The 144,179-nt window shown below is 34.9% G+C and overlaps 2 protein-coding genes across 5 annotated transcripts; one reads left to right on the top strand and one right to left on the bottom strand.

The window, feature by feature from the left end:
- Positions 1–10,410: 10,410 nt before the first annotated feature.
- SLC30A7 (solute carrier family 30 member 7) lies at positions 10,411–84,773 on the bottom strand. 2 transcript variants are annotated; one of them, XM_081305034.1, is made up of 11 exons: positions 84,495–84,773; positions 84,172–84,273; positions 70,751–70,864; positions 66,841–66,928; positions 66,125–66,251; positions 61,523–61,666; positions 52,235–52,285; positions 48,588–48,723; positions 25,689–25,779; positions 19,880–20,029; positions 10,411–10,577 (listed from the first exon to the last, which is right to left on the bottom strand). In XM_081305034.1, exons 1-11 carry the CDS (start codon positions 84,572–84,574, stop codon positions 10,530–10,532), a joined length of 1,131 nt encoding a protein of 376 aa, XP_081161160.1. In that variant the 5' UTR covers positions 84,575–84,773; the 3' UTR covers positions 10,411–10,529. The 2 variants fall into 2 exon arrangements, with proteins under 2 accessions (XP_081161160.1, XP_081161161.1); XM_081305035.1 differs by lacking the exon at positions 70,751–70,864.
- Positions 84,774–85,433: 660 nt separating this feature from the next.
- EXTL2 (exostosin like glycosyltransferase 2) lies at positions 85,434–104,869 on the top strand. Of its 3 annotated transcripts, none has more exons than XM_081305037.1 (5): positions 85,436–85,996; positions 88,120–88,192; positions 99,408–99,835; positions 100,481–100,551; positions 102,889–104,869. In XM_081305037.1, the coding sequence occupies exons 2-5, from the start codon at positions 88,188–88,190 to the stop codon at positions 103,375–103,377; spliced, it is 993 nt and encodes a 330-aa protein (XP_081161163.1). In that variant the 5' UTR covers positions 85,436–85,996; positions 88,120–88,187; the 3' UTR covers positions 103,378–104,869. The 3 variants fall into 3 exon arrangements, with proteins under 3 accessions (XP_081161164.1, XP_081161163.1, XP_081161162.1); XM_081305036.1 differs by having other exon boundaries at positions 85,437–85,996; positions 88,117–88,192; XM_081305038.1 differs by lacking the exon at positions 88,120–88,192 and having other exon boundaries at positions 85,434–85,996.
- The last annotated feature ends 39,310 nt before the right edge of the window (positions 104,870–144,179 follow it).

A 144,179-nucleotide genomic window follows, 5' to 3' on the forward strand; every position in this document is an offset into this window, starting at 1 on the left:
ACCAAGCTCTGAAAGAAAATGGATGCCAACCAAGAATCTTACATCCAGCAAAACTAAGCTTTAGATTTGATGACGAAATAAAAATCTCCCATGATAAACAAAAGTTTAAAAGAATTTACAACTAGAAAGCCTGCACTACAGAACATCCTCAGCAAAATATTTCAAGAAGAGGAAATGAAAAACAATGATGAAAATCAGCAGAGGGAGGGATTACACTAAAGGAAAATCTAATCAGAGGAGAAACCAAGTCACGTTAAATACCAAAAATAAACAAAAAATAGCTTGGAATACAAATCATGTCTCAATAATAACCCTGAATGTTAATGGCCTAAACTCATGAATCAAAAGACATAGACCAGCAGATTGGATTAAAATAAAAAAGAAGAAGACCCAACAATATGCTGCCTCCAAGAGACTCATTTCATAGGAAAAGACATCCACAGACTGAAGGTGAAGGGTTGGGAAAAATCATACCACTCACATGGACTGCAAATCAAACAGGGGTTTCCATCCTCATACCAAATAAAGTAGACTTCAAAATAAAGTCAGTCAAAAAGGATAAAGAGGACACTACATACTACTCAAGGGAACCATACACCAACAAGACTTAAAAATTATAAATATATATGCCCCCCAAAATGGAGCATCTATGTTCATCCAACAAACTCTTCTCAAGTTCAAGAGTCAAATAGACACAATCATATTGGGTGACTGTAACACACCTCTTTTATCACTAAATAGGTCTTCCAAACTAAAGCTGAACAAAGAAAGTATAGAACTCAATAATACAATAAATAACTTAGACTTAACTGACATATATAGAATATTTCATCCTTCAATAACAGAATACACTTTCTTCTCAGCAGCACATGAATCCTTCTCTAAAATAGACCATATACTATGCCACAAAGCAACTCTTAGCAAATATAAAAAAGTAGAGATACTACCCTGCATTCTATCAGATTATAATGAAATGAAATTAGAAATCAATGATAATATAAGAAATAAAATCCACTCCAACACCTGGAGACTAAATAATATGCTACTGAATGAACAATGAGTTGCAGAAGACATCAAGGAGGAGATTAAAATTTTTTTACAGGTGAATGAGAACACACATACAACATATCGAAATCTCTGGGACACTATGAAAGCAGTTCTAAGAGGAAACTTCATTGCATGGAGTTCATTCCTTAAAAGAAGAAAAAGTCAACAAATAAATGACTTAACATTACATCTCAAAGCCCTAGAAAAAGAACAAATCAACACCAAAAGCAGCAGAAGACAGGAAATAATTAAAATCTGAGCTGAAATAAATGAAATTGAAACAATTGAAAAAATTGACAAAACAAAAAGTTGGTTCTTTGAAAAAATAAATAAAATTGACAGCCCCTTAGCCATGCTAACAAAAAGGAGAGAGAAAACTTAATCACTAACATACGTGATGAAAAAGGGGGAAAAGGTACACTCATACACTGCTGGTGGGACTGCAAATTGGTCCAGCCAATATGGAAAGCAGTATGGAGATTCCATGGAAAACTTGGAATGGAATCACCAGTTGACCCAACTATCCCTCTCCTTGGTCGGTCTATACCCAAAGGATTTAAAAACAGCATACTACAGGGACACAGCCACATCAATGTTTATAGCAGCACAATTCACAATAGCTAAACTGTAGAACCAACCTAGATGCCCTTCAATGGATGAATGGATGAAAAAAATGTGGCATATATACACAATGGAATATTACTCAGCAATAAAAGAGAATAAAATCACAGCATTTGCAGGTAAATGGATGGAGTTAGAGAAGGTAATGCTAACTGAAGTTAGCCAATCCCAAAAAAACAAATGCCGAATGTTTTCTTTGATATAAGGGGGCTGATTCATAGTGGGTTAGGGAGAGGGAGCATGGGAGGAATAGATGAACTCTAGATAGGACAAGAGGAGTGGGAGGGGAAGGGGAGCATGGGGTTATAAATGATGGTGGAATGTGATGGAAATTATTATCCAAAGTACATGTGTGAAGACACGAATTGGTTTGAATATACTTTGTATATAACCAGAGATATGAAAAATTGTGCTCTATATGTGTATTAAGAATTGTAATGCACTCCACTATTATAAATAAATAAAAAGAACAAGAACACACACCAAAAAAAGGCATTTTATGTCTACAGGGCTGTTTTTTTCTTTAGCTTTTTTCCATTAGACAATATGAAATTGTTTTAGTACTAATCCTTTCGCTTTAAAAGGGAATAAAATTATATTTTATTTTCTTAAAAAAAGGCACAATTCCTTCACTTTTTTCCAATAAATTTTGTGATTGTCCATTGTATCAGGATCTATATATTTGAGTATTATCTCATTAGTACTCTTCTTGGGTATAGCAACTTAGCAGATAAAGTTGAATTGTGAATTGTACATTTGAACGTTGTGACTTATACTAAGCCTTAACTATGTAGATTGCTTTTTAAGCTTGAAGGTAAGGTAGAATGAACTGATAAGTGTTTTTGAATGAACCAGAATTGCTTTAAAGTGCTACTTGCCATACTCCCTATCTTCGGACAGAATGAAATAATAAATTACCATCATTCTGTTTACATCTATTGGACATGTTTGCTTCTCCCTGTCTTTTCTATTTCCTGGTCTATTCTAACAAAAAGTTTATTGCCATAGTATGGGTAATGCAATTGAATAAGGAGGGAAAGAAAAGCATTAATAGTTTTCAGAGTTGTTCAAAGGAATTGTACTTGATGGCATTAGGGAGGTAGGATTCTGAGCTAGAGATTTTGTCAGCATAACAAAGGGAGGTTTCTAGGGGAAGGAAGCAAACTAAAAGTTTGGTTGGTGCTGTATTGTGTTGAATGACTTGCCTAAACCTGTGTGGAAATAGAAGAGACTGCTCTGAGAGGTATGGATAGGCCACTGCAGACTCTGATTAGGCCACAATCTAATTCCAGAGAACACAGGAAGGGTGGGGAGCCCCTGGGAGGTGCTTTAGACCTAAGAAGTCAAAGTGCAGCATGCAGCAGGGCCAGCACAGTGACCAGGAAGCCAGGGTAGGGAGACGATTTTAAAAGGCCTGAGCAAAAGTCAGATTCAGCAGAAATTCCTTGTACTCCCTGCCAAAGCCAGAATTGTTTTTGTGTGTGTGTGTTCATGTGTGTGGCGGGGGTAAGCTGAAAAAGAGGTGACTTAAAACAGAACGTGGAAAACATGTGAAGCTGGGCAATTAATTCTTAAACATGGTTCTCCTCCCGGTCATCAGGGAGGTCCTGTAATGGGACAGTGGAAGTGGAAAAGGTGAAATTTAAAGATTTCAAGGGAGGAAGAGAAGAACTTATGATAGAGGATTCAGGAAATACAGGTGACAAAGAAAATGTTTGTATTTTTAAGAACTCTGTAGGAATTCTGTCAGAAATTGATAGTTGCAAAGAGATTTGAATGGAAAGATGAATTTTTTTCTCTTTATTTTGAATTTGCTAAGCTGGTAGTTCTGCCATGGATGTGACAGTAAGCCACTGATGCCCTTAAGCCACTCTGATAAATAGGCAGAGTGAAGGCATATCTCAGGAGCTGTGGAGACAGGAAAGGAAAAGGGGGCTAGGGACATAGTTCGGGGGTAGAGTGCTTGCTTAGCATGAGTGAAGCCCTGGATTCAATCACAGTTCTGCCTAAAACAAAACCACTTGCACTACAGATTAGGTGTTCAATAGCAGATATGCTAATTAAACCCTTATAATGTGGTTGAGATTAACATGAAGAGGCTGCTTGGAGAAGGTGGGATGAGTAGGGGCTGGGATTTGGTGCAAGTATTTTAAAAATAATTTCTGATTAAGAGGAAACTTTTAGAAGAAATGGAGCTCATGTCAGATTCTTTGGTCTTAGATCATGAGAGGAGATCAGTAATAAAGAATGAGGTAAGAAAAGAACAATTTGGGGTTAATGGAAATATCTGCAGTTAATACACTGAGACGTTGTGTTTAAGGTCAGGTGATGAACAAGAGACACCATGAGGCTCTGTTATGTAGACATTTCTAGACTTCAGTGTCTCTTGTCTGCTAATGAGTTTTGTTGCTTCTTGGCTCTGAGAATTTTTCTTTTCTTTTTTTTTTTTTTAAAGAGAGAGTGATAGAGGGAGAGAGAGAGAGAGAGAGAGAATTTTTTAATATTTATTTTTTAGTTCTCGGCGGACACAACATCTTTGTTGGTATGTGGTGCTGAGGATCGAACCCGGGCCAGACAAGCGTGCTACCGCTTGAGCCACATCCCCAGCCCGAGAATTTTTCTTTTGCTTTCATATCATAGATCCAATCCAAGCTGTTCGAATACAATCCAGTTCAACAAACTGATAGACACAATTCAGACAAAGATTTTAAAACAAATTTTATTGAAAATAATTTTGATACAGCGGTTCATGATTCTTTTAAAATATACCTGAAGTTAAACAAAATGTATACATGAATGTGTGAAAGTAGAAAAAAGTGAAATATACATTCTGGATTTTTTTATATTGCACTTGAGCAAATCATAGCGGCTTACCTTAACATTATCAAGCCACATCACAACAACATCTCAAATGTGATAGTGTACGCAGATAGTTTTGAAAATGCCATGATCTTCACCAAAGGATCAAACCCAAATCCTTGACCCTATGTTTAAAAATCCTTGAAGATAGGAGTGCAAAGTGTTGTAGGGGTGTTTAGAATATCAAGAAGAGATTTGGCAATTTTTCCATTCACAGTATTTCCAATATAAGATGTCCATTCTGCTTATTTATCAAATTCAGGAGGTTACAGAAACTATCACATGGGAAAACATATCATTGAATTTGCTACTATTTGAGAAAGCAATGAACTTATTGGACAGAGTATTGACAGGATATGCCTAGTTCAAAACAGATTTTTCATTGAGAGTGGTATACAATATGTAATACATAACCAAAACTCAAATGCTAAAATTCAAAACAAAATCTTTTCCCCTACAAGTATAAAGTGGAAGTTTTATAGTGGAAGCAACAATGAAAACAGATTTAAAAATGAAGAAATAGAGGTATGTTTTACCAAAATGTAGTATTTGGAGGAGGACAAGAGAAAAAAGGTACAAACTATTCCAGGAATATTTAATTCACTTAATGATTACATGTTGTTTTTATAGAAGCACCGTCAAGAAACCTCTGAAAGAGTTTTGGATGATAATACACATGGGGATAAACTAGAAGACATATGTAGGTCCTTTAAGTAATATGAATATGGCAGTTCTCCATAAAAACAAAAGGAGACTGTGGTTTGTAATGTAAATATGCAAAATACAAAAATTCAAGTGACCCAGGTTGCAGTCTCAGTTCTGCCAATTCCTTTCCAACAGTATGCAAGATGGGTAACATTTGTATACCTGCACTGTTTGTGTACTGAACAGAATGGACAGCTCACAAGGATACTTGCAGGGGGTAAAAATGGCAAAAAAAAAAAAAAAAAAAAGCTGAGATGTCTTCCGTGACACATAAATTACTGATCTTACTTGTCTATAATGCTTACTTTTGTATCTGCTACTATCTACAATAGGTACTCACTATTTAGCTAGACATTTAGTGGGCATGTTAAGTATAAATTCATACTAACTTTGGGGATAAAATGATGTAAAGACAAAGACATTCTCCTTTATAAGCTTTCCAACATCAAGATCAAAATTACAAATACTAAATTTTCAAAGTTATGGATATAGCATAGATTTATATGAAACAGATTTCATTTTGAAAAGATATATATATATATATATATATATAAATGTACAAATCCTGCTTATCTTTTTCCTGCAGCACAAAATTATTTTTACTTCTTGGAAGACAATAAAGTTCAGTTTCTTAATAAAGTAAACAAGAGTTCAGTTCCTCATACTGATACAGAGGGCACTATCTTGAGTCAGTCTCTTAAGCAGCTTACTCCAAATGCCAATAAAACTTTCTACTTTTTTTTTTTTTAATGGTCTTAAAAGTGTTTGAGAAATTCTGATTACTCTTTTCAGCCTGCATAGTTTTAAATAAATGGCCAAAATAGAAAATAAGCATAAGAGTACAGAAAGAAGGAATGAGTTTAAATTATTTATAACAACTGTTGCCCAACATTAATTCTGTCACGGTAATCCATTTGTTGGGTTTTTAGGAGTGTATCTTTAGATCTGCTATGTCCTGGATCTTGAAAGTACTGTTGAATGACATACATAAGACAGAGTAGTTGTTAGAAAAAGTGCTGGATTTGGATTTGGTGCTCTACCCCAAGCAAGTAACTTAAAATTATCTTGATATAACTTCATCTAAAAGGGGATAAGAATTTCTTCCTCATGTTATGAGAATTTGAAAATATATTTGAAAATGCACTGTTAATAAAAGTCATGCAAAATTCACTCTTTATAGAAATGTGTGGATTAAATGTGATAATATGAGAAAGGCCATGATGTGCATGGCACATCAATACTGAATAAATGTTATTCCCCACCCTTGTTTTCTGTATAATCTGCAGTTAGGAAATGTTAAACATAAACCTAAGATGCCCTCATCAAAAAGGCTCCCATCCATTTGACATTTAAATAGAACTATACTTCTCTGCTCCTTTTCTGCAAACACTTTTTGGTGCATTAAAATTTTTCATTGTCTTTGTCTTTGAGTCTCTCTTGATTCTGTGGTGGGGATCTGAGTCACTATGGCTTTTGGAGGATAACATCTTGAAACAATCTTCTACTGATAAAACTTGTAATGAATGTTTTTCAAAAGATAAAATTTCCATGGTTCTGTGAATTAGAAAATAATTTATTTGAAAAGATGGTGACTTTTTTGAAAAAAAAAAAAAAAAAAAAAGCTTAATTTCCCCAAGATAATGCCTTAATGAAAAACTAGAAGTAGTGGCTTAACATATGGAATTCTACTAAGATTTCAAAACTTTACCCTACTGAATTGAAAGATTTCTTCAATATATTTAGTGCCCTTTTTAAAAACAGCTCCAAGGATTTTAAAAACAAAGAGCTCTCCAGTGACTGAAATGCAAAGTGGTAATACAAAATGCTATAATCTGTGAATTCACCTGGTTTTTAAAAAGTACCAGTTCACAATATAAACAGAAAAGGAAACTAAGAAATCCTTAAACTGGATTGAATCTTGGGAAATTAACAGGTACATTTGCTGACAGAAGTATCCATTGTAAAAATGTCATCATTTTTTTAAAAGGAATTAGTTCCACAAGTAAAAAAAAAAAATATGGAAAAATCTAATTTCATAATTAGATATGAAAAAATGAGACAAAATTACATTTATAAAGTGCCTTAATGTACCAAAAATGTTTGTTGGATATTCTTTATTTACAACTGTCAGTCATATTTACAGAAAAGCAAATATCATACTAGAGAGGCAGCACAATAAAGAACTCTCAACTCAAGAGTCAGAAGATCTAGATCTAAATTCTAATCTTGGCTTTGCCACTAAAGATCTCTGAACCTTGAGTAAATAACAGCTTTTCTGGGCTTCAGTTTTCTCATCTGTAAAATGAGAGGTAGAGCTAGATTGCTTCTAAGCAAAGCCCTCACTTAGATGTAAAATTTTGTCAAGTAATGTAATGTTATTCTTAAATCCCAACATTATATATCAGGGTGTTACCATACTGATATTTGTAAAAATTGCTTATTCTGTAAAAACATTACAGAACTCTGGTCAGCTGCATTTTGAGTTAATGATTCGGCTGCTTTAGAGAGGTACATAAAGGTCACAGTATTTTGGTTACTGGTAAATATGTGTAGGCTTTGAAAAATGCTGAAACATTTCAGACAAAGTGAAATCATAATACCGGTGACACCTGTTACCTCTTTCTTATGCCTCCACTGCAGAAGAATGGTACATGTGACAGCATGAGGAACAGTAACCTACAGATAAACTAGATACTGCCCTTCACCAAGATGCACAGGGAGTTAGCAAACTGAGGAAATTATGCATAAGTCCTTCATCTTCAGTAATAAAATGAATTTTAAAAGACACAAGTAGTATGGGTATATTTCTGTTTAGGAAAGCTTACCCAGCAAAGTAAACTTTTCCTGAGCAATATAAATTTGTTGTCTAGAGAATATTCTGGTTTTTGAAATACTGGCAAATTTATACTCAAATATGGATGGTTTTTGTTTTGCAAGAGCCTAATGCTAAAGACAGTCTAAATTTATAACCATAATCAGGTGGTATTTCTCAGTGAAATATCTATTTTAGTAATATACCTGTGCCAAGACCACTGATAAGCAATTATTTTCTGTGAGAAAAAAAAAAACATTTTTCTTTTCTGCTGTATACACAGGTATACTGACATTTAATTAAAGCATAAATGTTAATGCCAACTTGCTCAATGAGATGAGCTGGAAATTTCTTGAAACAGTACAAAATTAAGAGTTTCATATCCAATACTTACCAAAGGGGAAAAAGCATATTCATGGATTTGTGCATTGAGGATACAATTAAATAAAGTAATATACATATTTTAACAAAAACTTCACTTGGAATGGAGGGCTCAGCTTAAGGCAGAACTGGATCTTCAGAATGCACTGATAAAATTTACAAACCAGTGCAATTATCTCCATATGTGAAATGTCAGGATAGTTACATATAATTAGTTTGTAAAGGCATACATCCAAAATCTCTGCCTTCATCTAGACCTGTCATTTTCTGTAATATGCCAAAACCCACAGACTGATTATCCCAGAGTTCTATCAGACTTGGTAGTGGTTCAAACTTCCAAATGACTACATACACTTTTAATGAAAAAGCAATACTAGTAGACCACATTTCCTTCTGTACTTTCCCTCCTAAAGGACCTTTTTCAATTGAACACAATCTACTGCAGGAATTCTTAGCTTTCAAACTACCTGGAAGTGAGCAAACATGTCTTGAATGATCAGTTAATGGTAATCTGTAGCAGTTTTTAAAAGCATGAAGAAAATGGTGTAGTTTTTCTAATATAAAATAGTTCATGAATGATGGATCAGAAGTAGGGAAAAGATATTCTAAAACCTATGCAAAAATCAATAATGATTTTTGCCACTTTACTGAATGTACTGATCTATACTCTTCTCTACAATCATTATTGCTCCACAAGATTCCCCCCTCAACAATTTCAGTGTTTTAAAGTAAAAGGGAATATATGTTGTGATAAAAGGAAGTACAATGGGAAAATGTTTATCCAATCAGTATCTCTTCATTAGAGAATACTTAAGTAGCGTGTTGAAGCACTTGTGTCAAATTGCAATTTTATTTTTCAAACACACAAGAACCTAGAAATAAGCTTATCTTGTACTTCTAAGACACCTGTGTTAGGAAGAGTTCTACATCACCACATTTGCTCCGTACCTTAAATAGTTCCAAATCAATCAAATGCTGTATAATATTCCTGAAAGCAATCATTTGTGCAAAGTTAAAACAGGACAACAAACTGTATGATTTGACATTTGAAGATTGAAAATGCACATTAATGCTATGACAACCGTTTCTGCCTTCAGTCTACTGCCTTTTCCAAACATTAATAAAATTCACAAAAATGACAAGGAGAGCTATTGGAAAATTTATCATAAACACAGTATCTTTATAGAAATTTGGAAATTAGCAAATGTTTTAGGCCAAAACAATTTTGTCTGGAACAGACATTTGCAAAGTTTTGAGAATCCACTCCACAAAGTAATTTGATGTGATTATTGAATTCGTTTTAAAAAGCAAAATAATGCCTTTTATTTATTTTTTTTGATGAGATAAAACAATAAAAAGAAACTTCATGTATCTAAACCAACGCTGGAAGTACACAAAAAAAGACTGGTATTCTAAGCAACAGTCATGTTTTGTACAGATTACAGAATATCCATTTAAAAAAACACATACATGACCTTTGTTGGTACATTTCTATGCTGGCAAATACATTTTCTGATACAAAGGCACTTTGAAAACCCAATATGGTTTGGTTCATAAGTTTGCAAGGTACAAACAATTTTACAAACATATGATTATACTGAAGAACGTCAACAACTGTGACATTACATATAAAACATATTTCCATTTCTTTTTAAATAACACTGGTTTTGTGGGAATAAAAGCAGTGGTTCCAGCAGCTTCAGTGAAGACATTCCAGATGACTGGAAGCCCACAGTCTGAATCTCACCAGCTGGGATGAGGGACAGGGAAAGGGCATTCAGGAAACCCCCCTCCCACTCCCTCATGGGGGAAAAAAAGGACAAATCAACCCTCTAAAACAAAACCAAAAACCTCAGAAACCAGAATGGCTTGGAGGGAAGAGCACAAATGACAAGACCAGCAGCCCAGGAGATATCCTCTTAATTGTAATCCCTTAGTGGTGAACTCCCCACAGAGCACAAATGGCGGACTCTACCTGGTCTTCATGGTGCTGGGGAATTGTAGTGATGAAATCTCTATTTAGTACAATGTTTTGAATTGTACAGTACCAGAAAAATTTGGTTAAAAAAAAAAAAAGAAAAAGAAAAAAAATTCTTTTCATTTACTACATGGCTGCAAAGTCAATCTGTACATAAAGCTGTCTCACTCCAGCCTGAAAAGTTGAAAAAAATAAAAATTAGATTATCAAGCCAATAACAGACTATACACTTCAGAAAAGCAATAAAAAATTCAATTAAAAAAACAATTGTTTTTCTTTCCTGTCTCTGGGAAATAATTATTCATATTTTATCATAAATCACCAGAAAATTATATCAGAAACAATTACATTTGTAAGTTGTAAAACCATTGCCAGAAAGCATACTACTAGTCACAAGTGATATCAGAAAAATGAGGTTACTCATCTACATTTCTGTTGAAGAACATCATAATGCTTGACTGGTTAGCTACTACTAAAATCCAATATCCCAGTCTAAATCTTCCCATGGTAAATGGTCAACAAGAATATGTAATAAGTATAATCACTTACTAGTTATTTAATTATTTTATGCTTCAACTCTTCTGTTTAATTTTGGATATATACTTACTACTCAAGAATATTGCTCTTTAAATTTTCCCCCATCTCTTCTATGCTATCAATTTTCCTTTCTCAACTGGATCATTTTATTAGCATACAAATACACTATAATTTCTTCCACCTTTAAAAAACCCTTTACTTTACCCTACATCCCCTTTGGGTACAGTTCCAATTCTGCTCTTCTGGATAGCAAAAATCCTCAAAAGAGTTGTCCATATTTGTTCTTCTATGGAAGTCATTTCAACCAAACACTTCCCCCCAAAAGTCATCTCCAAGTTGCTCAGACCAGTGCTTAATTCTCAGTCTTTATCTTACTATTCAACTTACAAGCAATAGTACAGAAGACCACTTCCCTCCTACTAAACACTTTCCCTGCTCAGGGCTTCCAGAGAAAACTCATAGGTTGCCCTTTAACCTCACTTATCAATCTTTCTCAGTCTCTTGTTGATTCTTCCTCCTATCTTTGAACATTAGACACTGGAATACCCAAAGGCTCAGTGCACAGAACCATTCTTTTTCTGTTCTGGTTCCCTAGATGATCAAGTACCAGTTGTATGCTCACTTCTCAAATTCATATTTCTAGACTGTAACTTATACCTATTCCTCAGTTCCCTAAGCCCAGAGGTCTTAAAATGGCATACACAGCCCCCACATAATCTGATCCCTGATTGCCTCTGCTCTGATTTCTCTTCTACCCCCAACTGTTCACTAGGCCTCAGCCATACTGACTCTTCTACGTTCCTCAAGATATTGACATGATATCCTCATGTTACATCCCTATTCAGACATCAGCAAGGCCTACCTTCACCATCCTGTGTGAAACACATTTATCATGCATTTATTGTATCCCATGTAGTGTTCTATCATCTACGAATATAAAAGTGACAACAACAACAAAAATCCTTGCCCTCAAAGTTTATATTTTATTGAGGGCCTGGTGGGGAGAAATGATGAACAAATATGCAAGGAAATACAATATGTGAGACAATAATACATATGTCATGGAGAAAAGAACACTTGGAACAGAGGAAGTAAGCGCCTCAAGCACTGACAGTCTCTCACCCTTGCTCCTCACCCAACATCTCATCACTCATCACCTGGTGACATATTATACCACTTAATTATTCACTGTGCTTAATACTCTTGTTCCCCCACCATTAAAGAATCTCTCCTAGAGAAAGGATTTTATCTTCTTTTGTTCATTCCTCACTCCCAGAACCTGGCACACAGTAAATGCTGTCAGAAAAAAAAAGTCCTTTCTTGTCGGTACCTTAGCTAAACTGAAATATTTAAAGTAAAGGACCCCCCCCCCCAAATAAAAGAAAGAAAGAAAAGAAAAACAGAATGTGGGTGGGTGGTGGGGGTGACACAGACTACCTTACAGTAATTTCTGCGCTCCTTAAAACACTGCTTTCACATATCTCCCCTCACCTCAACCCTTGACATCCAAAGAAGGACCTGAGCAACATCAAACAAACACTTTAGGAGTCAGGACCCACCCACTGGTGCAGAGCTGGGGAGGCACTGCTGGACAGACCCTAGAAGCTTGCCAGGACAGAAAACATGTTTTGGGGTTTTCTTTATTTGCCTCATTATAAAAGAAAAAAAAAACTTCCTGTGTAAGTCTAAACTCTGTTATTCAAACTTTGAGAGAATACATTTACTAATACCTTCTCCTTGGTTAAGAGGTTTATGGCTGAAAAATGACAGAATTTAGTGTCTGTATGATTTTTTGGTACAAATTAAACCAAATGTCATCATTTCTCATTTAACATTGCAGATAAATGCCAATATTAATCTCACAGGACTGTTATATATTCATCCAATAGTTAATAAGTATTTTAAAAGCCTTGCTACATACCAGACACTGTTATAAGGAGCAAGAGTGTAAGAGAAAGAATTTGATATGCAATAAAAGCTATTACAAGTTATTCTGACTGATCATATGATTTGATTTACTCAATCTAGATGGCCCCTGAAAACTGTATTTAGGAACTATTTTGCAAAATTGTTGTATACCTAATCTTAACAGAAAACAAGTACCACCTAAATAAATTCTTAACAGCTGTTTTTTTAACAAAATTGTTAATGAAAGTAAAATGTGCAAAATAAAATAAGTTGGACTCCTTTATTGTCTCTACCATTTTCTTTACCACAGCCTTAACACAGTGAAGATGATAATAAGAAATGAAGTAGCCCAAGGCAACAAAAAAAGGGGGAAAAACAAAGAGGCTAGATAAACTAACTGCATAATCATGAGTTAATTACTCAAGCTGATATCAGTCCCCTGAGGGGCTGCAGCTTTCCACAAAAGCTTAGTCAAATAGCAAAAAGAAAAAGAAAAAAAGGTCACTTTATCCATCTGTCCCAATAGGGAAAGCTTCAAATTCTCCAGCTTCCCATTTTCCTCTTTCAATTTCCTTCAAAGTAGGCAGAAAAGTAGAATTGCCAAAGAATCTTTTGGGAAGTCACCTACTCCCTGAATGCAAACTCTGCTTTGGATAGTTTCTTTGCATTACAAAGACATGACAGATATTTCAATGATGAAACAGTGCTTGGTTCCACCAGATATTCTACCATTAGAATAATTTCAAGTGTCAGAGGCTGACTGAAAGGCCATCCTTAAAAATGTGAAAACCAAATAATAGTAATTACGTTAATGATAATTCTCAAAATTGAGAATAATAAACCATACTTCAGCCAACACTTTTTAAAATGGGAAAGATAGCTAGTTACTTGAATACTTCTAAACTCCTAAAAAAATAAACATTCACGTGGTATCACAGGCTTAGAATATCTTCAACAGATATTCATTGTTGTGGAAAGGAAAACAAATGAGAAATAGAAAAGTTAGAAAAATAAGTAGCAATATGACAATAAAAAATTATTGGTTTACTTATATTCTCTATCAAAAGCCACTGAAACTTTCTACTTTAGTTTTTGACTAACCATATAATAATATTAATCTTTTTTTCCTTTAAAATGAAGTCTTGAAAAACTACTACTTTTCCATGAAAAACATTCCAGTTAATGATATGGTGAGTGAATATGACTAAATTATATGTCAAAAACAATAACGTGAATCTGGGTTTCTTTTTCTGTAAATTGTTTTGAGTATCAATTAATATATTATGTATCTATCACAGTGCATGGCACCTGGTGGACTCAATAAATGCTACTTGCCCCTGCTGCTATTATTTCCACCTACTCATGAACACACCATATGAATACAAACCTAGCAATATGTTTGGCCTCACATCTGTTTACTCCTACCTTCTGAGGATGATGACCAAAGGTAAGGGAAAGATGGATGAGGAAAAGTTTGTAGAGCAGGTCAGCAAAATCAACACACAAAGATCAAAGCTCCTTACAAAAAGGGGGAGGGAATGGAGAGGCTGGAAGATCAGTGATCTGGCTGGAAGGGTGCAGAAAATTTCACCCACTCAAGGTGCTTCTCTGAAGAAGACAAAATAGGGTCAGACAAGGTCATAGGTCAACAGGAAGGGATTATGAAGACAGGAGAGTGATGGAGGTGGAGAGTTTCTGAAACTCAGCGAACCCCATTTGGGTTTGTGAGGTTTTTTGGGTTCCTTCCTGGGTATCAGTGTTTATTTCTATTTTGAGGCCAGAGAAAAGAACACAAAAAGCTAAAGCAGGAAACTGTGGGCTTATAACTTAATAGGCTTAACAAAGAAAGGCAGATGAGCAGAAAAGATGGAAGAGATGAGGTAGAAGTTCTTTCAGAGAGTAAATATTATGTATTAGGCTTGACTATCTTTTGTGCTTTGTGAACTAAGGATAATGAATCTCCAGCATGTTCTACATTTTTCTTCAAAGATGTTTAACATTTTTCTTGAATGTGTCTTCTTCAAACAACCGTTTTTTTTTTTTAGTTCAGTCAACATTTTTATTTAATACATAGATGATGTACCATATCTTGTGCTGAAGATACAAAGAAAATATCCAAACTTCAGTAATTACTATATATTAGTAAATATGAAACATAGTAGTTATCTTTTATTAACCTTTAATTTGTTTTAATTTTTAATTTGTTCTAATTAGTAAGATAACCTACAAAACAAATGGTGCTAAGAAAACTGGAAATCCTATGTAGCAAAATGAAATTAAATCTCTCTCACCATGCACAAAAATCAATTCAAAGTGGATCAAAGCCTTAGGCACTAGAAGAGAGACCATACACCTAACAGAAGAAAAAGTAGGCTCAAATCTTCATCATGTTGGCTTAGGACCTGACTTCCTTAATAAGAGAGTCTTAACAATCAATAAGTAGGATGGATTCAAACTAAAAAGCTTCTTCACAGCAAAGGAAACAATCAATAATGTGGAGAGCCTACAGAATGAGAAAAAATCCTTACCACATGCACCTAAGATAGAGCACTAATTTCCAGGATTATATATAAAGAACTCAAAAAACCTAACACCAAAAAAATAACTCAATCAATAAATATGCTAAGGAATTGAACAGACACTTCACAGAAGAAGAAATATAATCGATCAACAAATATATGAAAAAATGTTCATTATCTCTAGCAATGAGAAATGCAAATCAAAACTACTATAAGATTTCATCTCATGCCAGTACGAATGGCAATTATCAAGAATACAAGCAATAATTAGTGTTGGCAAGGATGTGGGGGGAAGTATACTCATACATTGCTGGTAGGACTGCAAATTGGTGCAACTGCTCTAGAAAGCAGTATGAAGATTCCTCAGAAAATGGAAAGAAACCACCATTTGACCCAGCTATCCCACTCCTTGTTTTATACCCAAACAACCTATTTCTAACAAGAAAAAAGTATATTTATAATTTTAGGATTATAGTTGTTATTGTGAAATATGTCATTAAAAATTAACAGACTTCTTTCCTATATAGTATAGAAACTGGATTTTAAAGTAAGTAATCATTTCAAAAGAATCTAAGTACTAAAGTAACTTCCAGCAGTTCATTTGTATTACTCTATATTCATGCAAACTATCTTCTTTAGCAGTTAAAGATTGACAGATAAAGAGATTGAAAAGATTGATGCTTAATACAGAGTTCTAAAATAGTCACAAAGCTTTTATTTTTTGTTTTTCCTTGCAGTACTAAGGATTTAATCCAAGTGCTTGAGTTCTAGGCGAGCACTCTACCACTGAGCTACATACCTCCAGCCTTCTTTTATTTTGAGACTAGGAAGGGTCTCAAATTTGAGATCCTCCTGCCTTGGCTTCCCAAGTAGGTAGGATTACAGCCATGTACCACACTTGGCACAAAGCTATAGTTTTATAAACAAAATAGCAAATTATAATTTTCAAACTTTGATGTTGGCCTTTTCAGTTTAAAGTTATCCATAATAAGTTTTAACAAGAATATTTTTTACCAAAAACTATTACTTAAATTTTGATTTAAGATCAGCTATAAGAAAGATACCTACAAATGTAATAAACATATTATGTTTATTATGTAACAAACATATTTATCATGTAATTAATATTATGGAAAAATATCCTTTTTTACCTTTTAGAACGAAAACTGCTAGTATTTTAAATGTTTCTATAAGAAATCTATCTAATGCATTAGCATGATCTTTTCTTTCAAAAAATTCAGTAATCATGATTTTATTTTTGATAAATAGAAGAAAAAGAAGTAATTTTAAAAAAAATTAAATTTCATGGGCTGTGGCTGTGGCTCAGTGGTAGCATACTTGCCTGGCATGTGTGAGGCACTGAGTTTGATTCTCAGCACTGAGTATAAATAAATAAATAAATAAACAAATAAACAAACAAATAAATAGGATAGGTCTATCAACAATTAAAAAAATTTTTTTTTTTAAAGGGAGTGGGCCAACCATGGACTAAAATTTCTGAAATTGTGGGCCACAATAAACTTACTTTACAAAAATATTAAATTTCATGAAATGAAACAAAATGCTACGGCAATCCTTAAAATAAGCTCTGACATATTCATTCCATAAAGACATGTATGACTAAGGTATAAGCTAAAAGGGAAAATAAATTAATAAGAAAATTTTGGTTTTGTATATGTGAGAACTAAAAAGATGATGATGAGACAACTTTAAAATCATTATATGCATCAAGTGTAAAAATTAAATTTATTAGTGAGGTGATTTCCCTCAACCCGCTGGGGAAAACATGTTGAGCTTTCCTTACTGTAAGCCTCAAAGAGAGACCCTGGTGTCTGCAAGGAATAAGATAAAGTTGTCATGACTCTAGATTGATAAAAAGGCTTAAATATGTTTCAGAGCTTAAAATAATCAAAGCCCAAATGCAGTTTCCAAAATCAAAGAAGCAGTTAAATAAACTTTCAGCTTCACTAAGATTTCCAACATTACTAGAACCATCTCCAGTACCTACTTCAATTGCAACTTCTGCAGTTCCTAAGCACAGACAGCTGCTTGCACATTTCTCAACCTAGAAACTGCAATCCTTCTCAGAGTGAAAATTGTGACTCAGAGCCAATGTCTTAGGAGAGTACAGGATGTCCTGGAGATCAACAGAAGTTCGTAACTATGAAGATGGAGGGTACAGAATAACCAGGAGAAAATTCAGGATAAAGGAGAGCAAAATGATTTGGAAAAGGCAATAAACAGGCTATTGCTTGTCTTGTTCTCCTTTTGACCCTGAAACATGGAGGAGGTTTGAGAAGGATTCAGACATATCATGAAGGTCTTGCATACTTCATTATGAAACTCATAATGATACAGACATATATAAAGTGTCTGTTAAGAAAGAGGCCTAAAGCCAGGTGCAATAGCACAAGCCTGTAATCCCAGCAGCTAGGGAAGCTGAGGCAAGTGAATTTAAGTTCAAAGCCATACTCAGTAACTTAGGCCCTAAGTAACTTAGTGACACCCTGTCTCACAATAAAATATAAAAAGAGCTGGGGATGTGGCTCAGAGTTTAAGAGCCCCTGGATTCAATCCAGGGTACCAAAAAAAAAAAAAAAAAAAAAAAAAAAAAAAAAAAAAAGGCCTAGTTGTTAAAATTCTGGGATATATAAGTGATAACTACAAATTGTTGTCTATTAGCAGAGTAACTCTTGATTGCATATGATTAGGATTAGAGTAAATCCTAATTACACATAAGATTATGCCATTAATTCATTCCTTAAGGAACCCAAATCATACATGTCTTTTTATGAGGAGAGATTGCTTAATTTATGCTAATGTCCTAAATTTAACTAAACTACACATTATGTTACGTTGCTTCTATCTGAAGATGTGTGCATGAGAGAGAGAGAGAGAGACAGAGACAGAGATGTATAATGTGATACATATATAAAAGGATAAAGTAATTCAGCTTAGAGGGATCTTTAAGACTTCTAAGAGAAAGCAGCACAACTGACAGTTAAGTTAGAGTAGGGTTTTAATCCATATGAAAGTGAATAGTCTGGTGAGTTTGGAGTATAAAGTACATGGCAATGAAGAGCAGCATAGAGATTTGAAGTGAATTGGACCATGCTAATAAAGTTTGGGCTTTATCCTGGTGGTAATGAGGAGCTATAATAGTTTTTATTTTTCAGGCTTTTATTTTGAAAAAAAAAATTAAGTCAAAACAAAGTAAAATAGGTACCCACCACCTATACTCACCCAAAGTTAACATTTTGCCAAATTTGTTTTCTCTACATGTGTATTTATTTGTAATCTTTTTAATTTTGCTAAAATATTTGAAAATTAGACAGCCTGATACTTTACCATTAAATCCTTTGCACATTATCTCCTAAAATTCTTCTGTAGTCACAATAACATTATCATACCCAAGAAATTTAATTCCCATACAATTTATGTGAACTATTATACGGCCTATATTCATATCTTAGCCAATGTGATACTCAATAATTTTCAGATTTTGTAGCATTTTGAATTTTAGATTTTCAGATTAGGGATGCTCAACTGGTAGTCTATTCAAACATTTCAAAATTCAAAACAACTCTGAAATCTGAAACACTTCTGCTCCCAAGCATATTGCATAAGGAATATTCAACCTGTATTAAGAAAAATTCAATAGCATAGTAAGCTACTAAATCACACAGAAGGTAACTATCATGCAACAATGATAACAGGCCAGGCACACATAGTACACACCTATCATCCCAGGATTTGGGAGACCGAGGCAGGAGGATTGCCAAGTTTGAGATCAACCTCAGTAACTTAGCAAGGCCCAAATCAAAAGACCCTGTCTTAAAATAAAAAATAAAAAAGACTGGGGATGTAGCTCAGTGGTAAAGTGCCCCTGAGTTCAATCCCCAGTACAAAAAAGACAAAAACCAAAAAAGTTAACAGATTGTGGTTAAAGCCACTAACAAAGTATTATTATTATTCCAAATGCTCTTTTAGAATTGTTGGTTTCAAATAGCATCTAATATGGATAAGGAGTGTGCAGTAAAGAAGAGCCCACTTTTTTGTGTGGGGGGGGGTGTACCAGGAATTGAATTCAGGGAACTCGACCACTGAGGCACATCCTCAGACCTATTTTATATTTTATTTAGAGTCAGGGTCTCACTGAGTTGCTTAGCACCTCACTTTTGCTGAGGCTGGCTTTGAACTCAAGATCCAGCTACCTCAGCTTCCTGAGTTGCTGAGATTATAGGCATGTGCCACCATGACTGGCAAGAATCCACTTTTTTTTAAGAAAATCAAATCAATACAACAATGAATAAATTGAAACTATCTTCCTTAAGAGTATTAACTAAAATAAAGATCTCCCAAATTAAGACTCTGATTGGAGGAAAAATGTAGTTTTATATTTCCCTTATAGCTTACTAGCCTATATTTAATATGCTAAATAATAAACACATATAAATTAGTATACACAATAAATTTTAAGACCCTTACAAGAAGTTAGCAACACAATCTCACCTGAGTGAAAATATTATGTGTTTGGCTTAAAATCCATCTGGCATCAGCATCAGGTGCTACTATTAATTTCAAGGTCCCAACGTAAACATCAGAACATAAAGTCCAGAAGTGCTGTTCTTGTAAACTATAAACTCCTTGCAACTGCTGCACCTAAAATACAAAGGGCAGATATCAGCATCAAAATAAAATTTATGTGCCCTCTCCCATTGAAGTTGTTGTGCAATCTATCAATTAGCATAGATTCTACCCTCTAGTTGAAAAAAGGGGAGGAGGGTATTTGAATTGACAAATACCTATGGTCAAGTACCACACCAATGCAAACATATTATATACTAGATAACACCATAATAGGGGTTTAAGAAATAGAATGAATGAACACATATCAAACTTGTCAAGCATAACTGAGAATACTGACAGGAGAAGTGATAATTTCAAGTACACTGGTCAGAAAACAAATACAAATGAGCCAAGAAGCTAGAAAAAGAACAAAACCCAAAGAAATAAGAAGGGAGAAAATAAAGGACAGAAATCAATGATATAGAGATTTTAGAATATGACAAAATTCATAATATAGAAAATAATTCTTTGAAAAGATTAATAAACTAAAGAAATACTTCTAAATGGGACATATATTAAGCAGGACAATTCTTCGGGGTATGTGACTGTCCAAGAGAATACAGGACCTTTGCCTCTCTGGGTCTCATTGAACAAATGCCAACATGTACCCTTCCCCAAATAATATGACAACACTAAAGAGGGGAAGGAGGATGTCTATGTGAGGGATGTATCCAACAGCTCCCTAGGTTTTCCACAGCCTTAGGTCAAGAACCACACCAATGCAAGCTTCTGATGAAGGTAAAAGATAAAATAGAATCAAACAAAATGCAAAATAAAAAAGGTAGATAACTACAAACACACAAAAAAGAAACTTTAAAATCTACAAACAGGAATCCTATGAATGCCACAGGAATCCTATGAATAATATTGACTATATTAATATATGACTATACAAAATATTACAACCAAGTAGAACCCAAACAATCCTCAATGAGACCTCTACTGGGAGGTCAGCCTAATCCAAATGTAGTCCTAAATAATTATAATAGCTTCTTAACTAGTTTCTCTAATTCTAGCCTTGCACCTCTTCTATCTAATCTCAAAATAGTAGAGCCTGAGTGAGAGTCCACTGGTTTACAGGTCAGATGCTGCCACTCCTCTGTTCAAAATCCTCCAATGGCTTCCTTTCTACCTCTGCATTAAGCCAATATTTTTACAACTTGTCACCCTTTCACGTTATTCACCTCACTACCACCTCTTCTCCTCTGTCCCTTTTCATCAGCTGCCCCAGCCTCCTCACCATTCTTTAAAAAAAGCCAGGCACATTTCTGTCTCAGGTTACTTGCTTGCCTCTGCTTGGAATATTCTTCTCAGATTTCTACTTTTTTTGGGTATTGAATCAAATGTCATCTTCTTAGAAATCTTTTCTCTTTTCTTGGGCACGTGACATTACATAGCATTCATCCACTCATTTATTCATCTATATTATAGGTTGAACATCCCTAATCCAAAAATGCAAAATGTAAAGGATGACAGTAAAAACACAAGTGCACTAAAAATATCATATACAACTACCACCAGGCTATGAATTAAGGTATAATGTAATTAATGAATTTCATGCTTAGACTTTGGTACCACCTCCAATATATCTCATTATAGATATGCAAATACTCCAAAATAAAAAGAAAAATTTGAAATCTGAAACAATTCTCTTTCAGCATTTCAGTTAAGGAATAATCAGCCTCTATTTATACTGTGTACTGTGTATCTCCTCCTGTAGACTTTAAGATCAATAAGGTCAGGAACTTATTTTCATTTTGTATTTTCAGTGCTTAAAATACCTGGTACAAGTAAAAGTTCAATAGAATATATATTAAATAAATAAAAACACATTATGAAAATGTATACAAAATGGATAAATTTCCAAAAATACTAAAAAAAAAGAAAATGTGAAAGTGAAAGAATCATTGAAAATTGAATTGGTAACAAAATTCTCTTTCAATAAAGCTCTAAACCTGGGGATGGGGAGCAACTTTCAAGAAGATAACCACTTTTTGTTTTTCTAGAAATAGAAAAGAGCTGCTACATTACATTAGTAAAAAATTACTTTGATCCCCAAACCAGGTAGACAATAAATCATAAGCTAATTTGCCTTTTGAGTTAAATAACCTAAATCCAACAATATATGAAGAAAATAACATATCATGACTAGATTGAGTTTATCCCAAGAAAGAAGAATGGTTTCAAATCAGAAACTCTATTATTGTTATTCTTCAATTAATAAACAGAAAAATCACAGTCATTTCAATAAGTGTATTATAATTACAGTACTTAAATTGTTTATGATCCAGAAAAAATTACTAGAATGATTTTGTTTTAATACAGGTTATCTGCCAAAAATGTAAAAAATATTTAAGAATAAAACTTTAGGTGGACTCCTTTGAAGATCAGGAAAAAGACAAAGATGCTACAGCAGCTTAAAAAGAGAAAGGGCTAGGGTGGGGGGTGGGGCTTGGTGGCAGATCATGTGTTTAGTACAGGCAAGATCCTGGGTTCATGTCCCAGAACCTAAGAAAAAGAATAAAAAAGAAAAGAAAAAGAGGCTACTCTGTGAAGGGGTTTACTACCTCTACCTGGAAATAGTCAACAAACTGCATAAATAACTGGGTTTCACAGTGGAGATTTTTGTAAACAGTAGAAGTCTGGATCAAATGAACAACAGATCTTTTCAATTTTAGATTTTATTTTTATGTAATATGTTTGTGAATATTATATACTACATCATACACTTTCTATATCATATACTTAATTGAAAAATTAAGATATTAATTTATAATTAATTATAAAATTAAGAAAAGGCTGATCTTACATCTATCAAAAATATTTTTATCAGAATTTGAGGAATACAGGTATTATATTTTTAGAAACTCCAAGAGAGTTGATGGGAAATTTAAGACAACATCCACTGTGCTCTCTTTGAAAACGGCTTTTACCAGGGAAAGAAATCAAAGGGAATTTTCTCTTCCTCCTTGAGGCCTCTGAGGACACAGTGTCTTCAACCTAAGAATTCCTCCACATTGTCCTAAATGGCATCCTCAAGGAGTGGTCTACTATTAGACAACAATCTGTGAATAGATTTCCTCTTCCTCCATAGAAAAAGCAGTACTAGGATATTCTTCCAGTTATCCTAAAACATACAGTAAGGAATAATTCCTGCGGAAATTAGCTTTTAATGTCCCACTCTTACACTAACTAATTCTGCTCCCAAATCTAAACAACTAATCTTAAATGGTTACACTTCATTTTCCCTATTTCAAAAAACTACTTTATACTATATACTATATTTATACTATTTTTCATTTTCCTAAAGCATCCAATCTTTTTGTAGGATTACACTGCCTTTTAAATCATAGAAAAACCTGAAGTAACATAGAAAATGTCTTACCCTGTACCAACAAAATCTACCAGTCACCTCTTATCTATGTCAGTACCTTCTACCTTCCTCAGGGTATATGGTATTCCTGCTCCTATCTAGAATTAATTCTTCGATCATGTTTTTGGTTCTATCCTTTCACCTGCTCAAGAACTTCATTCTTTTAATAATGTCCTTCATTGATGTATCATCAATTTGTTCCCTTCAGTTGGACTTTTCCAATAACACACATGTTCTAGAACTGTGCTGTGCAATACAAAAAATCACTAGTGGCTATTCAAATGAAACAAAGTTAAAATCACATGTGGCTACTTCAATGAAATAAAATTAAATTTAAAAAATTCAGTTATGCTATCCACACTGGACAATGCAGATAATAGAATATTTTCACTGTCAGGGAAAGTTTTCTATAGGATAATACTGTTCTAAGATATCATATTTTTCAAATGAGGAAATACCCTGTCTCCTGGTACTGTATCCGTATCCAGCCCATCAACCTTAGCAACTCATTTCTCTGCTCCCTTTAACAATACTTCTTAAGAGTTGTCTGTAACCATTGTCTTTACTTCCCTCAAATCAAGCTCTCCCCCTCAACACAACTCTGAAATTGCTCTCATCAAGGTCATTAATCTCACGTTGCTAAGACAAGGATTACTTCACTGTTCCTAACTGACATGACCACCACAGAAATATTCAACTGTTTATTGTTTCTCCTTCTCCAACTCTGTGGTACTACACCCTTCTGATTTTCCAGCTTCCTTATTAACCTTTCCTGGCTTTTCCACCTGTGCTCCAGATCTAGAGCTGAAAGTGGAACTAAGAGAATAAAATTATATCCTCTACCAGGTAATCTCATGTAATCCTAAATGTTTTTGATGCCATTCATATATTAATGACTTAAACTCTTCCTAACCCTAACCTATTCCCCAAACTCCAAATTTGTTACTTTATGAACGTTTCCCCTAGAAGCATAATGGGCATTTCAAATTTAACATATCCCAAACAGGATTCTTGATTTGGTAAGATTTTCCATCCTCAAACATGTATCAATCCAGTCTCAAATCTCAACATTACCATCTACCACACTGTAAGCCAACACTTTTGCCCCACCTTTGCTAGTATAATCCACCTCCAAAAATGTATCACAAATTCATATTTATTTCCTTCTTCATTGCTATGACAGCAGAATAAGCGAACATTTTCCCCCACTTATATGACAATAGATAATAGATTGGTTTTCTTTACTTCCATTCTCCCTATAATTTGTTCTTCGCATGGAGAAAATAATCTTTTAAGAACATAAGGGTTATGATACTCCCACTATCTCAAAACTTTCCAGTATTTTCCACTGCAGTAAATTCTAAACCTTAGATGACCAAAACCCTGTACAATCTGACCTCTACATTTCTCTCCAACATTTCAAAACACTCTTCCCTTTATTTATTATGCTTCAACCACAAAGGCCTTTTTTTTTTCCTTCTGTTTTTTAAATACACTAAATTAGTCCCAATCACAGCACTTTTGCACTAGTGTTTTCCTTTGCCTAGGAAAAAGTAGAAGTCCGGATCAAATGAACAACAGATCCTTTTCAATTTTAGATTTGATTTTTATGTAATATGTTTGTGAATATTATATACTACATAATTTGCTTTTTATATCATATACTTAATTGAAAAATTAAGCATATTAATTTATAATTATAAAATTAAGAAAAGGGTGATCTTATATCTATCAAAAATATTTTTATCAGAATTCTTCTCCAGAATTTTCATATGGCTTGTTCCTTCTTGTCTTCTAGGTTTCAGTGACTTTCTCAGTGAATCTAATATAGGTATCCATGTCTATCACATCCCCTCATTCTATTTCTTTTATAGCAATTATCACTGATATTTTCTTATCAACTTATTGCTTAGTGTCTGTTTTTCCTCCACTAGTTCTAATGTAGGCTCCATGAGAAAAGAGGCACTGTCTTTTTTACTACTATATTCTCACTATTTTAAAAAAGAACATGATGCTGAGTAGAAGTTAAAAAAAATATATATGAAATAAATGCTTATTTGATCTGCTATTCATATTCTATATTTTAAAAGAGCAGATCAATTTCTGGATGAGAACAATTTCTACCACATTTTCTTTAGTAAAGTTCAATATTTTCCAATGATTTTATTCTGGTTTGTGTAAATGGTATTCATGGTCAGCGTTCAGTCTTGGGAGAAATACTAAATTATACACACATGCTGCCCATATTTATGAAAGTTGAAAACCCTAACAGTTTGGAAACAACATAAAATCCAATGGTTTGGAAACTTTGAAACTTACCCTTTGATAGCACTGAGGCAGAGTATTTTCCAACAAGGGAGGAGTTCTCTGCATCAATATTCCAACAGACTCTTTTAAAAGAGGAATAACGCTAAAAAAAAAAAAAAAAAAAAAAAAGACAACATGTTTATTTAAGCTACATTCTGACAACCCCATTCTGCAAGACAATAACAACACACTTTCCTATAGTGGAAAAGAATCAGATTTGCCAGAATAACATTAGAAAAAAGAATATAGCAATCAGGGGCTGGGGTTGTGGCTCAGTGGTACAGCACTTGCCTAGCATGTGTGAGGCCCTGGGTTCGATCCTTAGCACCACATAAAAATAAATAAATAAAATAAAAGTATATATATACACACACACACAAAAGAATATAGCAATCATTGATCCAAATTTTTCATGTGATCAGTAAGTTGTTATTTAATCTAAAAGAACTTCAGAAAACATATCAATGTATAAGACTAAACTTTAAAAACTAATATTGAATCATCTAAATATCTAAACACAGCATGAGTTCAACCTTCCAAGGTAATCATAGCCTATCAGACTCACTGGTCCTACTAATATTTACAAACATTTATATCCATTTATCTGAATAATATTAATTTAAAAATATTTTTAAAAAATAATATATCAATCCAATATTCCTCAAATCTGGTAATTTCTTGGTCATATTTTTTAAAAAAATATAAGACTGGTTATAACCACAGATGCTGCATACTTGGTATGTCTAGGGATGGGGCCCACAAACCTGTATGTTTTGAGTTGGTCTTTATCAGAATATGAAACTACTGCTTTAGGAATAAAGCTAAATGTACACAAAACAATTAGTAGCTGCATTAGAGGACAGATCTAATGCAACAACATTCTAACCTAGCTGGACAACAAATTCACCTCACCTTGTTTTGTTTTCATTTCTGACATATGGAACCAGAATTTTTTTTTTTTTTTTGGTGAGGAGTACCAGAGATTGAACTTAGGAGGCACTCAACCACTGAGCCATATCCCCAGTCCTATTTTCATTTTATTTAGAGACAGGGTCTCACTGAGTTGCTTAGCACCTCACTTTTGCTGAGGCTGGCTTTGAACTTGTGATCCGATTCTCTTGCCTTAGCCTCTGGAACTATGCGCCACGCCCAGCCCTGAGCCAGAATTTTTAAAGGAAGATCCAGGCACCTATCTGTTTACAAAGTTCTCTAGGTGAGATTCCAATGAGTTACAGTGTTAACACTACTACTTGCAACAGACTTAAAGGTCATTACTAAAGAATAATAAAGCTTAGGTAAATAGCTTAGGTAAGAGTTCACTTTTAAAACATGGAATCTCAAAAATGTCAAAGGAAAAACTCTTGAAAACAACTAGAGGAGAAAAAAAATCATAAGAACATACATTGTTAAAGGAAGGTCTCATAGAAGAATAGAAGTTAAAGACTACCTTAAGAATTAGTGGTATTTCCTTTTATTTTCTTTTGGGGTGGGGGGTGCTGAGGATTGCACTTTCCCACTGAGCTATCATCCCAGCACTTTTTATTTTTCATTTTGAGACAGGATCCCAATAAGATTTATTAATATTTGACAGAAGGTAGGAAAGAGAAGGAACTAATGAAGACTAAAAGATAACTGAGATAATGCTTATCTTGCTCACTAAGACATTCCGAAGGTAGCCTTGTACAATGCTGGTGATAAAGCAGGCCCAATATAATTGTTGAAAGAATGAAAACAGATAGGAAGTATTTTAGAATAAGAATTAATGAATGGAAAAGGACACAGGAATTGAATTAGGATCTGTTCCCACACATTAAGTACAGTGATAAAGTAATTATCACTGTCAAAAGGGTAACAATTAAAAAAAGATCAAATAAAAGAGAATTAAACAGAGAAACAACTGGTATCTACCTGGATATAGTGAAAGACACAATGAGAGCCATATTTTTTTTTTTTTTAAAGAGAGAGTGAGAGAGGAGAGAGAGTGAGAGAGAGAGAGAATTTTTAATATTTATTTTTTTTTAGTTCTCGGCGGACACAACATCTTTGTTGGTATGTGGTGCTGAGGATCGAACCCGGGCCGCACGCATGCCAGGCAAGCGCGCTACCGCTTGAGCCACATCCCCAGCCCAATGAGAGCCATATTAAGGACAAACCTAAGTTATTAAAAGTATGAAGAACAGCAGTAATGAAAGTGAACAACTCAATGTGGACAGGAGCTTCAGATACATTTAAGTAAATATTATTTGGTCAATAGTGATTTAAGAGCCAAAAATAATTAGAAGCCACCCTTAATTCCTTCTGCCATTATAACCTCATCCTCTAAATCACTAACCTTTCATGATTTCACAACCTAAATATTTCTTAACTTCATTCTATTATACATGTCTATAATAATCTTCACATCCTTCACTTGAATTATTACAATAGCCTCCTAAGTTTTTTTGACTTCTAATATTATATCCTCAAGTCTACTTGATAGGTAGTCAAAGATGGTTCCCAATAACACCTGCCTCTGTAATATTCATATTCTTGTGTAATCCTCTCCCCTTGAGTGTGTGTACAGGTAGAGTTGGAACCTAATGACTTGCTATTACTATTGCATTACTATTCATACTAATGAATAGAGTATGACAAAAGTGATGTCACTTCTAAAATTAGGTTAAAAAAAACACAGACTTCCATTTTACTTACCCTCATCTCTTGCTCTCACTTGCTCCCTCTCAGCTTCAAAGCTGTGAGCAGTCCTACAGAGAGGACCATGGAACAAGAAACTGAGAGAGAGCTCTGAAGTAGAACCAAACGCTCATTCCAATAGCACCAAAAGAATAGAATACTATTAGCAAACACTTGAGTGAAGCTGGAATTCTTTCTTAAATGAACCTCAGAGTAATTGCAGTCCTGGCTGACAACTTGATTGCTGCTTTGTGAGAAACCCTTGAACCTCAGAAACTATAAGATGATAATGTGCATTATTTTGGCTATTAGGTTTTTGTATAGTTTGTTATGTATTTGCAAATAACTAAAATGACCATTCCCTATAGAGCTATTAATCTCTCTACCATCACCTCTTATCATTTCTTTATAAACTCTTCAAATATAAACATACTTGTACTTTACCTAGTGATGTTTCTTACTTTCATTCTTAGGCTAACACTGTATTCTCTGCCTAGTATATCCTTAAATTCCCCTTCAGTCCAGCTTCTATTATTTTTTTACAATCCCAAGTGTCAACACTTTCAGGGTATATTTCTTGATTCTAAACTGTCTTCCAGACCATGTGGAATGCCTTCTTGTGATCCTATAATGAAATCTATTATACTTAGGGAATTATTACATTGTACAACAATTATCAGGTTGTTTCCTACACAGAAACGTGCTCTAAAGTATGGAGTGTGTCTCTTATGTTTCTGTGCCCAGCATCTCAGAGTTTTGTATATACATGTGTATGGACCAAGTTGTTCTGGAACAAGAGTCATGAGTATGAGGCCTCAGGCACCAAAGAAGCTCACCTAAAGATACAGCTAGAGAATAGGAGAGTTAGAATAGGAGACTTCAAGTCTTTTTTGAAAAGTCCATGCCCACAAACATTTATTATATGTCTATTATGTGCCAAGCATGTGCTTGACACAGGAAATAAAAAGATACATAAGACTTTAAAGGAATTCATAATTTAAAACAAAAGTTTATAGAGAAGGTAATGGAAATGAGGCAACAAACACTAATTTAGGGCCCACCATTTAGAAGAAAGCATAGATGAACTTCAAGTAAAAGGGGAGAAAAAAGGAACAGAAGAAGACATGTGCTCACCTGCAACAGATGGAACACAGAACAGAATGGGCAGTGGTATTACTTAAGCAGTAGGTGTAAATTATCTTTTCAAGCAATTTTTAAAAGTCATTATCTTAAAATACTTGGGTTTAGTCTTAATTTTTCCCCCTAAGGGCTAAAATAAGAGAGTGAATTCAATCTACAATACTCCTTGAATAGATTAGCTTTATTACATTAAAGGTATTCCCTAGACAGTCCCAATATCTTCATAAGTCACCCAGCACAAACATCTACAGATTAAATCTTCGTTCAGATTTTCATGTGTATATACTATGAGTGTTATCTCCCAATGTCTTCTACTCCCTGCCATCACCTTTGTAGAAAAGAATCCAGTATTTCACTTTCTCTACGAAATTCATTTTCAATAAGGACCCTAATTTGGAGACTCTAGAATTGAGAAAGATGTTACATGATCATGACTAACATATCATTAGAATTAAAAGTGAATTTAGAGATCACTCATCTTAAATACTCAATTAAAGAATCATAGTACTGACAGCTTTCAATATCCTCACATATGCAAATATATATTACATATGGCATCTGGAAAACAGGGGAGGGAAGGTCACCTAGACTCACCATAAAACCTCAGACAAGTCTGCTTGTCTTAATGATAGTTGACTTGTTCTTGTTTTAAGTGATTGAAGTTCCAAAAAACCTCTCTGGCAAATGCAATTGAGCCCTTAACTACTTCAGACCTCAGCTCTCCAAGAACTCATCCACAATCTTATTTTTCTTATCTAACCTATCATAATGTAGATATATAAGACATCATAACTAATATAAAGAAACAAAATAGTGCATTTTTTTAAAGGGTCAATTGTGGTCTTCACTGATCTGGTTAGTCTATAAAATTTGGAATGGCTGCCCTCTTAGGTTGAATTTAAATACAATGTTTATATTCAATAGCAGAAAGTACATCATCAGAGCACATGGATATGTCACACTCATTTTCTCCGGTAGAGATTTAAAACTAATGAAAGCCTTCAGCTGTAGGAGTTATGTAGGTCATGAAACTGGTAAGGAAAAAAAGGTGCTTGCAATTATACAATAATATGCAATTGGTTCTACCCCTGGTAAATTTCTACAATAATTGAAAAGGCCCTAAAAATGTAAAAAACGTGGAGAAACTCTAGTTTTTGACTTTTAAATTGTGTTTAGCTCAGGAGTTTTTATCCATATTTTTCTGATTAACTATCATAATGGGGAATCATAAAACAAATTTTACCATGGATCTATCTAGCCATAATGAAAGGATATGTAGAAAAAGACAAGCTTAGCAAATTCCTAACTGAGCTAAGACTTAGAGCTGTATCCAAACCCAAAAAGTAAGCATTTGGAAACAATTAGAGGTTCACTTCTAGCTGACTAACTCAATTCTAGCTTTCACAATGAAACACTATTTTCCTATCATATATAAAAAGGGATGAGTCATTTGGTATGAGTTTACCAGTGAAACAGGGTAATGATTTTATACTTCAAAAATTGAAGGTAAGTCAAATTTATAATCATACTATCATAAACAAAATTAATTTGAAAGTTTTAACCTTAAATTATAACAGATTAAATGAAAAAATAGTTACTTTGCAAATGAAAATGTATTCAGATCTTACTTCACAAGTAGCTTTGAGGAAAAGCAGCTCAACATTTCAACAGTAAATAATATTATCTAGCGGTTATCTAAAATTATAAAGAAAAGCAAACAGAAGAAAAGGGTGGTATATATTATGAAATATTTTCATGGACAACTAGGCTAACTGACAATTATAATGTTTAATAAAAAACTTCAGAATTAAAACTATGATTTAGATCTGAGAATAAACACCCAGAAATAAAAATTTTCAAAGGATTACAATAACTTTGTGAATTGACTTGCAAGGCTAAGTCCTGCATATTACCATGGGCTCTTAAAATCTTCAAATGGGGGGGAGAAGGGGGAACTGTACTTGTAAAAATAACACATAAATTTGAAGGTCTAACACATATCTTACACTCAAAAGCTCTTAAGTGAACAAAAAAAGCCATAGAAAATTGATCCATAATTACAATACAATCTACATTTAAATTAAATGTGCAGTTATATTTGCACAAATAAATTAACCCATGGAGATGGATAATTATCTACTAATCCAGAATTTTATAAACCCAGTGAAAACAGATAACCCAAATCACACTTCCTGGGAATGTGGCTTATTTTATAATTTTCCTGATTTTCTAAAGTTATTGTTTAAATCAATGCATATTTACAGAGTATCTAGTTTACTCAGTGATGGGAATAATAAGATATACTAAGGTACCCCTAGAACTTGGAGCCAAAGTCATGAAAAGGCTGCCCTTTTCCTTAAGTTTTTGGAACTTAGTTATAACACCTAATACGTCTAATCTTTGGACCAAATATCAGTGAATGTCAAATTAGTAAATAGTTAATCATATTTTTGTTTAGATAGCACTTAATAGCTTTAAAAGTGCTTACATATTTTTTTTTCTAATTGGACTTTCACAAAAGCCTTAAATAACCTTAAGAAAATGTTCAAATTATAGAATACCAGATGGAGAGAAGATCATAAGAAATCATTTAGACCAACTCCCTCATTTCACTGATGAAAAAAAAAAAAAACACACACAACTCAGAGGCTTAAAGACAACTTAGTTATAGCTGGGCAAGAAACAGAGATAGCTGTGACAATGCCTAGACTAAAGCTGTCTGTACACAATGCAGTATCTCATCACAGTTCTCTAGGTAGAGTCAAGGTCATGTCATATTCACTTTATTCCCAATGCTTAGCCAGTGCTTGGAACAGAACAAGCACTTAGGTCAGCTGAATGCATTATCTATTTAAAAATTTCAATTGCTGATGGGCAAATTACTGGAATAGAGAATAGCCATCATTTACATGACTTTGAACCCTTCAAATAATAGCTAAATAACAAGAGAGTCAAAAGCCCCTAATTCTGTCACTCCTAAAAAAATGGACCTCTAATAAACAGGCAAAGAATCGTACCCTACATTCACATTTAGGTGAGAACAATCAAGATTCTCAAATCTTAATGTGTAATCTTTACCTTTTTCTTTTTTCCCCATTACTGGTGATGGAACCCAGGGGCACTTTTACTGAGCTACACTCCCAGCCTTTTTTATTTTTTGAGACAGGGTCTCACTTGCCCAGACTAACCTGGAACTTAAGCTTCTGCTACCTTAGCTTCCTGAGACACTAGAATCACAGGTGTGGGCCATCACCCCCAGCCCACAATTTATTATTTTAATAAAAACAGCAATCTTCTTCTCATTCTCATGAATAAGCAATTAATAATCACACCTGCAATACAGGTTTAAAAAATCTTAATATGGAACTAGACAAAGGAATCGGTGAGGTAAGAAGACAAAAGCTCCACAAAATAGCTTTGTGAGAATATTAGGCAGGAATAAATTCCAATTCTGTGCATCAAATATGTTCACTTGTGTATGGACAAGATGAGCTTGGAAGAACTTCCCCATTACCTCTGGAACTGAATGAAAGTAATAGTTAGATTAGGATGGACACAGGCAGAAGATGAAGCTCTTTAGGGAAATCTGCATTTCTAAAAAGTATAGAAATAGTATCTTGTTTAGAAAAACCAGATAAGAAATATTTATTAGGATTATTAAAATCAAATTAATTATAATTCAGATAGCTTCCAAGATCCAAAGTGTTAGCCCAGAGCAAAAAGGCTTTAAGGTCAACGAGAAAGATCCAAGAGAAATAGCCCAAAGCGTTAATTAATCTCTAGGTTCAACAAGTTATTAGGAATCTGAGCCAAACTATATCTATCTAGTTTAACAATAGTGTACTTATAACCGATCCAATCTACACGGTGATCAAACTTCATCATGTCCTCCCAACGTAATAAAAGAGTTTGCCTTGTTTTATAAAAATATTTTTAGGTGCTAGGGATTGAACCCAGGATCTCCCACAATGTGAAGCATACCACTGAGCCACACCTCTACCCCTGAGCTTTGCCACTTAAGGTCCAAGTGTATTGCTCTAAAAAAATCTAGCATCCAAGAAGGACTCTCCGGAAAGTACAAAAGGGCATCAGTAAGAGTGTGGCAACCCCTTGTCCTCTTAAATAAGAGGTAGAATTCCTCTAGGGTTTGGGTCTCTCTGGACCATCATAATCAGCACTAGTAGCAAAGATGATCTCTCCCTGCCCACCTCATTTGATGCTGAATAAATTGGAGTGAAAGCATGTTCAGTAAGAAGAGAAGACTACATTTAGATGGGCAGTGCCTCTTTCCAAACAACCTCCTTTGAGATGGCAGGCAAACAATTAGCACTTATCTTCCCATGTGGCAGGTACTACTCAAGACTTTATATACAATAACCCATTTAATTAACATGCAACAAATTATGAAGTAAGCATTATTATCATCTGTACTTTAAAGATGAAAAATTGAGGCATGGAGAGGCCAGGTTGACTTGAGCAAGGTCACAAAGCAACCTGAGAAAAGCAGAATTGGAACCTAGGCAGCTTGCTCCAAAGGGAGTGCTGTAAGCCAGTCTGTGACACTGCCTCTAGCAAGGCTCTCCCAAGCACCTCTGCCTGTAGCAAAGTCCTGACTTTAGGAGAAGCTGATCTTCATAGTGTACAGAAGTCCTATGCCACAAAAAAAGAAATGAAAAAGCTCACAAAAGTATGAACAATACAAATTACCGGAGAGGACCTTGGCAACTGGCAGTGAAGGCTAACAATGTGCAAATTTTCCACCATCCAACAGCTGACTGACACGGTCAAACAGGACCAAAAATAAATCCCTGACACCTAATTTCCATTATGGGCCCATATTCAGTGCTAACTTCTGAAGTGGTATGCTTGCTAGAAGCAAACCTAATATATAAAATAAAGTTCAAAAGAAAAGAATCCTTTCAAAACTGTTTACCCAAAGTAATTTTAAAAAATCACTGAGTATAGATAGATAAATGGTAGGTTTCTAATTGCTACAATAAGTAACTGGACATTGCTAACCCATTGGATGTAACTATACTAAATATCCAATTGCTGAGGTAAGAGTAGAAATGGTGCTTTCAAAGGATTAATTAAGCAAAAGAATAGAATGACTTTAAGTACAATCTGTATCTAGTGGTGGAGTTTGAAATTACACACTTAACAGTGAATGAACATTAAAACTGAAGAACCAAAAAGGGGCTGATATTTTTTTCTCTTTTTGCAATAAGTAAATGAAGAGTTGAAAAGTCTTAATATATTTTCTACCTTTTTTGATTCACTTAACTTTTAAAAGGTTAAAATTGTTGATGATTCCAAAGTCAAAAGTACATTAAATATATACATGCAAAGTCTCACTTCTAATCCCTTTCTTTCCCTCTGAATAGAGGAAACTACATTGGTTTTATTTGTTTTTGGTTTAATTCTGGTGTTTCTTTTCAAGTTATATGAAAACAGGCAGATTACATGTACAGACCTTCTATTTCTTACGTAAAAGGTGGCAGTGCTTTTATATAGCACGCTATATACCTATATATCATGGGCTACATATTAAGTGCTTATCAACTGCTATCTTATTTTCTTAACAAGTTTCTTAATAATATATCTTGAAAATAATGCCACATTATCAAACAGAGATCACTATCTTAATTTTTAGAGTTGCATGGAGCTCCCTTATTGATGGACATTTATATTCTTTCCAATCTTTTGCTATAACAAAGTCACAAAGAATAACCTTATAATTGTCCATGTGTTTGTTTGTTTTTAATGCACTGGAGAGCAAATCCAGAGCCTCTTCTGCTAGGCAATGGCTCTACCACTGAGCTATATCCCTAGCCCTCCATTTGTTTTGTTAATTTATCTTTGGAATGTATTCCTAGAAATAAAAGTGCTTGACCAAAGGTAAAAACATTTAATTTTGCTACTACTGACGAACTCCTCCCCTCAGAGACAGTACTGTTCTCATTTCTATTATCAAAGGATAAAAGTGCCATTTTGCCCTTAGCCTTGCCAAAAGATTATGTTAACTTTTGGGTATATATCCATCTGATTAGTAAGAAGTGATGTCTCAATGTAGTTTTAATTTACATTCCTTTTTTAATAAATGGGACTGAACTACTTTTACATATTTAACAATCATATGTTGTATTTTTTTTTGTGAGCCAAATGAATCTATATTTCTACCTATTTTCCTTTTAGGATATTGGTCTTTTAATTTAAAAAAAACAACAAAATAAATTTTTTCCAAGGTGCTAGGGATTGAACCCAAGTTCTTGTAATATCAATCAAACTCTCTATCATTGAGCTACACCCCTGGTCCCTAATTTATACTTTTGGGAGCACTTTCTATATTAGGCAGAATCTCTTCATGATTAAAATGGCAAATATTTATCCTGGTTTATTATGTCTTTTAACTTTCCTTATGGTGCTTTCTTCCTTTGTCAAATGCAGCTAAATCTGTCAATATTCTCTGTTAACGATGTTCCAGATTTTGAATTAGGGTTACTCCCTAATATTCTCATATTGTAAAGTCATTTAGTCATGCCTTTTTTCCCCTAATACTAAGATAGTTTCATGACTTACATTAAAAGCTCTAATCTATTTGGAATTTCTCCAGGCATATAGTATGAGGTATAGTTCCAAATTTATCTCTCTCCAAGTGGCTATCCAGTTATTATAAGGCCATCTTTTTATCCACTGATTTGAGATAATGCCTTTATCATTACTAAATTTCTATATGTACCTAAGTCTATTTCTAGATTTAGGAACCTGCTCTATTAGTCAGTCTGTTTTTTCAGGTATCTCACTTTTAATTATAAAAGCTTTTACATTTTGTATCTTCTTTTCCTTCTGGTCATCCCTTTTTTTATTTCTTTACCAACTGTACAATTCATCTTTACTATCTTCTGTGAGGGAGGGGACCTGATGCTATTTTTATTAGCAAAGTTTTAAATTTGTAAATAAACATTAAAGTTGACATGTTTACAATGTTGATTCAATAAGGTCATAATTAACAACAAAAAGCTCTGAAAAAGTTTACTATTGTTTTTCAAAAGTGTCAATTCTTCACATAACTTTCACATATTTTACCTCTACATTACCTTTTTTGTTGTACTGAAAAGGTCTTTTCTTTAATTATGTTATTCAATTGAATTTTAGGTGTATATACACCAGTATTAATTTTTGTACATTAATTTCATATCTAACTTTGATAAACCATCTATAGTGTTTCCATCAATTCTCATAGGTTTCCTAAATATACAAATATTAACTTAAATAGCAGAGGCAGCAGAGGCAATCCTTGTCCAGTTACAGATTTTGGTGGAAATGCCTCTAGTGCTATTCCATTAAGAAAGATAATGGCAACCCAGTGAGGTGGCACATGCCTGTAGTCCTAATAGGAGGATCACAAGTCTGAGTACCATTTTCAGCAATTTGGCAAGACCCTCAGCACTTATCAAGATTCTGTATCAAAATAAAATAAGGGATAGGGATGTAGCTCAATGGTAAAATGTCCCTTGGGGGAGGGAGAGGGAAAACAGAAGGACCGAGGAGGAAGAAATAAATGGCTTTAGGACTGTGATGTATGTAATTTGTCATGTTAAGGAAGTATCCACTGATCTCCAGTTGTATTTTCTTCCCATTAGAATGGTATTGCATTTTTTTTCAAATGCCTCTTCAGCACCTACACCAATGATCACATGGTTTTCTCTCTTAAATTGTTTAATGTGATGAATAATAATCATGAATTCTTTGAAACCAAATAACCTCAGTCTTCTTAGATTGAACCCCACATAAAAACAATATATTATTTCCAATATACTTTTTTAAAAAATAAAGTTTATTTCCTCAAATATCATTAGGTAATACATAACTCTTGTAACTTGAAAGTCAAACTAGTCTCATTTCAAATACTCCAAATTTAATATTTCCAGGAATGGATTTACAAAACTTTCTAATGACTTTGACAAACACAGAAAAATGATAAGACTACATTCACTTATAATTAATGACAAGAATCATACTATCACTTGAAAAAAGAAAACATCTTGAGTTAATACAGCTACTTAATAGGAGAACACTGTATATAATAGTAAGGCAAATGAGAGAGTCTACAAACCATGTATGAGACTTTGAGAAAGTAATAAGTAGCCTATGGTTTCGTTTTTTCAGCCACTCATCTACCCTAACATTGTATTCTGTATTGACAAATAAACATCGACTCTTTTCCAGGCATTGAGTTAGATATTCAGAATACAGAGGAGAAAGATAAAGTGTGGCTAACATATCCTAGAATGACCCGTCAATGAGTCACTCCCAAATAAAACTCCCTATTCTGTATGAACAGAACTTTGGAACTTTGCTTCCATGTAACACAATATGGCAAAATAAACAGAATTTGTAGATGTAATTAAGGCCCTATATCAGTTTGATGCTTAATTAAAACAAGAGAGATTATCCTGGGTAGTTCTGACTAATCAAATTCAAGTCCTTAAAGGAGGGACTGGAGGCCTCCCTAAGGTCAGATGCTCCCCTGGTGACTTTGAAGAAGTAAGCTGCTATGAGTTAACCAGTGGCAAATAAATGATTTCTGCCAACAACCACAAAAGCTTGCAAGATGACCCTGAACCTCAGATGAGTCTGTTGCCCCAGCCAACATGTTGGTTATAGCCTTGTCAAACCCTGAGCAGAGACACCAGTTAGGCTTTTAATAAAAGCAACATAAATTTGAGGTATAGTTTTATGCCTTCCCTGTCTTATAATTCCTATTAAGGGTAAACAGTGGTTAGAAATAAGATATTCTGGCCCACATTAGGATGATGAGGATTCAGATATATTGTAAAGTTGGACAGCTAGAGTGATGGCAATTTTATTAATCACCTCTCTTGTGCAATCTGCCAAATATTGACAAAGAATATATCACTCCTGAGAGAAATCCCAGGAAACCTTTGTTAAACAATAAAAATCTGTATCTCTTCTAACGTCATTTATTTATTTAAAATACAGATCTTAAAGCTATTAATTTTTTTAAAAGAGGAAAACTAGAAATATTCACGTAAAAATGTAAACATCATAAAGAATTTCAAAACCTCATTGTCTCCCACATATTATTGCTCACTGTGAAAGTAAGAAAACCATATTTGAGAGTGATTTAATATCCTACGTAGACATGATGACCGGAAAAAAAAAAAAAAAAAAGCTAGCAGGGCATAATGGTGAACACCTGTAATTCCAGTGACTGAGGCTGAGGCAAGAGTATCGTAAGTTTGAGGCCACCCTTAGCAACTTAGCAAGGTGCTATAAGCAACTTAATGAGAATTTCTCTCAAAAAAATTTTAAAGAAAGAGCTGGGGATGTGGCTCAGTGGTAAAGCATCTCTGGATTCAATCCCCACTATAAAAATTTTTTTTTTAAAAAGCTAGGTATCAACTGTATGACTGCAATTCAATCAATTCCTATTCCTACATCATAAAATGTGTAGAATTAGGTTGGGGTATAGCTCACTGGTAGAGAACAATCTCCAGCAGCTAAAAGAAAGGGAAAAAAGTATAGTGATAGAAGAAACAGTTCACCAACTGTGTAAAATATATCTCTGATAAACTGATGAATCTGGAGATGTTTCCAATGATTTCTAGTAAATTGTATCAGCTATTAGAGCAACAATAAGCCCCTCCACCCCACCCTGCCAGAAGCCATCTATGAGCCATGTGTAAAGTGAGCAATGTTGGAGCTATTAGGCAGGGAAGCCTGGTTTTAGGAACTCTTAGTCAGAATCCACTAGTGTAAGAACGCCTAAATCACATGGCACCCTGTTCTAGCTCACCACTCAAATTAAAGCACAGCCTCCCAGAGATGGAGATGGGTTTAACTTGCCAAAGGTCAGTCAACCTGTTTACTGCAAGACCCCTGCCACACTGAGAAGGAAGCACCTAAACAAGACTCCTCCCATTGAAACCTTTTCCCTGGGGCCTTTGATGTACTCCCCCTTAAATAAAGAATGGGAGCCTTTTTCAGTTGTTCAGTTCTAGTTCCCATCAGGACTGGAAGATCCATCAGATGTTCTGCTTTATAAATCTAACCTCAGCACTGTCTTTTTTCTTCCTGATTATTTCAGACTTTTTATTTTCCCAGGCAGCTCATACCTCCTGGGCAGGAACCTGCTCTGTTGGGGTGCTGGTCACCCCAATATAGCACCCCTTTCTTAAAATTTTGAGACAGGGTCTTGCTAAGTTGTGAGGCTGGCCTTGAACTTTCAATCCTTCTGCCTCAGCCTTCTGAGTATCTGAGATTACAGGTATGTACCACCACACCCAACAGAGATTAAATAATAAAAGAACTGCACATGGATACCTACTTAGACATCAAACATCTACTAACGTATCTGTCTAGTTTTCTTACACTATTTATTTTCCTTCTTTGTATGAGAAATAAAATTGCAAATCATGGGGCTGGGGATGTGGCTCAAGCGGTAGCGCGCTCGCTTGGCATGCGCGGGGCGCTGGGTTGGATCCTCAGCACCACATAAAAATAAAATAATGATGTTGTATCCACCGAAAACTAAAAAATAAATATCAAAAAATTCTCTCTCTCTCTAAAAAAAAAAAAAAATTTTGCAAATCACAAAACAACTATATTAAAGTTTCTTATCAACAGTTCTAAAACTTTTGTAGGTAAAGAAATAATATTCTGATTAAGAATGATTTCCTTCATTTTACCTTTTATACTTCAATAAAATTAATCATTAAATATACAATATTTCCTTATACAATAAATATAATTATGAAATACACAATATTTCCTTAATCAATAAGTTAATTATGAAATGTATAATATTTAAAGCTACAGTTTAAATATCTCAACAAAACTGATATATTAAAAGTAGAAATAGCATACAGAGTGTTTGTCCATAAATTTTCTTTTAATATCACGTATATATTAATAATCATTTTATTATATAATTTAATGTTAAAGATCAAGTAATATGTAAAGCCTGAAGCTATACTTCTGTTTCTTTTATTAGAATTTAATAAGTAGTTCTATTCATTTGATGTTTTGTAGAGTTTTTTTTTACTTTAGTACAGAGGGGAAAATACAGTGTGCTTGATGTTTAAAAGGAAATAGATATATTTCAACAACAGATTCCTGAGTAACTCAGAATAGAAAATGGTATCTCAGAAGGCTCTATTTAGTCTCTGCATTCAAATAACCATTTTAGATTTGTAATATGGTGCTTCCATCAGTGATGAATAAATACTTTAACTGGAGTAAAAGTGACTCCTAATCTATAAACTGGTTGTGTTTTAAGGTATTTTTAAGTTAACAGTTTGAAAACCATTATTTTAGAGGCAATGCAAAAAGTAACTTGGTTCCATGGTAGATGTTTTAATCAAAACCATCTAGATGTGGTAACTGAAAAAAATTCACTGAGTTGCCATTTTACAATATGAATACTGTATACATATTGAGTACAAATACAAGTATCAAGTTAAAATTCTGACAAACTGTTTACCTGTATCTTAGTCCCCAAAAGTATAGTTCATAAATTTAACCACTTAAAAGGCAAACCACAACGGAAATTGTTAGGGAACACCCAAAAACATTTAAAAAAAAATCTACAATTTCTCATATATGAGCATTTGAAGACATGATAGCTTCCTGCATGTTAAAGAATTGCTTACTTTTTACTTAATATAGGCCATAAATAATTAGGAATCAATAATATCAGTACCTTGTTCAAATCCTGTATGTATGAACAATGGTGATCACTTATTTTTTAGAATAAGAAGTGTGCAAATTTTGTTTTCATGAGCATATATTCTATTTCACATTTCTATTTAGACCATTACTTGTCATTTCTAAAGCTTGTGTAGTTTGCCTCTAAAAAGAGTGTTTTTTTTTCTTTCCCTTCAACAATAAATAAATAAATATATTATTTAAAAATCTTTTGTACCTAACAAAAAGACTTTCTTTTGGTTATGAATTTTTTTTTGGATATTCAAATGATTATGATAAGAAAAAAGCACAAAGCACCACAAAAGATGATTATTGGTAAATTGCAGAAAAACGAATTTTAAAAAGATCCAGCAAGGCTTCAGAAATACTACAGCAGAAACAAAGCATATTTCTGTGTCCTTCTCATGTTTTTCTTTTCCATCACGCATAGGTATCCCTTTCATTTAGGTGAATAAAAAAAATCAAGGTACAGATATATGTAAATAGCATCATTTTTAAATCACAATGTAATTCAAAACCATACTAACTGTTCAGATTTCTGCATTCTAAGTTCTGAATTCACTTTCAATTCTTATTCACCTTACTAATGGAAGAAAACATAACCATTCTGAAATCTCTTACAGAAAATATATTTCAGAAAATAAAAAATTAAACTCTCACTTTTATGCTCAATCTTCTGCTCTTCATTGGGAAAAAAATACATTCCAACATAATGCAGAAATTTCTGTCACCCAGAAATTTCTATCACCCTTCGCCTGTATTAGAAAATGTTGAGAGAAAAACTGTCTTTTTCTAGGAAACCACTTTCCCTGTGAAAGTGAAAATGGAACATTCAGCAGCCTAGAAGGGAGAGACACAGATTTCCATGGCATGTTTTCAACTGAGCAACATCAGACTGAGAATATATAAACAGTGAGATTATTTCTCTTGTAAAGATAGAGAAAATTACTTCTTTATATTCTACTTTATTGAGTCCTTAAGAGTTTTCAGGTATTTCAAAAAATTAGTTTGGGCTAATCAGACAAACTTTTAAACAATCTAAAAAACACCCCAGAGTGATCTCTTCATAAATATTCCATTATCATGTTGTATTTGAGCAAATTAAGTTTGCTGTCTTAGCAGAAAAATAGTCTGAGCTGGAATTTATTTTGTACTTTGGAGCTACTTTTTTTTTTTTAATCTCTCTCCATTTAAAAAAAAAATTAAGTTTTTTAATTCTTAAGTCAGAAATGCTGGTTTACCTTAAAGAAATTAGGAAAAATGCATAATTTTAAAAGTACACCCAGAGAGATTCAATTAGCCACTCAGGGCACACACACAAACATGCAAACAATATATTTCCCTCCTCATACCTGTAAAGAGAATATGGACATTTTATTAGAATGAATCATTCTTATGTGTTGTGCTATATCTTTTCATTTTGTGTTATCAAATTAAGCCTTTATTACCTAATAAATCATTCCAAAACTTTTTTAAAAATAGTAACTGTACTATTATCTTTCACCTCAGACCTGTGAATGTTCTGATGGTGACCAAGCTTAATAATCTGTGCATATAGTTAAAGCTCAGTAATTTTTAAAAAATATGCCTTGACATAATCGTAAAGAAATAATGTGAGGGCTAGGGGTATAGCTCAGGTAGAGTGTTTGTCTGGCATGTGCAAGGCCCTGGGTTCAATTCTCAGAACTGTAATTTTTTTTTTTTTTAAAGAAAAAAAGAAATGATGTCAACAGTGATTATATGTCCTCTGGGTGTTATGATCCTGACTACTTTTTTTTCACTTCTTTATACTTTTCAGTATTTTCCAAGTGATGACTCTGTGTTACTTTTATAATCAGAAGAGGGAAGTTATCACCTTTCTGGATCACCTCCTACTAAAAATATATCTTGATATGCATAAAGCAAATAAAAACATTATGGAGGAAATGAAGTTTAGAAATAAGACCAAAAAAAAAATCCCCAAAAGCAAACCCATACAAATAATAACAGGGGTCCCTTTTCTGATGAACCTATGGTTTATTTTTTCCTCTAAGTTTTCCTATAGAATGTTGTTTCTTTGTCAACTATTATATATGTTAGAATATACAGAATTCTAATATGTAGAATTATTTCTATGATTTAAACAAGCTACTTTTAAAAAATGTAATTTTCACTAAATCATCTGCCTTTTCTTGAACACAGAAAACTAGCTATCACCTGAGGGCACAGTCTTCCTTCCCTACAGCACTGGTGCAAAGTGCTATTTTCTTTCCTACACTCCCAGTACTACAGGTTGTGGGGAGAGAGATGTTCTCCTTGCTTACTACTACACTTTCAGTTCACTGTTCCTCCCACATCCTCTTACCCACAGTACAGTTCCTTGAAGGCCACACCCATCAGATTATTCCACACTCCAGACACCTTGTAACCAGTTCTTAAAATTCTTGATTGGTCCCCTTCAGTTTCAGAAGAAAGATTTAGCAACAGGTTTATCATCTTTTCACATCTACCCTTTTCATTACTCTTACTTTAAATGTCCACATGAACAATCCATCCAACCTTTGGCCCCTGTTTGATAATCTTAACCTCCACCCCTATGATTATACCTTGGACTCTTATGATCTCAATTTTTGAGCATTTCACAATGTGAATAAACCCCCCTATTTCTGGATCACTTCCTTTAATACCTGCAGTCTAACACTTCTTTCCAAACCAACAACAAAACAAAAACCTCTAGGCTTCTTTAAAGCATGTATCATTACCTTTAAATCTCAATTTTCCATCATTGTAATCCCTGCATTGCCCTTTCTGTCAGTACTGACCTGACAAAACACAAATCTGTTAAATCCAGCTCTCTGTGTATTCCATAAATTTTACCAAGTAGCTTAAATAAGACTGGAGAAAAACAGACTTCCGTACTAGTTGTTTTCACTTTAAATTCATGACCACAAACCTCAAAGTGGGTCCTCAGTACTGCCAGGCAATCACACTGCTCCCCTTTACAGCAGAGGCTTTGAAAAGGAGTTGACTGTAGTTGCTCTTTTAATTTCCTCCCTTCCCATTCTCTCTTGAAGCTACTCTGATCAGGCTTTCATTCTTATCACCCTGCTGAATGTCTGGTCTAAGTTGTCAATTATCATTCCCAGGAGCATTCAGCTTATTCCCTCCTGTTTGAAACACTTTTCTTCACATAGATTCTGAAACATGTGTTCATGTCTTTCCTCCCACCTCACAGCACTCCACTTTGTTCTTCCTTGCTATTGCTGCCTCTTACTGCTCACCTCTCCTAGGGCTTAGTCCTCAGTCCTCTCTCCTTATTCTCTGGGCATAATCACCTAACCTCATGGCTTCAAATACTGTATATAAACTGATGATACCCAAATTTATATCTTCCACCCCAATCTGTTCCCTGAACTCTAGCTATGTATCCACTACTCTGCTCTGCTCACTGCATTCCAACTATACTGCTCCACTTGCTGTTCCTCAATCATGTCAGGCATGTCCCTGCCTCTGTGTATTTATAAGTGAAGCTCCATCTACTAGGAACGCTCTTTCTTTGAGTAGTCCTATGTCCCTCTCTTCTACCATTCATGTTTCTGTTCAAATGTCACCTTATGAAGTAGCCTTGTCAGGCTTTTCTAAAATAGTATATATTTATCCTGCTTTAGCACATTTATCACAAAATGATTACATTATCTGTTTGCACATTTGTTTGCTTTACTATTTCATTTATTAAAATGTAAGCTCCACAATGGCAGGCATTTGCCTATCTTGTTAATAGCCTTGTTAATACAAGGCATCATAGCATTTGACAAATGATTTTTAAGTTATCTGTTATCTCCAGTGTGATTACAAAACATTTTAATACCTATCATACATTTAGTAATAAATTTCTTACAATCAGCATATATTACTTTAACTATCAGATAAAAGAGCAAATAATATAAATGCTAAACCTCAACAATAATGAAAGGAATCTACAATAATGAAAAGGAACACAATTCTATGACCTGAAACTATGTATATATGTAAACTACAAAAACTTTTGAAGAGGTCAGTAGGGGCTGGGGATATAGCTCAGTTGGTAGAGTGCTTGCCTTGCATGCACAAAGCCCTGGGTTCAATCCCCAGCACCACCACCAAAAAAAAAAAAATAATAATAATAATAATTAACCTAAAAATGGGCTGGAGTTGTGGCTCAGTGGGCTGGCATGTGTGAGGCACTGGGTTAAATTCAATTCTCAGCACCGCATATAAATAAATAAAAAAAAAAGGTCCATTAACAACTTTAAAAAATTAATTAATTAAATAAAAAAGAGGTCAGTAGGTCCTAGCTAACGATGACAAACAGGTTTTATATGGCTGGTTGTGGCTGCCTAAAATACTATATTGAAAGGGACCCCGAAGCTAGGTTTCAGCAAGAACTATGATATTAAGGGGCATTTTTCCAAGAAAATAGAAGGAATGAGAATGGTAGCTTGACTCCATGACTTTAAATCTACATGTGGAATATTTATTTTCTTTTTGGGGGGGAGGGTTACCAGGGATTGAACTCAGGGGTTCTTGACCTCTGAGCCACATCCCCAGCCCTAGTTTGCATTTTATTTAGAGGGAGGGTCTCACTGAGCTACTTAGCACCTTGCTTTTGCTAAGGCTGGCTTTGAACTCAAGATCCTCCTGCCTCAGCCTCCTAAGCTGCTGGGATTACAGACATGCACTGCCATGCCCCGCTTACATGTGGACTATTTCTAAAATCTATGTACAGTTGACTGCTACCAATAATTCCATATTTGTATACTACCTACCTGAAATTTCTATATAAATGTCTAATAAAAGATCTTAAACCTGTGACAACTGAAAAAAGAACTTGTGATTTATAGGCCCCTTCAAAAACTAACAAAAACATTACTCTTTTTCCAATCTCTTTCAATTAACAACACTTTCATTCACCTAATTGTGCAGGTAAAAATTCTAGGAATTATCCCTGATTCCCTTGTCCACTTAGTCTTGACCCATACATTCATATCCATGAGCCAATCTTGTTGGCTCAACCCTACTGCATTTTCTAATTTGATCCACATCTCCCCATTTTCTATATCAGTACCTTAAGCCAAGCCACCATGACCTCTAACTTGGTCCATGACTGGTCCATCTGTCTCTACTTGTGCCCCTATTTCCAACACCTCAGTCAAAATGATTTTTAAAATATAAATTAAATACTGTCACTCCTTTATGAAGATGTCCCACTGCACTTGGCACAAAATCCAAACTTCTAGCCCTGCATAATTTCTCCTAGCCCATTCCAACTTTATCTTAAACCATTCTTACTCCCTGTTTCAGCCATACTAGCCTCCTTTCAATGGCAAAGCTGTTTTCACTATGGGGCTTTTATATTAGCTGGTTCTTAAACTAAAAAGTTCTTCCTCCCACCAGTTCTCTCACAACATTCAGATCTCAACCTAAAGACCCTCACTTTTGAAGTCTTCCTTCACTCAGATTAAAGTGGCAACTCAGTCACATCACATAATCCTATTTTAACTCTCAGCACAATAAAAATACTGATGTTTGAGTGGTTTACTTATTAATCTGTTTCTCTCTCTCCTATTACAGTGAAAAATCAGTAGTTGTCTTTGGATGTTGTCTTTTTCAACCTGGCTAAAAGAATCTACTTTTAAGAAATTATTTGTTGAAAGTTATTTGTGCAGTTTTTTTTTTAAGTGTGTTATATTTCAGTTTTTAAAAAGTTTTTTCTATTTGCTTACTTATATTTATGGAATAAATGAATGAGAAAAGAACTAAAAATGAAGTCCCTACTTGGGGTTAGAAAAAGTAATTCCCTAATGTTGAACAAAGGCACAAATTTCTTTTTATTCAGAATCAATGTGCCAACTTTTTGTCAGAATTAGATACCCACTTAAAACAATGAAAAAGTATTTTTTTTTTAAAAAGATGACTTTTATATATCTTGTTATCCTCATCAAAGAAAGATAATTTTAGCCAGCATGGAGAGTTTCAAGAGACAGAAAGGAGACTGTCATAGTTTTCCAAGCAAGATATAATAGACAGAATTAGGATAATAATAATGGAGACAAAAAAAGTGATAATACTCTTAAGAAATATTAGAAGCAACTAAGAATTATAATACATAAAAATAAAATGACTACTGAATGCATCTATAAAGAAATACAGATATAAGACTTACCAAATTCATCAGCAGTTAGGTTTCATAGAATATGTAACACCTAAGCCAAACTTTCAAGAAAGTGTAGTAAGATTTCCAAAGATGAAGAAAAGGCATTCTAAGCTTTAGAAAGACTTCGGAATAACAGAGTTGCTTCCTTATACTAATAATATACAGAAATTAAAAATTAATCTACATTTATATATTCTTTAGAAAGAAACTTCAAAATCTCTGCTTGTGAGTAATTTTAACATTATGATTTCATCGCAATCTACTCTAATCAACTATGAGCTATAAAAATCATCAGTCTGACCTCAAGTAGGCCTTTGCTATCATTACAAAGGAACCCGAGGGTAAAATCATTTGGAAACATAAAAATACTCTAATATAGGCGCTGGGGTTATAACTCAGTGTAAAGCGCTCGCCTAGCACGTTTGAGGGCCTGGGTTTGATGCTCAGCACCACATAAAAATAAATAAATAAAATAAAGATATCGGTGTCCAACTACAACTAAAAAATAAATATTAAAAAAATACTCTAATACAGACATTATATGCAAATTTTAAAATAACTGATGACCATAAAATAAAGGAACATATTATTCTGATAAAAATTAAAGCAATAATAAAATATGTCTCAGGGTAAGAGAAACTTTGGTGATAATAGCTATACAATCTAATTCAGCAAATGTTTATTGAGAAGTTATACATCTATACACACAAATACTTTTACATGTACGTTGGGACTATGGTAGGAAATAAAAAGAAAAGAGCTAAGAGATGATTCCTCAAGAATTTTATAATCTAGGTGGGAATTAAACATACATTTATTTCAATAAGCATTTTTGAGAGACTTCTGCAATGACAATATGGCTAATGAGGAGGCTGAAGCATGAGAATTGCAAGATTAAGGGCAGCCTTGACAACTTAATGAGACTGTCTCAAAATAAAATTTTTAAAAAAGGGTTTGGGATGGAGTTCAATGGTAGAGTGCCTAGCACATACAAAACCCTGGGTTTAATTCTAGTGCCAAAAAAAAAAAAAAAAAAAAAAAAAAAAAAGGTGAAGTTCCATAAAAGAAATAAATGAGAAAAAGAAAAAAAAATATAAAAGTGAGAAGAGAATTTATGTAGGAATTTTTTTAAAGAAATTCAATGTTTTTCACCTACCTCTCATTTTAATACCTGTGAGTAACATAATAATACTTACCTTATAACTATAAGCATGGCTATAAGGATCGAACAGATAGGATCTGCTATCATCAAACCAAAATTCTGCATCATGATTGCAGAGGCAATTACACCAATACTCCCAAGTGTATCTGCTAGAATGTGTAAAAATACACCTAAAAATAAAGCATAATAAAAGTAAGCACCATAGCTTCCGTTCAATTTAAAACAGAAAATGTCTTTGAATTATACTTTTAAAATCATATAGACATCTAAATATCAATTTGGAAAATCAGTTATCAAGTATATTTGCTGAATTGAAATAATGTTTTTAAAATCAACAGGGTTAAACTATCTGGTAAATTATACTTGCTCTTACAGGAATAATTTAAATGAAGAAGTAAACGAACTGATTTTTAAAAACTGCAAACATTAAAAAGGGAAAATATGATAAACCACAAACATTCATCTCTGTATCTCTGGCTTAAAAAGAATACAAAAGTTTTAATAATTTATTTAGGGAAGAAACTGCATTAGCCTAAATGAACTGGTCAAGGAAGTTTTTTAATTATGAATCCATATACATACAGAGCCCTCTGCTGGTGATTAAAATTATTACCATTTGGAACTAGAATTTCCTGTAGCCCCTAATTCTGCTTATGTTGATATATGTATTAGTTATCTTAAAGTTTTTGTTACCTACATTTGTTATATACTATGTTCAAATTCAAAGTGAAAGAAACCAGGGATTTAAATATTTTTAAATGAATATAAAATACATGTTGAACTTTTAAAAATTAAATACTACATTGATGGGACACTGATATTGATGCTCTAACTGCTCAAGAACTCAGATGTTATTATTTAATAAGTGATACTTGCCTGGAAAACATTAAAAACATCAAGAAGGAAGTTTTACATACATTTTTCATTTTTTTTTCTGAAAAGACTCAACTAAGATAATAACTTATTCAACATTTAAATCCTTAATGAGTAAAATTTACTATGTAATAAAATGCTATTTCTTAAACTTTAATCATGCCTTGCTAAATATAACAGTACTCTTCAATACCATCAAGTACCCTATCTGACCTTATTTTTTTTATACTTTGCCTTAGAGTCACTTTGTGTGTGTGTATGTGTGTGTGTGTGTGTGTGTGTTGGGGTGGGTGGGTACTAGGGATTGAACCCAAGGGCACTTTACCACTGAGCTACATCCCCATTTCTTTTTATTTTTATTTTGACACAGGGTCTCACTAAGTTGCCGACTTGCGATCTTCCTGGGTCAGCTTCCCAATCACTGGGATTTATTGGCAAGCGCCGCCACGCATAGCTTAACCACACTATCCGAAAAGAAATAGATAATGTGCAAAAAGCCTATTATTTAGAAATAAATAATAGAAATATCTATTTTTTATTAGAAATAAAAATTAGAAATACCTATTTTTTATTATTCCCTGAACAATAAAAAGTAAACTATAATTATTTTTACATATAGAAACAGATTTAACTTAAAACAATTTCTAATAATTTAAAAACTGACCACTAATAAGTCCAATTGAATCTCTTGTGTGCTAAGATATTATATTTCAGTTCACCTGCTACTACAGAATTTACGTCAAGTATAGTAACAAATATAACTCATCCTTTAATACCTACATTTAATTTTTCATTTGTATAGAGTTTTGATTCATTATAACTATTCTTCAGAAAGCTAGTTGCTTTCTTAAGAAATTTTTCCGCAATAAGTTTTGTCAGAGAATACTTTTTAGAGAAAGATATACATCAAAGTGGGATGAGGATCCCTGCTATAGTTTGGATGTGAGGTGTGCCCCAAAAGCTTACGTGAGACAATGCAAGAAGGTTCAGAGAAGAAATGATTAAGTTATGAGACCCTCAACTCAATAAATTAATCACCTGATGGGAATAATTGAGTGGTAGCTGAAGACAGGCAGGGTGTGGCTGGGGGAGGTGAGGCATTTGGCTTTGGGGTATATATTTGTATCTGGCAGGTGGAGATCTCTCTCTCTGTTTTCTGATCATCACGTGAGCTGCTTCCCTTCTACCACACTCTTCTGCCAAGATGCCCTTGAGCCCCAGGAATGGAACTAGCTGTCTATGGACTAAGACCTCTGAAACTGTGAGCCCTCAAATAAACTTTTCCTCCTCTACAATTGTTCTGGTCAGGTCTTTTAGTCACAGCAGTGAAAAAGTTGACTCAAATAGTGCCTAAACTATAAACTTTTATATTAAATCTTTACATATTTTAAGCAGTGTTTTGGTAAAATCGCAATGAAAACAGCTGTAGACACTGGAAGGAAAAAGAAAAGAATCACTTGTCCTTGATTTTTCCTTAGATTAGAAAGTCCCTGGCTATGTGCTAACCTGAAAACTGGTTTCATTAGCAAGTGTTATTAACTATCTAAGCCCAGATTACTTCATAGTAACTAAGAAGAAAAATCACTAAAGAAATACATAAACAATATGCTTAACTTGTATAAAGTTAAAACCTTAGAAAACTTGATGGGATGTTGACAGTATCCTCCCAAACTTAATAAACCAGGATTATTATTCAAGATATAGCAAATAATTGAAAAATTCAGTTAACTCATAATATTCATGGTAGTTTTGCAGGAAAGTTTGAACCAGCTATATCTGTCCTTCAGCTACCTACTGGTTTCCTTCAGTCACAATAAATTGATAAGATAATCAGAAAATACAAACTGATTTTAATATTAGCTGTATAAAAGATAAGTAGAAGGCTAGATCCTTTCTTTTTCTCTTGTGATAATTTTCAAAACTAAACTGTTATCAAAACTAACTTATAGCAAATGATATAGCTGTATCAAATATACATGATTACAAGCTATTTCAGCAAAGGGTATTCTGAAATAATTCTCTATAATTTGTAAATGGATAATTAGTGAATGGAAGATACACTTATTAAGCCTTTTGAAAATGAATTCTTCAATATGGAGAAACATTCTCAGTGAAAAAACAAAAAGCTAATGTTAGATCAAGAAATAGTGGAGAAAACAGGTACAGTACTGACTAGACCAGAAGCTACTGAAAAAATCAGACTGGAATCAAAAGTAAATAAAGCTGGGAATTAGGAACCCTTAGCAATAAAGTCTAAGTGGAACCTCAGAGCCAAATATTGGTTCACATCTCCAAAATGGAAACTACAATAGTTTCCAGACAAAGCTGATTTTCTTTCACTTATAAAACTTTATAATGTCTCATTTTACATGACATGTAACACTCGATTAGGTACCATTAACTGAAATCCACAAATATGACAGAGGTCTTATCCTGCATTACATTTTTAGCTCTAAATTTTCCCCACAACATAAGAATATACTGATTATTATTCTTGGAAAATCTATATAATAATCCTATGAAGGCAAACAGAATACTACTATAGCATTACTATGTCCACAAGCCTGGCAATTACTTATATTTAAACTTCGTAGTTTCTGAAAATTTTTTTTTAACAGTCAAGTGACAAAAAAAAAAAAATCAGTTAATATACCTAAATAGTATATATATTTTAAAAAATCACTTAAGAAGAAACAACATTTTAAACATAAATATTTTGTTATGTATTTTTCTTAAAGGAAAACTCTAGAAAACTGAAAATTATGAAATCAATTTCATAACATTGAGAAACATAAAAATTTGTCATACCTTGTAAAATCTGTCTGCTGGGTCCTGTTGTTTCTTTTAGGGAGGGACCATCTGTAGAGAATTAAGTTAAATTATTTTAAAACATGTCTTCAATTCCTTATTCAAATTTTTGCAATTCTGAGTCCTTTTCATTCAATTGTATCATGAAGGATGTGTGACTATTTAGCCACATGAGACCTATAAAATTATTTTTTAAATTTAATAAAGTAACTGAGGAGTGATAAATCTAGTACAGGCAATTTAAAATGCATCAAAGATACAGAGTATTTTAGAAATACTGTATTAAAAAATAAAAAGCACAAGAAATTCAAAACTGTGAAAATATGCTAACATTCATAAAATATACTCTAATGCTTTTATAATTGGAAAATTCAGACGAAACTAAATGTAGTGTTTGAAGTTAAAAGAAGTCTAAGAAATGAAGTCCAGATAGAAATGAATCCAAGATAACTTGATTATGACAAACAGTAGTTTTTCAATAGTTTCTAGATGGATATGGCAAGTTTTCTTTCAAAAGAGATAAAAAAAATATTTAATTTTTTTTGCCTTTATACCTAAGTGCAGTAGCACATTTCTAGAACACCAGTGACCCAAACTCTTAAGGCAGGAGGGTCCCAAATTTGAGACCAGACTGGTCAATTTAGCAAGAGGCTGACCCAAAATTAAAAAGGTTGGGGATGTAGCTTGGTGTCAGAGTATACCTAGGTTCAATACCTAGCACTGCAAAAAAAAAAAAAAAAAAAAAAAAAAAAAAAAAAAATGCCTTTCTGATTAAAAATGAAAAAAAAAATGGATTTGGCAGTATTCCCTCATTTTCAATTTCATGGAATAATTCTAGAAGGATTGGCATTAGTTCTTTAAAAGTCTAGTAGAACTCAGCTGAGAATCCATCTAGTCCTAGGCTTTTCTTTGTTGGAGAGCTTTTAACAACTGCTTCAATTTTTATTATTTAATATTGGTCTAAGCTTTCTATATCCTCACGGTTATATCTGGATAGGTCACACGTCTCTAGAAATTGTCAATATCTTTAAGATTTTCTACTTTATTGGAGTATAAATCTTCAAAATAGTTTCTAATGATCCTTTGGATTTCAGTAGTATCTATGGTGATTCTTTTTTATATCTAATTTTATTAACAGGCAAAGCAATCCTGAATAAAAAAACCAGATACTGAAGGCATCATAATTTCAGACCTCAAATCATACCACAGAGCTAAAGTAACAAAAACTGCATGGTATTGGCACCAAAACAGACACAAAGGCCAATAGAATAGAATAGAAACAAACCCACACGGATATAGTCATCTGGAACTTGACAAAGGTACCAAAAACATAGACTGGAGAAAAGATAGCCTTTTGAACAAAAGGTGCTGGGAAAACTGGACATCCATATATATGTAGAAGAATAAAACTTAATTCCTATCTCTCAGCCTGTATAAAAGTCAAATCAAAGTGAACTGAAGACCAAGGAATTAGACCTGATACTCTGCAACTGTCAGAAGAAAACGTAGGCTCGACACTCCAACATATTGGTACCGACATCAACTTCTTTAACAAGATTCTTAAAGAGCAAGAAATAAAACTAAGATTCAAAAAGTGGGAAGGCATCAAATTAAAAAGTTTCTACATAGTAAAGGAAACAAGAGTGTAAAGAGAGAACCTACAGAATAGCAGAAGATCTTTGGTACCTATTCCTCAAACAGTGGATTAATATCTAGAATATGTAAAGAACTCAAAAAACTAAACACCAAAAAAAAAAAAATAACCCAATCAATAATTGGACAAAAGAACTGAACAAACACTTCTCAAAAGAAGAACTACAAATAGCTATTAAAGATACGAAAAAAAGTTCAACATCTCTAGTAATCAGGGAATACAAATAAAAACTATATTGAGATTTCATCTTACTCCAGTAAGAATGGCAATTATCAAGAAAACAAATTATGATCAATGTCGGTGAGGCTTTGGGGGAAAAGGTACAGTCATACATTGTTGATGGGAATGCAAATTAGAACAACTACTCAGGAAAGCAGTTTGAAGATTCCTCAAAAAAGTAGGAATGGAATCACCAAATGATCCAACTATCCCACTCCTTGGTATATATCCAAAAGAACTAAAATTAGAATACTACAGGGATATAGTCATATCATGTTTATAGCAGCACAATTCACAATAGCTAAGCTATGAAATCAGTATAGACGTATACCTGTCAACAGATGAACGGAAAAGGAAAATATAGTGTGTGTGTGTGTGTGTGTGTGTAGATACACAATAGAGTTTTACTCAACAATAAAGAAAAATGAAATTATGGCATCTGCCAATAAATGGATGGAACGGAGATGAAAAAAATAAACCAGACCCAGAAAATCAAGTCAAGGGTCAAATATTTTCTTTAATATGTGGAAGTCAGACCAAAATAAGAAAAAAAAGAGAAAATCGTGGGGGCGGAGGGTTTCCATAAAAACAGAAGCGAGATCAAAGGTATAAGGAGGAGGAATGGGAAAAGAAAAAAAAATGTAATGAACCCGACCAAACTTTCTTAGGTACACATATGACAAATCACAGTGAATCTCACCTTTATGTATATCCACAAGGCACTAATTTAAAAAAAATTAATAAATAGAAGAAAGATAAGTAGAAGAAAGGGAACAGGAGGAAGGAATGAGAAGGAAGAGAAGGATGGAAATGGGAAATACTGGGAACTGAATTAGAACAAATTATATTCCATGCTGGTATAACTGTAACATTTTGTATAACTAAAATGAACTTATAAAAAGTTCAAAAAAAGATGAACAAATATGATAAATTCCTATAACTAAATACATTTAATATTACTAATCAGCTATACATTGAAGCAAATAAAAAATAAGCAAAAGATAAGCAAAATTTGTTTAAAGGGATTATAAGGACTGATAAGCTTTCTGAGCTGACTGACAGTGCTTGCCTATAGTCACTGGATCCTGGCCAAGAGCACAAAAGGGACAACATATCCTTATCACTGCAGCATTAATAAAGCATTGCAACAATGTAACAAAGGAATATAAAAGCAAAAGAGTACAGCACTGCTGTGAAAAGATGTAGCTACCAGGAAAGGGCCACAGATAGTCATAAGTACACTATTTTAAAAAGCCAGCACTCCAACAAGGCACCAGATTTGTCTATAGGTAGTAGATCTAGAAAGATACTTTGACATCAGTACTTTTAAAGGTATGGTCTACTATACTATTATAGGAGTGATATAAGATAGCACAACTCCCACCTGTTAAATCTAAAATCCTCTTGAATAATTTGTTATTTGTGGCAGACACTGGCTAGTTGCTTGCCAAACTCATTTCCTGTTCCTCTTGGATATGCAACTAAACTGTATTTCCTAAGCTCCCTCAAGTAAAGGGTGTTCTTTGGTTAAGTTGTAGACAAAGAAATATGTGGTGAAAATCACTTACAGGGTCATAAGAATGTCCAACGTGATCTATATATTCTCCTTCCAGCTTGATGCAGAGAATCTAGCAGACTATACTAACATCTAGGAATCCCATAGATTGAAGGAGCCTAGATCCCCAAATTGCCATAGGAATAGAGTTCCCACACTGTATCCTACTGACTTACAAGCAATTAATAAATTTTTAGTGTTTTCATTACTGACATTTGAGCAGTATTTAAAAAAAATACAACTAGTTGTACTCATAGCACAGCATTCCAATAAATATGAGATTATACCTTTTATGGGCAAAATGAGATTATGGCCCTATTACTTTAGTATCCCCTGTCTGGCTTACACAATACTTAAGGGAGAATATAAGTTAAAAGCATAATTTTTGAAGTCAGATTCTGTGAGTTCAAATCTTTGCTTCTTAATTTACTAATTACTATGTTTTCTTTGTGTCATAGTTCATGAAGACAATGGCTATATCTACCTCACTAGACTATGAGAAAATTTTTAAAGTTAACGCATGCAAAGTACTTAGAATATTCCTAGCACATATTGAGCAGTCAAAACAACTAGGAATTATCAGTATTGTTTATTAAGATGATGATTACTGGAATATACCATCAGGCTACCATGAATATCTAACCCTCAAGAAATATAACTGAATTTTTTAAACATTTACTCTGTCTACCAAAATAAGTATGTATTTATTAAAACTTAAACACAAAATGTGTCTTCTAGTGAAATTTAAAAAATGCTTTTGTAGCCAGGTATGGTGGCACACACCTGTAATCCCAGTGGCGTAGGAGGCTAAGGCAGGAGGATTGCGAGTTAAAAACCAGCCTCAATAATACAGAGGCACTAAGTTAGACCCTGTCTCTAAATAAAATACAAAATAGAACTGGGAACATGGCTCGGAGGTTGAGTGCACAAGTTCAATCCCCAGTATCTCCCTCAAAAAAAAAAAAAAAAAAAAAAAAAAAACCCAAAAAACAAACAAAAAAAAAACATGCATTTTAATATACTTCCCCACCAAATAATTGTAACATTTAAATTCAAGGTTGAATTCTTTTTTTTTTCTTGAATTATGGATTAAGCATCCCTAATCTGGAATCCAAATGCTCCAAAATCGGTTTTTAGATTAGGGATGCTCAACTGGTAAAGCCTATGTAAATACATAATATATATATATTAAATCTGGAATGCTTCTGGTCCCAAGCATTTTGGATAAGAAATATTCAACCTGTTGTTACTTGTTTTGTGTGGGGAATGGGAGAAGAGTAAAATCCAAACAAATTTACTCAACAATTTAATAAGACTGACAAATATAAATGGCATGTTTTTAATACAATAAATATTTAATAAGTTGTTCTTGGGCACTGTGCTAGAATAAAGAAGTCAATAAGGCAGTCCTTGAGCTCAAGGAACTCACAGTCCACTGGAGAGGAAGGACAATAGAAACTAGTTTCATTAACATTATTTCTTTCACCTTTTAATTTCAATTTTGTCTCTGTTAAATTTCATAAACAATTAGCAGAAACTCTCTTTAGGTTAATTCTAGAGTCCTATTTTGCAATCATTAATTCCATGAAGTAAACGAATTATTCAGTTTTAGATTAAAAAAAAAAAAAGTAAAACATTCCAGTTAAGTAATAAGAAATAACACACATTAGGGATTCAGTTTCTAGATTCACAAAATTCAAAAGCTTTCCTAAGCTAAAGTAGTTTTCAATTTTTGGTCTTCTCTCTCCCTTCTCTCCACCTCCCTCATCTCCCTTTTTGTTGCAATATAATTTCTCACTAAACAGATCTGAACTGTTCAAATTCAAATGCACAACACAGTGTGCATTTTTCCACCAGGGGAAGTTTTACCAAGCCTGATTTGGTATTATGAAACCTAATCCCTTGCCCTCACATACCATGCATAAAATCTGTATCGTCAGTCACTCATTATTCTCACTAAGGCAGCTTTTGCCAGCACTCTTAAGCATGCTAAAAGGAAAGGATTCCATTAATCTCTTCATCAAGGTGCATTCTAGCAGTTTTCCAGGGCTGCAAACATAATTTTGGGATCTATTAAAGTTTCCATTTATCACTTCAATCTCTTTTCCCAGATGTATGCTCTCCTTCCAGCCTTTCATTTATAAATAATAATGCTACAGTGCATTGTCCAGGCTGTAAACAAAAATTCTAGGCAACAAGTAAGGGGTCACTTGGAAATATTGGTATAAATGTTAGAAAAGTAATGACTTTAATGACTGGCCACCAAATCATTTTGTAACCAATGTGGTTTCTAAATCTTTGATCTTAATAAAATATAGGGATTAGTTAATAGAACTTCCAATTAATAGAGCAACAAAAATCATTTTCTGATGATAGATTACTATAATTTTTAGAACATAATTCTGAAGGTAGTCAAAGAATTGACTAAAACTGCTATAACAGAATTCTTCCTATTTAGGGTAACTAGTACTTATAAAGATGAAAAATAGGAACCAAACTGATATAAAAACTTTTTTAGGAGCTGGGGTTGTGGCTCAATGGTAGAGTGCTTACCTAGCATGTGTGAGGCACTGGGTTCAATTCTCAGCACAGCATATAAATAAATGAACAAAATAAAGGTCCATCAACGTCTTAAAAAATAAAAAATTTTAAAAAATCTTGCTTTATGCCAATAAGCATAATTTATCTATAAAATAATTTTAATGAGAGCTCCAATCACATGATTGAGATAGGTATTTCAAATAAAATGTTGCCTTTTATGTTAATAATTATATATCAAATTTGAGATAGAACTATTCTGATTGACTTTGTATTCAAGACTACAACAATTCCATTTAAAAGCAATGTCTGAATGCTAAGTATTATAGAAAAAAAATTTTGTACATATTTTATTGCCAAAAATGATGACAGATAATCAAATAAAGACTTAATACAAACAAATTCCATTATTATAAAATTCAGGAAAGGAAGTGAAATGAAGGACAAATTCAAAGAAATCAGGAATATGTAAAAATGTATGTGTGATTATATTTTTCAATGGGTGACAGTATGTTCTTAAGTCACTAAGGTATTTGGAGTCCACTAATATACTCAATACACTGACGTAAGAGTTTCAACTTCAAACATTACATATATATAATAGCATATGTATAATATATATTAAATATTATATTCTTTGCCAACTCATCAAAATTTTTCTAGAAATCGTCATAAATGTGTGTGATATGCAGATTTTAAAAACTATTAAGCTATGACGCATATAAGCAAAAAAGATGGAAAATCAAGGTGTTGAAGCACAAATTTTATAAACTTACAGAGGCAACAAAAGGAAAAAATAGGCTAGGGGAATCACACATCAAACTAAAAAGGTTCTGCACAGCAAGGAAACAAATAACAAAAAGAAAAGAATATACTTGAAAACTATATATCTGATAAAAAATACCCAAAATATACATAAAACTCAAACAACTTAAGAGAAAATAAAGATTACCTGACTAAAAAAGTGGCCAAAGGAACTGAATAGAAATTTCTCCAAAAGAATGTACAACTGGCCAACAGGTATACTAAAATGTATTCAACATCAGTAGTAGGGAAATTCAAATCAAAACAATATATATCATTTCATACCTCTTGGGATGGCTATTATCACAAAAAAAAAAGATAATAAATATTGGCAAGGATATGGAGAAGAGGAACACTTGTATGCTGTAGGCGGGAATGTAAATTGGTAAAGATGCTATGGAAGAGAATATAGAGGTTCAAAAAATTACAAACACAACTACCATGTCATCAGCAACTCCACTTCTGGGTATATGTCCAAAGAAATTAAAAACAGGATCTTAAAGAGATATCTGTACCTCCAAAGCACTATTCACCATAACCAAGACATAGAAGCAACCTAAATGTGCACCAACCAATGAATGGTGTTTCATTCAGATATTAGGTGTCCCCCAAAAGCTCATGTGTGAGAATATGCAAGAAGGTTTAGAGGAGAAATCATTGGGTTATGAAAGCCTTAACACAATCAGTGAATTAATCCCCTGACAGGATTAACTAAGTGAACATGGGTAGGGTGTGGCTAGAGGAGATGGGTCACTGGGGATGTGCCTTTGGGGTATATATTTTTGTATCTGGTGAATGGAATCTCTCTCATGTGAGCTACTTTCCTCTACCACATTCTTCCACTATAATGTTCTTCTGCCTCTCTTTTGCCCCCAAAGAATGAAGATGGGCTGTCTATGGATTGAGACCTCTGAAACTGTGAGCCCCCAAATAAATTTTTCCTCCTCTAAAATTTTCTTGTCAGGTCTTTCAGTCTCAGCAGCAAAAAAAAAAAAAAAAAAAAAAAAAAAAAAAAAAAAACCTACTAAAACAAATGGATAAAGAAAAACTGGTATATACACAATAGGATATTTAAAAAAAAAAAAAAAGGGAAAAAGAAATCCTGCCATCTGGGACAACATGGATGAACCTGGAGTATGATATGTTAAATGAATACACCAGATACAGAATGACCTGCACTATATGATAACACTAACACGAGGAATCTAAAATAGTCAAACTCATAGAAACAGTAGTATTATGGTTACTAGGGGCTGGAGGGAGGTGGAGATAGAGAATAGTCCAAGGGAATGAAGTTTCAGTTAGAACCTTTACAAACTTTCTAGGTAAGTTCTGGAGAGCTGTATAGCATAATATAGCATTTAAAGTTAATACTGTATTGTATACTTAAAATTTTGCCAACAAGATAGTTTTGTTGTTGTTGTTTTGTTTGTTTTTGGTAGTGGGGATTGAACCCAGGGGTACTTAACCACTGAGCCACATCCACAACCCTTTTTACTTTTTATCTTGAGACACAGTCTTACTAAGTCTAAACTTAGGGCCTTTCTAAATTTCGGAGGTTGGCTTTGAAATTGCAATCCTCCTGCCTCAGCCTCAAGTCAATAGGATTATAGGCAGGCGCCATCATGCCCAGCTAAGATGGTAGATTTTATGTTGTGTTATTATCACAATAAATTTTTTAAAAATGATTAAAAGAATAAAGGGTGCAGGAAGAAACTTTGGTTGTGATGGATATATTTATGGTTTAAACCATGGTGATGGTTTCACAGGTGTATACTTATATCCAAACTCATCAAGTTATATATACTACATATAAATACCTTTTTGTATGTCAATCATATCTCAAGAAAGTATTCAAAATATTTAAAGACTGCAAAATTCGATGCTCATTCTCCAAGGTACCTCTCAAATTTTCAAATCTAAACTTTTGACTCTATCTGCAGGCAAATACTATTTGAACATATAATCTATTTAAAGATTAATTGAATTGTGTCAATAGCTTTTATTGATTGATATTCTAAAATTCATAAACTTTTAAAAATATAATTTAACTAACTACATATTAAGCCGAGAAGTACCCTGAAACTTATTATCTAAATGATATAAAAAGTAGTATACAGAGCACTAAAGAAAGATGGAGGTAAATATCAGGCAATAAACAGCAATAAAATAAAATAAAAATGTGAAAAATTGAAAATATTTATAGTATTTTATAGGACTATATAGCACAAAAAGCCTCATGATACTTTTAAAAATCAAAGATTTTCATTTGCTAAATTGCAATTGTTTCTCATTCATTGATACTTAATTAAAATCAAGGCATCTTAAAACATACTCATTGAAAAAAAAAAAACTATACTCACTGCCTTACACCAATACTTTCATGTATATTAGAAATGAACTTATTTTGGAACCATTTGGACTGATTTATCAAAAAAGAAGTTGACTATATATAAATCTATATAAATCTTGATTACTTAGAAGGCTATCTGCTTAAAAATGTTTCTGCTGTACTCACCATGAGAATGAAAGTGTCCATGTCCATGAGCATGATCATGGCTATGTGCAGCACCATGCTTCACTTCATGACTATGGCAATGCTCTCCATGGCCATGTGCTGGATCTAGAGCACCATTAAAGAGGGAATGACTATGTCCGTGGCCTAGAACACAAAGAGTATTAGAACAGAAGGTATATAAAAATATATTATTATGATAACATGGTACTAGTGAAAAGAATCTAAATTCTAATTCAATGCACTAAACATATATTTGTGAAAGTGTTAAGATTCATTAAAACAATCCTAACTGAGTTCCTGCTAAGATGCGAGCAAAAAAAAAGTAATAACTGGAAATATCACAGAAATATCTGTAGATAATGATGTTTATTCAATTCAAGAAATATGTATTTGAAACATACTATGTGATAGGCATTGGGGAAAATGCACTAAAAAGCACAGACAAAAGATCATTATGCACACTAATAAAGATTAAAGAAGATGCAAGCATATTAACTGAAGAAAAAGCTGGGAACTGATGTCTTTGGAAAGAGGTAAAGTTAAAACAGGTATGAGAAGTCTGACACGAAAGAATGCAGAATTCTCTCTCTACGGCATAACTAAAAATCATCAAGAAATATACTAGCTATTCAAAAGGACAGAAAAAAATATTCACTAATTATCACTTATGTTTGCAAAAATTCTAAATAGCAGAAAACCAAATCCCGCACTGTGTTATATGAAAAGATGATGACCATGAGAGATCATGTTCTAGAATGGTGAAGAAGGACCTTGGTAAACTGCCTATTCTCTAAAACAACAAAAATGTAGGGAAAACAACTACAAAATAACCATTTCAGAACTCTGGTAATTAATCAAAACCATAGCATAAACTGAAAACCATGATCTAAGAGAAACATCTGAACCTTGTTGAGACAACATTTGATGTAACTTGGAATGGTTCCCATTCCATCACTCTTGCCAACCCATGAATAAAGTAGCCAAAAGCCAGTAGGATTGTAGGTAATGAAGAGATCAGATGTCTTCTGGTGCTTTGTTAAAGCACCAAAGCACAGTTAAAATTTTTTCTAAACTTGCAATTCACTGGAACAATACTTTCAATGATATGGATCTTAGAGACTTCAGCACAGCTGGAGGATGAGGGTTGGGGGACAGGACATTATCAAAACAATGGCAAATTCCTAGCAGTATCTCAGCTGCTGAACATTATGATGTTAGCTGGGGCAAACAAGGGCCTGAGAACTATGAGGAAATCTCAGAGAAACAGACAACCATAAGGAACTTTGAAAAACACCAACACATTCCTAGGGAATCTAAAAATCTGCATGCATGCTCTGTACATCTCCAAGGAAGACATGAGAAAGGAGAAATCACCTCTGACCTTTCAATGACCTTGGGAAACCCTGTGCAAGGAAAAAGTATAAAATAAGGCTGTCTTTTAAACTGCCTGAAATACAAAGGTGTGTTTTCTCACAAAGATCCATTTGGCAAAAATGGAAAATTTACAAGCAAGCAGTTTATGGAAAACTCACTAATTGTTGGCTGACTACTAAATTATACTGGCTCAGGTTACCTAGAAAACCATGTTAAAAATAAAAACAAGATCTTAAAATTTCAAGAATACTAGCACAGAACTCAATGACCACATACTGCAGGAAACATACTATTGAATTAGTCAAGGAAAGACTCCCAAGAAGAAATACAGCAACAACAAAAACAACAAATTTTGGAAGGCTAATGTTGCCCTCTATCGATAGCAGAGTTGTTACAATATATTATCAAAAATGTCCAGTTTTCATCAAAAACGATGAGGCATGCAAAGAGACAGGAAATTATGCCATACACAAATAAAAATGCAGTAACTAGTATATTTCTAAAGAGATCCAAATTTTGAACTTAGTAGTCAGACTTTAAATCAGCTATTATAAGCCTGTTCAGAGAACTAAAAGAAACCTGAAGAATGTATCATGATGAGTCACTGAAGAGAGATTATCAATAAAGATACAGAAATTACAAGAGAGAGAGAGAGAGAGAGAGAGAGAGAGAGAAATTCTGAAGTTAAAAGCATAATAACCAAAGTAAAACATTCACCAGAGGGGCTCAACAAGAGCGTTTAGCTGCAATAATAGGAAACGTGAAGGTGAGTCAATAGAGATTCTCCACTCTGAGAAATCAGCAGAAAAAATGAAGAAAAATGAACAGAGCCTCAGAGAAGGGACTAGAAATGGAACCTCTGCATGAACCAGCTATCCCATTACTTTTTATTTATCCAAAAGAACTGAAATCAGCAAACTGTAGCAATCCAAGCTTCTCAATATTTATAGCAGCATAATTCACAATAGCCAAACTATGGAATCAATCCAAATGGCCATCAATAGATGAATGGATTATGAGATTGTGGTATAATATAAAATGGAGTTTTACTCAGACATAAAGAAGAATGAAATTATGGCATTTATTGGTAAATGGATGGAAATGAAGACCATCATGCTAAGTGAAATAAGCCAGACTCAGAAAATCAAGGATAGGATATTTTCTCTCATATATGGACTCTAGAGCAAAATAAAGGAAAGGAGGAGAGAAGACTGAAGATCATAAAGATATAGGGAAGATCAGTAGAGTAGAAGAAGGAGATTGAGACTAAGAGAGGAGAGATGGGAAAGCTGAGAAAATTCAGAATGAATTTTTAAAAAATCATGATATGTGCATATATACATATACCACAAAGAATTTTACGGTTATCTATAAGTAGGAAAAAAACAATCAAAAATAAATAAATAGATGAGTGAAATGAAGGTCAACAGAATTGAGGAAGCAGAATGAGAGGAGGGAGGAGGGTAGGAAAAGGGGGGAAACATGAACTGAAATCAAATTCCAGGCATGTTATGAATCTTTTGAGATGAACCCAACTACAACGTATAACTACAATGTTCTAATTTAAAGAAAAGAAAATTAAAGACCAATTAATAAATGCTGATTAGGAAAACTACTTATTCATACTAAGGGGAAAAAAGAAAAAGTTAAGTCCTAACTCACACATTGTAAAAAAAAAAAAAAAAAAAATTACATCTAAAGGAGTAAAATGAGTAGAAAACCCCATCAAACCAAAATGAAAAGCATTAAAATATAAAGGATTATGTTTATGTCACTAGAATAGAAATATTCCTTAAGCACAGCAGAAAACAGACAAGAAAAATGCAAGACAAAAATTAGATTATATCCAAATAAAGTCCTGTAAAAGTTTAAAGACAAGCCATAGACTAGAAGAAGATATTTGTAACACAAAAAACAAAGGATTAGAGTGATAAAAATATTTATAAATGAAATGAAAAAAAAAAAACAGAAAAATAGGCAAAAACATATGAATAGGTAATTCTAAAAGAAAAGTCTGAATGACCTAAAATTACACTGGAAAGATATATAACTTCACTACTAATCAGAAAAACACTAAGCAAAATTAGAAACTATTTAGTAAAATACTAACAAAACTGTCTAAAAACCCTCAATATTAAGTGTTAATGTGGGTGGGAGAAATTAGTACTTGCTTTTATTCCTTAAAGTATATGTGACTAACAGTCATTTTGAAAGGGAATTTGCAAATTTCTGAAACTATGAATGTATAGATCCTAAGTTCCCGCAATTCTTATATTCTAGCACAGTGAATTCAAAGAACTTTCTGTAATGATGGAAATGTTCTACATCTGCACTGTCCAATATGGTAGCTTCATGTGGCAACAGAGTATTTGAGATGTTATGAATGTTAATGAGGAACTAAATTTTTAATTTTAATTAACTAAAATTCAAATTTAAAGAGCTACATGTGAAGTACAATACAGGGCAATACTACTTTAGAAATACTTGCATATATTCACAAGGATAGCCTGATATGCATAGATTGGAGAAAAAAATTGAAACAACTTGAGGTCATACACAGAACACTGGTTAAATAAACCATAGTGACCCACACCATGGAGTTTTATATGGCTGTTAATTAAAGGATTTTAACGGAAGGATTGCAAAAACATGATATAGTAAATCAATGTGTGTGTGTCTGTCTCTCTCTCTCTCTCTCTCTCTCTCTCTCTCTCTCTCTCGGAAAGATTGCAAAAACATGATATGGTAAACCTATTTCTCTGTCTCTTCTCTCTCTCTCTAATGGAAGTATTGCAAAAACATGATATAGTAAATCAATGTCTCTCTCTCTCTCTCTTTAATGGAAGGATTGCAAAAACATGATACAGTAAATCAATGTGTATGTCTCTCTCTCTCTGCTGTGCGTGTGCGCGTGAGCCAACACACACTAGATTTGTTGTTTTCTGGTATCTGTTTTATATGAATGACATTACACAAAAGAACTAAAGAAGTCTAAAGGGATCCACACAAAACATAACATTCATAGCTCTGAGAAAGCACTTGGAGGGACATGGAGAAGGAAGGAAGGATAGTTCAGGAAGACGTTAATAAAAATCTTTGGACATAATACTTTTGTTATTAAAAACCAATATATGTACTTTAATTTTTTAAATTATCAATTTTTTCAAGTAAATAATTATAATAGAAATTGGGAGAAAATGAATAAACAAAGGGTTCTAACCATCATACCAGAGCCATGAGAATGTCCATGACCTCCATGCTTGAAAACAAATATTCCTATTAGGTTTACCACAAACCCAAGAATTGAAACAAGTAGCAGTCTCTCGTGGTGTACATCTGGAGGAGCTAATGCTCTCTAGAAAACACACAAACAAACAAACAGCATTGATATAATTTCTCACCCATCAACTGGTAAAAATATAAAGTAATATTAACATTTTTTAGTCACTTTCATAATTAAAAGCATTCAAAAAACATATTTCAGAAAAAGCAACCATTGCTATTTTTAAATAAATATTAATTGCAAATATTTGGCCCCAAATCTGTTCCTCTTTGGTATTATAAAATAATACTCTCCATGTTTGCTCATTATTACACTTTATTAAAAAAAATAACAAATATTAAAGATTCATTAGTAAAACTCAGAGGTTCTATTTTCTTTAAAAACACTTTCCAGCTGACTTCACTACCCAGGATGCATCTTTACTTTTCACAATGTCACTATTTTATTCATAGCTTGTAAGCACAATTGCTTTATTGTTTATTCATTTCAAGAAGTTTCACATATATTTAATATTTTTCAACTATTTTACAAGCTACTCCAGCTTACAAATATTTTATCTAATTCAGACTGTGATCAATAAGTTAAAAACAGCTCTATTATATGCTATAAACATTTTTATACAGAAATATAATTTACTGATTCTAGTCATTATATAGTATACCTCAACTCCTTCTGAGAAAATAAAAAAAGCAGTGAAGATCAAAAATAGGCCATTGACAAAGCCAGCCAGAACTTCCGCTCTAACATACCTAAAAAGAAGCAAATAACTACATTATTAAGTTATTTTTTAAAAATTAAATCACAAATTATATTTCAGAGATTTCAAACCATATAACATGGTTATAATGCCAGCAAAGTCCTAGTATTTATAGTATTTTACATTTTACATAAATTGTAGAAATGATAAAATTAATAATAATGAATTATGTTTAACAGCAGAATGCCACAAAACTCACAAATTTGTACAAGCCATTCCAAAGACCTTCTTTAGAGTAAGTAGGTTTAGAAAGACCTTTCACAGAAATGTAAATCTCAAGTTGCCAGTGGCAAAAGAACAGGATCAGATAAGTGGGCAAAGAAGGAAGAATCCAAAGAAAAATAGTAATAGAAAAGGAAGTTTTAGTACTCATTTATTCCTTTCTGAAGAACTCCTTATACCTTCTTCTCTGTATCTTTCAGCTTTCAAATCTTTGGAAAGTGGAGCTTTGATCTCAAGTAAAATAAAATTATCCTTGAATTATCCCAGAGACAACTTGAGATTTCTATTTCTATTACTCTTTTTCTAAGATTAAAAAATTTAGCATAAACTTGCAATTACCTATTTTTAGAATCAATTCTAGCTTCATATAATTCTAATTAAACTGTTTTAAAAAATACCTGTCTTTTTCTCCATGGACTTCTGAAGCTTTCTGCTTCCTACCTGTGTGAAGCATTGGGGAAAGATTTTATTTTTCCAGTTTTCTGCCTTCGTTAAAGTCACAGAAACAACTTTAACTTAGCATATTTAATGTTCAAACTTTATTAAAAGTATGCTGATACTAGTTAATCATTTTGGTTCTTTAACAGAATAACAGGAGCATCAAAACTACTGCTTTTCCTAGCTTTTTAATGTCAATTTCTAAATAATACAATTTTTACTGTAAAAGTATTTTTAAAGTAAAGAAGAAGAAACTCTTTAAATATATGCTACTCCGTTAGGGTGGAATTTGTCCTATCAACCATATTCCAACATAGCATGTATTTCTATACTCAGATATAATGCATATTTCTATCTCCTAACACATACAAGTAAATTAAATTAATATACTATTTGATAAAGTGTATTTTTCCCCCTGGAGAAATGTTCATTAAATTCAAATGATTTGAAGTCAGCTTTTCATTATCTACACTTAGATAGAGGTAATAAATCAGCAGGATGACTGTCCGAAGAATATAAAGCATTTTCTTTTAATCTACCCTTCTAGTCCCATAGCTAATGCTTAATTGAATGCCCTTTGTCCTTGAGTGCCACTAGATTTCAAGATCCAAGGCAAAAATGTTGTTCAGGCATCTTTATGTTCCTAATTCCCAACTTAAAAGTTTTGCTACAAAAATGCTGATAAATTGTTGGACTCAAGTTACATAATTAGTTTTACTATATTTGCTATACTTACAGATTTAAACTAGGCACACTTGCCTTTACATATGACTATGTTCACTTGAACTGAGAGCAGTTCTTGGAATTAGAACATATAAGCCATGAAAGTGCTACTGCCTAATTAAGAATGCCTGGTGTTTGAATGCTCTGAGCCAGGCAGGGAGGGAAGGATATAAGTATATGAATGTAAGCATGTATATATGCATCTATTTACCCACTGTATATTACTTTCATGCTTTCTTTACTATTTTAAAAAGAATCATGTGAGAAGACACAAGAATGACTTTCCATAAAGATATACTGAGGGGCTGGGGATGTGGCTCAAGCGGTAGCGCGCTCGCCTGGCATGCGTGCGGCCCGGGTTCGATCCTCAGCACCACATACCAACAAAGATGTTGTGTCCGCCAAGAACTAAAAAATAAATATTAAAAATTCTCTCTCTCTCTCTCTCTCCTCTCTCACTCTCTCTTTAAAAAAAAAAAAAAAAAGATATACTGAAAAGTTTTGGCTTGCTCTCAGATTCACCCACTGTTTTTTCTACTACAGTCAATCTGCTATTATGACCACCTTGAACTGGAGAATATAAGGAGATTCACCCTTAGGCTTAGCCATCTTGGGTTTAGCCTATTCAGTGTCATTTTTATGAACAGACACCAGTAGTTTACTACTACAGCAATTATTCATAGATTCTATAGCAATTATTCAGTTTCAAATATCACATCAGCTTTTATTCCTTAATCTACAAAAAGAACAAACAAAGAAATAAACAAATGAAAAAATACAATGGAGAAAACAAAATGAGGAATTAAAATGAGGGAAGAATACTATTCTCTTTTTGAAAGAGCTAAAGTTAAAATCATTATGGTACTATAGGGATTCAAATCTCTTCCTAAAATTTATTCTATAGCATGAGACAATGTATTCTAAATGGGAAACAAAAGATAACCTAAGCATTAAGAACTGAAGAGAATTTTTTAATAGTAACCTATTGTTTATCCAGAAAGATTGCTAAATAAGATATTCTTGTTAGATTCCTGATATACAATACATATAAATTATTAATTTTCCAACAAGAATTATAACTTTAGATTTAATCTTCCTTTAATGATTGAAGTATACTTATGAATCTCTTAGTAGCTATAGTTCAAGATTATTTGATTATTGACAACATAGTGCCACAGAAATGTTCTTGTCTGAACTTTCAAGCCTGAATTTATGGTATATAGAATCTCTTGCTCTATAATATAAAATAATATAATTAGTATTTCTGCCTCACTTTTAATTTTACAAATAACCATATTCCTCTTGTTATAACTAAAATCATCAAATTCTACCACAGAATTTTCTCTCTCTTTAAGCACTTGTCACAATACAGGCTATTTACAGTATTTTTACAAAACGCGTTTCCTATTCCATAAGTTTCTTCAGGGCAGGAGCCATGTTTTATTCATTTTTACTTCAGTGGAATTAGCAAAGTATTCAACTTATAGTCGACCCTCAATAAATATCCAAAGAAAACAGAAGCATGTGAAACAATGAGTGTGTTGCTTGCTATGAACTAAAACAAGCTGAGGGAAAATGAAAACAGTGAAGGAACAAGAGTAGAAGAACAGGGTTTAAGAGAATGCATATAAGAGGTTGGAGAGAGATATATGAGAGAAACTGCTTGGGAAAGAGAGAGCTCAGGGAGGAAGTGCTGAAAGAAAGAAAGACTGGTAATATAAGAGAAAAAATAAACTGAGCAGAAGTGTTAAGAAGGGAAGAACACAGAAACAGCCTGAGAGTTACAATGGTAAAAAGGAGAGGAAATGACAAGAGAAAAGGAAAAAGAGAGAAAAATGTATGAAAGAGGAAAGGGAAAGAGAATGATCACATGCATGCATGCGTGCAGGCCCAAGAAGAGACAGGGCTGTAAGGAGGGAGGAAGGGGGGTTGGGGGGGGAGGAAGGGGGGTTCGGGGGGAGGGAGGAGGAAGGAAGGGGGGGTAGGGAGAGGGCGGAAGAGGGAGAGAGAGAGAATGAAAGGAAGGAAGACAAAGGCAAAGGCAGAAGAGAAAAAATTTCAGTGTATGAAAATGGTCATGCTTCTTTTCTTCTTTTTCCTATTCAAGGAAATCCTTCTATCTAGAACAATCTCACCTCAAAGTTTTTGGTAAAACCAAGTGCCTACTGACCAGCAAAAGAATTTAGCTGCAAATTAAAATTATATATTGTAGGTTCCAATTACATATTATTTGAAAACAGGCAAGTTAAGAAAATGAGTACCTTTTGGGAGGTGAATGGGAAGGAACTAGAAGAGGGGTGGGAGGGAAATGTCAAGGGTTTAAGTTACAAAACCATGTTCAATTTGTAAAAACTCATCAACCTTAAGATTTGTGTGTTTTGCGTGTGTGTTTACCTTATACTTCAAGAAAAAGATTTCTTAAGAATCTTACCCATAGGAGAAAGCATCATTATCTCTCCATTTTGAAATAACAGAAGCTGCCAATCCAGCCAAAATGGCAGTGCTATCGAAAAACATGTGAAAAGAGTCGGAGATCAAACCTAAGCTGGAAAACAAACATATTGGCATATTACAATAAAAATCAAATAGTAGGCATCCTTCTCTAAAAGTCTAAGGCTCAGCATCTGTTCATCAGGAATTATCTTCTAAAGAGACAACATTTAAATATGATATATAGAAAGACATCACAGATGACTTTTAAATACATAAAATAGAAACCTTCCTACTCTTTGCCCAAGGAAAAGTCCAGATGCTGCTGGGAAGAGTTGAAACAAAAGCCATCTGCCCACCTGTCACTAGCAGAGGTCAGCTGTCACTAAGAGGAGAGGGAGGGAAAAGAGTCATTTGCTACTGGAAGAGAAGCTGAAATCTGCTTGGGTTCGGAATGTTACACTAATGCTAAGCAAAAATCTGCTATTATTAGATGTCTTGCACTGCTCTCCTGATATGCCAGGCTAAGGGGTGGGAGGGAAGAACAGGTTGGGGAAAAAGGGAGATGCAAGAATATTAAGAAACCCATTCTGAGACACTTGCTCTCTCTCACCATGTAATGCCCTCTTCCATGTTATAATGCAGCAAGAAGATCCTTTCACTAGATGCTGGCAATTTGATATTGGACTTCTCAACCTTCAGAACCATGATCTAAATAAACCTCTATTTTGGGCTGGGACTGCAGCTCCATGGTAAAGCGCCTGCCTTGCATGTGTGAGGCATTGGGTTCGATCCTCAGCACCACATAAAAATAAAGATAGTGTATGTTTACCTACAACTAAAACCAAAATATTTTAAAATAAATAAATAAATAAACCTCTATTCTTTGTTTTAAAAAAACAAAACTACCCACCCTGTCGTTCAGGTTAACAAGGACTGCCACAGTCTAAGACTACAAAGGGAAAAACTAGTATCATACCCTCCAGCCTTGAATAAAGTACAAGGGAACAGCAATCTACCACTGACAGCACCAAGATTCCCTCATGGTGCAGGAGTGCAAGACTACTGAAGGTAAAGAGTGGAGCAAGAATCCTGAAAAAACCCTCTAGTACTCAAAATCCCTCACTAAGCACAAGATAATAAAAACCACTGGAAAAGTTTAAAGTCTGTGGCTTGTTGAAACTAACTTCAACAACAAAGACCCAAACCCAATTTAAATCCAGTTCAGCCATTGACCAGTCAGGTTTCAAAACCACTATCCACATTAATGGTCAAGACAGGAAATTAGGGTGTCCATTTCTGGGCATAGTCAATATTAATCTCAGTCTCAACTATTTCTTTAAACACAATATCCAGCACTCAACAAATATTTATAAGACACATTTATAAGATCAAGAGTAGAGGGAGAGCCCATTTTCAAGAACTAAAGTAGTCAACAGAATCAGAACTAAAAGTGGCCCAGATGTTGGAACTATCAGAGAAGGACTTTAAAACATATATGATTAATGTGTTGAAATATATGGTATAAGGCTGGAGAAAATTTATACAAGTGGGAAATTTCCACAGAGAAAAAAACTACATATATTAAAAACAAATGAAAATAATTTTTTAAAATTATAATATCAAAGCTGAAGGAAAATATACATAGGATTCGGAATATAATGGACACAGACCCAGATCAAAAGTATACAAAGTAAAACACAAAGAGGAAGAGGAAAGAGTAGAAACAAAAATCAGAACAGATCAAACATATTCAAGACTATCAAACAAACAAAACATGGATTTGGAATCTCAGAAGTAGAAAAGAAAGAATAGGATCCAAAGAATATTTAAAGGAAAAGTATCTGAGAATCTTCTAAAATTCATTAAAAGAAAGCAAATCACTAATGCAAAAGCTTAATGAATTCCACGCAAGGGGGAAAAAAAATCCACACATTTTAGAGCTTCTTAACACTAAAGAGAAAGAAAAAAGTCTTAGAAAATCAGAAAGTGGGGGTCAGGGAAAATAACTAGGTAAAAAGAAATGAAAGATAAGAGTTATACCATATTTTTAATCAGAAACTATTTAAGCTATAACACAATAGAGCAACATCTTTAAAGAAGTGAAAGAGAAAAAAAATACCAGCAATCTAGAATTCTATACAAAATACTTTTTCTATACAGAACCGAGTTAAACACAATAATAAAGCTACATGGGTATGGATAATTCCACATAAAATATATAAAAAAAAGGGTACTGAAATTATAAGTATATGAATAAATATAAAAGATAATCTTCTTACCTTTAATATCTTTTAAATATAATTGAGAATAGAAAAAAATAGGAAAAAAAAATCAATGAAGCTGAAAGTTCTTTGCACACACACACACACACACACACACAAAATCAACAAAATTGGCAACCTTTAGACTGGTCAAGAAAAGACTCAAATTACTAAAAATCAGTACTAAAGGAGGACCACTACTACTGATTTAAAGAAATAAAGAGGACTATAAGGAAATATTATGAACAATATCCAATAAATTAGATAAATTAAATAATACCTAAAAACAATCAATCTAACAAAACTGATGAAAAATAATAATCTGAACAGACCTATGACAAGAAAAAAAAGATTAAATTAACAATTTTCAAACTTCCAACCAAAAAAAAAAAGTATGATTCTCCTTTCATTAGCAAATTCTATCAAACACTTAGAAGAACAATTAAACTACTCTTTTAAAAATTCTTCCAGAAAACAGATAAGGGACTACAACACAAAAATAAGAACAATAGTTCTCCACTACCAAAATAAAACAAAATAATATCACAAGGAATTACACACATATATGGACATAAAAAAATCCTCAACAAAACACCAGCAAGTCAAATTCAGCAATATATTAAAAATAATATATACATGACCAAGTAGGATTTAACCCAACAATGCAAATGAAAATTGGTAATTCACCACATAGGGAGAATAAAGGATAAAACCTACACAGTCATTTCAATATACAATGAAAAACATTTGACATACTCCAACACCCCTTCATGATTAAAAAAACAAAAACAAAAAAACACAACTTGAAATAGAAGGAAATTCTTCAACTTGATATGTAGTATCTTTAAAAACCCACTGTGGGGTGGAGTTGTGGCTCAGTGGTAGAGTGCTCACCTAGCATGTACGAGGCACTGAGTTTGATCCTCAGCACCACATAAATGTAAAATAAAGATATTGTGTTCACCTAAAACTTAAGAATAAATATTTAAAAAAAAAAAAAAACACTGTTAACACCATTAATGGTGAAATACTATTTTCTCAAAAGATCAAGAACTAGACCATAATGTCCCTTTCCTTTTCTTTACTGAAGAGTCTAACCAGGGCAATTAAGCAGGAATACTGATTGGAAGGGAAGAAGTAAAATTACCTCTATTTCCAGACAAAATCTTGTCCATATAAAATCTTAAGGAATATATTAAACTATTAAAACTAATTAATGAATTCAGTAGGATTACAGGATACATAATTAACATACCAAAATGAACTATATTCTTATACAGTAGCAAAGAATAAAAATAAAATTTGGAAAAAAATTCCATTTACAACATCATCAAAAAAAATTAAAATTCTCAGAAATAAATAAATAGACTTATACTTGAAAACTACAAAATATTATTGAAGAAATTAAAAATGACCTAAGTCAATGGAAGGCCTTCCACATTTATGGATCAGAAGTGATTTTTTTTTTTTTTTTTTTTGAGTGCTTGGGATTGAACCCAGAGCCTCATCTCAGGCTAAGCATGTTCTCTACCACTGAGTTATACCCCAAATCCAGAAGACATTTTTTAAGATGGCAATATTTCCCTAAATGATCTATAGATTCAACTTATCCTTATCAAAATCCCAACCAATTTCAATGGAGAAAAGGACAAACTGATCTTAAAATTCATGTTGAAAACAATGGAACCATAAGAGCCAAAACAATACTGAAAAAGAAGGGCAAAGTTGGAGAACTCACACTTCCCAATTTTAAAATTCATATATAGCTACATGAATTTTAAAAAATGTGGTGCTGGCATACAAGTAAACATGTAGATCAATGGCGTAAAATTTAGTGTTCAGAAATAAACTTTCACGTACATGACAACTGATTTTTGACAAGGATGCCTAAATAATTCAATGGTGGAAAGAATCGAGTTTTTAATAAATCCTGTTTTAAGAAAATAGTGCTGATGCAACTGAATATCAACATGGAAAAAATGATTCTGGAACCTTATAAAAGACACAAAAATTAACTATGCTAAACAAGTGTTCAACCACTGAGCATATATCCCTGAACACATATTTCTTAAAGACAACATATAAGTGGCCAATAAGCACATGAAAAGATAATTAACATTATTAATTATAGGGAAATGCAAACCAGAACCATAAAGAAAAATAATTTCACACCCACTAGAATGGCTATAATTAAAAAGGCAGATTAATAACAAGCTTGGCAAAGATGTAAAGAAATTGAAATCTTCCATACACTGTGGGTATGTTACTTGACAATAAAAGTAAATGAAAACCTAAAATATGTACAACATGGATGAATCTTGAACACATAATGTGAAGTGAAAGAAACTGCTCTAAAAGAATCATATACTGTATGATTCCATTTATATGAAATTTCCAGAACAGGCAGATCCATAGAGACAAAAAGTAGAGTGGTTGTCTAGAATTGGGAGAGATCAGGGAATGAAGAATCTGAAGAGAAAATGAGAGGTAGACAGCTAGGGATATAAAATTTCCTTCAGGGAAAATAAGATGTTCTAAAGTTGATTGTTATAAGGGTTTTACAACTGTGCTAAATATACTAAAGCCACTGAATTATATACTTTAAACAGGTAAGTTGTATGGCATATAGATTATATCTCAATAAAGTTTCATTTATTTGTTCATTTATTTTAAAGATAATTGACTGCCTAAAGCAGAGATTCCCAAGTTACGGCCTAAAGCAGAGATTCCCAAGTTACGGCCTATAGGCAAAATCCAGGCCTCTATCAGTTCTTATGAGTCTTACTAGAATACAGCTATGGTCATTAGTTCATGTATTATCTAAATCTAATTCTGTGCTACAACAGCAGAGTGGAGTAGTTGCAACAGAGATTGTATTGTCCTTAAATTATTTACTATCTGCTATTTACATAAAAGTTTGCTAATCTCTAATATAAAGCATAAATAGAAACACTGTTGTTATGGGGTTTATAACATGCAAAAGTGAAACGTATGACAATAATAGCATACAAGGTTGAAGAAGAAAACTAAAGTGCATTACCGTAAGATTCTTACAAGATAAGTGAAATAACATATTATTTGGGATAATTTAAAGACCCCACATTAACCACACTACAACAACTACTCAAAAAAGGATTACTAAAGCAGGGTACAGGAAATTCCATACTAACACAAAGCAGATATTCAACTACCACTTAGGAAGGAATAAGAAACCTGTTACTGCCTAAGGCCATACACATAATACATGACACATTTTGGCTATCATGGGAGAAGGAATAAAAATGTTGATAAAAGTACAATTAGGGCTGAAGTTGGGGCTTAGTGGTAGAGCACTTGCCTGGCATGTGGTGAGGCCCTGGGTATGACACTCAGCACTACATATAAATAAATAAATAATCCATTGACAACTAAAAAAAATATTTTAAAAAGTATCCTAATTAGAATAAGTCATACTCCATTTATATATGTCAAAAATCACTCCACTATCATGTGTATCTAAAAAGAACTTAAAAAAAAAAAAAAGTATAGCCCAGAGGTCCAGATTTACAGGGTTTGCATAAGTCTAAGGCTGGGTCAAGTTAATGAATACTCCTCTGCTCCCACCACAAACCTAGCATAGAATAACAAGCAATAGCAGTGAACAACTTGGGAAGAGGCAAGATCATGAACAGAAAGCTTCTGTGCCTACTTTTAAATTTCTCCAAATAGTACAGTTATTGGAATACTTACAGAACTGGAAATTGATGTCAAATCACATTATTTGCCCACAAGAAAAATAATGGTAATTTATAAGCTTTTCCAAATCATTACAAAGTATTTTGGAAAATGTCTTAAATTTTATCACAAACTTATGGCATATGACCACAGATATGGATGCATCCAAAAGCTTAAGTGTATAAAGTTCTTTAACCATCTCATCTGAAATTCAAAGCAGAATGAAAATGAGTGAACAAACGAACAATCTAAAATCTGAGGATAAGGTAAGGGACAGGCAATTCTCTCAAACTTAATATTTTAAGATTTGTTCTTGGATCACTGTATCATCAAAAAACTATATTTGGACCAAAGTAGCTAATACACTGAAAGTAATGATTATATTTTGAAGTATAAAAGACCCATTTTCTCTCTACTGCTATGAAACCAATGATAAGGACATTGTCTAGGATTCTGTTTTCTATACTCTAATAAAAAAATAATATGGAAAAACATTGTTACAATAATTTTTATATTATGATAAACAGTATAGTTATATTGATATTATGGAATTTTATAACTCAATTTTTAAAATTACTTCAATAACTGCATTAGTCTACACAGTTAATAGGTTTACTTTTTCCTTCCTATGTATGTTTTTATTTCTTAAAGTATAAGTTTTATTCTATATTCAATTTTGGGGAGAGGGGATACCAAGTATTAAACCCCTGAGGGCACTTTGCTACTGAGCTACACCCCCAGCCCTTTTTTATTATGAGACAGGGTCTTGCTAAGTTACTTAGGGCTTCGCTAAATTGCTGAGGCTGGCCTCACCAGTCACTAGGGATTACAGGCACTCAGCCTCTATATATGATTTTTATTTTAAGCAATCATCAGTCAGTCTTAGAAGGCAAGATAATTTTTCTAAATAAATATTTAAAAATTTACTGACTTTTTGTTCTACACATAGATTTAAATCAATAAATCAGTAAATATAACACTATGTCATGGACTGAATTGTATCTCCCTCATTCATAAAATTCAAGTTAAATCCCTAATTCTCAGTACCTCAGAAAGTAACAATATTTAAAAACAGGTTCATTGCAGATATAATTAATTAAGATTAGGTCATAAAACGGGTTCTAATCCAACATGAAAAAGAGGATTTGAGAGGAAGAGACACACACAGGAGACCACCATGTACAGATAACAGGTGATGCTTCTACAAGCCAAGGAATATCAAAGATTATCAGAAAACCAACTTAATTAAGTTAGAAGAGGGTTGTAGAACAGATTCTTCCTCAGATTCTCAGAAGGAAACAACACTGCTGACACCTGTATCTCTGATTCCTTGCCTCCAAAACTATGAGACGATCAATTTCTGTTGTTTAAGACACCTAATTTAATACCACCTAATTTGTGGTCTTTTGTTACAGTAGCCCTAGCAAACAATTTTTTTCAAAAAACTTATTTTGTATACATTAAGTGGATACAAAATATTGCCTTAAAGGGAAAACATAAAAGGTAAATCCCTTTTGAATATTACAAAAATCAAGTTCCCTTTTTAAGAGTGTAGGTATAGTATAGCAATTTTAATACCCACCAAATACAATTTTATCTAAATTTTAACTAAACCTTTTATTAAATATTTTATTTTTTAGTTGTAGATGGACACAATATCTTTATTTTATTTTTATGTGGTGCTGAGGATCAAACCCAGGGCCTCGCACGGGCTAGGCAAGCACTCTACCGCTGAGCCACAACCCCAGCCCTAAATTTTAACTAAACTTAATTTTCATTAAAATATCATTTTATATTCAGTATTAATAAAATGTGATCCTACCTGAAAAACTACTTCCTCTTTTGAGATGAAAGAACATCATGTTCTCTAAAAGCAGTGTGATTTGAAAATTACTTAGCTAAAAATATACAGACAGATCCATATGAAAAAACACCTATTTCCGGTTCTCAGTTCACCTCTTGTATAAAAAAGTCTGCTCTAAGGAATGCCAATTTTATTGATAATTTTCAGTATCAACAAATGTTCCTGATGATGAATTAACATTTTAACTGCATGGTATGTTTCTTTCCTTCTTTTTTTTTTTTTGTACCAGGGATTGAACCCAGGGACACTTAACCACTGCGCCACATCACCATTGTATAAGGCCTCACTAAATTGCTGAAGCTGGCCTCCAACTTGCGATCCTGCTGAGCCACTGGGATTACAGGCATGAGACATTGCACTCAGCAGCATGTTTCTTTTAAAGGTAAAGATGGCATAGAGACTATCTAAGATTATATGATTTCTACATCAAATGAAACTTTAGTAAGTCACAATAAAGAAAAGTCAGCTACCAAAATCAGTATATTTAACTTTTTAAATGACTATTTTCTAAAGACACTTGAGAAAACTCTCTTAGGGTATTAAGGAGAAACCTAAAACACTGAAGCAAATGTAGAATAAATATGAACCAAACATGGCAAAAGAAACTTTAAAAAGAACTTGATTTAAGGTCTGCTGGAGGCAAAAACAAAGGAAAAAAAGCTATAAATTATAAGAGATTTAAGATCTTGACATATCCACCAAACTAACACTATGTGTAGATCTTGTTTGGATTTCTAATTTTCAAAACCAAATGTAAAAATAATTTATAAAACAATGAAAGACATGTGAACACTTACTAACTGGGCATGTGATATTAATGAATCATTGATTTTTATGGATGATAATGACTTTTGGGTTAAGTTAAAGAGAGGTGGGGCTCCTATCTTTTAGAGAACCAACCTAAAGTAATTATGGAAAAAGCTCCATCTTACATCTGGTTAAACCAATCCAATGGTGGGATAAGGATAACAGATGGTATAAAATAGATTATGGCTTGATCCAATATTAAAGCTGGGTGATGGGTACATGAGATCCATTAAACTCTCCCCTTTTGTAAATATTTAAAATTTCCAAGACAAAAGGTTTTAAAAGGTTGATTGGTTACTAAGCTAAGAGTATATTCATACTGATTGCTAAACATCAATTGAAAATTGAAGATAAGGGATCACCATAATTTACAAACCCCCTACCAGCTGGTTTCCATAGGTAGAAAAAGGGAAAAAAGCATTAACTTTCAATTTATTACCAAGTACAAAAATCCTTAGAATTCTGACATTAATAAAATCAATAAACTAATGAGATGAAATAACTCACAACTTCACTTCATTACATAACTCTTAAGAATTCTCAACAAAATGTAATACTTACCTAAGATTTTAAAGTGAAAAATAAAACTACAAGAAAGCAAAGGCATCACCATAGCAGTTAAGTAATGTTGCCTTTGGATAAAGAAAGTTGATAAAAGACTAAGATAAATAAAAATTGTAATAAAATAATACATGACTAATGGTGTTATTTTTCTCTAAGGAATTACTTTATTTCTCTGACATATTATATGGAAGTCAGACTGAATAAAAGTCCAGTACTGCCCTAAACATTTCTCGAACAAATATTTACTTTGTTAATACTAAGACATTAAACTTTAGAGTCACTAGAGTTTCTTTGGTGTCTAAGACAAAAAGGGTGTCCAATAGCTTTGGTAAATAATGTAACTAAAATTAAATTTTTAATAGGTGATAAGGTAAAAATAAAAAATAAGAGCATAAAAATAAACTATATTGATATTCTAGAAAAAAACTATATGTAATTAGTAGAAAAAAATTTTGGACAAGATATGCTCTAGCCCTGATGCTACTTTGGAAAGGACAATACTCTAGGTCTGAGAAAGAATCCTTGACTTTCAGCAAACTATTAACCATAATAGACCACATTTGCAAGCAGGCATGACATGTGATAAAGTTTTAGTGAAAGTGTTTTGTTTCAAATCTCCTGAAGAGACAATGTACAATTATGTACCACCTCAAGAATGGGAAATTACACTCCATCTATGTATAGTATGTCAAAATACACTCTACTGTCATATATATCTAAAAAAACAAATAAAAAATTAAATTGATATAAAAAAAGAAGTTCACGGGACTGGAATAAGAGTAAACAGAGAAAGAACAATTGAAATGACATTGTCAACAGGCAGAAGTTAGGGACAGTATGGGCAAGTTCCTGAATGAGTTGAGGTAATTCACTTCTCCCTTCTCAGCAAGGAAACGCCAATGGAAGTTTTCAAGCAAGGAACAATTTAAGGTATTTTTAGGACTATAATCAGTTCAGTATTGGTAAATGTTCAAAAACCGGCTCAAAGAAAAAGAAATACATTGTACTATTATTATATTCAATTTCCACCATACAAACACAAGAGATGTAAGAGTAAAGCTCAAGATGATATTAAAATGTAATAAAATAAGCAGCTTAGGAGCCCGAGGCAGGAGGAATGTGAGTTCAAAGCCAGCCTCAGCGACGGCAAGGCACTAAGCAACTCGGTAAGACCCTGTCTCTAAATAACTATAAAATAGGGCTAGGAATATAGTTTAGTGATTGAGGCCCAAATTCAATCCCCAGTACCAAAAAAAAAAAAAAAAATGTAATAAAATAATTAGAAGGTGAAAAAAAGAGAGAAACAATGTGCATGCCTTTTGCCTATTTTTCTTTGCACTCTAAACATTCTGCTGTAGAATGGCCAGAATTCTACCAGCCATCTTGAAAATAAAATATTATTTGTTTAAACAACAATTATTTCAGGTTTTTCTGTAATTTGAAAACAAACAATCCTAACAATACAAAACCACATTCCTAGTATTACCTTATGATTTAAAGAGTTACTCAACAATAAATAAAGAGAAAGAAAATGCTAGAAGGAAAAGCAACATACAAAGTAAGAGAAAACACATTAAATATTTCTACATTTTCCTCCTAACTTCTAAGAATGAGAGAAAGGGGTTTAATGTCTTAGGGTCTTTTTTCTCTAATACAGGTAGTTAGCATGTTTAGTCTAGATTTAAGCACCTACCATGTGCCATGTACTAAGGTGCCTGAATACAGAAAAAGATTCCTATTTCAATAAAGCTGAAAGGTGAAAGGAAGCAGCTATTTGATTCAATGGGGGGAAAATACACAAAATGCTAAGCTATTCTTCCACTGAAATATCTTATCACTATCAAAAATATAAAGAAACTATAATTAAATTCTTGTTTTAGAATTAAGGCTCTGAATGAAAACCAGAATAATTTATTATTTGTTGCAACTATATCAACTGTTTCTGTGAAATTAATTTGTGAAGAGTATTTTTTTGCATTTTATGTAATTTTTTTGTGAAAAGAATATTTTATCCATGTTTTAATCTCCTATGGGAAAAAATTTCTTGATATGTTCCCAACAACTTCAAACCTATTTTTATAGAATAAGGCTGAACACTGAAATGACCCTGACAAAGTGGGTTTTGGTGAGAAATTTACTGAAGGAACTTAAAAGCTTAAGTGAACTGAGAGGCACAAAGATAATCCAGTCATAAAGAAATTATTGATCAGTCAACCAAAGGAACAAAAAAATTTAGTATCTAAATAAAACATAGGAAACCAGATTATGAAAAGGCCAGAGTAATTTCTAAATCTGCCCAATATCAGTAAGAACAGATCTCTACTTCATAACCACTTAAAAGCGTTTGTGAAGATGATAGGAAAGTTAACATACATGAGCACAAGAAGAATACCTGCGAAACGACAGAGGTATGACAGATGCCAGAGCTACACTTCAAATCAGAAGGAAATAATAAAAAAATAAGCTGAGAGAGTACCAAAGAAGAAGTCTTTGGTACTCTCATCTCAAAGTGATATTTGAGATGCCTAAGACACCTCTTTCATGTAAAAATTAGGTATATAGTAACTCTTGATCTGTAGAGATCAATTAGGAAAGTACTAAAGCCATCATTTTCCAAATCATTTGTCAGTATACATCAGTGCACAGGGAAAACATCTATGATGGGGTATATTTTTCTCATACACACATAATTTTCCAGGGGATTCAAAATGGTTATTATTACTATTTTTGTACTGAGGATTTAACCAATGGATACTGAGCTATATCCCTAGTACTTTTTATTTTTTTTATTTTGAGACAGGGTCTGGTTAAGTTGCTGAGAGTCTCAGTAAATTGCTAATGCTGGCCTCAAAATTGCTGATTGCAATCCTCCTGTCTCAGCCTCCATAGTTACTATGGTTACAGGCACGTGCCACCATGACTGGCTTCAAATGGTTATTAAAGATAACAAGATTTAGGGGCTGGGAATGTGGCTCAGGTGGTAGCGCGCTCGTCTGGCATGCTTGCGGCCGGGGTTCAATCCTCAGCACCACATACCAACAAAATGTTGTGTCCGCAGAGAACTAAAAAAATAAAATAAATATTAAAAATTCTCTCTCTCCCCTCTCTCACTCTCTCTTTAAAAAAAAAATATATAACAAGATTTAATTGTCAATATACCTTTGACACCCAACTTGTGATGAAAGCAATAATCTTTATAATCTGTTGATTACTTAGTATTGTTTATAAAAGTGAATTGATTATTGAATTGAAAAGCACAGTTTTTTATATGAAAATATAGATGTCACAAAACCTGATCACAAAATCCAAGGTCATTATTCAACCTCAATACAAATAAAGATCAAAGACAATTCTCTTTGAAAGTGAACCTTAAAGGATAGAGACTAAGTCTGTTTAATCAGTAGAAAATAAAGCATAAATGGCACAGGTTCTTAATCTGGGGTCCAAAATCTATTTCAGAAAACCCAAGAACCACCAGGCTTTTTGTAAAATTCTGAGTCTTGGCTTTCATCAGATTCTCAAATGGGTATAAATCTAAAGACGGAGTTAGTAGAAGTGTGATGATCTTATTTAGCAGAAAAATTTCACAAGATCTTAAGTTATTCAACAGCAAAAACCTAAGTAATAGCAACTTCATTTCCATAGTTACACTGAATTTTCCTCTTTCCAAGGAGAAAATATAGTAGGAGGCAGGAAAAAGCTGACACCAAAAACCATCAACTCTAGAGGTTTCCAGAAAACTATATGGGATTTCTACCCAGTTAGGACCAAAGGGAAATCATGAGACAGTTTCAGCATTAAAGAGAAAAAGAGAATGGCACACATTTTCCTGGACATCCCAGTACTCCCTCTCAGAATCTTAAGGGTGAAATCCAAATGCCACTCCCCCAGGGAGAGTCAGGTTTCTCCCAATACCAAGTAGGCAAAGCTACGGTGAGCTGATTCAGAAACGAAATACTCTCTCCATCCGCCAAAACGAGTAGGTTCATCTTGTCTGACCATATGGGACAGGAAGGAGGTTACATTATAGGACCTGAAAATTAGGACAGGCGGCCCTACCATATTGATATGGGTTGTGAAAAAGCAACAGAGGTGGTGGCAAAGGTAAAACCTGAACCTCCCGGTAAGGAGCTACGTGGCACTAAGCAAATAGTGCCTGGTCTTCCTCCACCTTTTGCTTCCGCCCCAACCATTTTCCCCTTTGGTTACCAGTTGCTCCAGATGCCATAGAGTAGTTCCACAAAAGCGAAAGAGAGGTTCAGGCACAGGAAGAAAAACAGGTTCCGGGACGTCTTGTCCGACAGGATAGACCTGGGCATGATAAATCGGGAAGAGATTAAGCGAGTCGAGGGGGTGCCGGGACCCCGAGTTGCGGTCCTTCTTTCAAGACCTACCCAGTCCACACACTCTTTTCCCCACAGCGGGAGGCTGAGGGAGTGTCCCTAACACTCCCTCTCTAGACCCTGGACCATCTTTAGGTCTGGGCTTTCCTTCTGCTGGACACCCCCTCCCAGCAAAACAGAACCCCGCACCTAAACCAGCCCGAGATCTTGCCGAACAGATTGAACTTGGGTGGTTTGTATTCATCATCCTTGATGGACAGGGGCAACATCTTCTCTGCCCGGCGGAGGGCCGGGCCTACTCCCCTCGACAAGTGGCTCCGTGGGGTGATGGCAGTGACAGCGGTGACGCCTCAGACCGGAACCCCCAGCACCGGACTGGGGCCGCGCGTGGCTGCGAGACACAGACAGACACAGACAGACACAGACACACACCCGGGAACTAGCTGACTTCCGGCCCGGGCCGCGCAACGCGTCCTGGGACGGAAAAGGGGGTGGGCGGGGCTGTGGCCGGGGCTTCCCGGCGGAGGGCGGGGCTTACGGCGGGGCGGGGCGGAGACTGATGAAGGGTGAAGAAAGAAGTGCAGCTACGGCGGGTTCGCGCAGCTGATCCTGGCGAGGTCCCGCTGCCTGAATTCACGCCGAAAATTCTGACGTGGCGACATTTGCAGACTAGGCTAGCTGAGAGCTTGAGCCCGCTCACTCCCACCCCGACCGCCTACGACCAATGTTCCCGGATGCACTGAGACCAGCGCCTGCCCCTTCGCCATTAACCCGCTCTGGGCATTGTTAGGTCCTGGTGCAGTAGGTAGCAATGCTTTAGAATCCGGGCGGCCACGCGTTCTCCCGCCCGTGCGCAGGAAGCCCAAGTGATGGCTTTGCGGGGTGAACGCTGTGAACACCTAAATCCTTGTAATCCCCCACCCCTTCCCCGAAAACAGCGCCTGCCCCTCCTGTGCTGTCACGCGGAAGGCGGCCTTCCCGAAGGACTTGAAGGTACTTCAAAAGAGCCCTTTACAAAGAGGTCATACTAAGTTGAGATTTGGCTAAAACGTTGCTTCCCCGACGGTCTATATCCGCGGACACCCTGAAACTCTGTAATTCGTACACGTCCCTTTCGCTTCCAGGTCATCCCCGGGGCAGCTACCTGCCACTATGATTCTTATCAGAACCTCGCGGCCAGTTTTGGGGAAGTCCAGTAAGAAGCCGGCTCGGCGGGACACAGGGGTGTGCAGGGCACCGGGAGGCGAGCCCAGCGGGCCGTGGCCGGGCAGCCTAGACCGCGGGAAACACTCTTTTGGACGCCTTTCCGGGAAACTGTTTGGATGAAGTCAGGTGGTCTGTCACGTGAATGATTAAAAGTTGTTACCTTGCAGAAGAAATGGGAAGGGATGGAGGAAAGGCTGGAAACTACAAAACCGAGCTTCTTGGGAATTCCTTTTAGTCTAACAGGAAGTGGAGCGTCACCAAATGGGAGGGGTGGCCACTCCGTGACTGTCCCCTGCTTCAGGCGCTCACTTTGCAGGCGGCGCGTTTCCCAGGTTATAAATCCAACGAATGATGCACGCTGCTTGGTTTAGGGAAAAGAAAAAAACAAAAATGAGCAAGCGAGACGCCCCTTCCGTTTTATGCTAACCGAGCTGCGAGCTGCAAGCAAATAAATTGGTTCCCCCACTGCAATCTTCTGCACTCAGGTGAGGAGACAGCAAAATGCTCTCGCGTTACATTTTTTTTTTTTTTTTGCAGGATATATGCATGTTTGCTCCCATTCTTGGAACTTTCCGTATGAGGGATACTAATTCTCTAGTTTGATTTTTGAAAAATATCTGCATTTTAAAAAAACGTTGATGTTTTCAAGATGCTGTGTAAAAACTGCTAGGTTCCACAAATTAAGTTCTGGGAAGAGTATTTTGTCTTTGCCTATCTTAGCGTCTGTTTCATTACTTTAATTTAAATATAAAAATATTTTCAATTAGTAACATTTACTTTTTTAGGAAGCTTTTATATTTGTAATAGTTTTGCCATGCTGCTGGGGAAACCTTCATTGGGTGCAAACTAGGAAGTTCAGTGATAAATATTTTCCTTGAAATAGAATTTTTTCTTCAAAAGTGCTTTATTTCAGTACTGTTTAGGGGAAAGGATATAGAAATAATCAAATTTCGGTAACTAATTTCTAGCATTCTCCTACCAAGGTCAGTAGCAATTTGAGCCTGTTTTTGTTTTCTGCCTTTGAAAATTAATTCTGCATTGTACATTGTACTGGTACAAATGTGAAATTTCTCAGCAGGTTTATGGAGAAATCTACGTTACCCTTTTGAGACAGTTTTGAAATATGTTGGAAAAACTGAAGCTTATTTTCAGTTGCATCAATTTCTAGAGACTCTTGAATTTCCCCACTCTCTACCCCAGATATATAAGCAAGGTATTACCGTGTGGACCTTCTCCTTTCAAAAAAATTTTAATGCTACTTCACAGCTTTCAGTCTTGAACAGCATAATGGCCAAATTCAATATGAAAGGAATTTTTATGTGCAAATAAAAGTGTAGGTGGACACTGTTTAAATTAGGAAAAGTTCTATGAGTGGAAAATATTCCACTGTGCCTTACTTCATTATCTTGAAATAATATTTGTCCCACACATGTTAACCTATATATGTTGTTGTGTCAGAAGTCATTTAATGACTATTTACTATATGCCAGATTTCTGTGCTTGGCTTGGGAATACAAAGCCTGGCAAGGTAAAGTTCTTTCCCTGGAAGAATTTTTATGGAGAGGAGAAGTTGAAGTGAAGAGAAGGATAAATCAGTCAGTCTAGTATTTTAGAACTGTGTGATGTGTAAGTTGTACACATGAGATGCTCTTTGAGCAATGAGGATGAGCATCTGTTAATCAATCTTTTTGTGTAGCCTAATCCATTCCTTTTCCCCTGTAATAATAATAACTTTTTGTGTCAGAACATGACTTTGGAAAATAAAAAAATGATTCATTAGCTCTATTTAGGTGGTCAGTATCTTGCAAGTCTCCAAACAGGTACAGTATTCTAAAGTCTACAGCTAGAATTCTTAGTTTCTTCATGTTACAAGATTAAGTGGATATATAAGATCATAAAGTAGATATAGTAATGAATATTTTAAAACTTATAAATGCATTTTTACTATGAACTTCTTAAATATTTGTTTATATTATCAACAAAGTACAGTTGGTTAACTATGCATATTCTATGGGAGACATGTGAAGACCGAGAAATGAAAACAGAGAGAATTAAGGGGCAAGAGTTCCTCTCCCACCATGGTTTCTTCTCCTTTCCAGCAACAACCAGCAAGAATGGGACAGATGCCATCTCTTATCCTCATTCATCTATCCTGGCAACACCATTTTAGACTTCATAATTTTTTAGGTGAATCAAATCGAATGCCCTATGAATTGCTGGTGAAAACAGAAGTTATAATAGTGGATTAGAGTAGAGAGATTTGTAAATCCAGAAATTGAATAAAAATGCAAATTTCTCATGTTAAGAAGTTTTACTCTATGGCATATATGTTCTAGTGTCAGATGTATAAGCATAAATACTCAGAATGATGTTAGTTTTTTCTGTTTCTGGACCTTGGAGAAAGATGAAAACAAAAATGTAGCATTATTAGTGTCAATCAACAGGAAGCCATTTTCTACCTCATATAATTTTTAGGACACAGAATAGCAAATTATAATTTACAAATAATTCAGACAGTATGGACATTGGCATTAAAAGCATTGCTATTTTTTTCATTCTCTGCTGATTAACAAAATATCACAGAAAACTCTTTTATTTCTCTTAGTAGTGCCAAGGGAGCTTATTCCTATCAATCACTGAAGCCATAAAATAGTTTTTTAAAAAGCTAATCACACAATGAGGTAAGTAGCATGTTTTTTTTCCTTTTTCTTTTTGAAAGTATGTAGTTTATACCACTCAGTACCATTAAGTGTTTTTACATTGCTCTGTCACTAATCTTCAGAACTTTTTCATCTTGTAAAACTAAAATATATATCTATTAAACAACAACTATCCATTATCCTCTATCCCCATCCCCTGGCAAGTACAGTCTGCTATCTCTTTCCATGAATTTGACTCTCCTGAATACCTCATCTGTGTGGAATCATATAATATCTGCCTTCTTTGTGACTGGGCCAATTTCACATAGCATATTGTTTTAATGATTAGCATAAACAGGTTTATGCATTTTTAGCATGTACCAGAATTCCCTTTTTTGTAAGTCCAGTATTTCATCAGATATATACCACATTTTCTGAACGGATTATACATTTGTTGATTGATAGACATTTGGGTTGTTTCTGCCTTTTGCTGTTGCTGATGATGCTGCTATGAAAGTAGGTAAAGTAGAAGAATTTTTAATCTGCAAAAGATTATTTTCAATAAAGATATTTTCGTTTCCTTGAAGATAAAAGTTCTTACTTGAACCAGCCAGTGTCTGTTAGAAAATTCTAGAAGGCCTTCTTTAGAATAGATACATTGAAATACTACTCCAGAATGCCTTCTTCAGAATAGATACATTGAAATACTACTACAGATTATAGATTAAAGTAAGTAGGCATACTCTTTATGTGTGTGCTATGGATGTAACCTATGGCCTCATGCTTACTAAGTATGCACTGTACCTCTAAGCTATATACCCCCAGACCCAATACCTGTAAGTTTGAAATATCCTTATAAACTAGAATAAAGTTGAAAATAGACCTTGCAAATGACAAAGATAATTCAAAGTGGCTCAAGCACAGAAGTCAGGAGTTTGGTTCTGACCTACCACTCTTTCTGTGGCTCAGGAAATTTATTTAATATTCTCACCCTCACATGCCCCATCTACAAAATAGAATAGATATATTTTATTTCTCTTCTTACTAAAAATTTGAAACATTGCCAATTTGAGGTATTGTATGATATGAAGAAAGGACAACTGTAACAACTTTCTTTACTATTGCTAAGCTCAATGAGGTAAGGAACTACACCTGCTGTTCATGGTGCCTGACAGTGCTGGACATGTGGTATGTGTTGATTGATGCAGCACCATGATGTTTGACTTTTCCCTAAGAACATGAGAAAACTCACATTGATTGGGATTGCTTCTACCTCAAATTTGAAATCTGAAAATATTTATAAGTCATAATTCATTTATATGAAATCTGTTTCTCTTAGAGAAGTGATTTTGGAAGTGCTGAAAATCAGTGTTGAGTAAAAAGGAGAGGTTCCATAGAATATTCCAAGGATCTATTGCCTAACTATCTTGCCCCCCCCCCTTCCCTGTGACTAAAACAGATAGAGATTCAAATGAAAACCTCCAGTGTCCTAGAATGGGAAAAGTAATATGTTTGCAGATGTGGTTGGTTTCTCTTTGACACATTTCTGGAACTAATTTTACATGGGACTATACTAAGCTAAAGATGCTTTATCCATTTCTAGTTTTCTTCCTAGGATACATTGACTCCTTTGATTCTTACAAGTCATTGGTATACCTCTTAGTAATAAGGCCACCCTTAATCCTGGGCAGGTAGTTGTCTGTTGAATTGATTGATCATCTCCAAGCATCATCATCATCATCATTATCATCAGGAGCAACAGTTAATTGGCAATTCAGGAGGAAGGTACAAGGCTGGAAAGAAATTTCTTCTCACAAAATTCATATCTGTGCATTTCACAAATAGGGAGGACTTTATTGTCTACCTCAGTAACAAATGACTGGATTGAAGGAGGCAGGTGATGCTTTAAAAATATTATACATAATGTTTATGTGTTATTTCCCCTTTATTAATGATAGTAAAGCACACTCCAATGAATTGATAATATTGAAAGAATATGATAGTATGTATAGAAAAGGGAAGAGGAAAAATAGAAAATATCAGAACTGATGAGCAGCTTTCACCATGGATAAGGGGGTGAGATCAGGAAGGGAATTGGAAACAGGCTTTTATTTATTGATATCCCTATTTTAAATGATGCCCTTGTTATCCATCCTAACCTGGTTTTTCCATAAAGAAATGGCCCAGTCAACCTGGCTGCCAGCAGGAGGACTTAATAGGTAGTATAATCAGTACAAAAATGCTTTTTTCATAGCTTATACTGAGAAATGAACGTTGCAGTAGCATCTATGTATTCAAATGTGTGATAAATGTAGCTATTTCTCAATATGTTTTAGTAAGTCTTTTTCAGAACTGTAGTTTCAAAAATGGAGTAAAGGCAGAACGAAGCCTTTGAAATATAGGGTTTTTAAATAGTTATCAATCATTTTTCATACATATATATGATTAGTTATACTGTACATAGAAAAGGCAGATTACTTAATAGTCTATAATACAGTTGATGTAAATTATGAAGATCCATTCATATCATTGTATAATTTCTTATTCTTTTCATGTATACATGACAGTAGAGTGATCACTGTATAATTAATTGATCATAAATACAAGATCACAAGATGAATCTGTGATACTACACGGATCCTTTTTTTATCATTATAAGGCTATTCCTATTCCTGCTTTTTCCTACTGAACTTGTTGTTAACACAAAACAATTTAAATTATTTTGATGTATTTAGACTCACAAAAAAAAAGTAACAGGAGTTAAGAATCTTGTAAGAGTAGATGGGCTCTTTAGGGGAAAAAAGTGAAATGAAATCATTTAGGAAGGAGAGGATAGAATTCGGACAGAATTGGTAGAAAATGAGAAGAACCATATGGCATTTATAAAATAACAATGAAAGAAACAAATTTCCTGAATATGGGTAAAATTCTTAAGTTAAAAACTTTTTTCAGAATACTGTATAGCACCTTGGGAAAAACCATGAAGTAAAGTGACCTTTCATGTTCTTTTTCTGGCATTTTACATTGTACAGTTACATAAATTCTAGTTTATGCTGCTTAAATTTTAATGGAAAAGGCTTACTCTGGCCAATAGTGAACTTAGTTTTTCTCTTTCTACCAGCCATCCAATGTCTACAGCTTATGTCACTTTGAGAACCTAAACTAAATTTTCTTTAAAAAAAAAAAAAAAATCTTTATTTATTTATTTTTTTATGTGGTGCTGAGGATCGAACCCAGTACTTCACACATGGAAGGCAAGTGCTCTACCACTGAGCTACAGTCCCAGCCCTGCAAACTAAATTTTCATTTTTCAACTAGGTGAGACTTTATATTTTGATGATTGTTGCCGCCTAAACCTCCCTTAGGAGTTTTACAAGGAGGATGTTGTCCAACAAATGATGGTTCCCCCCTAAGGCAGATGAGTTCATCAAGAGTTTCCACAGAAACAGGAATATCCAAAGATATTTCAATGCAGAATATCTTTGGAAAGATGTGAAAAAAAATCAGAGATTGGAGACATTTTTATTTATGAAGTACATTGGTCAAAGAACTGAAAGTAGAAAGGTGACCTATATGTTGAGGGCGTAAGGTCACATTTCAAGACTGGCTGTCCTATTACCAGATGGGTGGTGACTCTGGTCTTTTACACAGGGAAAGATTTCTTGTGTGTTGTCTAGTCTTAATTGGACTTAATTTGCATTTAATTTGAGTTTATTCTGTTCAAGTTTTAGGCACCATTTTAAAGTTTAGGGCAATTTGAACATTAATTCCCTCTCCCCATTCAACTGGCAAGAGTTATGAGCACTTACGCAAAAAAAAAAAAAAAAAAAAAAAAGGTCCAGACAGTGTTCTGGATTATTATGACTGCCTTACTCCCTCAGGAGGCATTTAGATTGAAAAAGGAGATTGGGGCACAGTTGTGATGCTTGGAAGCAAGATCTAGCAGCACTGTCTGTGTTCAGAGTGCACAGGAACATGGAGGAAGGATTGCAGCAAGGGCAACTTTCACAGCAGAGGTGATGCTTGAAAGGGATGTAGTGTGGGGCTTGTCAGATGGAGAGAAGGAGAGGCTTTGTAGATAGAGAAAACAGCATGTGCCAGTACTGGGAGTCATGGAATAGTTTGCTGTATACAGTACTGGTAAGAGGAAAGGCATTTTGGAATTCAGTATTTGTGCTCTCTTTCCTCAGTTTGAACAGTGTCATGCACATAATAAACCTGGCCAGAAATTGTTCATCAGTTGTACAAGTATCTCTTCCAAATCTCATCTTACATGCTCATAGAAGGAAAATCCAGATTCTGAATTGACCTTTGCATTCCACCTTGGAGTGATTTTATTTCTTGATAGCTTCAGGCCCTTTTCTGACCATCTATATTCTATAGTCATGGGTTTTTAAGCAAGTATATACCCTAGAGAATGAACCAGAGGAGAAGCAATCTGTATGGTTTCAGACAAATCTCACAGTAAAATGGTAGCATAGTAACCATTCTCCTACCATCTGTGACATAAAAATGAAAATAAAAGTTTCTCATTGTATGATGCCAAGCTCCTCATTGCAGTTCTACCTTACAAGTTGAAGACAACTAATTTTTGTTCATGTGTGCTCTGGTATATTCATTTACAAATTCTCTCTGGATAATTATTGTTCTTCCAGTCTGAAGAGATTAGGCCTCAGGAAAGAATTCTCAACAGTGCTCTATCTAGGAAACTTTGATAGATGATGTAGTAAATAATCAAATAGCAGATCTTTGAAAATTCAAATTGCTGATTCATTTAAAGACTGTGCAGGAGAGAATGTAACTATTGCTTCATAGACCGTGTATTATTTACTTTCTTACTTGATCTTATGTTCATGTTTAAGAAAAAATTTTTATAATTTCAGATAATGCTTCAGTTCTCAGATATTAAATATTTCTGACATAATGTCCCAACAGTTCCACTCCTCATATCCAAGAGAAATGATAACAATTTCACATAAAAATTTGTACATGAGTATTCATAGCACCAAATTCATAGTAGCCAAAGTGTAGGAATAACCCAAATGTCCAGCAACTGATGAACAGGTAAACAAAATGTGATGTGTCCATACAATGGAATATTATTTGACAATTAAAAAAAAAAAAGAATGAGGTACTGGTAAACGCTACAACATGTATAAATTTTGAAAAAAAAACTTGAAAATGCTTTTGCTAAGTGAAATAAGTCAGATATAAAGGGTATATATTATATGATTCTATTCATATGAAATGTCTAGAATTGGCAAACCCATTGAGACAGAAAGTAAATTAGTGGTTTCCTGGGGCTAGGGGAGAGTTTGGGGATTGGTATTAATAGAAAGGGAAGTGATTGCTAATGGGCCTGGGTTTCTTTTTTGGGATATTGGAAATGCTTTAAAATTAAATTATAGTGATATTTCCAAAACTCCATGGGTATATTAAAAGCCAGTGAACTGTATACTTTAGTGGGGTGAATTTCATTAAAACTGTAAAAGAATTCCAACATACCAAGTAACAAGTACCTTAGTGACAGTCTGATATATTAGTTTTTTGATACATCCTTGCAGAATTTACTATAGCATTGTGAAAGTGTCATGGACTGTGCCATCAGGAAATTCTTGCCCTGGCTCTGTGACTGACAGGTCAAAAGCAGCTGCATGACCTTAGGCAAGATCCTTATCCCTGGACCCTGAGTTCTTACTGTAAAACAGGAAGCTGGATTGGGTAGCCTTGAGCTACCTTTCAGCTGCCTGAGTTTATGTATTCGTTCAGTGAGTCATGTAATTATTGGGGCAGTTTTAGAGACATGGCTTTGCACCCTTATTGTTTGAGTATAACAAATAGCAGTGGGGTTTTCGGATGCTACTTGTCTGGTAGTCCTCCCCATCATGTTCAAGTACATCTTCTTAGTAACTAGTATGTAGAGCAGGGTTTTTCAACCTTAGCATTATCTGAATATTAAGGCAGATAATTCTTTGCTGTGGGATTATAGGATGTTTAGCAGCATCCAGACCTCTACCCCATAGATAGCAATATCTCCCTTCCAGACTTTTCCATATGCCCTCTGGAGAGCAAACTGACCCTGGTTGGAAACCTCTGGTGTGGAAGATGCTGGAATAACACTGCATAAAAAATAGCTAAAAGGATCTGTTCTCAACCTATAAAGAACCTATAAAGAACTAGTAAACTAATATAGGTACAAACAATATTGTTAGGGAATCTTTGATTTTTCAGATAATAAATAGAAGAAGAATTTTTGTTTTACTGATATTTACAGTGTTTATCAAAGTTATATTTAATCTGTGGTCATGGGGATGAGAAATGGACAGAAAGATAATAGACTAAGAGCTATCCAATCCTCTTTGGAATGAGACAGGGTGTCAGTAAATATATAAAGACATAATTTTAAAAAGGAATATTTAGGAATCAAGATCAAGAGAACTGGGAGGCACCTACAGTTTCTTCTTGGTTCTTTACAGGTAAGACACAGGTTATACAGATATGCTGTCTCCCATATCCCATATCTCACATTCAAAGCCCAAACCTCTGAATGGGCTTACAGTAGCACCTAGACGTCAGCCTAGTGCAGTGTGTCACTCACAGTGCAGTCTGTAAAGTTCTGTCTTGCTTTTCCATACAAACTAAAAAGTTCATATAATTTTATTAGGCTGCATTATTTAAGGCAAAATGAAATATTTGCAGTGTTTCTAAAAATATAAGTTATTAATATCTTCTGAAACCTTTCTGATTGAGGTAGAGGATTAAAAGTTCTCTGAGAGAGAAATTTTCTAGAGTGGGTAAAAGGAACAAATTCTGTTGCATTCCTAGCAACTTAAACACTCAGACCTTTCGCCCACCCAGGAACACCATCTGTCACGTTGCACGCGACTAAAACACTCAGGGTCACTCCAGGGGAACTAGGCTGCGCAAAATAACCACACAAGAGACAGAAATACCTTTTTATTTGAGGGTGCTGTGATGGCTCTTCTAACCTTAGGCATCCGGGGGAGAGGGGGAGAGAGAGCCCTCATGTGCTGACCCCTTTTATTGAGGAGAAGCTATTCAAATAAGGCAAGGGGTCAGGTTTCAAGGGGCTGAGTCTAACTTCATGATGTCTGCTGTCAGCAGATTAACTGACATCTAGGAAGGCCGCACCCAAGGGCAGAGTAAGAGAAAGGAACACACAAAGGGTATTTCCATGGAACATTCTATCCTAAACAGGGCAAGGGGTAGTATCACAAAGGAACAGGTGAGGGTAGCTCTACCCACGGGGATGTAGAAAGGCACACCCATGCTTGAAGACACAGTACTCACCCTAAAGATCTGGGCTTTAGTCTGGGTTACCTAGGCAACCAGATCACAAGGCAACGGACAATGCCACACCAATCAGAAGGGGAGACAAAGGCTGGTACTATGTTGCCTCCCACAAAATTCCTACTTAAAATTGTAACTAAATGTGAAGTAGTCACTCGAGTGGCTTTGACATTGTATATTTACAATAGTCTTTAACAATTAATTTTTATTACTTTTTCTCTTCTAAATTGCCAGATAGTAAGCTACCAATGTCTACATTAGAGACTAGACACTTCTATATGCAGAAAATGAAAGAAGATCTTGTTTTAGATACACTTCACTGCAGTTATCAAAGTGGTTCTTTCCCCAAGCATTTCTATCTGGCCATTCTTATGTAGTACTGAAAATGTTTTATGGATCTGCTTTTGATTCAGTATTTAAAAAGTTCTAAAGGCCTTTGAATCAAGATTATTAATTCATATGGTTTGTCTTCAATTGACTATATTAACAGTAAGTGTTGTGTTAGTAAAAGGGTATAGAAGATGAAAATTTTGTACTCTAAAGCCTTAAATTAATGTCCTTGAAAAATAATCACAGTAAAGCTGAGGTTACTTCAGAAATAATTTATTTGGTTCATATAATAGAGTGAGACCGTGAGAGGAAGGGAAACACAGACATTGCTTTTCTTATTTTTTTTATTGGTTATTCACAACATTACAAAGCTCTTGACATATCATATTTCATACATTAGATTGAAGTGGGTTATGAACCCCCAATTTTACCCCAAATGCAGATTGCAGAATCACGTCGGTTACACGTGTTGTATTCTGCTACCTTTCCTATCCCCTACTATCCCCCCTCCCCTCCCCTCCCAACTTCTCTCTCTACCCCATCTACTGTAATTCATTTCTCTCCTTGTTTATTTTCCCATTCCCCTCACAACCTCTTATATGTAATTTTGTATAGCAATGAGGGTCTCCCTTCATTTACATTGCTTTTCTTAATAGAACAAACTACAGAAAAAGTCCAGGAGAGAATACCTCTAAAAGTTACTATAAAAGTAGCATTGCTTTTTCACTCTCAACTGTTAAAAAGTGAGATCTGCTGGGACAATGGCTATTGCCTTGTGCTTGTGAATAAGCCCTGCCTTTGCTTGCTCATGCCCTAGCATACTGTCACATCATGAAGACATTGTTATGTTGAGAATTTTTTCTTCTCATAAACTTCAAAGGGAGATGGTAAAGGCTTGGCCTGTATGGTCTTGTCCTTCAACAATAGAGAAAATTTTGTACAGTTACAAAAGAACATACAACGTGAAACAGGATCATGGAACATGATGGCCACATTAACTCAACCACTACACAGTCTCCTTAGGGAAAAACAGAAGGTTAATTGGGCATTGTTTGGAAAGTAAAGTGAAATTTAGTTGGATATAATACTCAATTAGACAGAGAGATGTTGACTATTCTTAGGATTGCCTGTGGCATCGTGGCCTAGAGGCAATTGCATAACTTCACCATGAGATGTGAAATCAAGAGCTTAGATATTTCTGTGCATGTATACATAGTGTGCTTTTCCAAGAAGATGGAGAGAACCAAAAATAAGATGTACAGAGGCAGTGTTATGCCAAGGAGAACAGTAACGGTAGCTCTGTGCCATCAGCATGGGTTAGCAGTGAGAAGTTGTTTTCAGCTTCATCATCTTTGTCGGTAAATAAATGAGATATCTGTCTACAGCATAGCCTAAGAAGAAAAATGTTTCCAAAAGGAGCAAAAAGGGATAGACCTTGAATCAAAGTCATTAAGAATGATATATATCTCATGCCTTCTGATTTTAAGAAACCTATTTTTTTTCTTAAAGATATTTTTTAAATGTTGATTAGAAACTCCTCGTTGATTTATTTTCATAAATAAAAATTTTTGAATTATTCATTTTTCTCACTTCTTTATTTTGTTCTTGCACAGAATAGTAGAATAGATCTGTGAGTCCTACTATATAAGGACCAGCTACCATGGGACCAAAGTTAAAAGAGGCAGGCAGATCCAAGATTGCAGAGAGCACAGTTTATTGGAGGACTTAGGACAGAAGTGTGGTCTTTGGTGGAAGCGAGACCAGTTGGAGCCCTTCAATTTGGATCAGAATTGGGGGTGTATATATGGGTTAGTACAAAAGTAGTTTCATCCTAGCTGGAATGTACTAGGTTTATCTTTGGTTAACATCAAAGAGTCAGGCTCATCCTGGAGCCAGGTCCCTTTGTAAAGTTCCACCTAGTACTCTAAGGGTTTTGTTTATGGTTTCTTGGGAAACTGTGCAGGAAAAACTGACTAGAGCTATTCAGGGGAAATCATGATAGTTACAACTCAAGATGGCTGTAGTTATGTTAACCTAAATTCATACATTGCTAAAATGGATGTGAATACTCCGTTGCTGAAATACAAAATAAGGACATACCTAAAAGGCTTACAGAGGCTTGTGGAGGAATAAATAGTCTGGAGTCAGAATCGGAAATAGCAAAAGGATAAAAAAACAAATCATTGAAAAGACAACAATAGTGCTATAATGGTACGCAGCAAACATAGAAAGTAAATTGTATGAAAACCAGAAAATCAGTTCTGGATCTTTGTAAAGTTGTCTGTAAGATTTAGACTTTTATCATATATATAACTGAGATATTTGATTAGATAAAAAATTTAATGAATGAAATAAATAAGCCACACTTACCTTTGTTCACTGCATTTCTGTGGCTACCTCTTTAAGTCCTTTAAGTATCTGGAGGAAGATAGAAAGAATGCATAGCTGGGTATATAACACCTGTGCTCTGTATTGCAAGACAAGATGCTCAGGAAGCCTGAATTTGAATGGAGACAGGACACCATAGCCCATATAATGAACAACAGCCTGGGCTCTAGGTGTCAATTTTCCTGACATAACTACTAGCTCTGCTACTTAAATCCCAGGGAAAGTACACTTTGGATTTTTTCACTCTCATCATGCAGACATACAATAGAACGGATCTCTTATTGAGACTTCTAAACCACTATCAGGCAGTGCCGCGTTATTTGGGGAAAGTTATTTAATCTCTATAAAAATCTAAACTATAAGAAGAAGAAAAGATAAATCAGATTCCATGAGTCTCCTGATCAAAATCCTCCAGTTGCTTCCCATTGAGTGATTTTCTCCTCACTCGGGAGAAAACCCATATACATGATTAAGGCTGACAAGACCCCACATAACCTGGCCCTTGCTTATCATATCCCTCTGGCTTATTTTTCTCATAACATAACTTTCTTCATTACCACTATCCTAAATTACCTTTTGAATCCATCTACCTGTCTCTCCCTGCTATCTCCTCTGCTACTGAGAGCAGACACCTTGTCTTATTCATTGCTATATCCACAGAATCTAGAACATTCCTTCCACAGGGTGAGTGCTCAGTATCTATTTATTTTGTTGAATAAATACATACTATGGCATATGAAGCACATTCTTGATATACAAGATCTGTTAAGGAATAAACCCTCTGTAATTATTTGCTGCTGCTATCACCATTATCTTCTGCTTTATGTATGTTCCATATATCATTTTATTTGAAAAAAAAATCTGTTGCCAAAATACAAGTTTAAAATGATTGAAGTACTGCAGGAAATACAATCTCTTTTAAAAATAATTTCAGACCTAGATTGTTAGGATAAAATAGGAAAAAATTTTAAATGTCCAGTTATTATTTGAGGTATATATGATTTTTGTCTACAACTACCAAAAAAAAAAAGCAAGACCAAAAATAAAAGAATATTAGACTGTATTTTTTATTTCATAGGCTAACTTAATTATTACAGAGTAAAGGAGAACTGAACTTGAATCAGCCAATATAAGTTTGACCCTCTCATCATTGAAAAAAATATATAAAAAACATGGTGACTGGTAAGAGTGCTGACATTCTCTTATTTTATTCCCATTTCTACTCCAGGTGTTGCCATCTCTGCAAACTTCCTGGGAGAGTAATGGGGATTCGGGTGCTTCGTTTTTCTTTGGTGATCATCCTTGTGCTACTATTGGTAGCCGGGGCTTTAACCAATTTACTTCCGAATGTCAAAGAAGACAAGATGCTCACTTTGCGTAGGGAAGTAAAATCCCAGGGAAAGTCCACCCTGGATTCTTTCACTCTCATCATGCAGACGTACAATAGAACGGATCTCTTATTGAGACTTCTAAACCACTATCAGGCAGTGCCGCATCTGCACAAAATAATTGTGGTGTGGAACAATGTTGGGGAGAAGGGACCAGATGAGTTATGGAATTCTCTTGGACCTCACCCTGTTCCTGTGATCTTCAAACTACAAACCACAAACAAAATGAGAAATCGACTCCAGGCCTTTCCTGAGGTCGAAACCAATGGTAAGTTGAAGCTGGCTTCTGAGCCTGGAAGAGTTGCAGTTAACCAGGGCTAGGGGCATGGATTTCTGACTTCCTGCCTATCTTAATGGTCCGGAGGAAAATGGAGGAATTTATTATAAGAAACCACCCTGAAAAGCTTAGTGAGCAGTTTCCAAGGTCTCAAGAAGAAGTTTCCTGGGGAGGACAGCATGTACATCTTCATCTTACAACAATAAAAAAGAGGTTAATATTGTTAAATAAATAAATAAGATATGCTATCATATATATCATTGTATTACAGAATGCAGTCAGAGGCCATTAAGCTTATGCTGAATATAATTTTGTCACTCTCCTCACATTTGTAACAGCTGCATGAGGTTGTAATTTGCTTAAAAGAACCTTGGCTTTATTTATTTATAGATTCATTAGTTTCTAGCATGATGGATGATAATTACATGACAATTTTCCTTTCAGGCAGTTATAAAATCAGGTATAATTCAAATAGCTTTTTTCTACTAGACATATTGCTCCAAGATTACATTTCTTATTTACTAATTGAGTCAGAAAATACTTCATTCAAATTATCTACATAGATACAACTATATCTTAATACTTTTATTTTTATTTCCAAACTGTTCAATATAAATTTTTTTCATTTCATTTCAGCGGTATTAATGATAGACGATGACACACTCATTAGTGCCCAGGACCTTGTTTTTGCTTTCTCAGTTTGGCAGGTAATGTTGCTGTATCCTTTATGAAACATGTATATGGTTTTATCTAGTGCTTAACCAGGGCAACATTGTTTAATGTGGGATCTACTGAAAACAATGTAGATAGTACTTACCTAAAAGAGATAAAATTGTTGTGGGATTGTCAAGATTTATGACCTTAGTTAAGCCAACCTGGAAGTTATAGTATCTTTTATGTATACTTAACTTATATTTTGGAATATTAGGAAAAAGAACTGCAATTACCTTCCAGAGAACAATGAAGAAATAATCTGATGCAATAAAGGCTAGAATGCAGATATATTTTTCCATAAGCCACGGACGTGTCTCAAATGAGAACTATATTTCTATATTAATATTATATATAACTTTTTGAAACAGAAAGCATTTATTGCATCAACAATAATTTAATTTAATAAAACAATTTAACTCGGAACAACAGCCTGGGCTGTAGGCGTAGACTTTCCAGACATAATGGATACATAATAAAAAATGGTCTCATACAAATGGTTCTGCGACCATTGTTTAGAAATTGTGCAGTGATAACTTGGCATGTACCATGGTAGGGTTTCATTTGTTTTGTTTTTTCCTAAATCCTAGCTTGAATAAATAGACATAAATTGCTCACTTGTTCTCCTATTAAATTTGTAATCATAATTGTTGACTTTTATAAGTCACACCACAGTTACCTAAACCTAGAACACCTGTAAAGTTATAAAACACTATGCTATCCAATAATTTGGTCTAATTTGCACCATAGGTACCTACTTCCATTAACTACTTGGCATATAATATTAGATATTAGTGGTGAGTGTCTCAGTATTCTCTAGATATCGGTCTTCAAAAAGCTGCAGTTTTTAACTTCATGTGTAGTGTAGTATCATATCAGCAATTTTTTTCAGCCCTGTAAATAAAGGTTTCTAGGCAAAAAGTTCTAATGCTGTGAGATTTCTATTTAAGGTTAAAAAAAAATCAATTTACCCAACATGTTAAGATAGGGGCAGGCAGAATACAAAGACTGTGATTAAATACAACAATCTAACAGAACAATAAATAAAGAGGTATAAATATGATTTTAGGTATTATTAGTAAAAACAGTTTCAATCCACTGTGCATTGCTCCATGCAGTGAGTCATATTGGTGCCCTGCATATGTAACAATTTGGGGTCCAGAGGCAAGCAGGATCAAGTAGATGTTCATCTGAGTGAACAGCCTCCATTTTCAGGCTGTCCCTTTTCCTTCTCTGGCCATCTGAAATTTCTTTCATTGTTTAGATTGTGTAGATGGCACTTCTCTGAAGCTTCCTGGCCTTTATCCCCTATCCCCTGACCTTCTGCTTTGCCTCCAGCAACACAGTTGTCACTCTCTCCTCCATACTCCCCTCAGATTCACCCAGCTGCATTTACAGATTGTTCACAGCATTGTAATTCCTTGTTCACCTATCTGTAATATCCCCTCCCTAGACTGTGAGTTCTTTGAAATGATATTTAACTCAGCCTAATTTGTGTTCATTCAACAAGTGAATGAAACTCTTGATATTTTATAGGAGTGAACTAAATCTTTCAATCCTATAAATTCTTGCCTCTTTCCTATGCTTCAGTGTTTTTCTTTTGTTGATTTTCGTTTTACCTTTATTCACTCTCACCTTAATTGTATGAAGTGTTTTGCTGCCATTTGTTTTTTTTCTTCAGAGATCTTAATACATCTGTCATTTATATGTACATGTATAAGTTATATAGTTATTTATTTATATTATCTCATATTTTGAATAAATAAATAAATCTCTCCAAGCTGAGAAAGGATAAAATATAACATTGGTTAAAATCAACAGTGACTTTCAAGAACATTAAAATCAACATGGAAAAACAGTAAAATCATACATATAGATCACAATTTTATATATTCCTAAGAGATTATAACATTTTTTGAAAATTGTTATGTTGTATCTTGTCTCCTACAATAAATAGCCTTCCTGCAATCAACTTTTCTTGCAGCAACTTGGAAGGACGTGACTAGAATTTATTAAAATCAGATAATGTTAGAATATTTGTGGGGGTTAGAATTTTTTTTCCAGAGAGATTTGGGGTGTGATGGAATTTGACCTGTTACCTTATTAGGATACAGATTTGTGAAGTTACCTGGAGTTAGATGAAATTAAGATATATATGTGTGTGTGTGTGTGTGTGTGTGTGTGTGTGTGTGTGTGAGAGAGAGAGAGAGAGAGAGAGAGAGAGATAAGGAAAAGTTGACTAATCAGTTTCAATCTTTCATAATAAATAGTCTTTTTCACTATGTCTTCTCTAAATAAATATCATACTTAATTATTCTTTTCCCTCTTTTCAGCAATTCCCTGATCAAATTGTAGGATTTGTTCCTAGAAAGCATGTCTCTACTTTATCGGGTATCTATAGTTATGGAGGTTTTGAACTACAAACACCAGGGTTTGGAAATGGTGACCAGTACTCCATGGTGCTGATCGGAGCCTCATTCTTCAATAGCAAATATCTTGAACTCTTTCAGAGACAACCTGCAACTGTCCATGCTTTGATAGATGAAACTCAAAACTGTGATGATATTGCCATGAATTTTATCATCGCCAAGCACATTGGGAAGACTTCAGGGATATTTGTGAAACCTGTAAACATGGGCAATTTGGAAAAAGAAACCAATGGTGGCTATTCTGGAATGTGGCATCGAGCTGAACACTTTCTGCAGAGGTCTTATTGTATAAATAAGCTTGTTAATATCTATGATAGCATGCCCTTAAAATACTCCAACATTATGATTTCCCAGTTTGGTTTTCCATATGCCAACCATAAAAGTAAAATGTGAAAGTAAAACAAAAACAAACCTGAAAACTGCTTGGTATTTGAGTAGCTTCTCCATGCTATGTATTTTTGTTCTTAAGCAGCAACATTAACTTTTATCTATTCCAGAAGTCTCTACAGTAGAAAAAGAATATGCAGCACTTCTAGGATGTAAAATTCACATTAACTTCAAAAACCAAGAAGCTAGTCTCATCCACATAGGTCTTCTCATGAAGAATTTCCACCCAAGGTTATAATGCCTTGGTTGACAATTTTATTGTTTACATCTCGAGACTGTTTTACAATTGCTTTGATTCCTGGCATTCGCCTTAATGACCTATAGCAAGCTGTTTCCAGAATTGGAAAGTCAAGAAAGGCATTTCTCAGCTTTTTCACTAAGGTTGATTGTTTTAATTTGAAGCCTGCAATGCCTCTTTAGCAAAAGCCTGCAGTATAGGGAAAAGCCATGTGAGGAGAGAAGTTTCAATCTCATGTGAAAACAAGGAGAAGACATGACTACCAGTGCTTCCCTATGACCCTTCCAACCAGAGTTAGCTCTGCCCAGCATGGTTTGGATGCAAAGTTAGGTGCTGTTTGTTTTTATTGCTAAGTCTGTTGTGACTGGGAGCATAAGTTTTAATAGCTAAAAGATGTCTAGTTGTTTGCTTGCTTTTTGTGAGTCTACTGCATGGATCACTCAAAAATGCAGCCTGTGTTTCTTATATGCAACTTAAATGCAGCAAGGAGTAAATGTGTTACTGCGTTTTGTGACTGAATCTGACTTGGAGAATGTACATTAATTCTTATATTTTACATGGAGTATGTTTAAGAAAATGTGTAAAATAACTTCTGGAAGAATGAGTAAGTATAAACTAGCAGAAGTGAAAATCAATATTGAAAGATCTTTATTATTAAAGAAGAGGTTATCTCATGGATACTAAACAGCTGTGTGTATTACACACAAATGCTTGCATTCAGAACTTGTTTCCTTTTTTTTTTCCTTTGAATAAGATCCAAGACACTATTTATTATGGTGAAATTTCAATTACACAGATACAAGAAAAAAATAAGAACTGAGTCATAGCAGAAATTCTCTAGGGAGTCCACATCAGTTCATTGTTAAGGTTGCCCACTGTGCTGTTTATCAGTGTCTGTGTCCCACCCAGTCTGTGTTAATTGCTGACAAGGGGTACTTAATTAGGCCTCCATCACTTTTTCTTCCTCCTCCTTCTCACCATCCTTCTCTCCCCCCACCTTCTTCTCTTTACACAGTGCCTGTATACTCTCAAAGTTGCAAGTATAGTGAAATAATCATGTTAATGTGCCAACATTGATGCCATTGTGCAATTAGTTCATTATATTTTGGGTTTTTTATTATTTGTTTGTTTGTTTGTTACACTAGAGTATGTACATGTCTTAATGTGGTCAGGTTAAAAAGTTGCTTTCCCCAACCCTGAAAGTACTTTTTTGCCTTCTGGTATTCCACTCTCAGACAAATAAAATAAACTTTAACTCTCTGTGTGTTGTATGTTAATTAAGAAGATTCATGGTTTTGTGGCTGGTGTTTTTGTAAAATTCTTTATATTGTGTTATATTGCTAAGGATGAAGGAGAAATATCAGCTACCTACTCTATGAGAAAATTTCCCATTAGGAAAATATTCTCAGATTTTATTTCCCATTTTGTGTTTTTAAACTTGCCTTAAGCATAACATAAGTTAATTAGACCATGTTTTCAGTTATCAATAAGGGAAATATGAAATCAAAGTGCAGCCCAGTAGATATTACAAAGAGTCCTGTTTTGTGGCTAGACTTCTACTAACATCATCTTTCCCTGAACTGCTCCTACTCTTGCCCCACATGATCCAGGAGAGAGATACTCAGGCTAAGCAGTGCAACACTTAATACCACATCTAGAGCATTTGCTTCCCATCAATCTTCCCAACTTTGTGCACTTTTAAATTTTATTTGTTAACATGCAAAACACTTTGCTGCAGGATTTGGAAGACTTCTCATTCATAGAATACTGTAAAGGGAAGGTTTGAAGACAGTATAAGCTTCAGGCAGTTTTTGAAGTGCTTTTAGAAATGCTACTCCAAGGTTTAGAGCAGGGGCAGATCTGATCCTTTCCTGGTCCCTACAGTTAACCATTTGGAAGCAACAGAAAGTTGCTCATATTTTTTTCCCTTGAAAAGACCCCAGGCTTTGACCCCATGGTCAAGAGTGAATAAATTGTTTGGGGGAGGGACAGTCTCTAATTGTGCATGTACCAGTACATGAATTTGAGGGGTATAAAGGGAAGGAAGGCAATGCTGTGAATAGAGGAGGAATTTGAAGGGGCTAACTTAAATGGTAAGATTAGATTATTCTCTATCCCATACCAGTTTTTTTGTTCATTTATCACTAGGGGTCTCCCAACTTTGTTCTCTCTCTTCCCTATTTTTTATCCCTCCTTCATACTTCCCTTCCCTGTTTTCCCTTTTCATGAAGGCCCCTCAATGTAAAACCCAAGTAGTTTCTTTAAATGTACTTAACACGGGCAAAACAAAAAGAACATTGGATACACCATGAACATACACTGAGTCCTAATTCCACTTAATTTTCTTATATGCAGAATAAGGATGAAATACCCGTCCTAAAACTGCAGGTTGCTTTAGTTTTCAAAGAATATAACATATGGAAAGAACTTTACAGTGTCAAGAAAATCAAAATAGTTTTTTAAAAGTCGTCATAGAAAAAAGCAATTTTGCCAAGAGTTCAAATTATTTTTTTATTTTGAAGTATAGCTGTGTCAAACTAAAATTAGAGTATGAAAATGAATATTTTATAAATATTGAAAAAAAAATTAAGGAACCCTCTGAAGCCAAGGCACAGAGGGATATTTAAATGACGCATATATCTAATCTGGAGATGACTCTATTTCTTTTATTTGAAAAGCAAAAGAATCAAACTCCTGGTCAGAATCTTAAAGTAGTTTTAAAAACAAATTCTGAAGAAAGAAGCCATACTTTATAGCAGTAGTTCTCAACCTGGGCTGATTTTGTTCCCCCAAAGATTATCTGACAATGTTTGTAAACATTTTTGGTTCTTACAACTGGGGGATGCTACTGGCACCTAGTGAGTAGAGGCCAGGGATGCTGCCTCACCACATGTTAGCAGTTCTGCTGTTAAAGGAATAAAAAAATGCTTGGCATTATATTACAAAATATTTGATTTGTGTATCTACCTGACACACTTTCTCACAATGCAAGTGTCATTCACAAAGTTTTAAAATGTCTATTGGAACAGAAAATTAAGGGGGAGGGGAATGTGTTTATATTACTGATAAGACATCTGGTACATGATTCTGTAACTCCAACCATTTTGGGTTGGATCTGGAATGTTCCCCCAAAGGCTTATATGATGAAGTCTTGGTCCCCAGTACAGGAGTGTTCAGAGGTGGGGATTTGGGGAAGTGAGTGGATCATGAGGGCTCTGACTTCATCAATGGATTAATCAATTGATGGTTTATAATTGGACTCTTTGGAGGTGATGGAAACTGTAGGAGTCCAACTGGAGGGGTGGAGGGAGCGAGCAAGTCACTGGGGACTGGCTCTGGAAGAGTATATCTTGTTCTGTTGTTCTGGATATATATTCTCCCCTTCTTTGCTTCCTTATTGCCATGAGGTAAGCAGTCTCTTCCCTCACATGCTCCTGCTACCATGATGTACTGCCTTACCCAGAAACAACAGCCAAGTGACCATGGAAGGAAACCTTTGAAACTATAAACCAAAATAAATTTTTCCTCCTTGAAGTTGATTTTCTCAGGTATTTTGTCACAATAACAAAAAGCTGACTAACAAACCAACCCTGATCAAGAAAGCAGAAATTTCCCCTCTTAAGATTTATTTCTGACTTATTTTTTTTTCTCTAATCCACATGCTTACTTGTATTTTCACATATGAAGAAATAAACAATGCAGCCTGATTTCTGGGAAGGTCATATGAATGCATACATATTTCTGAAACCCTAGAGAATAATATTATATAATACACTGTATATTTTAATAACATGTGTCTAGCTAAAGAAAGTCGGAATCGTTGATTGGAAATAAGCTAAATGTAAACTCTTAAGCAATTTGTGTGTGTACATTTTTGGCTTAAGTAATAAATACAAGCAACAGATAGCTAGTGAAGACAACTTATATAAGGAAAGACTGGAATGGGAGAATCAGGAAAATTTCTATGTCAGCTAGGTGACCAAACTATTTAAATTTGCCTGGGTCTCAATTTCCACATTTACAAAAAAGAGGGACAAATTAATGATCAGTATTTTTCTCTCCAATTGCAAAGTCTTATGACCCTAAATCAGAGTATTGAATTAGTAGATTTTAAAATAGCCACGTTATGCTTCCTGGCAAGAAACGTTACCCTTGAGCGTAGCTCTGTTGGAGCTGGCTGCCACCCCTCCACAACCTAAGCCTGTATCCCCAGGAGCACTTTCTGAAGGTGAGTTCCAAATTAAACTCCACTACTTGTAGTGTTTTAGGACCAAAAAACATAATGACAACATACTGGAAGAGGTTATGATTTAAAAGTTATTTTATGACTTAAAGCTTCTGTTTAAAGGATGCTACTGGCCATTATGAGGAATCCAAAGAGAGTTGTCACAGGCTAACAAGCCACTTGAATCAATTTGAGCTATGATTTGGAAATTATCATTTATAGCCCCTAATTTGTTAAACCCAGAACACAAATACAAGTTTTGAAGAAAAGACTGTTCCATTTATAAACACAATTTTTATGAAATTTACTTTCTTACCAGCAGATGTCAGTATGACCTAAATAACTAACATTTTAATCAGTTTTTAAATACCTACCAGTAAACTGAGTAAAAACAGTCTTAAAATAACAAAGTTTAAAACTTGTCAATGTTTTTTATTAAGAGAATCTTAAGTGGAGCTATAGAAACATCAATCTTTCAAATGTTATTTAGTTTAAATGAGTCCTGGCTCAGGTAAATCACATTACATAAACTATAATACATGTTATCATTATAAATTGTGTGACAGTAGCCTTTCTTGGTGACATATAAAAGATATGAACTTAATTAAATACATAATTTTAACATGTACTAAAGTATAGAGTAACATTATTTTTAAAGCTCACACATTATACACACTACAACCAAAAGAAACTCATTTAGGACCAGGTGTGGTGCTGCACACCTGTAACCCCAGAGGCCCCAGAGGCTGAGGCAGGAGGATCATGAGTTCAATGCCAGCCTCAGCAACTTAAAGAGGACCTAAGCAACTCAGTGAGACCCTGTCTCTAAATAAAATGTAAAAATGGTCTGGAGATGTGGCTTAGTGGTTAAGTGCCCCTGACATCAATATCCGGTACCAATAAAAAAAAAAAGAAAAGAAAAGAAAAAAGAAACTCATTCATCTCTGTGTAACATATATAATGCTGGGCAAAACACACTAATTCCTAATGAAAACTAAAACATCAATAGTGTAACATGATTTGTTTTCTAAAAAAGTAGCTTTTTGCTATTAGCAGAGTTTTAAATTTAATGACAAGAGCAGCACTTATTACATGCTGAACACTTATTTTCCATCATCCCCTTTAGTCTTTGCTGCAACCCTGCACTGTAGGTAGTTGTATCACTCACAGTTTGAAGATACAATAACCAATGTTCATAGATGTAAAGTGTTTATCCAATAAAAGGCTACACAGCAAGCCAAAATGATAGACTACTGATTCCAACACTCTACTGTGCTTTTCATATAATACTCCATTTCTTTGAAATTGCCCTTTCATGACTCTGCATTGAGGAGACTTCTCCTTGCTTATTTTTCACCCTTGGAGTTAAGCAACATTTTATGCCAAGTATTTCTGCAGCAACGATATAGAATACAGCTAAAAGTAGATAAAAATAAGGATAAAACAGAGGAAAATCTGTAAGATCATTTTTAATAGCAAAGATGATACTTTCTTATAAAGTAAAAGGTGCATTTATTATATAATAGCAATCCCATGCCTAGATATTTACCCAGGAAATATAAAAAAATACGTTTTCTCACAAAAACTTGTACATGAATGTTTATCAAAATTTTATTCATGATCATCAAAAGCCGAAAATATGAAGGACATCAGCAAGATAGAACAGGACTGCCTGTCATTCATCCTCCCTACAAAAAGGGACCACAACTTAGAGTAAATGACAATATTCCAGCTGGAGTGACTGAGGAAGTACATTGGAGAGTAGCAGGAAAGTGGGACAATCCCTGTGAAGTGTGAAAACCCAAGATAGCACCACAGAAAGGAGAGATGCACCCTGCCTATGCCCTACTCATTTTGATTCAAAGTCCAAGACAGACTTGTCCTTACAGCGACCTCAATAGTCACTTGAATCAATTTGAGCTATGATTTGGAAATTATTATTTATAGCCCCTGCAGACAACTTTACTGGAGACTCCTGCTGTCCTCACAACCCTCAAATATGTTTAGAGTTGCCCAGAATTCATGTGGCTCTATTACCACAGAGTAGAGCTCACATTGTACATCCCTAACCCCTGAGCTCTAATGGCTAGGCACCATCTTAAAACTGGACCTACTGCTAGAGAGCATCCTGCCCTGGGAGCTAGTGCCACAACATGTCTCCATTCTTGAGATTCCACCATCATTGCTCACCAAGAATACAACACCCTGAATGCCAAACCCATGAAGGGCCCCTTTCCCCCAGGAAACAGGCACTCACACTGAGAGAAAGCTAAAATACAACTGATGACTCAAGTGTACCTGTTCCTAGACTGACAGCCAACCAAGCAGCAACCCTGTCTCCTGCCTCAAGAACCCACTGCACAGTCAGCTGGGCTCCTGCAACTGGCCTGACAGGCAGCCAGGTGGTACTTTGCCCCCCACCTCCATCAGCATGAACCTGCCACATGGCTAATTGGCCACTGGTTGATGCTCCCTTAGCCTGGTCCAAAAGCCAGCCTGGCAGAGGTCTTGCCCCACCAGTGAACACATAGCACAACTGGAAGCCTAACAACACCACTCTCCCAACCAGACACACACACAGCCTGAAACTGGCCCAATAGTCAGGTAGGTGGCACTTTTGCTCCCAGAAAAACCACACCACAGTCACAGATACAGCCTAGGCTATTGACAAAACCAACTGAAGAAACTGCACAGAAACCACTCTACTGAAACACTCAGAACCAAAGCTAACACACCACATCTAAGTGACACTCTATCAACCATATACAGCAAAATGGCTCTCCCTACCAAACAAACAAACAAAAAACCAGAAAACTTGAAAAGGCCACTGAAGTACTAGATGCATAGATATCAATGCAGGAGCACAAGGAAGATTTAGGGGGGGAAAAACACGAACAAGATTCCCAAGGGAACACAATAGTTCTGTAGTTACAGATCCAAAGAAAAGGAACTTTACAAAATGCTTGAAAAGAAGTATAAAAATAATGATCTTGTATCTTATCAGCAAGATACAAGAGAATACAAACAGATAATTCAATGAAATCAGGAAAACAATTCATGATCTGAATGAGAAATTAATGAAGATATAGGCATCATAAACAAGAATCCAACAGAAATCTTGCAGCTGAAGAATTCAATAAATGAAATAAAAATATAACTGAGAACCACAACTATTTTAAACATAAAAAAGAATTTCTAATCTTGAACATATATCTTTTTAATTAACCCAGTAAGAGGGTTAAAAAAAACAATGAATAATAATGAAGACTGACTATGAGATCTATGAGACAGCAGTAAGCATACAGATATCTGCATTATGGAACTTTTAGAGCGAAAAAAAGAGAAAGAAGGGCAGAGAAAACACACTTAGCAAAATAATAGCTCAAAACTTCCTAAACTGTGGGAGATATGTAGACATCAAAATCAGTGAACCAAAAATTCTAATTAGATTCAACCCAAAGAGGCCCTCTCAAAAACATATTGTAATAAAAAGCTGTCAAAAGTCAAAGATTAAGTAGACTTTACAAAGCATCAAGAGAAAAACAACAAGTAACATATAAGGGAGTACTCATTAGATTAAGACCAGATTTCTCAGCAGTAACTCTTTAGTCCAGAAGAGAATGCAATGCTATATTGAAAGTGCCGAAAGGGAAAAAATGCAAACCAAGAATACTAGAATCAGGAAAGCTATCCTTAAAAAATAAAGAAGATGTAAAGTCTTTCTCTGACAAACAAAAACAGAAAATTCATCCCCACTAGACCAGTTTTACAAGAAAGTCTTTAAAGTAGTCCTATTTCTGGAAGTGATAGGATGATAATTACTATCACAAAAACATGCAAAAGTATAAAACTCCATAGTGGAGTAGATACACAAATGAGAGGATAAGGAATCAAACCTCCTAACTACAGCAAACTGTCCAAACACAGTGATTAACACAAGGAGGAAGAAAGGGACAAAAACACATGAACCAACCAAACAAACAACAAAATGACTGGAGTATGTTACCATCAAGAGCCTTGAGTGTAAATGGATTTAATTTCCCAATTAAAAGATGTAGATTAAAAAACAATACCCAACTATGTGCTTCCTATAAGAAGCTCACTTCACCAGCAAAGACATGCATAGAATGAAAGTGAAGGGATAGGAAAAGATATTCCATTCAAACAGAAACGAAAGCAAGCAAAAGTAGCTATACTCATAGTGGTTAAAAATATTTTTAAGATTTTTAAGCCAGAAACTACAAAAAGAGATAAGAAGGTGATTATATTATGATAAAAGGATCAATTCAGCTAAAAGATATGACAATAGAAATTAATAGGCCCCCCAACATCAGACCATCCAAATATATAAAGTAAATATTATTGAATGTTAAGGGATAGGCTCCAACACAATAAATTTGGGGGTTTTAATACCCACTTTCATCATTAGTTAGATCATCCAGACAGAAAATCAAACAAAAAGGCATCTGAGTTAAATAATAATATAGACCTAATAGACATTTACAGAACATTCATCCAGAAACTACAGAACACAAGTTTTCATCAGCACATTTCCAAGATAGACCATATGTTAGGCCACAAAATCAGTTTCAATAAATTTTTAAAAATTTAAATCATATTGTGCATCTTGTCTGACCACAATGTGATAAAATTAGAAGCCAATAGAAGTAGAAATAATAAAATTGTATAAATATATGAAAATTAAATAACATGCTTCAAAATAACAATGGGTCAAAGAAGATATTGGTAGTATTATTAAAAATGTCTGGAAACAAATAAAAATCAAAACATATCATACCAAAAACCTATCACAGGAGGAAAGTTTGTAGCTATGAACACCTACGTTAAAAAATAGAAAGATTTCAAATGAACAACCTATATATTATTGATAGGAATATAAATTATTAATAGCCATTAAGTAAAAGAGTATTTTTTCCTCAAAGAACTAGCAATAAGGCTACCATATGATCCACCTATTGCACTTTTGAATATATATCCAAAGGAAATGAAATCAGTATGTCAAAGAGACATCTGCCTCCTATGATTTTTGCAAAATTATTCTTGGCCAGGAACAGCCAAGATATGTAATAAACCTAAGCATCCATCAACGGATAAATGTCGGTTGTGGTTTGGATAAATGGTGTCCCCCAAAAGTTCATTTATGAGACAATGCAAGCATGTTCAGAAGTGAAATGATGAGATTGTGAGAATTATAACAGAATCAGTGGACTAATACTTTAATATGATTCAACTGGGTGGTAACTGTTGGCAGGCAAGTGTGGCTGGAGGAGGAAGATCCTTGGGGGCATGCCTCTGGGGTACATATTTTATCTCTGGTGAGCATAGCTGTCTTTCTGCTTCCTTGCCATCATGTCCTGAGATGTTTTTCTCTGCTACACTCTTCCACAATGATATTCTGCCTCACCTTAGGCCCAAAGCTATGGAGTTGGCCAACCATCAACTGAACCTCTGAAACCATGAGCCAAAATAAACTTTTTCTTCTCTACACTGTTTTTGTCAGGTCTTTTGGTCACAACGATGAAAAAGCTAGCTAACACAATCAATAAAGAAAATTTGGGATGTATATACAATGAAATATTATTGAGCCATGGAAAAGAAATACCTTTATTTGCAGCAACATGGATGGAACTGGAGGACATTATATTAAGTGAAATAGGTGAGGCACAAAATAGGTCAGGATTGAAAAGATAAATGCCACATGTTCTCACTTACATGTGGCAGCTAAAATTTGTCTCTTAATAGAGAGTAGAATAATCATTACCAGAAGCTGGGAAGATGATAAGAAAAGTGGATAGAGAGAGGACAGTTAATGATTCAGGGGTGCAGGTAGATAGGAAGAATGACTTCCGATGTTCTAAAGAACAGTAGAAAAACTATGTTTGACAACGATTAGTTGGTTATTTCCAAATAGCTAGGAGAGAGGATTTTGAATGTTCCCAGGACAAAGAAATGATAAGTGTCTGAGGTGATAGGTCAATTACCCAAAAATGATCATTACATATTGTTTACATGCATTGAAACACCACATTGTACTTCATAAATATGTAATTATTATGTGTGAATTAAAAAGAAATTGTGTGTGTGTGCACACGTGCATGCACTCAGACGCACAAAGGAAGGGGGAGTTGAAAATAGCCCAAGTTTTCATCCACTAGTTAAAGGATAAATTTTTATTGTGGTCTAGCCATACAGCAGAATACCTCTCACAATGAAAGGGAACACATTTCTGATACTTGCAACAGCATGGCTAAATCTCAAAAGTATTAAGTAAAACAAAAAAGCATAGGCTTATATGATCTCACGTGCATGACTTTCTGGAAAAAGCAATACCACAGAGTCAGAAAACAGATTAGTAATTATCAGGGCCTGGTGGGAAAGTGTGGATTAACTACAAAAGAGAATGAGAGAATTTCGGGGTAATGTAGAATTTTCTAGATCATGGTTGTGATGGTGGCTATGTTACTATACACATTTATGTATACTTACAATTGATGGATTTTACTTTATGTACATTTTATGTCAATACACCAGACTTTTTTTCAAAAGTAAAAGACAATGGACATGTAAGTATTTTCATTATCACTAGTAATGAAATTTCTTAAATATTGAGTCAAATAACAAGAAAAGAGAAGTGAACAAACAGCCCGAGTCCTTGCCTAACCTGGGAATGGAGAATAAAAACTAGCACCCTAGAGCTAGCTGGCCAGCCACTCATGTGATCTTGTGTTGTGTGAAGCAGTACTTCTCTCCAAGTCTTAGTTTACCTACTGTTAAATAAATTGCATTAGATTTTCAAATTCTTTAAATGTCTTAAACTTTTCAAGCTCAAAAAACAAAGCAAGGACCATGTTTACTATTCCAAAGACTTTTCTCCTTGCTAGTTATTAAAGGAAAGTGTAGACCTCACACTTTCCTTCAGTAGGGAAGAAGGGTTAATAATCTTAGTTATTATCACTCACAAAATGGAGAGGAAAGTTATGCTATTTGGCCAGTAGATGTCATGCACTCATTTATGAAAACCTGAAAATTCTTCATATCAAAATATTTTTTAAAGGAATGTTTGCCTAATATTTTTACCTGTAGTGATTATTAACGTTGTTTCTCAAAAAAAAAAAAACAACAACAATAATTTAGAGAAAGGAAAACATCCTAAATATTCAACCTGTTCCTCATTTTTTCCCTTTAGATCTAATTAAGTACACTAAATCTATCTACCAAGATGGGGAAGAAAATCTCTTTTATTCCAGTATGATTCATGTTTCAAAGATTTTTTTTAATGTAATCATGACTGTACAGACATCACTTACCCAATCTTGGGAAACTCATTTCTTTAACGGTATTCTCTTCATTCTCAATGTCATCTTCTGATGAAGCTTCCTCTGATACCTCATATACCATAGAACTTTACACTAAGCAAAACAGTTTCCAGGTTGTCTTGTAACTTTGGTACAAGTCTCTTTTCTCTTTTGATCATAAATTCCTGGGAGGTCCACTGCTGCTCACCCAACCATGTAGCAATGTGTTTGTTGATGGTGTACAAACAAGTGAACTAAAATTTGAATCAATCTTATATCTCAAAATAGGTGGCGTCTCTATGACCAGGTCAAAGTAAAAAGACCAACGAGTGGTCAGAACAATTGAAAACCACAGAGAGGTGCATCACTATTTTCCCTGGAGAAACACAGGGGACAATTGCCTCTTATAGAGAGACTCTCTCTGCAGCGTGCAGAGACCAAAAGCACTAAAGATAACACAATAGATATGGCTTATGTAATAAGCTAGCAGAAAGTCTTAACCTTTTAGTGCCAAAGATGTGGAGATTTGACATTTGAGGATGCCTATGGACTCCTCAGAATAATGTTTTCAAAAAACATAAAATGCTTAACAGTCACAAAGAAAACTAATTACATTTAAATAGAGTTCTCAAAATATTTAAACAATTTATTTATAAGATCTGGCAGCAGGTTTAAAATAACTACTATAATTTCATTAAAGTGATGAGTGTAAATGATATTTTGAGAATCTGCGACAACTGTAAAATGATATGAAAAAATATTTTTGACAGTCACAGGTACTGTTAATCTTCTGTAATTTTTGCTTAAATTTGAAATGGGTAAAAAATGCTACATTTAAATTTCATGAAATTAAAGTTGTATTTTTTTCCTCCATTCTAAATACATAAATCCCTTGATCTCCATTTATGAACCATTTGAGGAGGTCATCAGATCCAAGGTCAGGAACTCCTGGGCGGAAGGGAAGATAGAAGAGTGGAAAAGAGGGGTTTTGAAGGATGAAGGGCAGAAGAATTTTTCTTCTACCTGCTTTCCCTTTTCCTTCAGAAAGCTCACAGTATTCACTTCCTCAGTGTGTTAGCTTGCATCCCTATGACCAAAATACCTGACAAGAACAACTTGGAAGGGAAAGTCACTGTAGTTCATGGTTCCAGACCATGGTCTGATAAGTACGTTGCTCTGGCCAAGGTGAGACTAAGCATCATGAAGGAATTGTGTGGCAGAGGAATGATGCTCCATGGGCAGCAGCCAGGAGACAGAGAGAAGGAAGAGGGGAGAGACCTCAGGGAAGTGAAACCTTCCAGGGTACAACCCCTGTGACCCATCTCCAGCAACACACCACCTGTCTGTCATTACCACCCAGTCAGTCCATTCAAACTAAGATGGACTGATTAGGCTACAACTCTTACACTCTAATTATTCCTGCATCCACACAGTAGCTTTGGAGGGACACGTTCTTACCCCTTTACAGTAGGGATTGAATCCCCATCGCCTCATTAAATCATCCTTCCCCTGGCCATGCCTGACATCTTGGAATTGCATAGTCCAGTGGACATGTGTTGGTCCCTATCTTATCTGATTTCTCTTCAGCTTTTTCACTTTTGGGTGGGGGAGCTAAGGAGCACTGGGGATTGAACTCAGGGGCACTCGACCACTGAGCCCCAACCCCAGCCCTATTTTGTATTTTATTTAGAGACAGGATCTCACTGAGTTGCTTAGTGCCTCGCAAAATTGCTGAGATTGGCTTTGAAGCCACCATCCTCCTGCCTCCGCCTCCCGAGCCACTGGGATTACAGGCACCTGGCCAGCCTTGTCACTTTGGATAGTACTCTTTTTAAACCTTTTTTCCTCCTTTGACTTAACTCAGTCTTCTCCTCTTCCTTCTTTGGAGGCTTCCTTTTCAGCTTCCTCTCCCATATCCTCTTCTTCTGCCCGGGGCTGTGTCCTTGGAGTTCTATTTGTGCTCTGCTTCTCTTCTCAATCTGCATATTTTCTCTGAAAATTCTGGTGGATTTCATCCATATCTCTAACCCAAGCTTCTTTCTTGATCCTAGATTCTATATTCGAGGAGTCATGACATAACTCTTCTGAAATGTACCAAGAGTCTCTCAAATGCAACTATCCAAAAGTAAACATCCTCTCCCCTCCCCGTTCTTCTCTTATGTTCCCTGTGTCAGTGAATGACATTGCATTCCCCAAATCGCCCATGTCGAGAGTCTGGAAGCTATTTTTTACTTTTTTCCCCCCTTCCTCGCCCCCAAGCATAAAATTAATTGCCAATTTTTCAAGATTTGTTTATCTTTCAGATGTCTAAGCTTGTCCCTTTTCTCAGCTCCCTACTATTACCGCATTAGACATTTTAATAGCTACCAATCATTCATTGCTTACAATGTGTCAGGTACTATGCCAAGTGCTTCAAACATGTTGTCTTACTTAATCCTCCTATCATCCCAGGGGGTAAGAATTATTATGTCTGTAATTACAAATGAGGATATAGAAGCCAAAGAAGGGTAAGAATTTGTCCAAGGTCATAGGGCTTTTAAATGGCAGAGCCAGGATCAGAGCCTTGGTCTACTAGACTCTAAAGCTGTATACCTCCTGGTATTCCTTACCAAAATTATGCTACTGCTAAAATTCTTCCTCTCAGAGGCAAATTTGATTCCCTTACTCGGTTGCCTATTTTTTTTTTGGGGGGGGGGGCCCAAGCACCTTCACTATAATGCTGATCCCTAAACTTGCCTTCCTGCACTTGCCCTTGCTTACCTCCCCAGCCTCATCTCTTGCCCCCACCCAGCTGGCTTTCCACACTTAGGTGGTGTACACGCCTTCATACCTTCTTCTCTGACCTACTGTATTCGTTTGCTATGGTTACCAGAACAAATTGCCACAGACCAGTAGCTTAAATAACAGTTTATTTTTATAGTTCCAGAGGTGAGAAGCTTCACATTTCAGATCCACTTATTTTATTTCTTTTCTTTCTGTGAGTTTTGTTTTTCCTCAATATGCATATTTGACCATATATTTTCTCACCTATTTAGTTATTATGAAAATGTGCTGGCTAGCATGGGGCACCCTGCTTGATTTCTTTTGCATGCAAAAGGTTTAACCTCTATGTATTTGATTCTTCCTTTCTAGGAAAGAATTTAGGCAATCACTCAGCATTCCACAAACATACATATTTAGCAGATACTGCATAGCACTGTTATAGATGCTCAAGATGTAAGCAAGGATAAGAAACAGTCACTGTTCTCAAAATATAGGAGAAAACAAGCATATCAAGTGGTACTGAGAGTAAAATAGCTATTTCTCGAGGGTAGAATGGAGCAAAAGGAGGAAATATATGACTTATACCATACTTTGGCCATTCTTTTCTGAGGTGATGCTACTGATCATTCTTACTCTATTTTCTTGTAATCAGGGAACTCTGAGCTCATATTCATTATTTACTGGGATGTGAATGTAACAAGTTTTTTAAATATCATTGAGGTCAACTTTCTTTATGCTCAAAGTAAAACTTATTGAAAGGGAGGCAATATGTGTAGTGGCTAACGGATAATGTTCCACACTGGGAATCAACCAGGTGATCTTGGACAAGTTACTTAATTTCTCCATTTCTCAGTTTCCTCATTTATAAAACTAGGAACAGAGCCTTAGTCTATTGGACTCCAATAACTCCTTATTGCCAGAATCTTTGATATTCCTTACCAAAAACATGCTACCACTAAAATTCTTCCTCTCAGATGCAAATTCAATCAACTTGCTTTGCATTTATAAAATGTGCACAATCTTATCATTGTTTTTTCTTTTGGAATAAATTATTTAAGTGCATTAAAGAATGCTCTTCTTCCCTCAGATAATTGCACAGCTGGAAGCCTCATGTTACCTGGGACTCTGCTGGCATGTTACCTTACCAGTGAGGCCATTGCAGTCCTGCTGTCCCCTTACTCTGTTTTATTTCTGCCTAGTACATTGCTGTCTCATATATCATATATTTTGCCTGTTAATTTATTTAGTTCTGTCTTCCTTCACTAGAAGTTAAGGTAACCTTTACAGTTTTTAATTTTCTAGACACTTGTTTAAATACTAATTGGTAATCATTTACAAAAGCTAACTAAAATTTGACCCTTAAAACAAAGGTTGAAAGATTTATTTTCAAAGAAACATGTTGTCTAGACACAACTTACAGTAAACTTGGAAACTTTGGGTTTAAATTCGAACAACTTATTATTTTTTTCTCTTTCCCCAATATTCCTTGGGGTAATGCAAGATTGTCAAGAAGGAATTTATAGAATATACTTTCTTTAATCTTCTCTCTGAAGACATTAATGGCTTGCTAGAATTTTCTAGAGTTATATCAGCCTCGCATTATTGAAATAATCTAATTTGATCATGATCATTTTGTACATTGTGCATTGCTAGTATTGGTTTGCTGATTTTTTTTTTTTTTTAGGATTCTGACATCTCCATTCATAAGTAAAATTTACACAAGATATTTTCAATTTACTCTCAAAATTCCTACCCTATCTGAGGGTTCTTCTTTCCTTGTTATGGTTTGGATCTGATGTATCCCCCAAAAGCTCATGTGTGAGACAATGCAAGAACATGCAGAGGTGAAATGATTGGATTCTGGAAACCTTAATCCCGACAGGATTAACCTGGTGGTAACTGAGTAGAGTGCAGCTAAAAAAGTAGGTCTTTGGGGGAGTGCCTTGGGGTATATATTTGATAAACTAAGCTTAGTGTCTCTCTCTCTCTCTCTCTCTCTCTCTCTCTCTCTCTCTCTCTCTCCCCCACCCCCCTTCTTGATCATCATGTGAACCACTTTCCTCTGTCATACTCTTCCACCATGATGTTCTTCCTCACCTCCAGCTCTGAGGAATGGAGCTGACTGCCAATGGATTGAGACATCTAAAACTGTGAACCCTCAAATAAAATTTTCTTCCTTTACAATTGTTCTTTTAGTCACAGCAGCAGAAAAAAACTGACTAAAACACTCCCATGGGAGGTAATCATGGAAAAAGATGTACAAGGAATTTGTAGATATTTTCAGCAATATCTTAACAATCTTATTTCTTATTTCTACTCTAACATTTTTTTATATACCCTAGAAAATAGTTTAAACTATTACTTTCAGAAAAGTGCACTAGCAAATACTTTGCTTGGGTCAATGGAACAGCCCACTCTAGTAGCCAAGATAGGGGAGGTTCAGGTTCAAGATAATGGAGAAAAGAGTTACTGCTTCACAATATCACCCTATACATAAGAATTTTATTTATATTTTAAAATATTTTTGCCTTAAATGGGCTCAAGGTTTTCTGGAAACCCAAAGTACATTTCTGAGACTAGTTTATTTCATCATGCTGAAAGTCCTTCTACTAGGTTTTATAGTTTGTCCATATATTTTACTATAGAATTTTTGTGTTCAGATGGTAGATACCGACCAAGGAAACCAAAGGAAGTGACTGAAATCTTCACTGTCTTCTGTGATCTGATTTGATAATTGGGGAATGTTTTCTGATACATGTTATTTACTCCCAAAGGTTTTCCTTGGCCTCTAGAGAGTGAGCTATGTGCTCTTTGAGTTCCAGCTATTTATTTCTATGACAGCATCTAGCACGCTGTTCACTATATCCCTGTTTTATTCAGCTTTTTTGCTGTTATGACTAAAAGACTCCACCAGAATAACTGTAAAGGAGGAAAAGTTTCTGAGGTCTCAGTCCTTATACAGCCAGTTCCATTCCCCAGGGCCTCCAGGTGAGGCTGAATATCATGGAAGAGTGTGGTGGAGGGAAGCAGCTCACATGATGATCAGAAAGCAGACAGAGAGGTCTCCATTTGCCAGTTACAAATATATACCCCAAAGCCTCACTCCAATTCTCACCTCCTCTAACCACACCCTACCACTTCAGTTGCCACTCAGTTAATCCGTATCAGGGGATTAATTCACCAATTGGGTTAAGACTCTCACAACCCAATCACTTCTCCATAACTTCTGGCATTGTCTCACACTTGAGCTTTTGGGGGACACCTCACGTCCAAACCATAAAAATCCCTTATTAGACCACAAGGTCAGAGTCTATTCCCTGCTACATCTCCAGTGACTACCCCAGTGCCTGGCTCATAGAAAAAGTTAAATAAACAATAACAAATAACCCCTTCTCACTTGTATGAACAAATTCATTAGTATTATCCAAACCTTTTTCCACCTGCTTCTGATACCTAAGATACAAAAATAAATAGAAAAAGTATCATGGAAGTTTTTTAGTTAAATCACCAACTCAAGGTCAAAATTCTATAAATAGAATAACTATAGAGTCAAGCTTTTTTCTAAAACATTTCCAGAAGAGGGATATACTTAGATTTTTTCCTTTTATGGATAGTTCACATTTTTAGAAAGTAATTTTTTAAAAAAATGAATCAAAACTCATCTCCTTGGGCTGGGGCTGTAGCTCAGTGGCAGAGTGCTTGCCTTGCATGTGTGAGGCAATGAGTTCAATCCTCAGTACCACATAAAAATAAAATAAAATAAAGGCATACTGTCCATCCACAACTACAAAAAAATTTAAAAACCTCATCTCCTTGATTATATCTGTACTTCGGACTTTATAACTATAGAGTTCCATTTCTACAGTATAGTTCTCCAAATTCTATAAAAAGACACAAGATCAAAATGATTTAAACTGTGGAAGGATAGTTTGTCCTGAACAGACATCACCATCAGGTGGAAAGTCGGCTTTTGTCCCTTCAGTAAAATTTGCAGGTCTTGATTTTGAATTCAAGCATTTACAGACTGGTCAAAAAAGAAATGGACAGGAATACTGGTGGGTTTGGTGACTGTACTCAAGGAGGAGAGATAGCCTTAAGCTTTAGCTTTATATTCCATAAGAGAGGTATTATTATTATCATCATCATTCAGGTCCTTTACACTATAGAAAATAAACAAGATATGGGATTCATTTCTCATTGTGATATTTTACACTTGAAAATGGGCATCAGAATTGCCCTATATGTCTTTACTCTGTTCCCAAGTGGTACTGCCTAGATTTCATTGTAATGTCAACTCAACATTGGAAGAACTGAAATTTCCTTCTCTTCCTAACCAACTGGTTATTGCCAACTGGTTTATCATTGGCACCATTATTCTTCTAGGCAACTTAAAATATGAAGCTTATCAATCCTGCTCATCCCCCATGGGTCACCTACCCAGTCATGGCCATTTTCTCCTCCATAGTGTTTCTCACAGCCACTTCTTTCAAGAAATATTTGAAGACCCTCATTGCTGTGCTATTCAATTTCCATCTCTTTCTCACTGTGGCTTTCATCCCATTTTTATCCCCAAAGCATACTAAGGTTGTCCTAATTTTTCCTAAGCTCCACTGTCATCAGTCTGTCACCAAATTTAAAACCCACATTGTATGCCATGTCCTTCCATAACAGTCTAAACTTCTTCTTCACTCACCACAACTATGCTACATTGGTATTGATCTGCCCTCTTCTCTGTGACAATTCTAAAGCTTACTTTAAGTCCCATTTCCTCCACAAATTCTTGTCCCAATTATTCAAGGTCTTATTCATCTCCTCTTTCTCTCCTTTAATATTTTTATCGCAAATTATAAACAAAACTGAATAAAACTTATGTGTACCGTTGTTAAACTAGTTGTAAAAAGAAAACCACGTACCCCACTCAGATATGAAACAGAATATTTACTGGAGCCCTGGGAGCCCACCCCTGACTCAATGTATCCTTTCCTTATCAATTTTATAATACTAATTATCTTTATTTCATAATTTAGCACTTACAGTAATTAAGTACCATATTGCCTTGCCTTGTGGCTCAAGTGTGTGGATTTTGTTTCTCCTTCTCAATGGTAGGTTCTTGAAGGGCAGGAACTGTATTGATTGTTTTTCAGAATACCTCAGTGTCTCAAGCAGTGCTAAATAAACACTATGTATTCAATAGATGCTTGCTCATTAATTATAGACTGTGAAAAAAGCAACCCCAGAGATCAACCATATGCATGTCTATGTGCAAAAGTGAACTTGTTGTATCTTTCAAACACGCTACCCTTTAGAAAATGCCATGATTCTATTTTCTTGAGTTCTTTTCCCACATATTGTGCTCTGTGGTTTCAGTTTTCTTTTCCTTTATCTGACATTCAGCTTTCTGGGATACTTCTGAGGGAATTTCCAGTTTTGCAAAGCAAAATATACAGGGATGCCTTGTTAATGAAAAGAAGTCCATGGCAACCTGATAGAAACACCAAACGTCCCCTTCCTGCTATCATTAAAGGACTGTTGCAACCACAAAGCAACCTTCTAGCCTCTATTGCACAATTCTCTCATAGAACAAATTTTACATTGTCTTTAGGATCAAAAGCTTTAGCAAACATTAGTAACTATCCCATCTCTGGGACATTTTATCGCACAGGACTTCCAGCAAAGATTTCATGACAACAATAGACAAGAACATACAGTATAAGGAAACAGTAGACGTAGGAAATACACGTTTTTAAAAAAGCCTAATCTCTCAAGAACTTGTCAGTATAAAACATTTAACTCAAGGAAATGGTGTAGAAAAAGTCACATTAAAAATATAGCCGGGTGTGGTGGTTCGATCCTGTAATCCCAGCAGCTCTGGAAGCTTAGACAGGAGGATTGAGAGTTCAAAGCCAACCTCAGGAATTTAGCAAGACCCTGTCTCTAAATAAGATATAAAAAATGGCTGGGGACGTGGCTCAATGGTTAAGCACCTGTGGGTTCAATTCCTGGTACAAAAAAAAAAAAAAAAATGTATACAGTTTGTCAATGACAATGAATTAAAAAAAAAACAGTGTACATATTACAGGACAGCAATGATTCTAATGCCTGGTCAGACCTATGTATCACTGACCTGTTAGGTTTTGTAGGTGTTCTTCACATGGGGCAAGCTGACATTCAGAAGCACGGAGAAATAATTATTTTTTCTTATCCTAGTGTTTCCATAAATGGGGCAAAGTTCATTGTACTGAAAAACTATTTCTTGCTTGGGCTAATTATAATCAGACTGTGAGATAAGCAGGAAGAAAATCTGTATTACTGAAATGGGCTTATTTACCACAGCCTAGTTCATGCATAGACTGGAGAAGTAGCTGTATTAGGTAGGTAGTAAGCTGGCAAAAATAGCATCTAACAATCATGCTGCTCAATCATTTAAGCAAAAATCAAAAAGCCTAACTGCCAAGCTTCTGATGTGAAGAGCAGAACTATTTAGAAGGTTTATTCTTTCATTCTTTAAGTTAACCAATATTTGTACCAGTCAGGTCCTGTTAGGGTCATTGGGATACACAGTGAACAAAACAGAAGTCCTTGCTAGAGCTTGCATGCAAACGAAGATATGCTGACAGTCATCCATGTCATGTGATATGCCATTTTTATGAATTTCAAAACAGACAATATATTGTTGACTTTGTGGCGAAACCATAGAAAGGGTTCAAGTAAATACAAGCCTCAAGATAGCGCTTCACTCTGGGAAGAGACAGGGTAATAGATTGAGAAGTCACAAACAGGTAGTGTCAATGATATTGGTGAAATTCAATTTCTAAGGCTAGAAAATGGATTAACAGGTGTCTTAGTATTTTGGTTTATAAGCTAAATGCAAGTTAAATAATTTCTCTTGTCCATATGAAATATCATGTTGTAAAGTTATTTTTTAAATGAAAGGAAAAATTTAGAAGAAAAAAGAGCAAGAGAGCCAGGCATGAGGCAAAGGAGTTAACCAATGCAATTTAAAATGGCCTAGAAAGACATTATTCTTTTACATTGCTGATATATTTTATATAAGGTATAATTGTATAACTTTTATGACTTTTAATGGTTTATTCTATTAGAAAAGCAAGACTTATGATGTTAAATGTACATACCTGAGACTGGGCTTCCAGGAGACAGACACAGTATTAGTCAGCTCAGGCTATCATAACAAAATACTATAGATCAATGGGCTAAAAAATGGAAATTCATTTCTCATAGTCTTGGAATCTGGACATCTCTTTCTCCTTCTTTCATTATTACCTGAGAAATTTTCAGCCAGTGGCCAACTCTAAAGAGCAGAAAACTGGTATTACTAGACCACACTAATTTAAGAAAAAGTTGTTTCAAATACATGGTGATACTTTACATGTATTGTCATCCAGAAGGGATGAGCCAGCGGGTCAATGGTACAAACTAGGATAATTAGGTCTGACGTTATTTTCAGACTTATGTTTTCGCCACACTCCTCTCTGCTGAGCATACCACAGGGTCTGGAGAATCATGCACAGCAGTCTGCTCTTCTGCAACTAAGCATTTATTCTGGAGGGAAATCAGAACAACCCGAGTAGCCTATCAAGGACAACACAGTTTCCAACTTCCTTCTTAGCTAAGTTTAGCATTCTGTTTGCTTTTCTGAAAGAAGAGTACTTGTGAATGATGTCCTATGTGGACCATCTACAACTCCTATGGGTCTCCTTCTTCTCATTGGATGGCCAGTGATCCTCTGTGTGTATAGCTCAGCTGGTTTTCTCTATTTGTTATCTGACACGTGTCCATATGGAAAATTGGTGGTTCTGGTTTTCTTCTTGAATATATAGCCTTAAATATCCTCATGCTATTTATTTCTGTTGGTTTTTAATTTCTTCATTAGGAAGAGTGAAGCATCTTATGAAAAATACAGAAATTTTCACTGTATTATCTTTTTAAAATAATATTTCTTGAAATATAAGAAATATGAAGAGTGGTTTCAGTTTTCACCCATGGAGAAAGGACTTTAAGACTCCTTTTAGTGTTATTTTAAACCGAAGTTGTGATCGTTAGGACAGACATTTAGTTAACAAGTATTTATTTACCAAACACCTTTCTTCATGGTTTAAATAAATTAATGAATAAATTAAAAACATGATCAAATATTTGCCTTTGTTGAACTTACAGCTTTGTGAGGACATAAGACAACAACAAAACAATACTAAGCCTTAAACTGAGGGTGTAACCAGGATCCACTGTGTAAGGCCAAATCCTTGCAGCAAATATAAACAGAGCATCTAATGGTTCTGCTTCCCTGTATTGTGCAGGTTTCCATAGGTGTCCCAACCTGAAGCCGCCGTCAGAGAAGCTCCAGGCAAGGATCAAGTGATATGCTCACAGGGAGAGACTGTCAGGCTGTGCCTGAGTAGGTATTAGACAGGTAGTGGTAGCAGTGGTTGAAGTAAGAGGTGAGGCTGAAAGGATATTTATTTACTTTTTAAAAATTTAACTTTATTAGAGATTGAACTCAGGGGTGCTCAGCACTGAGATACCCAAGTCGTTTTTATTTTTTATTTTAAGACGGATTCTTGCTCAGTTTCTAAGGGTAGCTTTGAACTTGTGATCCTCCTGCCTCAGCCTCCTAAATTTCTGGGATTACAGGCATGCGCCACCACATCTGATGGCCGAAAGGTTTTAAGTAGCGACCAAATAGGTGTCTGATACGACGTACAGTAATATGAACATGTGTAGGACACTTAGGAAATTCAATTGAGGTAGAGGTTGTCAAGATTCATGGTTTTCCATCTCTGCAGAACAGTGTCTTCAAATGAAAATCACATTTGCTTCATTAATTGTAACATTTATTTTGTATTATTGAAGCTTGCCTCTTGCCTTAATCTTGTATTATTTCAAGTTTCAATTGAATAACCATATTTGGGTAAGACCTGTTTTGTTGCTGTAAAAACTGCAGTGTGTTGAGATGAAGTTGGAGTGTAAATGTTCTTAGTTCAATAGTGTGAAACACCAAGTCTACAGAATAAACACTACAGGGTCTTTTAAGGTTTCTAAAAACACAATGTCTTTTTTGGCAGGGAGGGGACTTCTCTCACAAATGCAGGGCTTAATATTTATATTAAAACACTTAGCATCTCTCTTTTTCTTTCTTATCTTTAGCACCAGGAGGAGATTTCTACAGCTATAACAAAATAGTGACAAAAAAATAATGTGGAGTGAGCTTAGTACACATTCACAGTATGTCTGCAATATTAGCAAAATTCTTACATTTTGCCTGAATATAAATATTTATGACGTAAATTAGCATCTATTGTAACCTCAGGGAGCTCCCTTGGTTTTTATGAGGACGCATCAAGATATCAGTCTGGAACTGAAGAAGATCTCAGGAAATGGAAAGATCTCCTATGTTCTTGGATAGGCAGAATTAATATTGTCAAAATGGCCATACTACCAAAAATGTTATATAGATTTAAAACAATTCCTATTAAAATTCCTCTGATGGTCTTTATAGAAATAGAAAAAGCAGTCATGACATTCATTGGGAATAAAAAAGAGGCCCAGGAGAGCCAAAGCCATCCTTAGTGAGAAAAGTGAAGCAGGAGGCATTACAATACCAGACCTTAAATAATAGCACAGAGCTACAGTAACAAAAATGGCATGGTATTGGCACCAACACACACATGAAGACCAATGGAACAGAATAGAAGACATGAGATAAACCCACATAAATACAGTTATCTCATACTAGACAAAGGCACCATGCCACCCCTGCCTAGCGCAGGCGGTTGAACTAAAGTCACTCGTGTGAATTTGGGGTGATGCAAAATAAAACGCAGACACGAAATACCTTTACGGAAGCTTCAGGATGACTTTCCCCGGCTCCCTGCCTCAAGTTCCCCAAAAAGGAGAGCAAGAGAAAGTCACTAGAAGCTGGCAAGAGAGAGGGCAAGCACGTTTGAAGTGGGCTTTTATTTAGGGGGACACTGTTTCTTAGAAAATTCTATCCGAAAAAGGCAGAAGGGGGAGGATTACAAGGGAATAGGTGAGTGTAACTCAGACGCATCAGGTATGCCTACACCTGGAGCCACACCTTGCTATCCAAGCTGGGACAACGCCCAAGTCACTGCGAAATGTAGTAATTGGTCAGAGCCCCCTGCATCGGGACTTAAAGGTATGTTCATTCAGGGAGGCTTCCCACAGCACCATTAACATGCATTGAAAAAAAAAAAAGATAGCCTCTTCAACAAATAATGCTGGGAAGACTGGAAATCTATATGAAACTGAACCCCTTTCACTCTACACAAAACTCAACTCAACGTGGAACCAGGACCTAGGCATTAGACCAGAGACCCTGAACTTACTAGAAGTAAAAGTAGGTCCAACTCTCCATTGTGTCGGCTTAGGAACCAACTTCTTCAATAAGACTCCTAAAGCGCAAGAAGTAAAATCAAGAGTGAATAAATGGGATGGTATCAAACTACAAAGCTTCTTCACAGCAAAGGAAACAATCAAGAATGTGAAGAGAGACCCTACAGAATGGGAGAAAATCTTTACCACCTGCACCTCAGATAGAGCCCTAATCTCCAGGTTACACAAACAACTCAAAAAACTTAACACTAAAAAATACAAATAACCCAATCAATAAATGAATAAATTCACAGAAGAAATATGATCAGTCAAAAAATACATGAAAAAATGTTCAATATCTTTAGCCATTGGAGAAATGCAAATTAAAACTATACGGAGATTCCAATTCACTCCAATCAGAATGGCAATTATCAAGAATACAAGGAACAATACATGTTGGTTGGGATGTGGGGAGAAAGGTACTCTCATACATTGCCAATGGGACTGCAAATTGGTGCAAATGCTCTAGAAAGCAACGTGGAGATTCCTCAGAAAACTTGGAATGGAACCACCATTTGACACAGTTATTCTACTCCTTGGTTTATACCCAAAGGACTTAAAATCAGCATATTACAGTAGCATGGCCACATTATGTTTATAGCAGCATAATTCACAGTAGCTAAACTTTGGAACCAACCTAGTTGCCCTTCTACAGATAAATAGATAAATAAAATTATTATTAAATTACTATAAAGAAAATTATTATTACTCAGCCATAAAGAAGAAGGAAATTATGACATTTGTTGGTAAATGGATGTAAATGGAGATTATCATTAAAAGTGAAATACTCCAATCCCTAAAACACAAATGCTGAGGACTGGGTTGTAGAGTGCTCACCTAGCACACGTGAGGCACTGGGTTTGATCATTAGCACCACATAAAAATGAAATAAAGATACTGCATGTCCACCTACAACTAAAAAATAAATATTAAAAAAATGCTGAATGTTATCTCCATTATGTGGATGCTAACCCACAACAAGGGAGGGTGGGGAGGGAAAGAATAGAAGTCCATTGGATTAGACAAAGGAGAATGAAGGGAAGGGAGTGGGAGGGGAATAGGAAGGACAGTAGAATTAATCAGACATAACTTTTCTAGCCTTGTATTTGAATACACAACCAGGTTACTTCACATTCTGTACAACCACAAGAATAGGATCTTAATTAGAATAAGTTATACTCCACGTATGTATATTATGCCAAATATTAGATATACTGTCATGTATATCTAAAAAGAACAAATAAAATAAAAAATTCAAAGATAATATAAAAATTTTAGAAAATAACTCACCTAAAGTATTTTTTTAAAGAGAGAGAGATAGAGAGAGAGAGAGAGAATTTTAATATTTATTTTATTTAGTTTTCAGTGGACACAACATCTTTGTTTGTATGTGGTGCTGAGGATCGAACCCGGGATGCACGCATGCCAGGCGAGCGCGCTACCGCTTGAGCCACATCCCCAGCCCCACCTAAAGTATTTAAAAAAAATTTTTTGGAAAGGCAGCAGAATACAACAGACATGAGTATGTCAATATGTAAATCAGTGGAAGTGTAACTGATGTGACTCTGCAATCTGTATACGGGGTAAAAATGGGAGTTCAAAACCCACTTGAATCAAAGTATGAAATATGATATATCAAGAACTATGTAATGTTTTGAACAACCAATAAAAAAAAAATTCACACCGGAAAAAAAAATTTTTTAGTTGCCAGTAGATCTTTTTTATTTTATTTATTTATTTGTATACAGAGCTGAGGATTGAGCTCAGGGCCTCACACATGCCAGGCAAGCACTCTACAACTGAGCCACAACCCCAGCCTCTAACATATCTTTAAAAAAAAAATTGTCAGTCACCAGGAAGCAAACCCTCAATAAGCATAAGTCTGCTGGCACTTTGATCTTGAACTACCTCAACTCCAGTATTGTCAGGAATAAATGTTTATTGTTTAAGACATCCAGTCAATGGTGTTTTTGTTATAGCATTCTGAATAGACAAACACAGTGTCTTTGGATAAATAAACTTTCTGGGTAAGATAAATAAACTCTTTGGATAAGTAAACTCTCTGGTTCTCAGCATGTTAATATACATATGTAATAAATGGCTGGAGACATAGTTCAATGGTAGAGTACTTGTCTAGCATGCATGAATCCCCAGATTCAATCCCCAGCACAACAAACACACAATTTGTATTGGTTAAATAAATTGTCTTTCAACCAAAAATTCTATTATGCTTTCATTTTGCAATCAGTAAAAAAAGCCTAGAAAATACTAGGAAATAAAACATTATATCAATTATTATTGTTATTCAATTTTAAACTCTTTGGTATTGAAAGTTTGATTTAATAGCAGTTTATGTGTTAAGTTTATGGAAGAAAATCTTTACCACCTGCACCTGCATGGTGTTTATTCTTTTTAGTTTTTTGTTTTTATTTTGAATTTTTGGTACCGGGGATTGAACCTAGCAATACTTTACCACTGAGCTATATATCCTAGTCTCATTCCCACAGCCCCCTCCCTTTTTTTGAGATAGAATCTTCTCAGTTACTGATGGTCTCACTAAGCTGCTGAGACTAGCCTCACTTGGACTTGTGATCCTCTTGGCTTAGCCTCCTGAGTTGCTAGGATTGTAGGCATGCACCACCCATGTCTGATATTTATTCTCATTACAGAGGAAAAATTAACACCCAAATGCTCATACTACAGGACCTGTATTCTTTAGATTTTTATCACTTAAAAACAGCAGAGAAAATTCCCTTTAGTGTTATCTAAAGGAAATTAAACAATTCACTTTTAACAGAAATACATCAGCTCAGTGAAAGTCCTACACACACACTCCCCTTGAAGAGTATCTTGAAAGAAAGATCAAAACCCTTTTTTTAAATCCTTATAGCATCAAAAATTCCCATTTTCCTTGGGAAGTTCCCCTGATTCATAAAATACAAAAAGTCTAAGGATTCAGACCTGATGAAAACTGAAGGAAAGTACATTAACAATTGTGTTTATCAATATTTTAGAAGAACAAAGCTTAAAATCGTAGCTGGTCAGTTGAGCCGGATGTGACACATTCTGAGACAATTTCTCTGCCCTGATTCCTATCGGGCATAAAAATAAATCTAACCAGTGACCAGGAAGAGCTGTACTAGGCCACCTAAAAATGAAAGTCAATCCAACTTCTGAAAACAATGAATCAGAAGAATGAAAAATAGAGCAGGTTTGAGGACAAGGGAAAGGAACTTTTAAATTCTAGGAACAAGAAAAAGGAATCTGCCTTGCAAGCTGCTAGGGACAGCTCTCCCCCCCCCCCCCAGCAGCAATGCCATTCACCATTCACAGAACCTTCCTAATCTCTCAGTGTTGCTCCGGGTGCTGTAGAGTCCCTGGCTGCCAGGTACCTCCGCTGGAAGCTAAGTGCATCCACTTAAGCAGGTCAGGCATGTCTGAAGAGATTTGGGCAAATCTATTCTCCTGAAGATGCTGAGGAGATCCTCCTGGAAAATAACTCCCCTAAGAAAAGAAAGAGGCCAACACCATGCACTTAACCCAGTACAGAAGCCTTAGTCATCGGAAGGGAGATGTTGAGTTTATTCAGTCCTCCCTACTTCCTTGCCATTTGGGTTTATCCCCTGTCCATGGATCTGGGTGGGGAGGGGAGAGAGCAAGCAGGGCGAGAGAGTGGGCACCTTAGTACTTTTATGACCATTTCCCATAAAACTGAGTCAAGTTTGGTTTCCAGCAACATGACTTGGGTGATCTCTAATTCAGTGTAACAAATTAGAGGACAGCGCATGCCCTTTCCTTCCACTATACAAATAGTTTTAGCACTTTAGGGGATATGGTAGAAAGAGAAGTGCCTCGCAGGTGACTAGAGCCCCTTGGTGGGAGGTGGCAGATACTTCAAAAGCGACAGTGGGATCTGCTGGATGTCCATAGTAGCTGGCTAGGTATATTCTGTAAGAGTTCCCAGAAATTCTCCATTCCTTCTATAGAGTCTAGGGATGGAGACAGATGTATTAGACAAGAGAACATAAGCTGTCTTAATGAACATGGCCTTGTCCAACTGTGACTGGTCTAGGGAATGTGAAGGAGCAGATGCCATTTCTAGGAAGCTTCACTATCTCTGCCCCCAAAAGCTGGTGAAATACCCTTTAAAAAACTTCTTAGTTGTCAATAGACCTTTATTTTGTTTATTTATATGGGTGCTGAGAATTAAACCCAGTGCCTCACACATGCTAGGCAAGTGCTCTACCACTGAGCCACAACCCCAGCCCTGAAATACCCTTAAAAAAATTTTTTTTTGAGGTGCTGGGAATTTAACCCATAACCTTACACATGCCAGGCAAGTGCTTTACCACTGAGCTACCTACATCCCCAACCCAGAATTATACTTTTAATTTCACTCACCGCATTCGTTCCCACATACCAAGAATGAATGACGAGGGAAAACCATCTATTATATATGTAAGAATGTTAGTTAATCCTTTGGAAGTCAGAGGAAACTGAACTAGAGAAGGTAAGTAATTTGCCAAAGTTATTAGGAGAGTCAGCTCTCTTGGACTCCAAATCTGTGCCCTTTTTACTGTTCCATAGTTGCCAGAGTTACGTGCTACCAAATAATCCCAGACACTTAATGAGCTCCTACTTTGTTCATTATGATCTCATTTAGTTTTTTCACAACAATCCAGTGAGTTGAGATTGCTATTAGCCTCCATTGATTTAGAGAGTTAAGTGACTTGATCAAAGTTACAAAGCCTGCAAGAAGAAATATGGCTTGAGCTCAGGTCTTCTGTTGTCAACTGTTTCCATTCACTTATATACAATGGAAAACCAGAAAGTTAAAAAAGAGTTTGCCCAACACCACACAACCAGCCACCACCAACTAGAATTTGAAATCAAATCACAAAGCTTCCAGTCTGATGCTCTTTCTACCTCCTTAAGTAGTGATGGAGAGACTTCAATTTGTACCTATTATCTATGTCTTTACATGATAAACTATAAAGTACTGGTTAATTTGATGACTGCTACTCTGGAGAATAATGTTTTCTCTCATTTGAATCTTTATTTTTCATTTGAGCAAATCCCTGAACATGGCTACTAAAGAATATAGACTCTTTTGGCCTTCATAAATCTAACAAAAATGACTTCCACTGTGTTCAGTAGACATCAAGTACCTGGGATAGATGCTTAACTCTAAGATATTTTTAGGCCAGAACCTATAACCAAAACTCAAACTATATCAGTTGGCTTAAATTGAGAACAAAGGCAGGTGAAGCCTATAAGAAAAAAATAAAAGCTTAAAGGAAATAGATACCAAATAGTGAATAAAGGTTAAGAACATTTTTTTCCACAATATCTTTATTTTATTTTTATGTGGTGCTGAGGATTGAACTCAGTGCCTCACATGTGCTAGGCAAGCACTCTACCATTGAGCCACAACCCCAGCCCCAAAGGACAATATTTTTTAATAAAGTCAAGGAGAATGTATGTCATGAAACACAATAAAGACAATAGATCACATGGCCAGAATTTATTAGGATATAGGCAAGTAGAATCAAAACAGGGAAGAGAAGGGTATTGTGTACTAAGGATAGCCAATAGATGCTAGACTATCAACTAATTAGATGACCTTGCATATGCAAAATCCAGCCAATTTTCAGATAAGATGTGAGATCTGTCTCAACTAGATTAAACATTGTTTATGTGTAAATAGGCTGATTTCCTCATATGCTCCTTAACCTATATAATGTATTAAAAAATAACCATATTTGAAAGATGACTGATGGCTCTGTCTTAGTCATTTTGAAAACAAGAGATATCAGATTCAGCTTTCGCTACTTTCCTTAAAGAGTGAACAACTGACTCCAATCAGACAAACCACCAAAATGCATTTTAAATCCAAAATTGGCACAAGGGTCTACAGGAGAGTCTCAACTCTGTTCATTTGTCTCACCTGAAGAATTAAAAATAAATACTGCCACCTAAACCACCAACAGAGACTCTAATTTAAGGAGGGTGAAGGGTAGGGGGAGATGGTAAGCAACTATATTTCAAAAATTCTTCCGTTGTAGGCTGATGTCTGCTCTATAGTTTTCCAATATCAGTCCTGTATAAGTGTATAATTCTTTAAATAATCAACTGGCCCACTAGAGCATACAAGCTCAACTAAAGAAAAGCCCTAACTCTTGGGAAATTTAGTCATGTCATGCTACAACCCCTGTCAGATAGTAGTTTTATTTATTTTTTTTACTTTAGTTAGATTATCACTGTCTTCTTTCTTAATAAATGTATAACCTCAGAGATAATGAATCACATTTCTAATAAGAAATCATAACAAGCTGGTGGCAAACCTCTTAACCTTAATGAACATGACAAAAACCTTTTCGTATCTTATTGTTAATTTAAAGTTTTTGCTTTAACAATTCTCTCTGTTAATCCATTGTGCCCCTTTCTTGTGCGTGGTGTGATGGCGCTCAGCATGTCTGCTGTCTTTGTTCTTATATTCATCTACTCCTTTGTAATGTGGTAATTAATTTTAAGATGAAAGCTAATGCTGGCTGTGAGAGTACTGAGCTATTAATACTGTTGGCTAATGTACCACTAGAAGACCGGGCACAGTAAAACAGAAAAACAGTTCTTTTTTTTTAATGTTCTTTCATTGGCTCATTATTACAATTAGGGGAACATTATGCAAAATTTTTCTCTTAAGCATAAATCAGAATAGAGATAGAAAAAGTAAAAAAAAAAATTCAGATGACAAACCAAGTTTTCAGAAGACAGCAAGTTTAAATTATTTTTTTTGTCCTGAAAAGAGCAGGAGTTGAGCACTCCAAGCCAGACCCACTGGTGAAGGGCAAGTCTTTGGGGTTCAGTATACCACTGAGGTGACAAGCAAAATAATGTGCAGTTTGTGTGGATGTGCCATTTTCGGAAGAGATACTCATTACCTTGGCTAAAAGCTTTTCCAGTTCTATTGGAATCCACTGTATTAAAAGAAAATCAGATGAATCTGGCAGTATGAATGAGCTCAAAGTGCTTTCCCCTACTAATCAGGCCTCAGGACCAGACTGGTTATACAGAGATCCTTTAGATCCAAAGCATGAGGGAGGCATCAGCTCTGATCATCAGGATCCTGAGGCCACCAGCCATGTCAATTACAATTGCTCATGGTTGTTGAGACTTACTACATAGCAGGTATGTTATTTGTATTACCTTATTTAACCCCCACAAAATTGTCTTAACTAAGTTAAATGATTATTTACATATACTGCAACGATGGCTTATTATTTACATATAATGCAATGATGGCATATTATAGTATAACAAGATAATATACTAATTTTCGCATAATTTACAGGGTCATACAGCTACTAAATGACCAAGTTGGGATTTAAGAAGGTATCTGTTTGACTCTAGAATCTTCATGCCAAGCTGTGCCAACTTCATGTCATCTGGAAGGATGAAGAGACTCCAAGGCAGATAGTCTGGGTCAGGGAAAGGATAGCCACTGTAAGTTTAAAGCTTCAGGAACATAGCATTGATTCTATCTTACTCATAGATGTTTAAAAGTGCTGACCTGTCTAAGAACACCAAAAGTACTAAGTTTTGTTGTGAGCTTATATATCATAAAAACAATAAACAATATCTTACTTATAGACTATGAAAATACTTAGATATGTCCTACAAAATATCCACAAATCTATTTAGTCCTCACAATTTACAGTGATTTTTCCTCACGAAACAGCATTATACACTTTAAAATTAAATTTACTCTTTACTTGTTTAATTACTAACATCAGAAACGTTTATGAACTATTTTAATTTATTTAATTGTTAATATCAGAAATGTTTGGAAACTATATCTATTTTAGTTAACTATTTTAACACTGATGGTAATATTGATGACATGTTTTAGAAACAAGAAGTAGCCTAGTGAGGCTCATTTGAGGGCAGAAGGAAGGGAATAGAGACACACTGAAAAGACTGGCAACAGTCAGCTTGCTATTTAAGTTAAGGAGTGTCACAGGAAATTTTAGGCAGAGGACTGACATTATTTTTTTATTGGTTTTTGCCTACATTCACATCAGACAGATGATGTGCTGATAACAAAACAAAGCTTGAGAGAAGCACATTTCACAATAACATGAAACCCCTATCATCACACTTAGGAACCACAGAAGGATCTGACATTGTTTTAATGAGGTCTGTAGAAACTTAAAAAGTCAATTTACAAATACCAGAAATAAGTTGTTTTTAAGTTATATTTTTATGCATCCTTATTTATTTAATCTAATTAATTAAGTAATTTTGGTCCTGGGCATTGAACCCCTAAGCTGTATCCTCACACATCCTCAGCTCTTTTTGCTTTTTACTTTGAGACAGGGTCTCTTAAGTCACTGAGGCAGACCTCGAACTTACAATCTCCTGCCTCAGCTTTCAAAGTCCCTGGGATTACATGGTGGCATGTGCCACCAAATTACCAAAGATGATGAGGAATACTCAAACCCAGGACCCTTTTTCACTAACTGGTCTCTGCTTCTCTAAAACTATAAAGCTTCATTCTCTCAAACCAGCCCACTCCATGGAATTATAGCTTTGGGTATAACACAATTCAATAGCAAGAATCCAAGCAAGAGATTAGGTAAAAATTTTAAAAATAGTACAAAAAGAGAGTTCAGTTTCTGGTCTGGCATGTAAGGAACTTGGAATCATCAACCCATCCTAACAACAAATTAAGCTGAACATTGAAAAATCCACATGTCCTTTTAGATCTGTCAGAGAAGTGAGGTTACAGGGAAAAAAATACTGCTCCAAAATTAGAAAGAAAGACAAATTCAGAGAAACACAACTTACTGAAGCAGAAACCCATGAGCAGAAACCTCTGTGGGAACTAGTGCTGGGGTATAAAATCCTAAACTCGAGTTGAACAGTTGCTGGAGGCTCAGTGTGGGTGAGTCTGAGCGTTAAAAACCCCAGGAGGACCCAGTCACGGGGGCAGGTACCCACAGTTCTCTGAGTTTTGCCTCCAGGAGCGCAACCAAGTTCTCATAATGAATACTGAAAAACAAAAAGCATCCCCTCATTCTTCTGACAGGGAGAGGGGAAAAGTAGCCATTTGGAATACGCCTGAGCATTCTGTGCTTAACAAGTTCTGCATTTAAGGTCACTGTTTTCCTAGTTCCTAAATTGCTCCCCCTGCCCCAAGAGCCTAAGTAACACAAGGGAGAGAAGCACCCAAGTCCAGCCCACTTATCCATCCCGTCACACCTGGGTCAGGGGGGGATGTGGAGAAACACTTGTGAAGCACAGTCTGGAGGCATAAGTTCCATGAAAGACTGAGACCTAACCATAGTTAGGACTACACAGTATTTCCCTTCCCCCTCACCCAGTACCATATTACCAAAAATAAAAATTATTTTTGCCCTGTTTATGTTGCGTTATCAAAAAATAATATAACAAATCATGCTAAAAAGCAAAAACCAGAGTCTGAAGATAGAACAAACACAAGGACCAGATTTATATGTGGCAGAGAAGTAGGAATTAACTGATGGAATTCAAAACAGCTATTTTGAATTAAGACACTAAGGGTTTTGATTAAGATACTAAGGAAATGGCTAGCCCACAAGAACAAAGGAGCAAGGTAAGCAGAGAGACTGAAATTCTTAGAAAGAATTAAAAAATTGTTCAGGATCAGAACCACTATGGCAGCAGTCAAGGATGCCCTTGATGGGCTCATTAGTAGACCCAATATTGCTGAGGAAAGACTTTCTAACCTTGGAAGTGTGTCAATAAAAACTTCCAAAATGGAAAAGCAAAGAGAAATAAGACTAAAAAAAAAGTAATAGAATATTCAAGAATTCACCACATCAATAGACTTAAAAATAAGAACCACATCATCGTCTCGATAGATGCAGAAAAAGCATTTGACAAAGTACAGCATCCCTTTATGTTCAAAACACTAGAAAAACTGGGGATAACAGGAACTTACCTCAACATTGTAAAAGCTATATATGCTAAGCCTCAGGCTAGCATCATTCTAAATGGAGAAAAACTAAATAAACAAGATCGACAGACCCTTAGCCATGCTAACGAAGAGAAGAAGAGAGAGAACTCAAATTACTAACATACGAGATGAAAAAGGCAATATTACAACAGATGCTACAGAAATACAGAAGACAATTAGAAATTACTTTGAAAACCTATATTTCAATAAAATAGAAGATAGTGAAGACATCGATAAATTTCTTAAGTCATATGATTTGCCCAGACTGAGTCAGGAGGATACACACAATTTAAACAGACCAATATCAATGGATGAAATAGAAGAAGCAATCAAAAGACTACCAACCAAGAAAAGCCCAGGACCAGATGGGTACACAGCGGAGTTTTACAAAACCTTTAAAGAAGAATTAATACCAATACTTTTCAAATTATTTCAGGAAATAGAAAAAGAGGGAGCTCTACCAAATTCATTCTATGAGGCCAACATCACCCTGAGTCCAAAACCAGACAAAGACACCTCAAAGAAAGAAAACTACAGACCAATATCTCTGATGAACCTAGATGCAAAAATCCTCAATAAAATTCTGGCGAATCGGATACAAAGGCACATCAAAAAAATTGTGCACCATGATCAAGTAGGATTCATCCCTGGGATGCAAGGATGGTTCAATATACGGAAATCAATAAATATTATTCACCACATCAATAGACTTAAAGATAAGAACCATATGATCATCTCGATAGACGCAGAAAAAGCATTCGACAAAGTATAGCATCCCTTTATGTTCAAAACATTAGAAAAACTAGGGATAACAGGAACTTACCTCGACATTGTAAAAGCTATCTATGCTAAGCCTCAGGCTAGCATCATTCTGAATGGAGAAAAATTGAAGGCATTCCCTCTAAAATCTGGAACAAGACAGGGATGCCCCCTATCACCACTTCTATTCAATATAGTTCTCGAAACACTGGCCAGAGCAATTAGAAAGACAAAAGAAATTAAAGGCATAAAAATAGGAAAAGAAGAACTTAAATTATCACTATTTGCAGATGACATGATTCTATACCTAGAAGACCCAAGTCGGTCTACAAAAAAAGTACTAGAACTAATAAATGAATTAAGCAAAGTGGCAGGATATAAAATCAACACACATAAATCAAAGGCATTTCTGTATATCAGCGACAAAACTTCTGAAACGGAAATGAGGAAAAACACTCCATTCACAATATCCTCAAAAAAAATAAAATACTTGGGGATCAACCTAACAAAAGAGGTGAAAAACCTATACAATGAAAACTACAGAACCCTAAAGAGAGAACTAGAAGAGGATCTTAGAAGATGGAAAAATATACCTTGTTCATGGATAGGCAGAACTAACATCATCAAAATGGCGATATTACCAAAAGTTCTCTATAGGTTTAATGCAATGCCAATCAAAATCCCAATGGCATTTCTTGTAGAAATAGAAAAAGCAATCGTGAAATTCATATGGAAAAATAAAAGACCCAGAATAGCAAAAACAATTCTAAGCAGGAAGTGTGAATCTGGAGGCATAGCGATACCAGAGATCAAACTGTACTACAAAGCAATAGTAACAAAAACAGCATGGTACTGGTACCAAAACAGGCAGGTGGACCAATGGTACAGAATAGAAGACACAGAGACTAATCCACAAAGTTACAACTATCTTATATTTGATAAAGGGGCTAAAAGCATGCAATGGAGGAAGGATAGCATCTTCAACAAATGGTGCTGGGAAAATTGGAAATCCATATGCAATAAAATGAAACTGAATCCCTTTCTCTCGCCATCCACAAAAATTAACTCAAAATGGATCAGGGAGCTAGATATCAAATCAGAGACACTGCGTCTGATAGAAGAAAAAGTTGGCTACGATCTACATATTGTGGGGTCGGGCTCCAAATTCCTTAATAGGACACCCATAGCCCAAGAGTTAACAACAAGAATCAACAAATGGGACTTACTTAAACTAAAAAGTTTTTTCTCAGCAAGAGAAACAATAAGAGAGGTAAACAGGGAACCTACATCCTGGGAACAAATTTTTACTCCTCACACTTCAGATAGAGCCCTAATATCCAGAATGTACAAAGAACTCAAAAAATTAAACAATAAGATAACAAATAACCCAATCAACAAATGGGCCAAGGACCTGAACAGACACTTCTCAGAGGAGGACATACAATCAATCAACAAGTACATGAAAAAATGCTCACCATCTCTAGCAGTCAGAGAAATGCAAATCAAAACCACCATAAGATACCATCTCACTCCACTAAGATTGGCAGCCACTATGAAGTCAAACAACAACAAGTGCTGGCGAGGATGTGGAGAAAAGGGTACACTTGTACATTGCTGGTGGGACTGCAAATTGGTGCGGCCAATTTGGAAAGCAGTTTGGAGATTCCTGGGAAAGCTGGGAATGGAACCACCATTTGACCCACCTATTACCCTTCTCGGACTATTTCCTGAAGACCTTAAAAGAGCACACTACAGGGATACTGCCACATCGATGTTCATAGCAGCACAATTCACAATTGCTAGACTGTGGAATCAACCCAGATGCCCTTCAATAGATGAATGGATAAAAAAAAATGTGGCATCTATACACCATGGAGTATTATGCAGCACTAAAAAATGTCAAAATCACAGAATTTGCAGGGAAATGGATGGCACTAAAGCAGATTATGCTCAGTGAAGCTAGCCAATCCCTAAAAAACAAATACCAAATGTCTTCTTTGATATAATGAGAGCAAGTAAGAACAGAGCAGGGAGGAAGAGCAGGAAGAAAAGATTAACATTAAACAGAGACATGAGGTGGGAGGGAAAGGGAGAAAAAAAGGGAAATCACATGGAAATGGAGGGAGACCCTCATTGTTATACAAAATTACATATAAGAGGTTATGAGGGGAATGGGATAACAAACATGGAGGGAAATGAATTACAGTAGACGGGGTAGAGAGAGAAGATGGGAGGGGAGGGGAGGGGGGATAGTAGAGGATAAGAAAGGTAGCAGAATACAACAGTCACTAATATGGCAGTATGTAAAAATGTGATGTGTAACTGATGTGATTCTGCAATCTGTATTTGGGGTAAAAATGGGAGTTCATAACCCACTTGATTCTAATATATGAAATATGATATGTCAAGAGCTTTGTAATGTTGTGAACAACCAGTTAAAAAAAAGAAAAAAAAGAGAAAAAAAAAAAAAGAAAAACTGAAGGCATGCCCGCTAAAATCTGGAACACGACAGGGATGCCCTCTCTGACCACTTCTATTTAATTTAGTCCTTGAAATACTAGCCAGAGCAATTAGACAGACAAAAGAAATTAAAGGCATAAAAAAAGGAAAAGAAGAACTTAAAATATCACTATTTGCGGATGATATGATCCTATACCTAGAAGACCCAAAAGGATCTACAAAGAAACTACTAGAACTAATAAATGAATTCAGCAAAGTGGCAGGATATAAAATCAACACGCATAAATCAAAGGCATTTCTGTATATCAGCGACAAAACTTCTGAAACGGAAATGAGGAAAAACACTCCATTCACAATATCCCCCAAAAAAATAAAATACCTGGGAATCAACCTAACAAAAGAGGTGAAAGACCTATACAATGAAAACTACAGAACCCTAAAGATAGAAGTAGAAGAAGATCTTAGAAGATGGAAAAATATACCTTGTTCATGGATAGGCAGAACTAACATTATCAAAATGGCGATATTACCAAAAGTTCTCTATAGGTTTAATGCAATGCCAATCAAAATCCCAATGGCATTTCTTGTAGAAATAGATAAAGCTATAATGAAATTCATATGGAAAAACAAAAGACCCAGAATAGCAAAAGCAATTCTAAGCAGGAAGTGTGAATCAGGCGGTATAGCGATACCAGATTTCAAACTATATTACAGAGCAATAGTGACAAAAACAGCATGGTACTGGTACCAAAACAGGCAGGTGGACCAATGGTATAGAATAAAGGACACAAAGACTAATCCACAAACTTACAACTATCTTATATTTGATAAAGGGGCTAAAAGCATGCAATGGAGAAAGGATAGCATCTTCAACAAATGGTGCTGGGAAAACTGGAAATCCATATGCAACACAATGAAGCTGAACCCCTTTCTCTCGCCATGCACAAAAGTCAATTCAAAATGTATCAAGGAGCTTCATATCAAATCAGAGACTCTGCACCTGATAGAAGAAAAAGTTGGCTCCAATCTACATATTGTGGGGTCGGGCTCCAAATTCCTTAATAGGACGCCCATAGCCCAAGAGTTATATACAAGAATAAACAAATGGGACTTACTTAAACTAAAAAGTTTTTTATCAGCAAGAGAAACAATAAGAGAGGTAAACAGGGAGCCTACATCCTGGGAACAAATTTTTACTCCTCACACTTCAGATAGAGCCCTAATATCCAGAATATACAAAGAACTCAAAAAATTAAACAATAAGATAACAAACAACCCTATCAACAAATGGGCCAAGGACCTGAACAGGCACTTCTCAGAGGAGGACATACAATCAATCAACAAGTACATGAAAAAATGCTCACCATCTCTAGCAGTCAGAGAAATGCAAATCAAAACCACCCTAAGATACCATCTCACTCCAGTAAGATTGGCAGCCATTATGAAGTCAAACAACAATAAGTGCTGGAGAGGATGTGGGGAAAAGGGTACTCTTGTACATTGCTGGTGGGACTGCAAATTGGTGCGGCCAATATGGAAAGCAGTATGGAGATTCCTAGGAAAGCTGGGAATGGCACCACCATTTGACCCAGCTATCGCCCTTTTCGGTCTATTCCCTGAGGACCTTAAAAGAGCATACTATAGGGATACTGCCACATCAATGATCATAGCAGCACAATTCACAATAGCTAAACTTTGGAATCAACCTAGATGCCCTTCAATAGATGAATGGATAAAAAAAATGTGGCATTTATACACAATGGAGTATTACACAGCACTAAAAAATGACAAAACCATGGAATTTGCAGGGAAATGGATGGCATTAGAGCAGATAATGCTAAGTGAAGCTAGCCAATACTTAAAAAACAAATGCCAAATGTCTTCTTTGATATAAAGAGAGCAACTAAGATCAGAACAGGGAAGAAGAGCATGAGGAAAAGATTAACATTAAACAGAGACGAGTGGGGTGGGAGAAAGGGAGAGAGAAGGGAAAATGTATGGAAATGGAAGGAGACCCTCATTGTTACACAAAATTACATATAAGAGTTTGTGAGGGGAAAGGGGAAAAAAAACAAGGGAGAGAATTAAAAAACAGCAGATGGGATAGAGAGGGAAAATGAGAGGGAAGGGGAGGGGGGATAGTAAGGGATAGGAAAGGTTGCAGAATACAACAGTCATTAATGTGGTATTATGTAAAAATGTGGATGTGTAACCGATGTGATTCTGCAACTTGTATTTGAGGTAAAAAAGGGGAGTTCATAACCCACTTGAATCAAATGTATGGAAGATGATATGTCATGAGCTTTGTAATGTTTTGAACAACCAATAAAAAAAAAAGAATATTCAAGAACTGTGGGATTGCAAAAGATATTACATGGGCATGATGGAAATACCAAAGGAGAATAAAGAATGGAAGAAATGTGTGAAGCCATAATGACTGAGAATTTCCCCCAAACTAATGTCAGACAAATCACAGATCCAGGAAACTCAGAATGTGACACAGGATAAATGCCAAAAACAAAACAAAACAAAAACAATCCACACTCAGGTATATCACATACAAAATGTAGAGGATCAAAGATAGAGGAAAAAAACTGAAGGAAGTCAGAGGGGAAAAAATCTTAGCTAAACAGGAGGAAA

The sequence above is a fragment of the Spermophilus citellus genome (genome assembly GCF_964194105.1).
Source record: "Spermophilus citellus genome assembly, chromosome: 9".
Taxonomy (NCBI): Eukaryota; Metazoa; Chordata; class Mammalia; order Rodentia; family Sciuridae; genus Spermophilus; species Spermophilus citellus.

What these genes read in the sequence shown, in the direction of transcription:
- SLC30A7 (XM_081305034.1), bottom strand. Translation starts at nt 84,574, where the DNA reads ATGTTGCCCCTGTCCATCAAGGATGATGAATACAAACCACCCAAGTTC. An exon ending in AAGATCTCGGGCTGGTTTAG is followed by an intron (nt 84,274 to 84,494) that starts GTGCGGGGTTCT and finishes TATCATGCCCAG; the next exon opens with GTCTATCCTGTCGGACAAGA. An exon ending in TTTTCTCAGAAGGAGTTGAG is followed by an intron (nt 66,252 to 66,840) that starts GTATACTATATA and finishes TGTGTTTTCTAG; the next exon opens with AGAGCATTAGCTCCTCCAGA.
- EXTL2 (XM_081305037.1), top strand. An exon ending in TCCTGAGGTCGAAACCAATG is followed by an intron (nt 99,836 to 100,480) that starts GTAAGTTGAAGC and finishes ATTTCATTTCAG; the next exon opens with CGGTATTAATGATAGACGAT. An exon ending in TTGCTTTCTCAGTTTGGCAG is followed by an intron (nt 100,552 to 102,888) that starts GTAATGTTGCTG and finishes CCCTCTTTTCAG; the next exon opens with CAATTCCCTGATCAAATTGT.